This window comes from Stegodyphus dumicola, chromosome X1, assembly GCF_044657685.1.
Source record: "Stegodyphus dumicola isolate Sdum_Otavi_A_Nest chromosome X1, ASM4465768v1".
Taxonomy (NCBI): domain Eukaryota; kingdom Metazoa; phylum Arthropoda; class Arachnida; order Araneae; family Eresidae; genus Stegodyphus; species Stegodyphus dumicola.
In genome coordinates, this window is record NC_140780.1 from 170,440,213 (window position 1) to 170,584,391 (window position 144,179).

General features: G+C 33.0%; 1 protein-coding gene and 1 long non-coding RNA gene across 3 annotated transcripts in view; both read left to right on the top strand.

Annotated features, from left to right (window-relative positions):
- Window positions 1–1,119, top strand: part of LOC146993356 (uncharacterized) — a 7,290-nt gene extending 6,171 nt beyond the window's left edge. The window contains exon 3 of one of the 2 annotated variants that reach the window (XR_015038392.1): window positions 623–1,119. This is a non-coding gene — a long non-coding RNA (uncharacterized LOC146993356). The remainder of the gene's footprint in view (window positions 1–622) is intronic. The other variant, XR_015038393.1, reaches the window with a different exon arrangement.
- Window positions 1,120–19,544: 18,425 nt separating this feature from the next.
- sotv (exostosin glycosyltransferase sotv) lies at window positions 19,545–107,832 on the top strand. Its single transcript, XM_085808054.1, has 11 exons — window positions 19,545–20,054; window positions 26,760–26,957; window positions 44,454–44,660; window positions 50,622–50,817; window positions 55,861–56,000; window positions 56,146–56,371; window positions 65,946–66,129; window positions 73,290–73,359; window positions 84,285–84,381; window positions 86,991–87,134; window positions 104,895–107,832. Exons 1-11 carry the CDS (start codon window positions 19,765–19,767, stop codon window positions 105,243–105,245), a joined length of 2,103 nt encoding a protein of 700 aa, XP_085664180.1. The 5' UTR covers window positions 19,545–19,764; the 3' UTR covers window positions 105,246–107,832.
- Window positions 107,833–144,179: the final 36,347 nt, after the last annotated feature.

Here is a 144,179-nt window from a genome sequence, read left to right on the forward strand (position 1 = left end):
CATGTGGGCAAGAGTATCAAATTTTAATTCATACATGGTGTGAGGTTTTAGCTAAAATATTTGCTACTAGCACTAAATGGAAAATAATTTGTCCTTCACATATTTTGCAAACTGATAATATGAGCTGTGGTGTCTTAGTATGCTACTATGCTTATCAGAGGATTAAAAATCAAAGTTTAAATACGCCAGTTAATATAACTGAATTCCGGAAATTGATATACAAGCATATAATTTTAAGTGATTGATATATTTAAAGAAATTTAAATTAAGAAATGTTTTTCAGGACAGCATTCCATTCCTTTGGTGATGCTTGAAAAATATAAAGTATAATGGACAAATATTTTGCAATTCATCTGTTGCCATACAGTTTCTATAAAAACACTTTTTTTTTTTTTTTTAGTTTGCATTATTTTGTAATGATGTTATATGGCCAATAAACAAATAAAAATGCTTATGTTTGTATGTAACTTGGTAGTATAAGAGAAAATTGTTAAAGTAGGCAACAATGAACCCTTTTGGCCAGGGTGATACCCCCAATTGTGGATAATAGAGAATAGTTCATTTTATGTTAACAATGCATTCTCGGGGACCTACATGCCAAAATTTTCTCTTATTTTTAAAGAGGAATCAGAGAATTTGTACTTAACACTTCATCCCATTGACTCTGAAGGATTTCCTCAGGAATGATTAGTGGTTCTGCACCAATTTTCATGGCCAATGGGATAGTATGCAAGTACTGCAAATTTTTCTGTTCATAAATAATCTCATATCTGATCTCAATCTGATCATTTTTAATATTTCAGGCTTATGTTTGCAAAATGAATAGTGCATTGTTTTCAGTGATCTTGGCTGTTTCACAATTGAATTTAGTCTTCTTTATTTTTCAGTAAACGAGTGGCAGGAATCTGGTATGTATTTAAAAGTCAAGAGCAAGCTCTGCCAGGAGAATTTTCTGAAACTGAAACTCATAAATTTTTGAGTAATATGGTTGAATAATAATATTTATACTCTATTCAAGGAATTTTATCTGATATGTCTTTATTTTCAGAAATAAAAGATGAATAAAAACTTTGTAAAATAATTATTATGTATTCTGAATAAAGTCTGGGAAAAAAATTATCCATTGTTGAATTATTTTTTACTGAAAATTACTCCACATATTAGGAATTAGTCATATCTATGAAGCATAATATAAGTAGTGTTTCTTACAAGACATTGACTAATACATTATCCCAATTTCTTCTTAAATAAAATATATTTTCATTCTTTATTTCATCATCCATGATATCAATTGATTTTCATTAAGATTAAAAAACACTATAGTCACCACAAAAATGTGGACACTTTTTTTTTTTTTTTTTTTTTTTTTTTTTTTTTTTTTTTTTTTTTAATCCCTGGTTAATAAGAGTACTTGCATATTTGTTAAGTTTCAGTACGTAAAGCTGTATACAAATTAAACTTTCACCTATTCCAATATCAAAAGAGCTACCAATAATTAGATATTTTAATTTTTCAACATTCAAAAACAAAGAAATAGGAGTGAACTTGCTGCTAATCAAAAAAATGAATATACTGGTCTTATAATAATTATGAAAAATGAGTGCTAAAGTTACAGCCCATTTTTTAATTTTTAACTATTTATTGCAAAATAAGGAGGCTTAAAAGTTTGTGTGTCAGGCAAAGGGCTTGTGGTCTTTCACACAGAAGAGTGTAGCCAGACTTATATTAAAGCATTCAGGAAATTAAATAATTTTAATTCTAGAATAAGTCTTATTGTTACTTAATAGTTATATAATGCCTATTATTATTTCCTGTCATTACAGAAGTACTTGCTGAAATTTCTTTGTTTTCCATTTGCATGGATGGTTTCAAAGAGTTGAATTTTCTGCAGAACTCTTAATATCCATAAATTGTTTGACACATTAAAAATAAGTGAATATTTGCTCTAAGCATATACATGTATTTCATTTAAATTTAATAATAATAGCATATACATAAAATCCAGATTTGATTTAAACATTCATAACTAAAGAACAAACACTGCTTTTACAAAGACCATGTTTTCTCCCATTTTGCATCAGTTACAGTTATTTTCATGCACATGAGTATATTTTGAAGTGTTAAATTAATTATCATTTCTATTCTTGGATGCTCTATGACTGAGAAAATAAAACTTAATGCTAATCTGATATCTAATTATTAATCTACTAAACCAAAATAATGAGGTTCTATAGTGCATGAATTGGGCAAAAGTGTGCAGTTAAATTCAAACTTGTAATATTCTGTTGCAACCATTTGAAGTCACATTTCCTAATGTTTTCATTAAATGGAAAACTTTACAATTCTAACACATTCATAAATCTCTTAAATTTGTATCATAATATAGTAGGAATGGTTCTTGGAATTAAGTGTTAATTATTTCATCAATGTTGAACTGTGCTGTTTTTCTCTCACAGCATGAATAAATGTGACTGATTATAACAGCAACTAATATTGTGATATGCAGAATAGGGGTGTAAAAAGCCTACAACAAGCAATTTTAAATATTGGGTCTAGTTGAGCACTATTACGGATTGAAAACGTCAAAGTGTCAAAAGTATATGGAATAAAACCTGCATTTTTAGAAAATGAGAGGTTTCATAAATGAATACTGTAATGATATACGTAAGGAACCAAAAAATATTTTTTAGATACGAGATACTGTTCTGTATTGGTGTGTATGATTTATACTGAGAAACATGACACAAAAATTTAGATCATTTCAGATAGGATTTCACCAGAATATTTTGTGTTATGGTATATCATTTGTGTATGTGGAAGTGATCTGTTCAAGATATAACTATTTTCATGCCAAAGATTACACCTGCAAAACATGAAACATATCCTATGAACTTTGCAAGGTATGAGCGAAACAAAAATAAGAATTGGTTTTGTTGGTGCAAATTAAATGCATTATACAGTATCAAGTACATACCAAACATTTTCCAGATTTTCTAAACTGGTAAGTAAAGACAAGAAATGTCCAAGTACAGTTTTAAAATACTACTACATATAAATAAAATTGTTGTGAACTGTTGAAAAAACTACAAAAAAAATTTAGATTTTACTATGTTAAACCACGTTGTTGTGTTTATGGAGTATAAAAATTAACCGTGGCTTCATCACAAACTTAATATATCTATAAAAAAGATTTTGTACTTTTTAAAAACGTTACCATAGGTTCAATGCCATATAAGGTATTTAAAGTAGTGTTGTATTATACATAACAGCCAAACAGATGTGATTAGGGAACCTAGAAATATTTGTATAGATATAATTATTATATTCTTATCTGTATTCATAAAAATGCTACAGTTAAGAACATGACTGTTATCTTTAATAAAATTCTGAAATAATTTAAAAGTTTCATATGTGCAGAGAGATATTTCTAGATCCTCTATTCAGGCATAATAATAGTTGTGTTACGTTTTGGACGTGAGATCCGAAGGCAGGAGTGCAGAATGGATGCATTTTGTACCAAGAATGGTAGTTACTAAGCACTGGACGATCAGATTTCTAAAAAATTTTGAAATCAAAGAGAACTTTTTGTACCTTAGGTGCAGTGACTGCTAGAAGCAAACCACATAGTCTGTGAATAGATGTTCCAAATCTTCAGTTAATGTGAGGCTGTTTCCATGAGAAAGGTAGCCCCTACATAATTTATAACATTCGATCCAAAAAAAGTTAAAGCTTGGTTGTCACTTGTTAACAAACAGATTCACTAGTACAGAGTAGTGCACTAAATTTAAATAGCATTTTTAATTAAAATTATATTGAAGAACATGGATGCCTGCCAATGTTGTTCATCGCCAGAGACCTACAAGTTAAAGATCCCTGATATGTGATATCGCAGTAAATTTAGATACTTTTTAAAATTAAATCCAAGAATACTTGTACCCATGAAGATCACTACTGGCCTATGAATTGGCAGCCAGTGGAGATGAACGCCTACCTAGTTTACCGGTGTAAGACAGTGAAAAAAGGACTGAACAGATTTTAAAACTAAACTAAAGAACAGCAGTGCCCATTAAAAATATTGATGGTTATTGGCAGTCAGCCAAAAGGTTTCAGATACTGCAGATAATTTAATAACCTACATAACATAACACTCCAAAAATTTTGGAAAGAGTTAATGACTTAAAACAACAAAGTACCAGTTTTTATGAGAAACAACCAGTTCTTCGAGAAATTTTTGTTTAAAATTTGGAAGGTCTCTGCAAACAACAATGAAGAGATTTTAGAGAACTCTAATTCATACACTTTTTTCTTTGTCACAAAAATATTGACATCAAGTGATTCCTCTTAAAAAAAGCAGAAAATATAGCTCTGAACAGAAGTACATTTTCAGTATTGATCTCCTTTTCTAGAAAACCATTGTGATTAGGAAAGGTATTATCATTTTCTTCTAAATAATGATCAAGGCTGCAGTATGCTATCCTCCCCCAGAAGTTTGCGTAGGTGATTCGTTAGTGCAAAATTCTGGCGATTTCGTTCGTTTTGTTTGATTGCAGCTAAACATTCAAGGGCTATCTGACTAAAGGGATGGATGCCTTCTTGGAGGACTCTTTAAAGGAAACTGCCACGTATATACGTTACACATGGGGAAAATCAAGAAAACACCCATGCAGCCAGCCCATTCTCCGAGATTCGAACCACGGGCCGAACTATCAGTGTTCAGTGATTTTACCGCTCGGCTGCTGATGGGCAAATATAGTAAAAAGCATTTTTAAATATATAACGGAACATTATTGAAATTCTGACTTTTCCAAGTTTTGTTTTTTGGATTTCTCAATGCCAAACATTAAATGCCCTGCTACAACCTCTATTACAAAGAGTAAGAAGGGAAACTAATAAAAGACTTAGTCAACGAATGCTTCAGCATGGAATTGCTAATATTCTGAGACTAGGGTTTCCCTTATATGTCTTAACTAAAGTTTTCTTCATAGGGTTCTGTTATGATTTTAGATATGTATCTAGGAAGTCTGTCTGATGACGTAGGAATACAGATTTGCGGTTTCTGAACGCCTGGACAACAGATCAGTAACGGCATCACAGTATCATCTATTTTTACACACCTTACTTTTTCATTCGTAAGAAAAGCTAGAGAGGGAAACAAGTTTAAGTCTCTCACTTTTAAAGAAACCTTGGAACTCTAAATATGTCCAACATTCATATTCCTTTAAAAGACGCAAATATTGGGAATGGATCACTCTAGATTCTAAATGTATAAAATGATAGATGTAATGGCGTATATATAACCAGATCAGTTCTGTGAAGTAGCCTTTTAAGTTTGTAGATATGGGTTTGCTATCTATCATTATGGAGGCATACGCAGTGACATACTTAGTAGCTCTGTTTATATATTTAAGTTCTTATCCTTACTTCCTCAAAGAGTCATTAAAATCATCGGTTAGAACGAATGATGCAGATAAGTGCTATCTTAAGCGTTTTCGGTTGATATTATCTATGAGTCCATTAGAAGGCAGGTAAAATCGATACCAGATATATAATATCAGTCTGTACAGGTTGAAGACAGTAGTGAGCCAAACACATAGATGTTCCAGAAGGAAAGCATTTTTCGTCGGACATCGAAATGCACAATGTACTGTCAGTCAGCCTGTCCAGTTCTGCAAGAATTGATAGGTAGTGTATCTGTGGAGCCTGCCTTAGCAACCATACAGAATATAGTAAATTAAATAATTCGGGAATTTACAATGAATAAAATTCATTTATTTTTCAAATAATTCTTATACGTGAGTAGTACCGTCTTCGCGAGATGTCAGAAGACAGAGAGGGACGGTGAGGATGTCAAAAGGATTTGGAGTAGACATCTCATCTCGGAAACTGCACCACTATGAAAAGGAAAGCAAAGGCGATGAACATAGGTCAATGAGAAAAAGGGAGCAGGCAAAGAGGTAATTAGGATACGTGTAAAACGGTACGAAATTCCTAGACTGATCCGTTCTACCTTTTGAAAAGCGACTTGCTGTGTCACACAATCACATGTGATGTTTATGCAGTTCAACTACCTGAGCAGTTTAAGATAGATAAATACAGATTTCGGAAGCTTTTTGTAGGTCTTATAAGATAGTCCATGAGAATCGCATGCAAAACCACATTAAAACCTATATCTTGGATGATTGGCCAGAAATGACTTCTAGCTTCTAAAACTTAAATTATGGCTGATTCTAAATTGTTAAGGACTAATTTGTCTCTTTATGAAAACAAGAGGCATAAAGAAATAATATCAGACGAAACATGTTACTAAGAATTTCACTAAAACAGAGGGCTGAAATTCGGATGAGGCGACAAAGGTGCTCAGTTCTTTCCACTTATACTTTGGAGGTTTTATGAGACTTTCACAGGCTGAATGATTAAGACTACTGAATACTAATAGTATCACCCAAGTTCGAACCCATGCGAACGCTGGTTGCATGATAGGTTTTCACAGTATTTACATCTGAAACATGAATTTGATCCAGTTTTCTTTAGAAAGTCCTCATTTCCCCTCAGCAGATAAGACTAGTATGCTTTCCCGTATTCAAATAAGCTATCCTGTTCCTCAGGAGGTCTGTCATCTCTTTTACATTATATAGATGGATCAGTGAATGCTCATGAATATTTCTGAATACACACAAGTATTTTTCTGTAAGTACATGACCGGACAGACATGTTTATAAGATTACATTTCTGTGGTAGGTAAATAAATATTAATTGTTGCAAATTTCTATAAATATTTAAATTCATTTTATTCTTATATAGATATATTTCTTACATGCACTTGTAGATATTTCAATCCTGAGTTCAAAAATATTTAAACTGTAAAAATAGCTTAAATAATACGTTAAGTATGAGCAAGTACGCTTCTAACGCGTCTTGCTGCTGACTTGCTTTTGAAGCCCTAAGACCAATTTTGTTACAGAACTCGTGCTGCACCATATACACTGGTTATCAAAATTAAAGGATAATGAGGAAAAAATATGCTTACTAAGTTAATGTTGCAACCAATGCCCGATGCTATAATTATTTACGTTAATTAACAGTGGCGTAGCTAGGGTGGGGCAAGGGGGACATCCGTCCCCGGGCTCAGCATCCAGGGGGCGGCAAATTGATGATATACATTTCAGAATGAAATTGAAATGTTTTCCATTCTTGGAATACAGAAAGGGGCGCAAAATCTTTAGGTGTCCCCGGGCGCTGAAAACCTTAGCTACGCCTCTATTAATTATATACAATTGAACACAAAATTGCATTTCCGCGCATACGTTAACGCCAGAAATATGCAAATTCGGTGACTGACAATGTGGTGCGCAATGGATGCATGTTGGAATTCCGGTCTGTTGTACTGTTTAAATGGAATATGGTTTCTGAGAGTGATCAGTATTCTATAGTTATGGCTCAAAGCATCATTTAAGTGAAGGTCAAAAGTGGCGAAAAATTGGTATAATCGAGAGAAGTCAAATACAAATGGAAGTCGCAAAAGATTTGAATCTGGAGCTGCTTTTTTAAGCAATGAATCGGTTGACAGACAGCCTTGGTCAACGGCGACCAAGAGCAACAAGTGCATCAGAAGAGTGTTTTATATCCTTGTTCACGCGAAGAAACTGCAAGGGATTTGGTTTTAGAGCTTCATGATGCGATAGGAACTCGAATTAGCCGTTCTGCTGCTGCACGAAGGCTTAACGAGGTTGGACTGTATGCAAGAAAACCAATGGTTTGTGTCCCATTCACTCCATCTTCCAGAGGGGCCCGTTTAAAGTGGTACCGTCGTCATGTTCAGTGGAGCCAAAACGACTGATCCCGAGTATTGTTTACTGAGAAGTCCACACGTAGTATAAACAGTGATTCTAGACGTGTGTTGATCTGGAAAGAGAAAGGAACACACAACTTCCCTTCTCTTGTCCGTGAAATATACCGTTTCCGCGATTTAATGCTTTGGGGAGGAATTACGACCAGTGGCCGCATTGGAATCTTTCAAGCATATCTTTCAAGGAGGTTCTGTAACCGCTCGGAGATATGTTGACGAGCTATTGGAACCCCAAGTTAGACTGTTTAGGAGTGCTATTGGCCCAGAAGTTTTGCTAATGGATGAAAATTTGTGGCCTGGTCGAGTATATGTGGTGTAAGAATACTTGTAAACAGAAGACATCACTCAAATGTATTGACCACTTTACTCACCCGACTTGAGCATGTGTGGGATGCCTTAGCACGCCGAATTCGTCCACGGACCTTCCAAGAGCTGACAAATCCACTTTTAGATCATTGGCGTACAATTCTACAAGACTTCATCAACACTTTGGTAAAGTCTATGAAATCAAGATGTCAGATGTGCAAACTTGCCCTAGGTGACCATACACCATATTAATGAAAAAATTTTTCTGCAAGAGGGGCTTAATTTTCCCATCAATTTGCTTTTAATTTAAATATTTTGCGAATAATCAACTGCCAAATATTGTAATTTATGTTAACTAATGCTTTTGTACAAATTTCTATTAATAATTTTTAAGTATCAGCTACTTTTATTTCTGTCATTATCCTAAAATTTTGATGACAGTGTAAATACGGCTCTGAACGACGAGACGAATTAGTTGTTAATCAGCTGTAAGACTTTGAGGTTTAAAATAATGTTAGCGTTTTATAGTTGATTCATGAGTGATTTGGGAATATGTAATATTTCTTATGCACTAAGGGGGATAGCTTAATGTCCACATTCTCTTTCAGCTATTTAATTTCTTGCTGCTCATCTGAAGTTACTGTTTAAAGAGACAACCATATGTATTCATATGTATATGACAAATGAGATTCTCGTATGTATTATGGCATATGAGACAGATGAGTATTGCCATATGTATATGACAAAAATCAGTTTCTTACAGTTGTTTATAGACCAGAAGACTGGCCTGACAAGTAGTTAAAGCCACAAACACTTGTAATTTTTCCTGAGGTTTATTCTGGTAGCTGGAAGAAACTGCTTGCATGCATTTCTGTAGATTTTATCTTGTGTAATGATGTATCAGCTAGTTTTTCTTAGAAAAATCTTCACAAAGCCATTCTGCTTGATAAACAAATAACAATATATTTTGTCATACTAAAAAAAAAAAAAAAAAAAAAAAATTTAGCCTAATCAGTTCTTTCCTTTCGGACCCAGAAGTAAAAGCTGGGATCATAGTGTTTCCTACATACAACATGAATATGAGACAGTTTCTTTTAGAAATTCCTCCACAAAGGCATCCCTTCATTTAAGCAGATAGCTGTAATGTAATTTGCTATATTTGAACAAATAAAACAAACAATTTAATGACTTCTGTTTCTACAGCATCTAGTCCCTCTCAATAGTTAGAATTTGCTGAATATTTTTTTCATGATGCATTCAACAGTGTCTCTAGTTTCCTTACAAAGGTCATTTCAAAAATAGACATTGCGCATAGTACCTTTCAGCAATTCGCAGAAAACCATTTAGTTTTTTTTTTTTTTTTTTTTTCATATTAATGATGAATTCTGAGATTTTTAGCACATTTTTGCATTAGTCTGAATGAAGCAGGTGGATAGATAATTTATTGTGACAAATTATATAAAAGATATACCTTTATGAGAAATTTTTTAAAGACAGTTAGCCTAAATTTCTCTAGGAATAAATGCAGCTTTTTTGAAGTTAAGTAATTTGTATTTTTATGGGAAAGCCTTGAAAACCATGTGTTTCCAATCTATTTATCTACTGGTTATTGAATCTGGAACAAACTAATAGCATTCCATGGCTTCAGACAACATTCTACCCATGATGAGCCTTTTTTTCTAATACAGTAAAACATGGGTAATTTTTTATTACTGGGTAATGATAAATGATGACCTTTCAGTAAATTTATGAAAATTAATACACGTATGTGTACAGTTGGTTGAATACAAAATGAAGAGCAAAATATTAATGTAATTTACTGTATACCATACACAAAATGTTATAGCTATTTCACAATAAAAAGGGATGGAAAAATTTATTTGAATAAACATTTTAATTTTAAAAATGCATAAGCCAGGCTATTTTCCATATAAACATTCATAGTATTGAGCAACTAATTGAAGTGGGAGACAAGAGTTCATATCTACTTTGTAACATACTTCTGTCACCAGTCTATTGATTGAACAATAAGCAAGTGACAATCAAAATCATCCATTATCAGTCAATGATGTGTGCTAATTTAAGTTCTTATTTATATGAAGTGACATCTGCTTGATTTTTACTCGCTAGAAATACTCTTTCATGTGAAATTAAATATCAAATTACGGAATTTATGAAGTTGACCTGTTAAAAATTCAAAATTGAGTCAGTGACATGGAAAGTTCTTGGGTGAAAGAGATGACATGCATTTCTAAGGGAAACTCGCTCGTATACACATTACACATGGGGAAAACCACAAAAACACCCAAGCAGCCAGCCTGTTTGCCTTTAATATAAGGTTAGGTACTTTTAATATAAAAAGATTTTACTAAACTAACAGTCTCTATCTTTTTCTTTTAAATATTTTATTCCTAAATGGATACTGCTTTTTGGATTTTTTCATGTATTCATGAATAAATATTTTTATGCTTCAGTTTTGCATGCTTGGATACTGAGCTGCCATTTTTCGAAGTTAATTAACTATAATTTTTTATCTTTAGGTATCTGACACATAAAATTCTAGTAAATTAAAAAAAAAAAAAAAAAACTCAACTTTTATAATTACAAGAAACGCATAGTGAACTTTACGAGAATCTGTGGTTATATCTAATCTAATATTATTATAGATTTGTTTAATGGCTAAAGTCATGAACAGGTTTAAGAAATAATTATGTCTATACTTCTCATAGTATATAAAAAAAATAAAAATCTATTAATCAGACCTTAATATAGAAAATGCATAATTTTTGTAAACATACCAAAGGTTCTTCACTAGTTGTTAAACAAATAAAATCTGTTCAGAATTTTAATTCAAAATTCAGAAAGAAAATTAAATTTTGTGTGGTTTCTGCATATATGTGATTCATGCATATTAATGATTCTAACTAAAACTTAAGAAAAGCCTCCATTAAGAATAATAATGATGAACTTTATCTCTTACAAGAATCTCAAAGATAAATTTTACTATTTTATTACAAAAGTGTTACTTTATAACAGCTGCACATTTAAATAACCCCTATGTTCTCAACAATTTTAGTACAGAAATTATCTTTAAAGTAAGAACCCCGAAATTAATCTCTAAGAATTGGTAATTCAATCCAGGTTAGACTGTAAGGATCTTAAGTTTTACTAACGTTTATTTTATTTTAAATCTTTACTATCACTTCTTATTTTCTACTTCCGGCCAGAATTATAAGCGTGAAGGAGTTTATGCAAAGTTGTCTGGCGAACGCCAAGTATTTAAGTGTGGCCTTTTTGCCAAGCAGAAGAGAGGAAGCCGTGAGTTCGAAGCAGGCCGCTTACCTTAGAAGTTACGCAGTTGCTACTTTGCCTTCCAGGCCAGAGGTTTTAATCCTCTTGATAAATTAAACGTATTGTAGTGTTCACAGTCTCTGTGCTACATACGCTTTCTGTTATTATAAGGCCAATCTTATTCTAAAGTTAAATTAGAGTTTAGTTTTATTTTGATATCTTTTAAGTTAGACCCCGAGTGGAGGGTCATTGTATTCCGAAGTACGGAAGTCATTGTATATAAAGAAAAAAAATAAAGGGTTTTGTATACCCTTCGTCTGTATCCTGTCTACTTACTACAATTAGTGAACATAGCTTTAGTAAGCTCTCTGTTCTAGTCAGGTCATTGTATGTTTCCGAAGAAGGTTAGAAGAAACATTGAACCTGATAAGACTATTGGCGCACAATTTGTCTTCGTAATTTTTCCCATGTGCACAGTGAATATGAATGTTACATAATCTTTCACGAAGGAAAGATTCCTCTTAAGCAGATAGCCTTTGTGTGCTTTGCCATAAATTGACTAAAAAATACAGCTTCATAAAATAAGTAATTAGGGAAATATGAATAAAATAGCCATCAGTAAATTTTTTAATGAAGTTTTTCTTAAAAAATAATTATATTTTCAATTTTAGGACAAGTACATTTCTGAAAATATTGAATGAACTGAATATTGTAATGAAGGTTCATTGTGTTCTCGATGAAATTAAATAATGCAGAATTTTTAATGTAATACTACTATATTGAATGCTTTAAACTCTTTAATTAAGTTAGCATAAAAATATTCAAATTAATTGCATTTTTATTTGAAATTCCAACAAGCAAACTTAAAACTGTAGTTACTTAAACTGTTTTTAAGTATTTTAAAAATTTAAATGCATTTATTTGCAACAAATATTTTAATTGTAGTAATTAGCTTTATAAAATTGAATTTTGATTCTTGTTTTTAATGGAAAATCAAAATCCTTAAATAAGTATAGAAACAGACAGCTATGTATAAATATTTACAGCACTAGAGAAAAGTACTCAAAGAAACTCTGTTTCACATTAAATTTACTGGGAGTTAATAAACAATAACTAAACTTTGACAAAACAAATAAATTTCCATTAATTGATGTAATAAATAAACAGAATATCAGAATGAAATGAGTAACAATGCAAAATTTACGAAAATATGCATATCAATACATGCAAATTATAAAAATAATGGGTAAAAGTTTACAATTGGGTGCCCTTTGTTTTTTGGGGATTCTTTTTTGACGCCAAGATCGGTGCCAGGAAGGCACAATTTCAAGATGGCCGCTACACAAAACCAAAATAAGAAGTCAAAATATTGCACAAACTCTGTGTCCATGTACACATCAATCTGTTTTCACTTAAAAAAAACATCTTAGAATTGCACAAACTAGGCATTGCACACTGCCTTAAATTTGTCCATGTACACATCAATCTATTTTCATTTAAATAAATTCAGGAAGCTAAAACACAGTTAAAACTATCATGGTAACCAGAAGTGAGGTTTCATCGGCAAATTTTTTTAAAAAATTGTCGCTAATCCATAGCTAGGGTTTTCAGCACCCAGGGACAACTGAAGATTTCGCGCCCCCTACTGCTTGCCAAGGATGGAAAACATTTAATTCTAACATGTCGCAACATCAGTTTGGAGCCCCTTGGATTCTGCGCCCGGGGATAGATGCCCCCTCTAGCTACGCCCCTGCGCTAATCAAAGGGGCACCCAATTCTACACTAGAGCCAAATAATGAACAGTCAACGAGAAATATATACACTGCATGAATTAAAAAAGAGGGACAAGAAGAAGATGCATGAAATATGCTTTAGTTTCTTCCTTTATTTACCTTTAGTATTACAGCTTTTCAGTTATACAATGAATATTTAAACAATGTCTGGAAAGAATTAAAAAAGTCTAATTATCTGAGCCAAAACTGTTAGTATTGTGACAAGTAATATAAAATTATATAATCAAATTAATAAATCTGAATCAAGATAAGACAAATTATAATAAAAGAATATATAGAATTCCAGGAAAATTAGTTTATTTGAAATATGAAAACAGCCTACAGTATAGCATCTGATTAAAACATTAGAAGGGTACCTTGGATTGTAAGAAGTTATTAATATAAATTAGAATATAGAGGAAAGGATGAAATGACAAGACTGGAATTTTAGAAAATTTGTTATTCAGTGACAGATTACATTCTTTTGATAAGATGGACAGAAAGCTATTTTGAAGTAAGATCTTATTTGTTCAAAATGTTTTCTAAATCTGGAACACTGCACCACTAGGTAAAGTTTGAGACTGTATATCCCAGAATGAAAATATTAATTAAAATGTAACTGAAATAATAATACAGTAATTTTATTATAATTCAATAAATGCACAAAATTGTGAGATAATTACTTCAAAGTACATCAAATTTAGAACTACAGTATACAAAAGTTTGTAATACAAAAGATCCCAAGTGTGAATGAAAAGAGTACCAGCTACACAAAATTCTTTGCTGAACCTAGATGTATACAGACATTTTATGATGAAAAAATGATTTTTAAAACATTCTGATAGAAAAATATGAAACTCTTTGATGAGATCTAATGAAAATATCAACAGAATCAACTTGAAGATGTTTATAAGTTTTTACAAAACAGTACGTTTTTTATGAAAAAATAAATAATATTTCTTAATTTCTTGTAGAGTTTTAATCCATAAAAATAAAAGTCAAATATTATTGTCCTAGCAGTTCGTACATGTGGTATATAAATATTGTTAAGAATTAGTTCGATTTTCTATTCCTTTTCATTCATTACAAATAACTGTTTTGCTAATAACCGAAATATGAAATATACTGTGACCCAAAATGTTGTTCTATGCCGTTTAATTACTTTTTCTTACTGTTATTTATTTCACTTAGAGTGCAAGTAGATGCGTAGCAATACAATAACAACAGTATTCAAATTATAATAATTTAATTCAATATAAGACACAGAGTAATATCATATGTAAATTTTCTGTCAAACATTGTGAATTATATGTAATAGGGAATGTTTACAAACTAAGAACAATATCTGTGAATTTAAAAATGTTCTGCCTAAAAAACACTCAAGAGTTCAATTGTTAACTCAAGAGTTTAATAGTTTTCCTATATCGTTAAAGTTCAAGTGCATACCATATAACAGCGATAGCAAATTGTTACCGATAACTGCTGTGCTTGTTTACGATATTATTTACCTATTCTAATTGCCAAGCAGTGATAAATCAAAGAGTAGGCCAACCACCGTTAGAACTATATTAACCCTGCTCGTATGCCATTGGTCAGCAAAGATAATGTAACGATGACGTAGGTACACTTCCGGTGATGACGTACAACACACTTCCGGGTTCCGATTTGCGGAATTGTAGCTCGTTCTTTAACACGGGGTGTATGGGGCGATAATCCCACTATATCTTCTAGTACACTATAGTTGTACCATTACTGGCGACCTTATCGCCTGCGCCGGCAAAACGGAAAAGTACCCAAATTTTTTATTCTTTGTTCTTAGGGAAAACATTGTATTTGTAAAGAAATCCAATGCTTTCTTTCTTATAAGTACATAGACTCTAGAATTCTATTGTAATTCATTATGATAAAAAAAGTATTTCTCAGTGAAATGACGTTTAACTATAAAATATGTAAATCCATTTGTATATGCTGCCTTTGGTCGCATTTGTTCCCAAAATGCATAAAAAAAAAAAAAAAAAAACCTGCCACTTTTATAAAATGCTGAAACTAGGGGTTGGATAATCAGAGAATACTTAAATATTTAGTATTTGAATGAGGTTGATTATGTATGCTTCATATAGCTTTGCCCAAAAACAATGTACCATTCGTATGTAACACAAAATAAAGTATATTAAATTACTGTTGACAATTTCAGTTTCTTGGTGCATATTTCATAGCTGAGTATACACATGTAATATGAATATGTGCCAGTTTTCAATGGAATGTACTACGCAAGGACATCATCTATACCCTTAGGTAGATAGCTTGAGCGGGCTTTGCCGTAATCAAATAAACCAGAACCATTCTACCTTACACTATTCATTTAACAAATGTGGCAAAATTTGGTACACTTCTGTTATCAGGACCGAATTCAGAAATGTGTGTATGGATGAATGCGTTCACATATGTACGTATGGCATGTATGTTTGTGTATAAACACACATATAAAAGTGCATACACGCATTTCCGAATCCAGTCCCGATAATAGAAGAGTACATAAATTTTTCTATATAAATAACATTTATGTGTGTATTTTTTTATAAGGAACAATATTGACTTGAATCAGTTGCCATCAACTAATGTCAAGTGCAAGTGAAAAACAAAAGAATAATTATATAGAATTAAGATGTAATGTATATTTAAAAATTTTTCTTTACTGTAACTGTTATTTTATTCATAGAACATTATACTTGTATTTTCTTTTATTAAATTAGTAACAGTTAAGAATTGTTCACGTGTTTCGTGTGGTTCTATTTTTAGTACAGTCAAAAGTCGTTAATTCGGACACCCATAATCCGGACCTCAAAGCTACAAACTTTCTGCTGTGGAATGAAGAATATTTGATTAGAAATTTACCTTTTATATATATTTGATAACAAAATGTTATGAAAAGAGGTTATGCAACTTAACAAGTTATATGAAATGCCCGTTAAGTTACTGCAATATCATGACACCGTAAATAAGCATATCATAAGACATATTACCAAGATTAAATATAATTTGTTCCTTCTTTTACATCAATAATAAGTTTTTCTTTAAAAATTTTAGCACAAAATGCCAAAACAAATTTATTATCGGTGCCTTTGATGCAAGGTCACACGAAGATAAACTTGATTTAGCAAATTTCTGAAAACATTAAAATCAAAAGTGTTAAATTACAGCAACATATATTAAACTATTTTTTTAAGCAACTGCCTGGTAAATTTTAACTTTTATATAAAAACTTAATTAAATTACGAATAAGTGACTAAGCTTGTACAGTATTCATGTTCATACATTGGAAATAAATTGCACTTAAATGAAAGAGCTGGAAATATAGTCTGCATGATGCATAAAATATGATCAAATAAATCTATTTGTTAAATATTTGAATGAATGCTTACTTTCAGGGATGTAGCTAGAGAGGGACAGTTTTATATATCACTATCGGGCAAGCCCGCTACATGAGGGAAGGGATGCTTTCGTGGAACGCCCGCTTTATTCACGTTAGGTCACTTGATTTACATATGCAATCACAAGATATACGCTAGCTCGCATGATTGCTAGCGGAGAAGCCCGCCATTTGAGCGGGAAGAAGCCTGCTTTCATTGGCCTTTATTCGAAAGTTGGACCAAACTACCAGTGAAGCCCGCTTTCCTTCGACGGGATTTGAAATTTGGAGCAAACTACCAGTGTTCAGCGATTTTTTTCCCGGGCTTCACCCGCTGTATTCACATATGCATCCACAATTTCTGAACAGTACACCGGGAATCGAAAGTTGGACCGAACTACCAGTATTCAGCGATTTTACCCGGGCTGGTATTTATTGACGTTATTCACAAGATACTGCCAACATGTTACACATGCGGAAAATCACGAAAACACCTATGCAGTCAGCCTGCTTGCCGGGATTCGAAAATGGACCGAACTACCAGATTTAGCGCTTTATTCACATATGCATACAGAAGATAGTGCATAAACGATACACATGTGTAAAATCAAGAAAACACACATGGAGTCAGCCCGTTTGCCGGGATCGAAAGTTGGACCGAACTACCAGTGTTCATCGGTTTTACACGAATATGCATCCAGAAGACACTGCATACACTATACACATGCGGATTTTTATATATCATTCTAAAACATAACTTAAGATTGATTTACAACACTTGATATAAATGATTTAATGTATTTTTACTCCTCCGAACTATTTTAATGACAAATTTATTCATTCATTTACAATGTTTATCAGATAATATCAAATCAATATTTATATCTGGTGTATCCTTAGCATTTTTTATATGTACTATAATTTTCTTAGTAAAAGTGCTGTACGCAAACAATGACATACTGGCAATGAAAATTTTGAGATTGTGCCAGTAAAAAAAAAAAAAAAAAATCGCTAAATCTTCTTAGCACTGATGAGGCTTATAGTTACAGGTATCAACACTGCATAGAATCGACACCAATTCTAGTTACGAACATATAAGCAACACCATAAAATCGAATTTTTATAACGACATAATAATAGGTAAAAGAATTAATGCATATTTGCCCCAGAAATACAACTAAGATAATGTTTGAGATAATAAATATGGTTGCATCTTTAAATAACTATGCAAAATCTTTTTTCTTGCAACTAAAAGGCTGTGTATTCATGTATTTTTCTTATTCTACTAAATGTTCTACACGTTCTTATTCTACTAAATTAAAGCTTGTTATAAATAAAACAGGAATACATAAACAATCTAATAAATTACTGAACTGATCCAAGTCCTTGCTTTTATTTGCTAACCTGTATATCTGTATACACATGTCTGTGCACGCTGTTTAATTTACTCCAAAGTTATTTAGTTACATGCAATCATATTTTGAATAATGGCTGAGAAATGAAATTACTTAAAAGTCTCTCCCCTATCAATATTTATCACTGAACAAATACTTGGGTGTTTTACATTAAAGAACAACAGATTTTCTCGAAAAAGATACATGTGCCCGTTTGATACTTCAAGTGAGGAAAAATACTTTCATCATTAGCTAATTTTCACCATGGAGAAAATTTTTTTAAGCTACTTTAAAAACTTTTTATTACTAATACTTACTTCAAAACGAACATTGCTATAAAAGATAAGAAAAAACATTTAACTGTGCTCAGCGAGTAACAATGGTACGTATATCATTTTATAAGAAATTGTTTGGTGCATGCTATTCTATAGTGGAAAAGATTTGATATCTGTAATACTTTTTATACTATTACTCATACTACATCATCATAACTATTTTCTGAACTGGAAATTTTTTATGCTAACTATCCTGAACCACTGTAAACAGTTCTAAATAGTTTAACAGGAAATGACTCACACACAGAAATTTCAGCATTACTAGAATATGAAATTCAAAGTTCATCATTAACGTTAAAATAATTAACTTTTACTTTTATGTGTGTCATTCTATAAATTTTCATTTAAATCATTGCTAACATAAACTGAAACACAATTTAAATTTCTGCAGGTAAAATATGCATAAAAGCATAATTGTATATGTATGTGTATTAATAATATTTAAGAGATTAATGAGCTATAATGATTTATACTTCAATACACAAATATGCATGTTTACTTTCGAAGAACATACATACACATTTATATGTATGATACACGAGAAAGAAAACTTTTCTTACGAGAAAAAATGTAATCAGTTTTTTTTTTTTTTAAATGCTTAGAACGCACGTTCATATAATGTCCAACTTTCTTTCCAATTCGAAATACGCGAATCCACCCTCTTCGTTTTGCTATCTCGTTCGATATTTTTCGAACCAAGAATGCAATAGAAGCATAACTCAGGTTCCTTGCAAGCTCGTGATTTAGACTAGTGTACACAACAAAACGTGTGGTCTGTACTTCTTTTTAAGTTATACATATGCCCACAACAATAAAAAATAAAACGTTTAATTACTTTTCGATCACAACACGCTTCACAAACTAGGTAGCATTGTCAAACGTAAATACCGAGCTTTAATGTTTCCACCTTTTAGCCACTAGATGGCGTATCAGAGCGCTGGAATCGCGGATATTCATTCTGAAAAGATAACAGTGAGATCCAAGGGGGTACTGGATCACCAGTTAAGATGTCTTTGAAGCTGGAACCTGAATTCAGCGAGCTTCTACTTCTTTCTTAAACATTTTATGTCTTTTTTTCCAAGCTTTTTTTTTTTTTTTTATTTAAATTGCATTACTTCCCCCAAACTGTGCATCGCTTTGGCTTTAGAGCCCGGTGTTTGCTTCTGCACCAATTGGTTAAAAGTGTTACACTAACTTGCAAAATACAGCCGTCTGTCTCTTTTTTTTGTGTGTTCAAGGGAATTGAATTTGTTTATTCGCTTGTGTGGATTGTTCCGTTTCGAGAAATGTAATGTTCGTAAACTACTAATACCCAAATCATGGATCACACAATTTTGGAACCGATTTTACGAATCCAGATCGTATGTAAACATATCTACTTGATATCTGACAGATCAAATTAAATTCTAAAATGGGTTTCTCCAGGTCCTCAAGATTCAAATATGCTGTCGTATACGTGTGTGCTGTTTTATTCGCATTTGTGATTATTGGCACAGCTTTATTAAAGTCATGGAAGTTAAATGATAAGGAAGAAAACTTCGTATTTCGGGCAGTTGAAAACTCTCCAGAGATAAGAATCCTTGCAGGAGCACATTCTGCTGAACCTCGAAATAGAAATTGCAATTATTTTACTTGTTTTGATGTCTATAAATGCGGACATTCGGAAAATAAACTTAGTGTATATATTTATCCTATTTTCAGGTAAATTATACTTGTATCTTATGCATAATTTCAAAAGTTTAAAGATTGTTGTAATAAAGGATGCCAATTACAAAAAAGGGGATGCCTCCCCCTTTTTCGTAATTTAAATAGTATTACAAAGGAGAAATTAGACAGTTTGCGTTTAAAGCGTAGAATAATTTAAGAAGTACTTATTATCTGATAATATGTATGTGAACTTGAAAACTGTTATGAAATATTTCTAGCAGTTCAGAAGTCAAACAACAAAAATCAGCGTTAATTTGCAAAATTTTCACAGGACTAGTTTTGATGGTTTATTCGGCGTGTTATTGTGTCTTAATTTCTAGCAGTGTCTAAAAGATGAGTAAATTCTATGTACTTTATAATCTGCGAATGAAATCATACTTCTAGTAGATATATTTGTAGAGCACTTTGTAAGCCGCTGCCCTTCTCTGTTTTTTTTTTTTTTTTTTTTTTTTTTTTTTTTAAGTATTTCTAAGTAAGCCAATGTGCTAATGCTAGGGGAAAGTGCAGAATCACCCACTGCTTGGCATGTTTTTAAGAATTGCACTAACTCGGTATCCATGTACACATCAACCTATTTTCACTTAAAAAAACATCCCAGACTTTCATAAAAATGGTATTGCGCACTCCCTTGACACCGACCTATTTTCACTTAAAAAGTCAAAGAAAACTTATAAAAATCCAATTCGGTTGATCTTTACATTATGGTAACTTGGCGTTTTTTTGGCGAAAATTTGGCAACCAACTCTCCTACAGCAACCCTCTATTTTTTTTCCCCGCCGCCATTTTGTCTTCACGAAGTAAAGACATGTTTCTTTTCTTTTTATCTATTGAACACTTCTTCCAACAATCTAGTAGCCGAATTACACTTATGCTAGAAATTTTATCAAACAAAACTGCTTAATCATGACAAATATTCACTGCAAAATTGGGAAAAAGTGCACAATACCATACTCCTTACGCGTTTTTCAAAATAACACATACACATAAACCATGTACACGCCGACTTATTTTTGCTTAAAAAAACATCCCAGAATTACACAAAAATGGCATTGCGCACACTCTTCACTATATCCATGTACACTACTTTTTTCTCATAAATTGCAAAAATTTCACGAAAATACATGATAATTTTCTGAATCTTTAAACCCGGTAAAAAGAACATATATGAAATTACCTGATCGCGAAAAAGTTTATACCCTTTCCAAATATGAACATTTCCACATATAAAATAAATCAAATATCCAAAAACTTTTACCTCTAAATCATCTATTATATTATACACGTCACCAACGAATTCATACCGCAAGCATTACAAATACTTAGTGTCAAATATTTAAATTATTTCCATGCAGGTTTACTTCAACTTAAACGTATACCAAATTCCTACAAACATAATTCACAAAATAACTATCATTTAATTAAAATATCACTAAACCATGTACACGTCGACTTATTTTTACTTAAAAAAACATCCCAGAATTACACAAAAATGGCATTGCGCACACTCTTCACTATATCCATGTACACTGCTTTTTTCTCATAAATTAGAAAAATTTCACGAAAATACATGACAATTTTCACAATCTTTAAACCCGGTAAAAAGAACATATATGAAATTACCTGATCACGAAAAAGTATTTACCCTTTCCAAATATGAACATTTCCACATATAAAATAAATAAAATATCCAAAAACTTTTACCTCTAAATCATCTATTACATTATACACGTCACCAACGAATTCATACCGCAAGTATTACAAATACTTAGTATCAAATATTTAAATTATTTCCATGCACGTTTACTTCAACTTAAACGTATACCAAATTCCTACAAACATAAAATTCACAAAATAACTATCATTTAATTAAAATATCACTAAACCATGTACACGTCGACTTATTTTTACTTAAAAAAACATCCCAGAATTGCACAAAAATGGCATTGCGCACACTCTTCACTATATCCATGTACACTGCTTTTTTCTCATAAATTAGAAAAATTTCACGAAAATACATGACAATTTTCACAATCTTTAAACCCGGTAAAAAGAACATATATGAAATTACCTCATCGCGAAAAAGTATTTACCCTTTCCAAATATGAACATTTCCACATATAAAATAAATAAAATATCCAAAAACTTTTACCTCTAAATCATCTATTATATTATAAACGTCACCAACGAATTCATACCGCAACCATTACAAATACTTAGTGTCAGATATTTAAATTATTTCCATGCACGTTTACTTCAACTGAAACGTATACCAAATTCCTACAAACATAAAATTCACAAAATAACTATCATTTAATTAAAATATAATTAAATTCAAAAACACTACTTAAAATATAAATGAGCACATACATTAAATTAATAAAAATTACCTTACAATCCTAATTACTTTAAACTAAATCATTGCTAATAACAATTTTCCCAATAATACCAAATTCCTTTACTTCCACCTTACATTTAGAACAATGCATAAAAATAATATCCTCAAATAATTAAAAATACTAACTTACCTTATCTTCTTCAGAATCTTGATTACGTGTCCGATAAACTTTTCTTTAGTTACGGCCATGGGATCCAAAAATTCACGAACACTGTTTCACACAACACAGAATAAAGCCAAATACAAAATTTCCAGATTTTTTCCCGATTTCCCCCCTTTTCCGATTAAAGAACCGTAATTGGTCCATTAATATCACATGACATATCCCATGATCTCTCATTTCCCTCACACAAAATAATGCGTAATCGGAACTGAGTACTGCTCACATTATTACCAAAGTCCCAGGTAGTAACCTTTATCGCCTCCAAAATGTCGCCAAACTACCAGTTACCATATTGTAAAGATCAACCAAATAATATCCTCAAATAATTAAAAATGCTAACTTACCTAATCTTCTTCAGAATCTTGCTTACATGGTTGATACACTTTTATTATGTATTCAATAAAATTATTGAACGATTTTTTCTGCGAATTTTTCCCCCACAATTCCTCCGCTAAATAAAAAGCAAAATTCTCTTTATCACAATGCCTCGGAATGGCGCTTTTTATAGCACTCCACGTGCCCTGTATTGTATTGATATGTGCACCTGTTTCCGGATCTTTAAAATAATATTTGTGGATGTTTAAAACCTTCATCTTCCAAACATTCATACGATTGTTCACTTTAGACAGCGCCATACAATCCCAAAATTATTCAACCCTATTTCACACAACACACAATGAAGCTTAATACAAAATAATATACAGCCACAGATATTTTTCCAAATTCCCCCCTTTTCCGATTAAAGAACCGTAATTCGTCCATTAATATCACATGACATATCTCATGATCTCTCATTTCCCTCACACAAAATAATGCGTAATTGGAACTGAGTACTGCTCACATTATTACCAAAGTCCCAGGTAGTAACCTTTATCGCCTCCAAAATGTCGCCAAACTATCAGTTACCATATTCTAAAGATCAGCCTAAAGTAAAATTAAATAAAAATGATAGTACATGAAGCTTTGAAACAAATAAAGCAAAATTAAACAAGATCTGATATATTTTTAAAAAATTTTACGAGAATTTTCAAGTAGTGGTTTTTAAAATTATTATAACATTACAAGACGGTCATTTATTTGATCATATGATCATTAACTATTAACATCATAAGATGATTATTTATTTTAATAATTCATAAAATTCGGAGCATAAACTTTTCTCAGTATAATGAAAATAAATAAATAAAGTCTGGAAGCACTCAGATTTTATGTTATATTCAAAGGGACATTTTTTAATGCTTTGTGTGTTACCTCTATTTATTGAATATCATGTTCTTCGCACGTAAACCACACAAAATTCAATTCAACAGCAGTATCACAAAATATTTGAAAACAGCATATCTTTAGAATTTCCACGCTGGAGATAAAAATGTTATTTTCCGTACAGTGTTGCCATTGCTCACTTTGAACTCGTTGAGTTTCTTAATAAAAAATTCGTTAAAATTTTACAAAATATGAAATGGATTAAAACAAATTCGAAATTTGGCTGTTCGGGTAGAGGATTACGTTATTCAAAATTTGATGGCTCTAGATACCTTAATTTTTTCACAGTACGAGAAACATACATGTAGTCATGCAGATCATTCATTATTAAATTTCTTTAAATATAATAATACAAAGCGCTAATATTTGGTGGCAGCAGTTTGCAAAGTGAAACGGATATTTATAATGAAACAGCGCAAAATGCCGTTTCGAAACTAATAGCCTTTCTGGGCTACCTCCCCTTTGGGCTAATAAATTAAATTCACAGTAAATAATAAAAAAAAATTATGCAGAACTAAAATTAAATTAAAAAACATAATCACTATAAAATGTTAGCACTATCAGTTATTACAATTTACAATTTTGACATTAGAATTAAATGTATAAAAATTATTAAGGTGTTAAAAGTGTTTATCACTATGATGTATTGTGAAATATAATTGAAATAAACCTCCTTTATAAAAAATATGCTATAATATTTACTTATAATCTTAAAAAAGCAGCACAATGTAGAATTTTAAGCAAAAACTTTCAAAAATTAATTTTTAGGTATTGTAGTATTTTTTACTTATTTACACTAATAAAAATTATAAGAGAAAATTCTTCGTTTGAAATTTTCTATTAGTTCAGATTTAAAATATTATTTTCTAAAAGAAGTAGTTAAAAATTTCCTTACAGCATAGGAAAAGCTAAAAAAGTAGCGAGGCCTGAAAGCATACAACAGCTTTATAATTATTTAGAACATTAATTATGCTTGATAAATATGCTAAACTTTTAAAAATCAATCTCAGTTTCAAAAATGAAAATATCTAAAAATTCTAATTTGTAAAATGAAGTGCTACAATCAATTTTTTTTTGACAATTATACACACTGCAGTAGCCAACCATTGTAAGTTTCTGCAAATTGTCCCCTCTCCTCCGGATGTGGTCAAGGTGACAGCCAGGAATGCGTCAGAAGAGGGAGAAAACCCATTTGGGTTGGTCTATTTCTTATAAGGTCCATGGACATATACAATGAGTAGTTAAACATGTCATTTTTGGGTTGGCAATAATTTTCAAAATCATGTCAAGGCTGCACCTCATACAGTCAAAAGTCTTTAATCCGGACTCGTAGGGACTTCGGCGATTCCGGATTATCGATTTTTCCCGATTATAGAGCATCAGTTTAAATCTGGTAAGATGGCATGCAAAAATTATAAAACTAAAAATATGAAACCGTGATTTATGAAATAAAGAGCAATTATGATCTAAAGGGTATCAAAATTTACAAAAAAATAAGCCTAATAGTTATTTGTTTACTTTATTAAACATTTCTTTTAACACGCACATGCGTAAAGCATACATTACGCATAGACGAAATTAGAAAATTGCAACCAGAAAGCTATTTGATGTGTATTTGTGATATTTATAATGATGAGGAATTTGATTTAAGTCATATCAAAGATAGAGTACATCGAGATGAAATACTACATTTAGTAAGGAATTATAAGCCGAATAAAATAAAAACATCTGCCCTGAAGATAACGATAGTGCTGACAGATAAACTTCCAGTTCACTGCGTGCCGCGATGTCCCCCCCCCTGCAGAGCAGCGTGAAATTGATAAACAGATTTCGGAATGGTTAGAGAAACAAAGGATATGCCTTTATCCATTTTTCACAGCAATTCCACTTTTTGTTTGATGGACATCGAAACATGCTTTCGCTTTGTAGATACTTTGGCAGCTTCAGAATCGGAAATCCTTTTTGACATAATCAAAAGTTCGAGCTCACTTTTATAAAATGCTCTAACAGTCTGCAAAAAATAATAAGCTGCATCCAATTAGAAGATTAAGGAACAACACAATCTGCAACATTACCTGAAATGGATAATTAAATAATTTTAGCTTAGCTTATATCGTCCGTTATACATTAAACACACATGCGTAAACGTATTATGTGCATGCATAAATGCATTATGAGTTTACGCATGCGCAGAAAGTTTGTAGCTTTGAGGTCCGGATTATAGATCATTCCGGATTAAAGACTTTTGACTGTACTAGGATTTTACCATCAATTTAATTTGGAAAAATGTAATTTTGTAAATAAAGGGCTCAGTAGTGTATTTTCTTTTAAAAAGTCCAGTTTATAAAAATCCAGTTAATTAATGAATGGTAATGTCAGTATCTGAATTGCTTTATTTTCATAATGGGTTAAATGATGAATAATGTACAACATAAGAAAGCACACATTCCTCTAAATTTGTAAAATATTTACTGTTTCTTACATAATTGAGATTATTGGCATTTGCTTACAATGCTTATTCATTTAATGACTGTGACTACAGTTTTCTGTCTGAAATGTGTTAGTATATATAGACCAGTTAAGTTAGGCTTTATTACCATTTTAAAGTTAATTGGTAGGAGGATAATTATTTATATCAGTTGTAGGAAGACGATATTATAAGTTTAATTAGTAATAATACTTAAAAAATATGAAAAGTTATAAAAATGTTTGAACTAATCATTTAGGTTATATTGTTGAAACATTTTTATAATTTGTTAAGGTTATATGCAGAAATAAGTTTCTGAGAAGGAAGCAAAGTTTTGATAACATACATATGTATTTCTTAAAGGCATAGTTTAATTTTGTGTTTCTTAGTGATAATGATTATTTTTTTCAGGTATGAAGATGATAAAGGTGTTCTTGTTTCAACACCATTTTCGCGTGAATTTACTGAAATTCTGAGAGGTATTTATGAAAGCCCATATTATATTTCTGATCCCAAGAAAGCTTGTATTTTTATCCCTTCACTTGATCTTCTGAATCAAAATACAGTGAGATTGAAAGAAACTTCACAGGTTTTGTCCACTCTTCCTTTGTAAGTGCAGTTATATTACAGTAGAGTTAGTGTATGTTGAATTATTAAGAATTATTCAGCTTTTTTGTTTTAAGTTGGTTAACTTTTAAATTTTAAAGATGCTAGTAATTATTGTAGCTACTAATGTTTAGGAAACTTTTTGTTTGCTGGGAGCATTATCATGCCAAATTGATTTAAGTTACAGAAAAATTCAAGCAAATTACCTAACATTATGTTTGTCAACTGTATATTAATATACAGCTGCTATTGTGCTGCTTGTCCAGTATTTTGAAATTTCAGCAATGAAGAATTTTAGGTTTCTTTTTAAAAGAAAATTATTTTTTGTAATATTTTTTACTGGCAGTTTGTTATTATTGAAAGCATTTCTTAATCTCTATGCTTTTAAATTAATATTTTATGCAGAGCTAATATTTATGAGTGCTTTCATGTTATAATGGTAAAGTATATTTACAGGTACCCCTTGGCAAAACTTGGCGATTTTTGGCGGCACATGGATACCAAGTTTGTGCAATTCTTCGACTTGTTATTTTGGCTTGCCAAAAATCGCCGCTCCAGATAAATAACAAGATAAAGAATTGCACAAACTCGGTATCCATGTACACATCGACCTATTTTCACTTAAAAAAAATCAGAGAATTGCACAAACTAGGCATTGCACACTCCTTGGCTTTGTCCATGTACACATCAATCTATATTCACTTTAAAAGTCAAAGGAGCAGCCAACAAATATATAATCTAAATAAACTACATTTTAAATCAGACAGTGAAATAACATAAAAAAGGAAATTCATTTTTGCACTACACAAAGGAAATATCTACTTACCTTATTTACGAATTCACACATCTTCAGTCAAACAAAATTCCTTAACAGCATTCAAAAGCTTCCTAAAATTCTCTGAACTAGAATCTGTATACTGGCATCGCTACATAAATTCACAAAATAAGAGTAAAAAATATCCTCTGTAATGAGTTCGACCATACACATTTACTTCCTACAAACAAGACACCTAATAATGGCTACTAAATAAACCTTCATTTACACACCAGTCAAATAATGCTCTTTTCCCTTTCTTTCCAAATCATAGAGAAACTTCAAATTAATCTTACCTCATTCGGCCATTTTACTGTCTAAACCACAAAACAAGCGATATACTTCGTAACCAACACACACACACACTACAAGCCCTTACGAATTTACCATAATCATGCAACCAATTATGTCACAATAGGGCTTCCATACCATTCAACTACTCGGGCATAAATGAAACAACAACTTGGCGATAAATTAAACAATAACTTCGCGATAATACAAGGGGTACCCTTCTCTGTACTCTAACCATTATAATCATTATTTTATTTTCATCTATGAGTTTATTAGTTCAAAGGGGCAATTTGCCCAGAAGAACTATTAACTTCGTTTTGGCATTTTGCGTTGATTCACTTTTCAAATTGTGGCTAATCTTTGGAATATGGTAACAGGTAGTTTGGCGACATTTTGGTAGGCGATAAAGGTTACTACCTAGGACTTTGGGAATAATGTGAGAAGTACTCAGTTCTGATTACGCATTATTTTGTGTGAGGGAAATGAGAGATCATGAGATATGTCATGTGACATTTATGGACGAATTACAGATCTTTAATCGGAAAAGGGGGGAATTTGGAAAAATATCTGCAGTAGTTTATAGTATTTTGTATTTAGCTTCATTGTGTGTTGTGTGAAAGAGTGTTGATTAATTTTTGGATCCCATGGCGCTATCTAAAGTGAATTCTAAATTTTTATTCCGTTTATCTGATAATCCAAAAGAATTGCTTGAATGGTGTATGAATGTAGGATTAATTGCGGATAAGTATGAATGTCCAACACGTGGGAATGAAATGAGATTGTGTGAAAGGAAGGATATACAGATAAGTTTGAATGGCAGTGCAAGAAATCTGGTGAAAATGGACATTTTGTGAAACAGAGTGTAAGGAAGGGTACGTGGTTTGCTGAAAGTTGTTTGAGTATGGGTGAAATTTTATTAATTTCTTATTAGTGGGTGAGTAGACTGCCAGTTGACTACTGGATTATTGATACTATAAGAAAAGTTTAACCGCCATGCAATAAAGATTGTGAAGAAGATTAGGTTAGTATTTTAATCATTTGAGTATATTATTTTTATGCATGTAAGGAATAAATAAATTAATATGGTATTATTGGAAAATTGTTATTAGCAATGAATTAGTTTAAATTAATTAGGATTGTAAGCTAATTTTTATTAATTTAATGTATGTGCTTATTTATATTTTAAGTAGTATTTTTTAATTTAATTATATTTTAATTTAATGATCGTGATTTTGTGAGTTATATGTTTGTAGTATTTTGGAATACATTTGAGTAGAAGTAAATATGCATGGAAAGAATTTAAATATTTGACACTAAGTATTTGGAACCATTTTTAATGTTTGTGTTATAAATTTGCAGGTGACGTTTATAATAGATAATTTACAGGGAAAAGTTTTTGGATATTTTATTTATTTTATGCGTGCAAATGTTCATCCTTGGAAAGGGTATATACTTTTTCACAATCAGGTAATTTCATATAGGTGCTTTTTACCGAGTTTAAAGATTCACAAAATTTTCCTGCATTTTCATGCAAATTTTTCTAATTTATATGAAAAAAGCAGTATACATGGATAAAGTCAAGATTGTGCACAATGCCATTTTTGTGCAATTCTGGGATAAAATTAATTAAGTAAAAATAAGTCGACGTGTACATGATTACTGTGTATGTGCAATTCTGAAAAACGTGCAAGGAGTTTGCGATTCTGCACTTTTTCCCCAATTTTGCAGTTAATATTTGTAATGATTAAGCAGTTTTGTTCCATAAAATTTCTAGCATAAGTGTAATTCGGCTAGCAGATTGTTGGAAAAAGTGTTCAGTAAATAAAAAGAAAAGAAACATGTCTCTACTTCGTGAAGACAAAATGGCGCCGAAAAAAAAAAGTAGAAGGTTGCTGTAGCAAAGTTGGTCGCCAAAAAATTGCCAAGTTACCATAATCCAAAGATCAACCCAAATTGTTGCCACCAAATATTATAGCCCTGTATTATATTTAAAGAAATTAAATAATGAAGAATCTGTATAAATGTATGTATTTTTCTCTCATTGTGATAAAACAATGGTACCTAGAGCTATCAAATTTTGAATAACGTACATTTCCACGAGAATATGGGCATCTGGAAGCCCAAATTTGGAATTTGTTTTATTTTCTATTTCATATTTTATAAAACTTTAGCGAATTTTTTATTAGCAAACTCAACAGTTTCAAAATGAGCAACGGCAACACTGTGCGGGGGGGGGGATTTTTATCTTAATTGCGCAAGACTGTGTATCGGAAATTCTAAAGATATGCTCATTTTAAAATTATTTTGCGATTTTGCTGTTGAACTGAATTTTATGGTTATGGAAGTTATGTATGGAAGTGCAAAGAACATGATATTTAATAAATAAGGAATAAAGGTAACACACAAAATGTTAAAAAAAAAAAAAAAAAAAAAATGTAATTAATGTAAAATCTGAAACCTCTCAGATTTTATTCATTTTTTTTCTTTGGTCAGTATTCATATCTGGTATTCTTATATGCTTTTGGCAATTATCAGTCAAAATGCAAAGCAGCTTAGTTCTAGAGTTTTTCAGATTTCTTACGGAAATGTTAATTTGTACCTGTGTAGCAGAGCCCTAGCTGAGTGATCTTTATTCTGTTTTCAGTAAATAGTTGATTAATTTAATATTCAGTTAAATAATGTGTTATGTAAAGCTCATAGATTGTTGCTCATAAAATACATCTTTTTTGATGAAGAAAAAAATTTTACTTTGCGAATACCTGTAAATTAAGAGTGTTGTATGAAGCTTCAACAAAAAAATTTGAAGCAAGTTTTTGATCAAATGTCTAGTTTAAAGTAAAATTTAAATCTTTAGTAACAGAAGATGTATTATAATCTGGAACTTTATTGCCTACTTTAATGTTAAAATATAGGATAACTATAAATTTTATAAAATATAAAAAAGCTTACTCATTTTGAAATTATTTAAAAAAAAAAATCTGAAAGCTTTCAGATTTTATATTACACCCAAAGGTACCTTTTTTCATTTACATACACATACGTGTTTCGAGAGCATTTGAGCTATGTCCCATTAGGCTAAAAATATTTAAAAAGTGCATATCTTTAGAATTTCTGATAGACAGTCTTGTGTGCTGGAGATAAAAATATTTTTGGCTAAGATATCATGTATGGCCCGAGATACATGTAGTCGGTCGCCATATAAGACGATATTTTGTGTTGGATGGTTTATTTGAGATTTTGTTTGCATGGCAATGCTTTTTTACGTGGAAACATTTGTGGGGAATGTGGTTTTATTTCATCATGGTGGTTTTTTAGTTATTTGTTGAATAATGGCATATAGTTCCATGGAGGAAGTTGGGGAGAGATATCAGCCGCACGTTTTAGAGTGTATTCAAGTTAGATTTATTTCCAGAAGATACGAGGCGTATTCGGAAACTAAGTACCGTTTTGAAAAAAAAAAATAGTAAAACAATTTTTTCGAATCCAATTTTATTTTTACATGAAAATACATGTCTTACACTATTTTTCAACATAGTTTCTGCCAATGATCAAACACTTGTCATGTCAGGTGACCAGTTTTTGTATACCATCGTCAAAGAAACTTCCCGCCAGTTTCGATAACCACGACTCCACAGCATTTTTCGTGTCATCGTCACATCCAAAGCGCTTGCCACCAAGCTCGCGCTTCATGTGCAGGAACAAGTGATAGTCGGACGGCGCCAAGTCCGGGCTGTACGGCGGGTGATCGAACTGCTCCCAATGAAACTGTCGAATTAACGATTGAGTGACACCAGCAGTATGGGGCTGAGCATTGTCATGGTGCAACACAATTCCTTTACTGAGCATTCCTCTTCGTTTGTTTTGAATGGCATGCCTTAGTTTTGTTAAAGTCTCACAATATCGTGCCACATTAATGGTTTCACCTCTGGGAAGAAATTCAGTAAGCAAAACGCCTTTCCTATCCCAGAAGACAGTGCACATGATTTTTTGTGATGGCATTGTCACTTTGAACTTTTGTTTTTTTGGAGAATGAGTGTGTCTCCACTCCATCGATTGTTGTTTCGATTCTGGTGTGAAATGACACACCCAAGTTTCATCACCCAATTTGGTTTAAAAAGTTTTCTCCCTTATCACTGTACCGCGTGAGAAATGTCAGGGCACTACCAAGTCGCTTTGTTTTGCAAACATCAGTGAGCATTTTTGGAACCCATCGGGAACACAGTTTGCGATAATTCAGGTGGTCAGACACAATTTCACACAAAACAGTACGTGAAATTTGTGGAAATGCCTCTGAAAGAGTTGTCATTGTGAAGCATCTGTTCTCATGAATTGCTTCATCAACTTTCCTTACCAAATCATCGGTGACAACAGAAGTCTGAGCCTCGGCGAGGACATTTGTTCGACCTGTATTAAACATTCTTACCCACTTTCTCACCATTCCATCACTTATCACGTATTCACCGTAAACTTCTGTCACTTGACGATAAATTTTGGCCGGTTTAACATTCCTCGTGTTCAAAAATTTAATCACGGCACGAATCTCACAGTCAGCGGGAGAACTAATTGTCTTAAACATTTTGAACGTGCACAGCAAACTGAAAACACAACATAGAGCAACCAAAATGGCGACAACTGAAAGTCAGTAAACAAGAAAGACTAGTGCGCATGCGTGGGACGCCTACCACAGCGCTGCGACGGCGCTAGAATGAAACAGTACTTAGTTTCCAAATACGTTACGTATGTTGTTGGAATTATTAATGAAGCATTTGTTCATGTTTGTCTTCATGCTGACAAAAGTGTATTTTTGGAGTTTTTATGGGATACAGGATTTTTGAAGCTGAACTTGACATGTGAGAATTGTGGCTCTGATACAACGATTTGGAAGAAAAATTGAGTTTCTGATGGATTTACAGAAAAATTGTTGAGGTGTGTTTACAAAAGAATGTAGTTCTGAATGAAGTTTGAGGATTCGATCCTAGTTTTTCTTATAGTAAGTTGACTTTAGAGGAAATTTTTATTGTAACATTTGAAATTTTGAATTGTAGAAAGATGTCTGATATAGCTAAATCATGGCATTTTGGTTCACATGCTTTGTGTGATTGGCGTAGTTTTGTTACTGAAAGTATATTGTATTATATATGTCATATGTCTGTCCTTACAAGTTTTTGTTTGAAATTAGTATTTTACTTTTTGGGGGAACTACTTTGAGTGAATTTGCTTTTTTATTGTTTTAATTTTATAGAGAGTTAGTTATTTTAATTGTTGCATTGCTTTAAATTTGTGTTGTTATTTTTTTTTTTTTTTTTAATTTTGAATTTATTTGTGTTGAAATTGTTTGGAATTTATTGTTGTTATTTTAGTTTAAATGGCTGTAGTGTAGAATTGGGTACCTCTTCGATTGGCGACAAATTTTGTTCAATTTTGATGAAACCCCATTTCTGTTTACCATAATAGTTTTAACTCAGTTTTAGCATCCTGATTTTTTTTAAGTGAAAATAGATCGATGCATACGTGGACAAAGGCAGTGCAAAATGCCAAGTTTTTGCAATTTTCTGATGTTGTTTTAAGTGAAAATAGATCGATGTGTACATGGGCATTGAGTCTGTGCAATTCTTTGACTTCTTTTTTTGGTTTTGTGTAGCGGTCATCTTGAAATTGTACCTTCTTTGAACCAATCTTGGCATCAGAAAAGAATTGCCAAAAAAACAAGGGGCACCCAATTGTAAACTTTTACCATTTAAATTCGTCAACAAACATTTTTGGTGAGAAACTTCACGTTTTTACTCATCTAATTTTTTTGTTTTTATTTCAAACTTTTAGCATAAATCGTTTGCACATGTAAAAACCGCGTTTTTTCAGGCATTGGCTTGAAATGCAAGTTTGAAATGTAAACAAAAAATTTAGATAAGTAAAATCGGGAAGTTTCTTGCCAAAAATGTTTGATGAGAAATTTTTCGCCAACCCAGTCCGTATATAACAGGTATTCCATGTTTTTTTTTTCTATACAGTATTGCAATTGTTTGCTTTGAAATCATCGAGTTTCTTAATACAAAATCCATTAAAGTGTTACAAAATATAAAGTAGGACAATAAAATAAATTCAAAGTTCCAAATTGAGGCTTTCAGGCACCCATATTCGGGTAGAGGACAAAGTTATTCAAAATTTGATGGCTCTAGTACTGTTGTTTTTTTACAGTGCAAAAAATATACATGCATTTATGTAAATTCTTCATTATTTAATTCTTTAAATATAATACAGGACTATAATATTTGATGGCAACAATTTGAAAAGATAAATGGACATATATAGTTAACCAAGAAAAATTGCTGTTTCAAGAATAATAGTCCTTATGGAGTAAAAATATTTCATGATTATTTAAAAAAAAATTATATTAAACTGAGTTGCATTTCTTCTGACCTCAGTCTTGCATATCATTGCTAATTTGCTTTCTTTTTATCAAGCATTCTAATCTAAAATGTTGCTTATGAAAATTTCTGTATTAATTTGTAGATTTACTTTTCATTATTAGCCTGGGAACTATTCTTATATGCGCCCTCAAGTCGCCAAGTTTCTCTCCAAACATTTTTGGCGAGAAACTCTACGGTAAAATTAGATATTACTATCTAAATGTTTTTGTCTACAATTCGAACTTTAAGCCTTAAATGTCTCCCAAAACGCATTTTTCGCACATGCAAAAACCACCTTTTGAACACACAATTTAAGCTAAAAATCCGAAGCAAAAGCAAAAAATTTAGATAACAAAAACGTAAAGTTTCTAACCAAAAATATTTGACAAGAATCTATGTACACAGTGATATCTTTTAACTTAAAAAAACATCTACGAATTGCACAATCTAGGCAGCGAAACAATGTACGAACTACGCGCACCTCGCTTTAATAAATTAACATAACAACAATAAATTTCAAAGAATACCATGTACACATCATTATGTTTTAACTTTAAAAAACATCTACAAATTGCACAATCTAGGCAGCGAAAGAATCTATGAACTACGCACACCTCATTTTAATAAATTAACATAACAACAATAAATTTCAAAGAATACCATCAAACAGCGTTCTGGTTCAACTTTAAAAAACACCTACAAATTGCACAATCTAGTCATTACGCACTAATCAACAAAATAACTAAAATAACTAAAATAAATTTCAAACAATTCAAAAAACAATAATAATGACAGAAATTCATACTAAAAAAACAACGAACATAACATTCTACAAAATAAGAACAAGAATAAAATAAAATGCACTTACCATGAATTAATTCTTTTTCGAACAGCAGAAATACCAATTTCATGCCGACATGTAATCACTATGTATTGTATTTCTATGACAGCCAGACACACTATCCATAAAATTCATACTATGGTTCACAAATAAATGTTCAAAAACCTTCTTTTCCTAAATCCTTGTAAGATTTCCAGCCATCTGAAAAAATAGTTGTACAAGGCTCAATCCTTTCTTAAATATACTGCATCAGCATTTCCTTATTTCTATCATGTACAGCCACTAAAAATGATCTCCCAGACCCTCTTGCAACCACGTCTCTCATTGCAACATAGACCATTTCAAAACACGCACAGCATGAACCAACGAGCAATTAAAACATTCCAGCAAAAGAGTATTTAACGTCAAAAGGGTTGCCATACAACACGCAATCGTGCCAAAAACCATCGCAGAACACATATAGCCACATTGGGTGATCTTAGGGCGCATATAAGAATAGAGCCTTAGCCTGTCTCCTGTTTGCCATTCATTAGGGTTGTCATACTTTTATGTTAAACATGAACTGTAAATTTATTTTTCAGTATCTGTGACCATTAGTCTGTTAAAAACATATTTAAAATTTCAATTTAAAACTAATAGGTGAAAAAATATAATTGAAGCAAAATGTGTTTTAAAAAATAAGTTAAGATAATACTGTTTTAGATGATGTTTATGGGAGATGATAGTAACAATATTGATTTTAGTGTGTAGAAGATTATTTTAAAAACTTGCTTTTTAAATCTGTCTCTTCTAATAATGTGGTATAATGTCTTAAAACTAATAAACACTGTAAATAAATAAGACAAAACCTGATATTTAATGCACCACATGACATCTAAGAGTTGCATAAAAACTCATTCTCATTCCAAAGACAAAATCACTAGTCAGGTCAAAATTCTAAAATCTACAAAGGATTTAGCAAACAATCTGAACATCAGTCGTGTACTTCTAGAATTCTGAAGCAGACAAAAAAGAAAATTTATTAATAAGGCATTATGCAACTTGATAGTTATACTAAAAATTTAAAATAAACTATTTTTCATTTTTGTAGTAATCAGAATTTTCATCAGAATATGATCAGATGCTGAAGCAAGTGCATTAGAGACTTTTGAATCTTGTAACTTAATTTTTTTTATTCTTGCCCATGACTTAATCAAATTAAAAGAACATAGTATTGAAAGATAAAGCTGTTTAAAAACATTTTAAAAATGCACTTAGCAATAATATAAGTTCTGATTATTTGGATATTAAGATTAAGATTTTGAGAAATTAAAGCATGCAGTTAAAAAAAAAAAAAAAAAAAAAAAAAAAACAGTTCTAAATTTTTCATTTCGAAATGAAATAAATAATAAATTATTAAATAAAATTTCTTGAAGCTAATTTCATTTTAATTTTGAAATTCTGTTTTATGGGAGAACTGAAATATAACTGTGAATAAAGGACCTTTTATATTTTTTATTAAAGTTGAGAAAGCTTAAAAGTGTTAGATTCAGCTTTTTTTTGGTACTTGTGTATTATGCCGGTGACCATTAGCAGAAATTTTGCAATGGTCACCAATCATCAGTCGTTATTGCTGAAATATAAAGGAAGTGAATCATCCATAATTGTCACTAAATCGTAGTACTTGGCTGGTTGATGGGATGATATGCAAGTACACTGCTCAAAAAAAAAAAAAAAAAAAAAGGGGGGGGGGTGTTGGGGACAGTGCTATATCTCCTGTTCTACTGGGCCGATTGACAAAATTCAAACTGTGTTTTTCATGTCTCGAAAGCGCGACTTAGGATATACTATATTAGATTTATATATAGCACTATTCTAACATAGGTATATTGACACAAAATCGGACTTTTTCTGAAATAACGTACCAATTTTTTTCCAGATTTCAGTTCTACGACTGAAATTATGCCAGAATGCCAAGTTTTGTAAAACTCGTATGAGTAGTTTTTAAAATATTAGCTCTCAAAATTTTAGCTCCTCAATGTTAATTGAATTTGGCAAATATTTATTAATATCTCCTTTTATATTAAACTTTTTTGATTTTTCCTTTTACATTTCGAAATTTAGGTTCATTCCAAATAAAATTTACCCATTTTTTGTGTTTTATTTTTTAAATTTCTGTTTTTAAATAATTTTTATAAATTTTTCGAAAAAAATTTGAATTATAATCTATAAGCTTTTACCATCATCTTAAAGGTGTATTTGTAAGCATACCTGCAAAAAATTAGACTTTTTTATTTAAAATTTACAAAGATATACACGAATTTACATATTTTCGCGTTTTGAAATTTGGTATCCTTTTTTGAGCGATAATAACGCCAAATGTGGTTTATGGATTTTTTTACAGTGAGTTGCCACAGCTATTTTTAAAATTAAATTTCAAGTAAAATTTTACGGAAAATTAATTATATGAAATTTTTTCCCTCAATGATGCGTAATAAATATTTATTAATACTATATGAAAAGCTATTTTTTAAATTATAGATGATATTATTCAAATTTTTAACTATTTTTTTAAATTTCTCTCTTTCTTTATTTAAAAAAAAATATTTGTAAGAGTAAATTTTTATCTTCGTCGTTTTATCGTCTGCTTTACTTTAACTTTGTTTAAATCGAATTGTCTAAAACTGAGAACTTTTGTTTGATGCTTTTTTGAATTTTATGAAAATATTTTATGACACTAACTGCATAATTTATTTCTAAACAAGCTGCTGCGTATGTCGTGGCTGAAAGAGCGGCTGATACTATCATCCATATCTTTAAAGCACAGTATATTTTTATAGAAACATAAGATTTAGAATAATCATTTTTATTAAAGTCAAATTATGATATAAACATACAACCCTCTAGAGACCGAATTAAGGGAAGTTCAATGGTTATGTAGAAATGATCTGCAGCTACTTAATGGCTGGATAAGTCAGCAGGTTCTGTGGACAAGTAAGAATAATTATATAAACGACACCCAACATTCTGGATTCAATTACCAACGAGTGTACGATATTTATTAAATGAATTTAAGAAGTTTTTAAACATAAAAAATCGACTAATTTTTTTATCCTAAAATTTATTTTTCTGCGTTGCGTATTTTCATTATGTCCTTAGAATTCTAATTTAGAATGTAATTGTCAAGAACTGAATTCTAATCATCAGCAATATAATAAGTAATTATTATGGTTATTAATAAATCCTTCCTATAAAGTAATTGTAAATATTTCAAAAACTTTCTGTCTGAATGCAAATATTTCTAATTTTATATTAATCAAGGTTGCACAAGATATTATTTATTCGCACTTCAGTTCTTACCGTCAGCTCTAGTAGAAGTTACAAATCAATTATACTTAATTAAGGAATGACCATCTAAGTTTAGAAACAGTGTACGGTAACAGCAATTCAATTATTGATGCCATATCTTTCATGTTACTTCCGATTGGCAAGCTACATGATTTTTAATGAGTATTCAGGTTTTGCTAGTAACTTCACTTGGAAATCACGCTTAAACTAGGTTAGTTGGTTATTTGAACATAGAAAGAACAGGGGAGCTATTTGGTTAAGATGCTTTCATAGAAGACCTTTGTAAAGAGAACCTAGAAAACTACGAAAACCAACCATGCAGCCTGGGTTAGACCAAATGTTAGGCAACTAGTAAGGCTCCAATTAAATCTCCAATTTAATATTTTATTTGTAAATATTTAAAATATTGTTGTATTCTTAGACACAAAAAACAGAATTTAAGTTTTGTTAACTTGTTAGTAAATTACCAAGCCGTAGTGCAAATGAATATTCAATTTCTTTTTCAATAATTGTATTCACTTAATATTCTTGAAATATGAGCTAAAGAAGGAATGTTCTCGGAAGATTAAAGAAGTGTTTAAATCCAGTGATATTAGGTTTGTCTTACAAGCTCAGGTATCAGAACGATTCTGCAATTGCCCGAGTAGTTGACTTGTAAATGGCTGTGAATTAAGCCGATGACTTTTAATCTTACGTTATTCAGTCAGAAAACGTATTCTAAATGTTTTGTATTGCATGACAATGCATCTTTTCATTATTCAATAACCAATCGGAGAACCGCTTGTGTTTCGAAAATAAGTATGTGTACTCAATCATCCTGCATGTTCTTTAAATTTGTCTTCTTGTGATTTTTTTCCTTTCCCAAAAACTAAAGTTGCCTCTCAAAGGAAAGTTTTTTGACATTGAAGAGACAAAAGGAGTATGACATCTACTTTTAGAGGCATGTCAAAAACAGATCTCTAAAAGCCTTCTCTTCCATTACATGTTGTGCATTCAGACAAAAAGTTGTATCAGCTTAAATTCTATAATCTATACTTATTACACTCTAATTACTTTATTAACATACAGTGAATATAAACTAAACCTTTTACTTCAGCTTCAGTAATTCAGAATTTTTGTTGGGACTAGGACTTAGAAGATAAGTCAAATTGAATGTTTCGATAATCCAATAAATTCAAGATCGAAGTTTCAATATTTTATTTTCGGAGGGAGGGGGAAATTTTTTTAGTTTTGATCCATTATCCTAAGTATATTTGCTTCGATTCTTTTTTTTTTTTTCCCCATAAAAGCAAAAATCTTACGCATGGTATACATATAACGCATAGCTTCAAATTAAAATTTAATAATATACAGGATGGTTGTAATTAAAGTTCCACTTTGAAAAGGTCATAAAAGGAAAACTACTGTATCAAATGTTATCAAACTTGGTAACCGTGTAAAGGAGGTCATGGGAATTAATTTTTCGTGAAAAAAAAGAAAGTTTGAGACCTCACCACCAGGGCATAAATGGCTCTGTATGAAATATGGGTCGGAATCTAACTTAACCTTTTGTTACACGAGTTTAATATACCTTAAGAAACTTTGAAGTAAGTCAATTACCATTTAAAGATGTTAAATTCGATAAAAGTCGAGTGTGCCATTCGTGTAAGGGAGAAATTCGTCCGTGAAAACCACAAATTAGCGATTAGGAAATGTGAGATCGCAAATCACTCGCACAAGTGCGTACAATCTGGAAATCGTTTTCTTACAGATCGCTAATTTGTAATTTTTGAAGCCTAAAACATGAAGATACTGATTCAAAACGCTTTTAACCGATTTGGGCGAAAGAAATCTCTCATGTTATTTACCTAGTTACATTGCATTCTCCTACTGCATTTGATTGCATACCAGTCATTCCACACCGTTTGGTGTGGAATGACAGCTAGTTTCAAAAACTGAACCATTTTTATCTGAATAGCAGTCGACAGCTGGACCACTGTGATTGCAGCTCACTTAGAGTCAATGTTAAAAGGTTTCGTGATACATGAACTGCAGTATTGTGGCATTTTAGATGCTACGATTTCTATGCAGGGCTGGGCCCCACCTCACATGTGTCCCACAATTACTTAGGCAACATTTCACGAATGAACGTCTTATAGGTTGACACTTCCCTTCTTCCCAACAGACCTCAACCTCTGTGACTTTTAGCTATGGGATTATCTCAGAAGCACTGTTTATGGTGATAATCTAAACAATTAGCAAAAATGAAAAATGTGATACACCGACATGTCTGTAACATTCCTCCTGATATGCTAAGAGCTGCTGTTGAGAATGCAGTAACAGGATTTAACTTGCTTTCAGAAAATACTGGACACTACATTGAACATGCTTTGTAACACGTTTTGGAAATGATTAGACACATTTTAAACTGATGTTTTCATGTCTTATTTCATTTAGCAATATTGCATACAGTGACATTTTTCCCCTGGTGGTGAGGTTTTGAATTTTTTCCCCCCTACTATTTCCAAGTTTTATAACATTTGGTCCAGTATTTTTCCTTTTATGACCATTTCAAAGTGGAACTTTAATTATAACCACCATGTAAATTAAACTTTTAAAAGTTTGACAGTTTGGTTCAAATCCTGGCTTTAAAATATATATAAATAAAAATTTTTATATTAATCCTCTTAGAAAGAATGTTTTAAGAAGCTAATTTTTCTCTCGCGTTATAGATTGTATAAAAAACATGATCTTTAATATGATTTAGATTGTTTCAGCCGATATAAGAATCGGGTGACTCGGTGGTACAGAATAAACACTGCTGGACTGTTTTATTTCTTTGTCATTTAGCAAAAAATCTTTTAATTAAAATATTCATCTTTTGGACTTTGCTCTATACTTTGTTTGTAGTTAAAATGGCTAGAAAATGAAAAGCTGTCTTCAACTGAAATGCAGTTATGCAATTGATATTTTAAAACAATCGACAAGAATGCAAAATTTATGAAAGTCTAGCAATCGAAAAACCTTGATTTTCTTGTGTGAGCGCTGAAAATAACTGTAGAAGAAAAGAAGAAAATTAGGGAGTAGTAAAATTAGGGAAAAGTAAGCAAAAATTTGAAGGGAAATATGGCTGTCAGACATACCAAGATGTTTCAAAAAGTTGGATGCTTTTGAATATACTTTCAGGATACTTTAAAGAATTTAGGTGTTCAAAGAGAAAACACTTGGACGTGTACACCAGCAAGTACCATCAATTCAGCTTGTGTTAACCGAAAAGACAAAAATGATATCATTAGAGATTAAGGTGAAGAGCGACTGGTTTTAGACTACAGTACAAAGTCTTTAATCCGGACTCATCGGGACTTCGGCGATTCCAGATTAGGGGTTTTTCCGGATTATAGATCATCAATTTAAATCTGGTAAGATGGCATGCAGAAATTATAAAATTAAAAATAGGAAACCGTAATTTATGAAATAAAGAGCAATTATGATTAAAGGGTATCAAAATTTGCAAAAAAAAAAAAAAAAAAAAAAAGCTTATTATTTATTTGTTTACTTTATTAAACATTTCTTTCAATGTAAGTTGTTTAAGTTGCTTCGTTTTATGTGCTAATACTTTCCCTTTAATTCTATAAACAGACATAATTTCTTGTTCAGTTACAAGTTCCGCTGTTCAAGTCCTGTAATTGCTGTGCCTAGAATACCGACTAACTTGTCAATCGAAATTTTTTCGTTTTCAGTAACCTCTCTGTCACTTTCTTCATGCCTTTATCCGTTTTTTGCAGCAGTTACACTTTTTGTTTGATGGACATTGAAACGTGCTTTCGCTTTGTAGATCCTTTGGCAGCTCCAGAATCGGAAACTCTTTTTGACATAATCGAAAGTTCAAGCTTATTTTTTATAAAATTGCTCTAACAGTCATCAAAAAATAATAAGCCGGATCCAATTAGAAGATTAAGGAACAATGCAGTGTGCAACATTAACTGAAATAGATAATTAGATAATTTTAGCATTTTAGCCTAGTTTATACCGTCCGTTATACATTAAACATGCATGCGTAAAGGTATTATGCGCATGCGTAAACGCTATGCATGCGCAGAAAGTTTGTAGCTTTGAGGTCCAGATTAAAGACTTTGTACTGTATATGGTTCGGTGTTAGACTGGTAGTTCGGTCTGAGGTTCAAATCCCGCGAACGGGCTGGCTGCATGGGCGTTTTGGTGGTTTTCCCCATGTGTAATGTGTATACAAACCAGTTTCCCTTAGAAAGTCCTCCACGAAGGCATCCCTCCCCTTAGGCAGATAGTCCTAGTGTGCTTTGCCATAATTAAATAAACCAAAACCTCTTGATGAAACCAGCCTTTCCTTTCATCTCATACCTTCAAAATGCTAACCTCTACAGATTGATAAAGGCTCTGACTTAAATACTGATGAAATGGATTGAATTGGATTATTATGTTACGGCAAAGCAGGGCTATCTGCCTAAAAGAAAGGATGCTTTCGTGAAGAACTTTCTAAGGGAAACCAGCTGGCATACACATTACACATGAGAAAATCCACGAAAACGCCCATGCAACCAGCCCCTTTATCGGGATTCGACCCCTGGAGTGAACTACCAGTGTTTAGCGACTTTACCGCTCGGCGTTTGTGGGCCTTTTATGAAATGGAAGGAGATAACTTTATTTAAAATGGTTGTCAGAAATACCAAGATATTTCGAAAAGTTGGATGCTTTTTAATATACTTGCAGAATGCCTGAAGAAAAACTGTTTAAAGCAGTGTATGCAAGTCATCCTAAGTTAAAATGTTGGTTATACATCTCTCTTATTTATATATCTTTTCTGAACGGAACATTGAAAGGCGTGTTAAGTGTGCTTTACTGTTTCTTTTAATATATGCAGTTTTCAAATGCATTGTAGTCTGGGTTACAAAGTATTCCAAAAGAAACGCAATTCAAATAAATAAAATCAAATTCTGGAAAATTTATATTAATAAATATATTTAAAATGCTCAGTTCGAATGAATAAATAGAAAATTTTAAAATAATTATCTGAAGAGACAATGCAACACTAACAATTAAAATAAAAGTCTAAAAATTAAAAAATTACCTAGGATAGTAACTATGACTAAAAATATAGTATAAAGAAAACTATTTGAAAATAAATAAATAAATAAATAAAAGATGGACCTTTGATTTAAGCTATGCAGTTCGAATGAGTAAATAGAAAATTTTAAAGCAGTTATTCAAAAGAAACTATGCAACGTAAACAATTAAAATGAAATTCGAAAAAGAAAAAAATTGCTTAAAATTAATAACAATTATAATTAAAAATATAATATAAAGAACATTATTTGAAAGAAGGAACGATTGAGTTTTTTTTTTCCGTCTCACGCACTATGTAAAAATGGAAATGAAAATAGGTTGCCACATATTAAGAAGTTCGCCAAGTGAACTAATTTTGGCACAAACTGAATAAAAATCGTGAACATAAATTGTTGAATTTTTCCATAAATTTCACACCAAATTTTACAAAATTTAACATTTAGGCATTATTTGAGTCGTAGGATCGAAATATGTAAAAAAATTGGTATGTTATTTCAGAAAAAGGTTCAATTTTGTGTCAAAGTACCTATGTTAGAATAGTGCTATATATAAATCTAATATATATCCTAAGTCGCGCTTTCAAGACATGAAGAACGCAATTTGAATTTCGTGAATCGGCCCAGTAAAACGGGAGATATCGAACTGTCCCTTTTTTTTTTTTTGAGCAGTGTACCTTTGTTTCAGAAAGCAAATTTATCATGCATAATATTATTATTAATGAAATACTTATTTCTTTTTAGTTGGAATTCTGGCATCAATCACCTGTTATTTAACATGTTGCCTGGGCAAGTTCCTGATTATCATCCTGTTTTAGAAGTAGATTGTGGGCAAGCCATGATTGTTGGTGCTGGGTTTTCAACATGGACATATCGAAGAACCTTTGATATAAGTATTCCAGCATTTAGTCTTATAAAGCAACCATTTGATACAGAAATTTGTCATAGAAGGTAAGTGTTTCAGCACTGTTTTAACATACAATTGTTTATAATATTCGTGTTTTTTTTTTTTTTTTTTTAAACTTAATATGTGCTGAATGGGTTAGTGAGCACTAGTATGTAGGGGTGGTTAGACATTTTTATTCATTATATTTTTGATTCAGTCATTTTCTGAATACAAATTTGATTAGCGGCAGATCTTCATTTTACTTACTAAAAACGTATAGTATGAACCAAAATCATAGCAATCTGACATAGTTTGTTTCTTCTTAAAAGTATCACATAGGATAGTACTATTCCGTTTTGAGGACCGTAAAAAATTGCAGCAAAAATGTATGCGTAAAAGCGCCAAATCTAGTAAACGTGGCCATTTAACAGTGCGCCAAATCTAGCGTATGCGCTGATTTCAAATTTCGTAAGTTTAGATAGTTCTATATTTCTTAAGATGCCATTGAAATACTAGCTTAATTTTTAAATCCTTTTTTGATATCCTCTGGATTTAACAATTTGGAAATTGCCCATGAGGAAAAGTCTGCAATCCATGTACACATCGACCTATTTTCACTTTAAAAAAAATTCCCAGAATTGCACAAAAATGGCTCTGCGCACACCCTTGACTTTATCTATGCACACATCGGTCTATTTTCGCTTACAAAGTGAAAGAAAATTAACAAAAGTTGAATTGTTTTTACCCTTGTAAAAAGCACCAAACAAATAAGTGGGCGATTCTGCACTTTACTGAGCATTTTTTCAAATAAAAGGCATCATTCATTATAGAAAATTATGTTTGAACAACCAACGAGATGAAATTATGCTTAAGCTATAACTCGGCAGTAAAATAGCAATGCAGGAATCCATTCAGTTATGTTTAGTCTTTTTTTATATAAATTATAATAATGATCTGAAATAGTTATTTATTCTTATGCTTCCATTCAGTTATGTTTAGCCTTTTTTATATAAATTATAATAACAAAAAAGTATTATATGAAACTAACCTTTCATATAAATTAAAACAGTAATCTTTAGATAGTTATTTACTATTATACTTCCTTTCTTGCGTTAGGGTTGCCGCAATTATTTTTGGCAGCACCGGCATCAACAAAAGTTTGGCGATTTTTTACAGTCCTCTAAACGGAATAGTACCCATAGGATTTTTTGAAGCAGGAGCAAAATTGTATTGAAGCTCTTAGGAAAAATGGGATGGGAAAACTGGACATACATACCGTATTTATGCGAATCTAATGCGCCATCGAATCTAATGCGCATCCCCATTTTAAAACTTTAAATAATAAAACAAATTTTTGTCGGCAAATGTAATGCGCATCAATAGTATGAGGAATTTATTGAATCTTATTTTATACAACAATGGATTTGTATATAAACTATCAATCAATGGTATGATAATTTTATTTAAATTTAGATACCATATTTTATACAACAATGGATTTATACATAAAGTAGCAGAACATAGAATTAACCTATTAGTGGGCTATTGTTATGTGAAACAATCATTGTTAATTACCACTACCGTATATACGGTACATATCGTAAAGTATGAACATGAAATAAATCGTAACATTTCTATCTAGCTAACAGTTTCTACAATCAGTGATTAATAGTAAACGTCTTTATTCACTATTTTGATGATAACTTCCTTAGTCCCCTTCTACGTAATGGTGTAGTTAGGAGGCATATCAAACCAAATTGGTGTCTCGTCAGCATTGCCAATTTGCCCCATTGAAAAATTCTTTTCCTTCCGAAGTGTGATGACATACCGCTAAAATGTTAGTAGTTTTCCCTCAAAATCTGCAGGAAGCTTTTGGCATATTGTTGTACGGCGTCTTAGAGATAAGCCCATCCGCTTCATCAACGGATCCACCCATCCACGGCTAGCTTTAAACTCTGGTTTCGGTATTCCAAGAACTTCAGCCTCCTCTTTTGCTTTATTTCTTATAGTGTTACTAGTCACAGGTTGTCCATTCTTCCTCCTTTCACGTACAAATTCCAAAACTTTTTCTTCAATTTTAGGGTGTCTTCCTTTGCGAGGGCCAGTGAATTTCTTTCTACTAGTTTTAGTTGCAAACAGTGCCAATTTCTGTTGCCGCCACAAGCGAACATTGCTCTCAGCTACGTTTAACTCTCTCCCAGCCTTTCTATTGCCATTTCTTTCAGGATAAAGAATTACTTTACGTTTGAAAGTAGCGTCATATGACATTCTTCTCTGCTTGCCCTCCATTTCGTGACTACGTACTCTGCAGTTTGTATCCTCTATGCAACAATGTGTCAACCATAAATGTAGTCGAGAAATACAGTAATCCATTGTTATGATTTAAATTTGGTTGACGTCATCGGTGAACTGCTGACGTCATCGGCGAACTTTGCACTCGAATCTAATGCGCCATCGAATCTAATGCGCACCCCAATTTTGAGTACTACATTTGGCCAAAAACGATGCGCATTAGATTCGCGTAAATACGGTATATCAAAATTACTTTTGAACCATAAGTTAATGCAAATAAGTTATAGTTATACAATCGGACTTCAGTAGAAGGACCGAAGTTATTGATTATCTGGAATGATCTGTTAGTTGGATAGGTCTCCTTCAGCATAAATGAGAAAACTATTTAAATAAAAAATTATAAATAATAATTCTGAATAAGCATTAGAACTATATTATAAAGCATTTATTTGAAAGAACAAAACAAGCTATAACATATCATATTACTATGGAAAAATATTTTGCAATTAATATTTGAATATTTTTTGAGTAACTATTGATCTTTTAATGATGTTTTCTAAACAGATAATATATACTTTTTAATGATATCTACTCCCTTTAAACTATCTTTTTTGGTTGGACGTTTTGATAAATTTTCTCACAGTTACTTTTGTTGTTTGATCATCACTGTCACCTTTAATAGATTTGGCATCTGCTATGATTATGGCAGTTTTAGCCTCAGAAGAAGTAGACACAATATTATCACTGCTGAACTAAAAATTCTCATCAGTGATAATTCTTACTTCGACAGTGATAGTTGCTGCATGGCACTTCCTTCAAAAGCTGTGCAAGTGAAACACTATTATCTGCATTGGCATCATCATGAGCTTTCAAGATATAGTGCTCTTACAAAAAGGCTGCTGTATTTGAAAATATTTTCAATAGTTTTTGCTCTAACTTTTGAAAGTGTTATTTTGTATTTTTAAGAGTTATTTCTAAGCATTATTTTGTATTTTCAAGAGTTTGAACATCACTGTTCCATCTCTTGAAAATATATTGAATGGCATCAAGAGCTAAAGGGGAAAATCATAGTTATCATTTACGGCTTTTATATTCACTGACCAAGAATTTTCCGTCCTGCAATTAGGGGAAATTTTTTTTTTCTAATTTTGCCTATATTTTTAGTAGCGTTTGTAATCTGCAAGTAATTATACATGTAATTTTAAAAATTTTTATAAAACATATATGTTACTTGGAATTTAACAAATATTCTAGAAAATGCTAATCCATTAAAAGAAAAATCTTTCTCATGCCTAAATAAATTTTTAAAAATGTCAGAAAAAATAGCAGTTAAAATTAATAACAAAGTAACAAGAATAAATCATCAATCATATTAATATCAATATTTTTAATGTACAGCATTTAGAAAGAACTTAGTAAAATACATATGAAAATTAAATGATGTGCAGGTTTTAGATGTGCAATATCAGAAACTAAAACTCGTAAATTTGAGAACAAATATCCTCAAAATGTTTGACAACCAAAGTCCTCTGGGCAATGCAGTATGAATATCCTCAGGATGTGAAATTGGTGACATCCTCAAGATGTCTGAGAATCAACATCTTCATGACATCCTCTCATAGCCTGGGACTTAGCAACTTAAATAAGACATCCTTAGGATGTTAAATTATGATGTCCTCAGGACATCTGAGAATGAACATACTTAGGACATCCTAAGTATGTCCTGAGATATTGTGACTTAAATAGGACATCCTGAGGATGTTCTGTGTTATGGGAGCGAATTATATTTATCATCCTAACTTTTAATAGTGATATGTCATTTCATCAATAATTAATATCTTAGAGAAAATTTCAGTGGAACTATTTGGGTCATTTTATCTTTTGATAAATATAGCATATTTATATTTTGAGGAAAATTTTCATAAATTTTTTAGCAATTTTATTCTTGCAAATTTTTTTTTTTCAAAAATACCAGTTTTCAGAGAATGAGCTTTTAACTTTTTATAGCAAATAAATTAAAAAAAAAGTTGGGAAATATATGTAGTGTTGCTTCAACCGATAAAAAAATTATTTTTATCGGAGTCATAGAAGTATTATTTGCATATATCTCCTTACGAGACACTTCAATGGGTAAAGGATTAAATGATTCAATATTTAAAACCATTTTTTAACCCAGTACATAAAATCTTTTATTAAAATGTTTATTACATAAATTCTAAATAATGCAAACGTTACTAAAATGCCCATCTTCGATGCAAGTCTCTTCTGTAAGATTAAATGTTGCTGATAAAATGCTTACTGTAAATCACATAATTTTTTCCCCGGCATAAAACAATAGATTTTTATGGACACACAATCATATATGAACTGTATCATGCAGGACAAAATTATTCTCACGTTTAAATATAAAATAATCACATTTCGAATCCCCTTACAAATAGCAAAGTGAAAAATAATCAAGTACTAACCTTTGTTCTTCTAGAGGAAACCTGTAGAAATGTACTCCATCAAATTTTGATGAAATCTTATTCTTGCAATTCTTAAACCGGCAGTATCAATACGCCATTAGGAAAAGAAAATTAAATAAAATTGGTTCTGAAAAGATCCTTTTGTAATTAAAACGTATAAAATTAATAAGTTCTAAATAATATAAACAATGCATGTTAGCAGCTAACAAGACTTGGGTTGAATCAAACAAAGCTGTAGAATATATGGAATCTATTATAAAACAACCAATGACTGAAAAGAAAGGGATCATGCACAGTTTTACTGATTGTATTTCCACTGCATAACTACTATGAGCACTGTGGTCGCTTCGAAGCGCATGCTTCTGCCATTGAAGTGATGATGCTTTTCAATACATACAGCTTTGTCCTTCCTGTGGTAAATAATGCTTGGTCACTGTAATAAACTGAAGTCAAGACTTTCCAAAATAAAAAAGGACGTAGATGAAATGTAAGCGATAAAAGCAATGCAAAGCATGAAAGAACCCCACATAGTAGCCCTAAAAAACCCTACATAGTAGTGAAAAAGAATTCAAAGGGATATCAGAAACATAAATGTTTATATCATGTGGTGAGTTAAAGAGACAACCTGTGTTTATTTACGTTAGTTTCCTCTCTTCACCCACAACAGCTGACACCAAAGTTAGGTAGAAAGGATCAAACTGAACGTCAGGATCTTAAAGTTATGTTCAATTCAAAAGTAATGGTCACAGCACTCCTATGGTTCAGTGTAAAATGCATATATGCATCACCTGTCCCATGAGTGCAGCCTTCAGTGGTGTGTGGATGGGATGCCTGGCTGTGCGTGACATTCGTAGGGAATGCGTATATGGAACACCAGTCCAGAAAGGATTAACCGAGTGACATGGCTGCCTTTGTCCAGTTATGAGGCTTGTTTTCACTTGTTATTAAACTTATTGCGCTACCAGTTTTATTATTTCACTTGTTCACTTATTGTTAATTTTTTAAAAACATTTTAATGATCTAAATATAATCATAACAAATAAAAGTTTATTAAAATAAAGAATAAAATTAGGTATTATTTAAATTTTAAATATACCTCCTTATGAGCCAAACCGAAAAGTCATGCTACTGACAGTGTTAAAAATCTATGGGAATCCTTTGGAGAGGGATTAAAAAAAATAAAAAACGTAATTTTAATTAACTTAGTTATGTAAATTATTTTTTAATATTGCTTTCAAATTATGATATGTAGTTATTTTTTTCCAGCTCAAGACATTGGTTAGTTACCTCATCTCAGATTAATATTCACTTTGAATATCGCCATGAACTTGAAGATATTGGCGAAGAGCATCCAGAATTACTTGTCTTAGGACAGTGTTCTGAAGAAACAAATTCTGCTTCTCAAAATGGAACTTTCAGATGCAGGGGTGGAAGTACTTACATGTATCCTGAAATCTTAGAAGTAATTCTATCTTTGAATCAGTCTATCTATATTTATATGTTCATACTTTATTTATTATTTCAAGTATAAAAATATTTACGTATAATATTTATTCATGTTTTTAATAATTTGTGTTCCTATATATTAGTGTGTTGAGAAAGTTCTATTAATGCTATGAAATGTATTTTTATGTGATATGGTACATATGTAAAATCCTGTCAACCATTTTCGTGAAATCAAGAAAATGGTGCCAAACAACGCATTTTCCACTAACAATGGAAAACTGTATACCAAATACATGGTTGCTACTTTGATAAACCATTTTTGTTTCTTCAAACAAACTTAAGTTCTAATGGCTGTTTCTCTGCTATTCACCACAAAATGATAAAAATTTGAGATCTACCTACTACAGAACAGAATGCAATTGAGTATTTTCAAAATTATAGGATTCTCGCATTGAAAAAAATGTGTCAACGAGCACAATATGAAACTTTAGTTGAAGTCAGACAAACAATGTCATTGTAACATTAAAAATTGCTACAAGCGGGTATCTATGTGGAAAGAACTTAGTTTGGAGAGTTTCAGTATTGCTTTTTTGACTGTACTCAGATTTATTTACTGTTGGTATAAAGAATTAACAACTATTGAATGATGAAAAGAACTATTAGATTTAAGTGACAAGACTGATAGATTGGAACAGTTGTCTAAGAGAAGTTCACACACACAGCCTTTTGTCAAGACCGAAGAAAAAATAGGTGAACCGAACAACATCGTAGAAATTGATGAAAATCTTTTCACAAAATGTAAAAAACAAGTAGGCGGAATACTCCCTGAAAAATGGATGTTTGGAGGACTTTATCAAGGGCATAATATGTGTTTGATGGAACAGAAGCCACCATCTTACAAGCAATTAAAAGAAAATATTGAAGAAGGATCTATTATTACTTTTGACTCATGGAAGGCATACACAACTGACGAATTAAGAGCTGCAAATTTCAAACATTTCTAGGTCAATCACAGTTATAACTTCGTTAATGTGGATACTGGTGCACATATTCAGAACATCGAAAGATTATGGGGCTCAGCAAAATGGCAAAACAAAAAGCATCACGGAAGTGCACAACAGCACTTCAACTCGCATTTAAGACTTACTTGTAGTGATTTTGAATGCCATTAGGGAGTTTTGGCCACTAGTATAATGTTATTCTTTTTAGGTTTTCAAACAGTTTTATTGTTGTTGTTGTTGAAATAATGAATTTAAAGTACCTTTAGTTATTTTTGCAAATAAAATGTGCCACAAAGTTTTTTGAATCATATGTTGTAAAACATTAATTTCTACACTTTAAAAAAATTAACTTTTTGTTTTAATTTCCATTAAATATGCATTGGGGAACAATATGAAGCAATCTGGTGTCAGTTTGGTGGAATTTGTGCCAACTTTCCTGGTCAATGGAATTTTACACATGTACCTGTAACACTTACTATTTTCATATGGTCACTCGCAGAGTACCGTAATTTTGGATAGATAAGTCGCAGCTTATACGTGTTTGAGAGTTGAAAATTTAGGTCTGCGGCGTATCTGCCAGAGCAGCATATCTGAGGGAATATTATTTTTCCTGTGTCCTTAGAACTTCGCTAGTTCAGATCGTAAGTAATGCAGAAGCAAAATGGTAAGAACACACTGCAATATTCTAACCTCAGATTGCGCTAAGGCAGTGCAATAAGTCCAAACTTCCCTAACTAAGGTAGATGGCACTCTCTGTTAAAGACACTGTAATGCATGTACTTTCTCCTAAACTCCATGGTTTTTCTCGCATTTTCCAATGAATTTTTGTTGTAATGGAAACAGCTATGTTTGCTTGCCAAGTGCTGTGTTCATTCTTATCCGTTTTTACTGTTTTTTAGCTTGCTTTTTGTTTGCCTTATCATTCGAGCTTTAAAATTATTATTATGGCTCCTACTCAAAGAAAAAGTTATACAGCTGCTTTTTAGCTTTCAGCAATGAAGAAAGCTATCGAAATTGGAAGTCGCGCTGTGGTTAAAGAATTTGTTGACGAGTGATGCATTCGGTGGTCGAAGTCCGAACAAGAAGAATTAGAGAAAATGCCTAAGAATAAAAGATCTTGTCAAACTGGTGTCATAGCCTGGCCTGCTTTGGAAGACAGTTTAGAGAAATGGACATTAGAGCAGAGAGAAAGTAGATTATCAGTATCAACGGTTAGAATTCACCTTAAAGCAAAAGAAATTGCAAATGGGCATTAAAAATTTTGTTGGAGGACCTAATTGGTGTTTAAGGTTCATGAAGCAAAAGAAATTATCTGTCAGGACCAAAACAGCAGTTGGACAAAAGCTTCCCGTGGACTGGCTTGAAAAAAGGTAGCTTTTTTAGAGTGCACATCTAAGAAAATTAAAGAACAATATTTAAAAAGAGGACAAATAATTAACATTAATAAAGTGCCTGTTACTTTTGACTGTTCTCCGAGCAGAACTGTTCATTTAATAGGTGAAAAAAACTATTTCAGTGTTTACAACTGGGAATGAAAAGACTTCTTTTACTCATGTTTTGAGTTGTGCCGCCAATGGAGAGAAGTTAACCTCTTTGATAATTTTCAAAAGAAAAACAATTCTGAATGGAAACTTCCGTAAAGGAGTTACCATTTGTGCCAATGAAAAATGATGGATGTGTGAAGAAGTGATGTTGTTTTGGCTGAGAGAAATTTATCAAAAAAAGGAAAGGTGCTTTTTTCCAACCCTGAGGACTCATTGTTCTGGATTCAGTGCGATGCCATTTAGTAGACACGGTAAGATCTGAAGCAAAAAAACTTAGCACCGATGTCTCAGTGATACCAGGTGGGTTTACAAAAATTCAACAGCCGCTGGATCTCACTCTCAGTAGAATTTTCAAGCATAAACTACAAAAGCAGTGGGAGGATTGGATGCAAAGCGGAGTCCATTCATTCACAAATTCTGGACGAATGAGAAAAGCTTTGTATGAGGAGGCTGCCATATGGGCCGATAAAGCATGGCAATCAGTCCGAGTTGATATGATCGCATCAGGTTTCATTAAATCGGAAATCATTGAAAAAGAAAATGAAAGTGAAGATAGTGATGCTGAAAGAAGTGATTTAGAACAGAATGATTAAATTGACCTTGATGGTCATTTGATAAATTTATTAAAATCTGACATCGATTTTGAAGGTTTTGTATAGATAAATGTAGTTTAGTTTAGTTAGAAAGTTCTTTTTGTTTATCTCATTTACGTATTCTTTTTCATGATATGGTAATTTATGTTGATAAATGAAGTTTACTGAAATTGTAAAAAAAAAAAAAAAAAAATCTATTAGAAATTAGTAGAGTTCATTTTTGGCAAGTTCAAGGTGAGATGTTTCCTTATTTCTTCCTTATTTATTTATACATTACTGATTATATTTATGCTTTAAATGTTATAAAATGTTATCAATGATCATTACATCAATGTGGCAGGGAATTACTGAATAAATGAATATTAAAGTGCCATGTTTCGGAATGCTTTGAATCACAGTGCGGCTGATCCGATGACCTTTCATTTTTTTTTCAGTCAATTATCATGTGTGCGGCGTATATGCCAGGGCAGCTTACTACTTGAAATTACGGTAGTATGTTTGCAAAGCTATATGCTTTTCACAGCTATGTAAGGTTATAGAAAGAGCCCTTTTTTGAAGCACTGTTCATAGTCCTCATCATGTTCTACAGAGTTTTATCAATAACTTCTAAAACATATCCTTTAAGACCTATTTAATTTGAGGAAGAAAAAATCATCATGAGCACTAAGATCAGAGAATGCAGAAAATACTCTAAAATATTAATTAATTGGCCATCTGAATATTTTATGATAGTAGTGACTTTATGGCCTGAAGCATTGCCATGAAAGAATTTAAAAAATTATGTCCATAAATTTGTTGTTTCCAGCGGGATGTTGTGTGCTACCAGTTCCATTATTTCCAAGAAAAGTTTTAATAGTTGTTCCTCCAGGCATGCATTTTGTATGAACAGTTCTTTCCAATTCAGAAAATGTAATTAGCTTGTATGATTAGTTGCTTTCTTCTTTGCAGTGAACAGAAGTGTTCATGCTTTGGCACTTTGCATATTTGTTTCAGTTTTGTATTTTAGGCAATAGCTCTCATCTCCTGTTATTGTAAAGTGTAGATAGGTATTGCCATTGTTTGTCTTTTCTAATAAATCATGTAAGATGCTAAAATGTTTGGAATTTTGTCCATTAAACAAAGCATAGGAAGGAATATTAAACACAGTTTTCTCACTTAAATTCCCAGCTAGTATCTTGTGAACTGTGAATGTAGAAATATATAGTATTCAGGTAAAAGTCTTTTTGTTAACCACTGATTGCTTTTTACTAAGTATAAAATTTTCTCAGTATTACAGTTATCCCATTAAAGTGTATTTCATTGTCATGTTTTATTGTACTTTACTTGTTCTTTCTTTTGCTGCTTGAAAATTTTTGTTATATTTATTGATTGTTCGCCATAAACCGTAACAGTTTCTAGAGCAGTTTTTGTTAACTTTAATCAAAATGTTATGCTAATTCATTATTTTTCCATAATTTAACAAGTCAAACTATATTTTGGTTCTGTAAATAAAAGAATATCCATTCCGTCAAAAAGGTGAAATATTAATTTCAGGTTAGCTTATAAATTACAGATGATTCTGTAACTGTATCATCAATCTGGTGAATGTGTAATTATTTACATTTTCATTTCATTAATGCATTCCTGGAAATTCTCTGAAATACCTTGTATATCTGAATAAAATGTGACTAATTATTATCCCAAACTAAATAAGAAGGAGGGGGGAAAAGAGTCAAATTTGCCAAATGGTAGTTAGTTAAAATATTTAATTTAATTTTTTTAAAATATTTAATTCAGAGAAGGAGGAAGGATTGAAGGAAAAAAATGTGTTAACTGATAAAAAGATTATTTCCATTCAGTAAGCACCCATATCCAAAATTAGTGATGTTCTGATACAGGAGGGAGTCTCTCAGATGTTAATTTTTTTTGTTAATAATTTTAGGACTCAATATTTTGCATTATCATAAGAGGAGCTAGACTTGGACAGCCTGCCTTGTCTGATGCTATGCAAGCAGGTTGTATACCTGTCATAGTTGCTGATGGCTATATCTTGCCTTTCTCTGAAGTTATTGATTGGAAAAGGTATTAATTAATTATCAGTATTGTTGTAATTTTAACTGTCTTTCTCACTCTGTGTATGTATAGAGATGGAAAATTAGCTTGGTAAACTTTTAAGTATGTATTGTTTGGACACTGTCTTGTAAGTGATATCTCTTTTATTTTATAGAGCCAGCATTACTATTTTTGAAGAAAATTTGTCTGATCTCATTCATATATTGAAATCGGTATCTGACGAAAAAATTTCTGAAATGAGACAGCAAGTTTGCTTTCTCTGGGAACGATATTTCAGTTCAATGAAAAATATTGTTTCTACTGTATTGGAAATTTTAAATGGTAGGATCTTTCCCCATAATGCTTTGTCATATGAAGATTGGAATAATCCACCCCCAAAGGTATACAGTTGTTTCAAATATTAATTATTTGGTATTAATTATTTGGTATATTTGGTAAGTATATTATCCTGATTAACCAAGATTTTGTATTATTAAGATGAAAACGTCTAGTTGATGCATTGATCTTTTAATTCATAAAAATGTTGCAATTAATACTATAAAAAGTGTTAAAATACTGTACTTTTAACTGTAACTTTTAAGTTCAGTTGGTGACAGCAAAAATGTAATTTACTCGCTGTAGGAATGTGGCCTTTATAATTTTCTAAGGTTCATTAAGTCTTATCTCAAATATAATAATGAACTAGAAGAGAAAGTATGTTAAAAGGGTTAGTGAACTGGCTGGCTATAGGGAAGTGGAACGTGTGTTGAACAGGTTAGTAATATGTAGGATTTGGAGACAAATAGAGCAGAAATTGGACCTGTTTTTCATTCTTTAATGCCACTGATTTCTTAAATCCAATATAATGTCATTTTGTATTTAGCTGCAGAAGGGCACTAAACCAGCTGATAAATGGCATATTTGCTATTTTGCATTTGTATAAAAAAAATTTTGGCACCATCTTCTGCATAACTTAACTTAAAGGGGAAAAGTAATTTATGCAAAATTTAATTGTTATATTATATTTAATTCAATATCTGCACCCTTGGTTTCAACATTCGGTAGAATTTCCATATTTATGGCATGCTTCAAGGACCCACAATGACATACCATACAGATGCTTCTGTATGATCAAATTTTTTGGAACTGGAGTGTTATAAATTGAAAGTAAAGGGAACAGAGATCAAAAACTGGTTTGAAGGCAGCCCACATTTGTCTTATAAATGGCTTTTTTTTAAATTATATTTGTAACTTGGATACAAACCAGTTTTTCTTAGAAAGTCCTTCATGAAGGTATCCCCTTCTTTTGGCAGATAGCTGTCATGTTCTTCATCATATTCAGATAAACTAACCTAACCTTTTATTATTACTTATATATAAAATAGTATCTTGGAGCTGTAAAGGTAATCAAACAAAAATTTTTTGTCTATTGTTGGCAGATTTTGCGACTTATCTTGGGGGTGCAAGCAATCAAACATAGGCCTTTTTTAAAGGAGGAAATTATTGAATAATTTTTAATAAGCAACTAAATAATATGTAGCAATTGTTTTATAAAGTATGTTATGTAATAGACTTAAATGAAAAACTAATACTATACTTTTGTTTACAAAATTTTACTAATTCTTTTCAGCTAATGAAAACAATATCATAAATATAAGGAAATTATACTAATTATTATGCTTGATTCACTGGGAAGTTTTTTCAGTTTTGCTCAAAATAATTTTGAAGATTATATAATAAACATTTACTTTACTTGTATGTTCAGGATCTATTGTAGTTTCATCTTCAGTGAACTTTCAAATTCCCTTTCAGTTTTCTTGTTTTTTGAAAAACTGAATTAATTTACCGTTTATTCGCTAACTTGAAAGCTTTGCCATAAGTAGTAGTTAAAATAAGTTTATAAAATTTTTAATTTTTGTCACATTTTCTTTATGTCTGACAGCTTTTAAAGACTAGCATTTTGATTTTGTATAAATTTTGGTGGAGCATGAGTTAAGTTTTAACTGTTGACTTTCTGGCATAATTTAAATAATAACAAAAAAAAAAAAAAAAAAAAAAAAAAAAACCTGATATTCTAAGCAGTTTGTAATAATTTTGATGTTATTTATCTCATGAACATTATTTACCAGCAATGGACATATGTTTAGAAGTCTAGATTATTTTTGATAATGTCCGGAAAACGTTTAGTCGAATGAAGTTGAAATGCAAATAAGATATTTCTTTTGCTGGACTGTTCCTTTACACTGTATTCTAAGATCTTTTCTCACTTTTCAGATAATGACATGATGTTGCACCCATAAAATTTTTTGTCGTACCAGCAAAAAGCTGAATCAAGTTATTTTTGATACTTTCATTTGAATCAAAATTTTGCCAATTAAAAAATTTGCAGAGCTAAAAAAAATTTAAATTGGAAGATGTTAGATTTAGTGAATATGATGAATGAAATAACACATTCCATTCAAGCTATATTAGTGTTTGGTGAGTCGCCAAACTTGTATGAGATCTAGCATTGTAATGGTGAAATGCAGCACATTTTTGCTTTATCTGCTTTGAGGGAGTTAGTTGGTAGAAGTATATATTCAAACCAACCTTTCGGTTATTTGACAATAGTTCAAAGAAGGAAATCTTTTCTTTCTATTCACATTACGTAAAAAAACATTACTATCTTTCAAGATCAGTTTTCTGTGTGCTTTAAACTGGTTCATCATAGCTGTTGTGTAATCGTCTTTTTTTTTTCATGTTATTGTACCCTTTCCATTTGTTGTACCTTTTTGTTGAACCCTTTCCATCATAAAGTAGGATTTGTTTCTGAAATAAGTTGGTTTCTTCCTACCTGTAGGGCTGCCATCAATCTAGCACTAAAATCACTGAATAGTGCCAGCTTGACCCAGGTTCAAATCCCGTTAACCTTTTCCCGTGGGCTCAAAAAACAGTTGTATACCTTCACTGAGGGCTCTTGGCTCAGCAGTTATGGAAAGGGAGAAAAATTATTAAATCGAGTCTTGACGACTAGGTGATTAGTGCTCTTTTGTTGGGCAGGCAGGGAAACGGTCAGGATTTCCTTTCAATCCAATGTTCTAGGCGTTAGAATGTGGGATACACTCTAATCGCTTTCATACTGCAGGTAGATGAATGCAGTTTTTTCAAGGGGGGAAAATATTATTTTATCTTCAGATGAAATGTATGCTACACCTAGAAAATTCTGCTCTAAAAAGTGTTCCATTTTATGATTAAAATAGTTTTTTAAACTTGCACGTAGATTATGTATTAAAAAATAAGCAAAGCAATCAGAGTTAAATATATTCACTTGTCATCATATCGAAAATTCAGTGAGTTAAAATATTCAAACATTTCCTGCAAACAATATATACATTTTCATTTTTAATAGTATTATTATTCTGATGTTGAAGAGCAAATTAAATAGAGTTTATTTACTACAAAGAAACTAAAAACTTTACTAAAAAGTGTTTCCAGATTCCAAAATGAGTGTTATTACTTTTACACCTCTGGTAATACTCATTTCTGGAAAAGTAGAAATTGGTCACTGCATTTGTACTGCACTAAATAAAAATTTATAATGCATGAACCAAGAAATTTTTTATTTATTTTTCTGCCATGTAACATTGCAAATAGCGGTCCCAGATTTGATCTGCCTTTACATCAGGCATATAAGATTTTTAAATTTTTAACCGATTCATAGTTTTTGGTTCAAGAAAGAAATGCAGATGCAGACCCTGTAGCTTTAGAAAATAAAATCTTTGTTGAGTTTTAATATATTCAGTAACAAAAGTTTAGTTTTATCACTTAGCGATATAAGATATTGCTTTGCTGATAGATATTACTTTGTATGATAGTTGTTCAATGATTTATATTGCTACACCATTTTTTCTTTGAATGCAAAATTTCATGTACAGGAACACATTGATATTTCAGAAAGTAAACATTTTGTCGAATAGCGAAATATTTCTTCAGTTTTTTTATGATCTACATTTTCAGAATGCTAAAATCACCTTTGAGATATCAAACTGTTATGCGAAATTCTCAGATCTCAAGCTATTTACAGTTGCTTTCTTTGGGAGTAATGAAGCTAGAAATGAAGATTTGTGCTGAGTTGATGAATATTAATGAAGATTCGCACTGAGGATTAAATTCAGGAAACTAAAAAGTGGTACACATCTGAAGTCTCGTATACATGCTTAGTATTCCAATATCTTATTTGATTCCCTCCAAAATACAATTCTCATGTAAAATTAATTACTTTCTGAACACTACTAGCAACTGAGTGGTTAATACTGCTGAATGCTGTTAGTTCAACGTCAGGCGATCGAGCTGGCCCCATTGTCAGTTTTTGCTGTTCCCACATGTGAAACGTGAATACAAGCCAATTTCCTCTAAAAGATCTCCACGAAGGCATCTTTTTCTTTAGGTAGGCAGCCTTTGTGTGCTTTCCCATATTCAATTAACTTAAATGGTGTCTAATTTCTGAACGATTTGATATAGATATGACATTATAGACGTAAACATATAACAATGGATAAATTAATAAGTTTTAAAACTTTTTAAAATTTTGAATTAGAAAATGTTCCATAATAATTGCTTTAGTAAAAATTTGTATTTCATTTGTTGCACAATTAAAATTCATTTTGTCATCAAAATTATTCATAAAAGGAAGGTTTCTAAACATAGTTATGATATGTTCATAAGTTTAGCTTTCTTATTTCAAATATAATTTTATTTTTATTTGTCGGATTAAAGAAAATGTTATCTACGTAAGTGAAAGGGGCTGTCTTGGAATTCCTTCAAAAGAAATTGGCTGATATACCCTTTATATATGTGTTAGAACAAGAAAAGTTCATGCAGTCAATCCATTCATCAAAATTTGAATCCAAGTTAAATCATCAGAGATAAGAAATATTATCCGCTCGGCCGCTAGTTATCATTTAGAACGTAACAAACCAAAATTTCACTCAATTAAGCAGTAGTCGTGGAATGTGTGTCATTTAGAAATTACATTAAAATGAATTTTCATCTCCTGAAATATTTATATTTATTACACTGCCTTAACATGCACATTAAAAATTGGAATAAATTGATAAAAACACTTATGAAAAGAATGAAACAAAGACAATTTCATATTTGAATTGAAGCCAAATTAAAAAGAATTTAATCAGAAATAACTGAAAAAATTATGCATTTTAAAATACATTCAAGCTTTTAAAATAATTTCAGAAGAATTTTAGCAGCCGAACTTCCGAAAATAAAATTTCTTTCATATTTGACCTCCAAGCTGTATTTGCACAGAAAAAACCTGAAAACGCAAACGCGTGTGAATCGAAGTAACAAATTTTTCTTTTTATTTTCTCCTCTCAACAAAATATTTCCTAGAAGATACCAAATTTGCCAACAAGACATGTGAATTCAAAACACGAACAATTTTCCCCAATCCATTAGCGGAATCCCACAAAAGAACGCACTTAACGGGGTGTCATAAAATAGTCATCAAGCCTCAAGCACTAGAATTCCTATCCCTGCCACCAATGACAAACAGTCCTGAGCCCCCAGTTGCTGTATACTTAGTTCGGGACACATATGTCCCAGCCCCTGGGAAAAGGTTAAACAGGCTGGCTGCATGGAGTTTTTGTGTTTTTCCCAATGTGTAACATGAATATGAATTTTTTTTTTAAAAAAAGCTTTCCACAAAGGCATCTACCTTCTGCAAAGAGTCCTTTGTCATAATCTAAACAATCTGGTTATGATGCAGTCTTTACATTTCAACAGCAAATTGCAGATGGGTATGTGATACATCAGATCTTTCTGAAAATGTGTGGCATCCAAATACCAGGCTTAGAAATTGCACCAAGTCATCTCAAATGCGCATAAATTGCAAAGTCAGTTACAAATCAATCTCTCAGCAATTTCTCAATTGTTTTTACACAAAAATGTTCTTCCACCATTACTTTTGTTTTGCATCAACCTTAACTGGCCTTCCAGAACATCATGCATCTTTGAGATTGAACTTTTATAAACAAGTTCTCATATTGGTGATGAGCCAGCACATCTTATCTGTACATGACATGCTTTTGTTAATTGCACTACATTTTTATGTTTATAGCAACAAAAAAGCAAAATAGGTTGGAAATGCTCATATTGATTTTTCCATTTTTGATGCAAGGCTAAATAAAACTACCTAACAAGATATATGATATTTAAATTTCAGTGAAGCTTGGAATATTAGTTGCCAAAATCTGTAAAACTTTTATAGCTTGTAGATTATAAACTTGGCTGTAAACGTTTTAGAATAAGGCTGCTTAAAAATATGAGTAATGACATTTGTGTAGAAAAATTAAAATTACATTCCTAGCAACTCAGTGCTTTTATCATTTAATTTAGACTAAATATGAAGCAAATTGTTCATATTAAAATGAATGTGCAATGACACACACCTTTATTCTTAACTCTCTGATTAACTTGATCACTTTTATTTGGTCATGAAATTTGTTAGCTGTTTTTCTGTATTAACTTGTTGCTTCAAGTACCTTTTTTTTTTTTGTAATAATCTACGTATCATCCTAACGGAGCCAAAAGTTATGGAAATAAAATAAATAATTGTGCAGATCAAGGTAGTAATCTGGCTGTAAATAGAGCTAGCCAGATTTGTGTGATTATTGTATTTTCAAATCTACGTATGGAATATACATTGTTTATTATGAGCTGATTCAAACTTCTGTCTACTCAAAACAAAGTAGGGCATTATTGTTGTATAATAAATGACATTCCACCATAGTAAGTTATAAGGCATATTTTTTTTCTTTCCTTTTTTATGTAGCACTAAATTGACAACTATAAAAAAATTGTTTTAAAATATTACTTTTTTTAAATTGATAAGATCTGTTATAAACTAATTTCTGAACTGAGCAGCAGTTGTGTCAATTAACTTTTTATCTGTTATAACTAAACTTTTTTTTATCTAACTAGTAACTGATATAATATTGGTTGATAATATTTGGATAAGCATCTGTCTGCTGTATCAACTCAAAATATGGGATAAAATTAATGTTTTAATAGGTGAATAATTGTATTGGAATATGTGCATGTAGTTGCTTAATTATTTAGCTCATGGTTAGTGAGTTGAATGCTTTTTCAATGCTTTTTGAGTTAGTTTCAATGTTTTTGAAATGTATCTGCTGCAATTTTGGAAATCCTCATTTCTGACTATGGGATTGTATCTCTTTGACCCATGGGATTATAAAATAATCTTAGAAGATGTGCGTTTACAGTATTTTTGTTTTTTAAAATCTGCTAGTTAAAGAAATTTTTAGGATTCATTTTACTTTGCATTTTATTTGTTAAATTATTTTTATTAATTTCTGCTATGATGTGTGATTAGTGCTGTGATCTTTATTCACATTATTATACACCATGCCCACTAAAGTCTTTATCTGGCCTTTATTTTCATAGACATACACTTTCAGTTACAAAGAGGTTTTAAATGACAGATTCATATTTTGGCATTTTAAAATTTTAAGAAATCAGTTTTGTAAAAATTACAAAAACCTAACATTTTATGCATTTTTTTCAGTCTCTATGCTTGTATTTAGGAAAATATGACAAAAATTGCACAACATACATATTTAATTTTATAATCTGCATTTTTTGACATGATATTCAATTTGCACTTAGGGGTCAGTTAGTAAATAGATCAGAATAATTCAAGGTTGATGTTTTCTCCTTAAATGCCATTCAGTGATGCTTTTTATGGGATTTATTAATGTCTTTAATGTATAATTTAGTTACATTTGATATACTGACAGAATTCTTATGCAAGTAATTCATAAGTTTTCTAAGTAATTCATAAGTCTAAAAATACGTCACTATACTTCTTATAAATTTTTATTACTGTTGAATCATACTCTGATAATCATGCACAAAATTTCTTAAATTACAAATATTTTTTTATTAATGCTGATAATATTACAATTTGGTTGTAATATATAGGAATAAATATAGGAACTTGATGAACATATAAAAAGTTAAATTTTAAATAAAATGAAAAATTTTAAAATACCAAAGCAGGAATCTTTGCATCATTTAAAACATGTTTGTAATTGCAAATATAGTATATGATCAAAAGCATCCAAACACCTGTTTGTTTTGTTATGCCACAGATAAGAAAAAAATTACTCTGAGGCTGGACCACCTTTAGCTACAATAACAGTTACTAGTCTCTGGGAAATGCTGTCTACTAGATTTTAAAATGTTCCTGCAGGATTTGCACATCATCTTTGCAGAACATTGGCCAATTTTGTCACCAACTTGGGGCTGTGTAGCCCAGATTGCAGTTGACATTCTAATACATCCCATGTGTGTTCTACGGAATTCAAGTTTGAACTTTGAGCAGGCCAGTCCAATTCCTGTACCCCGATATCTGCAAACCACTTCTGCACAAGCTGTATAGTGTCAATAGGAGCATGATTGTGTTGAAACAGGAATGGACCCTCTTGGAACTGTAGCTAGGCAGTGTGGAATTGTCCAAATGTACAGGTAAACTTCTGTCTTTAATATTCCTTGTTCGGGAACCCAAACCATTTTTCTTCTTTCTCCAAATTTTACTCGTGGTGCAATACACTCAGATTAAAACATTCACAGAGTAATCTCCATCTCCAAACTCTATCATCAACTTGCCAGATAGTGTATACCTTAATTTACCATTTTATAACATATGGCATCATTGCTCAAGGCTCCATCTAGTGTTGTTGATGGTCTCACCACTTGCATTACCTGCTTTGCATTAGTAACTGTAATGTGTTCGTAAGCAGCAGCATGGCTGTGAAAAATGAGAGTTTGAAGTTTGCAATGAGCTGTCATTGCACTGATGTTGCATTCAGAGGTCTTTTGGAATTTCTGATAAATTTTTTTCTGCCTATTCCATTTGATTGACTTTACAACTCCTTACAGGGCTCTATAGTTATTCTCTGCAAGACAATGCAGTCTACTAGATTGTTTTACTGCACAGTTGTAGCCCTGCACTATTCCACTTCACAGTAACATTAGGTACAGTGGAACAGAGATCTTCTAATGATGTTAGGAGTTTCAAATTTTACTGAACAGCCCTCCATTCATAGAAACTTTTCACACCAGTGACAACCAGTCACTTTCTCTATGTTCATTATCATTTACCACTAATTTCCTCCCAATGTACGTTTCTATCTGCAAACTGGTGTGGCTTCATTTATACTCGTCTGGGAGCTAGAAGCTTGTGGTTACTGGTAAAATCCACTGTTATTATAACAGTGTCCAGATACTTTTGAACTACAGTATGTCCAGATACTTTTGATCATATAGTGTATATGTCTACAACAAGCAGTTGCTAAAATAATGGCTGAGTACACATAAAAACAAATATACAAATAAAAGGTATACATAAATAAAGGCTGGCACGTGGCATAAAATGATCAAACTCCAAATTCTTCGTCTATCAGTTTTATTTCTGCATCTGTGCAGAAATAAAAATCTTAACTAGGGAAAGTGACTATACAACCTGAAGATATTTTTTCTTTTGGCCAGTTGTTTTTAAATATTAGACTGTTCTAAGAAAACTCCTAGGAAAATATTTCAGATTATTAGTGCATAAACTTTTCTGTAAAAATGATATTAAAAAAATCATTTGTCATTCTTACTGCATGAAAAATTTGTTGTACACGTCTCCATGTTGTATGTATGATATATTTATTTACAGCACCAATGCACAGAATGAAATCTTACTATCTAGTGTGTACTACTAATTTTGTTCTCTATTTTGAAGCTTTTTCTGTTTGCTAATACCCTTTTGTTGCATATTTTTAATGTAATTGGTGTTTAAATATTGCCTCTATATAAAGTATATATTTTTTCCTTTGAACATCATCTTATGCATTCTTAAACACTTTCTTGTTTCAATTTCATTGACTAAAATATCTTTTTACATACATTCAACAGACTGGTGCCTCTGCTCCTCTTTTCCTTCCTACAATTGCTCCAAAATCGCAAGGTTTCACAGCTGTTATACTTACATATGATCGCCTGGAAAGTTTGTTTCAAGTTATTCAAAAAGTTGTGCAAGCTCCTAGTTTAGCGAAAGTTCTTGTTGTGTGGAACAATCAAATAAAACCACCACCTCCAGGTTGTATATATCTTCAGATCTCTTTATTCAGTAGTGCAATAAAATTTTAGTTAAAGGCTTTGAATAATGACTTTTTTCTTCTTTTTTTTAACTAAATGGGCCAATTTCCTTTTCTAAGACTTGTTTGAAGCCTGATTCAAGTGCAGATTTTCTGCTTTTCTGTCTGTTTTCAAACCTTTAGCTAGAAATAGAAATAATACCATTTGTTACTGTTTGAAGTCAATTTAGCTTAAGCAGGACTTTTCTCACTAGTATTCAGAGCTTAAATTGCGGCGAAGCTCACCGGAGCCCTATTTTTTAAAAAAAAAAGATGGCTCCAGCACATCTATTATATAACTGGAACAACAATTTCAGTAGAAATTAGGTCTCGAAAATTTGATTTTTGCAATAAAATTATATTAAAATTTGTTTATTAAATTTTAGTTTAACTCTACATTTTATTAAATTTTGAGGAACTACTCTCATATGTGCCCTGAAGTCGCCAAATTTCTTGCCAAACATTTTTGGTGAGAAACTCCACGCTGTCGTATTGCTATCTAAATTTTTTGTCTACATTTCGAACTTTAAGCCTAAAATATCTCCAAAAACACGGTTTTCGTGAATGCAAAAACCACGTTTTGCACACACAATTTAAGCTAAAAATCTGAAACAAAAACAAAAACTTTAGATAGCAAAACCATAAAGTTTCTAACCAAAACTATTTGACAAGAGTCCATGTACACAGCGATATGTTTTAACTTAAAAAAACATCTACGAAGGGCCCAATCTAGGCAATGAACGAATCTACGAACTACGCACACCTCGCTTTAATAAATTAACATAACAACAATAAATTTCAAAGAATACCATGTATACAGCGTTCAGGTTTCAACTTTAAAAAACATCTATGAATTACACAATTTAGACGGTACGCACTAATCAACAAAATAACTAAAATAAATTTCAAACAATTCAAAAAAACAACAATAACAACAGAAATTCATACTAAAAAAATGAACATAACATTCTACAAAATAAGAACAAGAATAAAATAAAATGCACTGCATGCATAAAATAAAATGCACTGCATGCAATAAAATGCATGAATCAATACTTTTTCGAACAGCAGAAATACCAATTTCATACCGCCTTTAACATGCCGCCACATAATCACTATCGTATTTATATGACAGCCAGACACACTACCCAGAAAATTCATACTATGGTTCACAAATAAATAAAATAACAAATAATCACAAATCCCTACTTCTATCATGCACAGCCACTAAAAATAATCTCCCAGACCCACTTTCCACACTTCCAAATACCCATTGCCCCTCAACAGGATTGCCACGATGATATTTCCTTTTGCCGAACTTCAATTCAACAACTTTCACCATTTTATCTTTCCCCCCTAGCTTCTCAGACACAGAGCATGACGCGAACCAACGAACTCCACCGAAAGATTTTTCAACATCAACAGGGTTGCCATACAACACGCAATCGCGCCCAAAACCAGTGCAGATCACATATCGCCACATTTGGTGAAATTAGGGCGTATATCAGAGTTGTACCAATTTTAATTATTTAAATAAATAATTAATCAGTTTTATTTAATTAATTAATAATTATTAATTAAATAATAATTGATAAATATTAATTATTAATATTGAATAAATAATTACTTTGATGATAATTAACTATTTAATTTAATTATTAATGATTTTAATAGTCATTTTATTTATTTATTTATGTTTGGTCCTCTTTGCTGACGGTCTTCCATACGGCTCCGGTACTTCTAATTTTAGAATTTAAGCCCTGCTAGTATTTATGGTAGCTCAAACATTAAAGTTTTCCTGCCTTATTAAAATAGCCTCTACCAAGCTACATTTTTACACCCACATTTCTCCAACACCACCCTCTCAGAATCTCCAAATTACAGGAAACCCTGATAGTGTCAAACTACTCTGCCAATTTGCTGTCCATTTAAATTTCGCAAACATGCAAGTTAACCCCTTAACTGCCGCGGGCGTATATATACGCCTTGCTCAGCCGATGCGTTAACTGCCCCAGATGCGCAGCCGATGCGTTAACTTTGCGAATAATTTTAGGTGTAGCAGCGCAAAGCAAATGATAGCAGTTTGGAAGGACGTATATATACGCCTGGGGCAGTTAACGCATCGGCTGAGCAAGGCATATATATACGCCCGCGGCAGTTAAGGGGTTAAATTTAATTCATTTCTACCCATCATCATGTATTATTTTTGTTAATATAAGACTCTTTCATTGTTGTAAACATGTTACATTTTTATTTTAGTAAAATAGAAAATGTAGTTTTTTTATTATTTATTTTTGTATCCTTTTTTATATTTCTTTTGTTTTTGAGTTCTTTAATTCTTTTTGCAACTTTTGTTTGAAATTATTTTAATTATTCGAAAGAGCAAATTTGTGGGGGCATGGTCTTAGAATATTTAAGTTTTATTTTTGATTTAAACTGTAATATATTTTTTCGACATTCTTGGTTTCTGTATTTTTCTAGTTGATTTTTTTTTTTTTTTATGATTAGTTCTTTCATAATAAGATGAAAAAAACACATTCGCTTCCATTAATTATTGTGATTTAATCGGAAATTGATTTGCTCCCCTTGAAAAGTCGATATGCAGTTAATGGAAATACAATCAAACAATTTTGTATTTTTGTAATGTGTAATCTGTATTTTTGTAAAAGTGGCTTACATTTTTATTTTGCCCTAATGTTACTTTTAATGAATTATTTCCTTTTAACAGACAATTCTTGAATTTAATAAGTATTTTCATAAAAATGGACATTTATTAATATTACTTGACTATGTTATTAATATTCACTATTTTTATTAATTTTCACAATTTCTTTTCATGGGAGATAATCCCCAAACTACTTAATAACTACATTCATATTTACTTATTTAACAACTTTAGCTCAAGTTTTAGGCTTTTTAAACCCAAAGTACCAAGTTTTATAATGTAAATATGTGTGTGTGTGTATACGTACATACTGGCCATAAGTATATATATATGCACGCAGACCAGTCACATTAATGTGACCACTTGTCAAAATCAAGAAGACTGCTGCAAGACTTGCAGGAAGAGAGTGAATTAGGTTCTTGATGGTGTTCACTGGGATGTTGAGCCATGCCACCATCAAAATGAACCAGAGCAGTGGCCAGCTGCACTAGGTTATGTGGCTGAGGACCATGGTGCAAGCAACCCAACAAGGTGGTCCCACAGATTCTTGATTGGGTTTAAGTCCCGGGAGTACAGTAAACTCATCCTGGTGCTCTTCAAATCACACATGTACGGTGCAAGCTGTATGACACTTCGCGTTGTCCTGCTGGTACAAATCTCATCTAGGGGGTGCCATGGTCCACAAGGACAGATGCATATTTCTGTTTATTCATTGTGCCTTCCACAATGATGGGTACACCCAGAAAATGCCACAAAAATATTCCACAGACCATAATGCTCCGTCCCCCAGCTTGGACCCTACTGGCAATTGTTGCAGGGTGTTAGCTTTCCAAAATTCCAAGCCATATATGCCAACGTCCGCCTGTCTGATGGAGCATAAAATGTGATTCATCAGAAAAAGCCACCTATCGCCACTCAGTGGACATCCAGTTGTGGTACTGGCATGGAAATTCCAGGCTTTATTGCCGATGAACTGCAGTCAGCCTAGATGCTTTAACCAGGCATCTGATGCGGAGGCCCATACACAACAATGTTCGCTGAACCGTTGTTGAGGAGACACTGTTGGTAGCTCCTTGGTTCATCTGTAGAGTCAGTTGCTCAATGGTTACACATCTATTCACCCAAATGCATCTTTGCAGCCGTCATTCACCTTTGTAATATATGGCCCATGGTGCACCACATTGCCGCATCGCTGATTTTTGATAATGTCATTTTGCCATGCACAGTATACTTTTATCACAGCGATATGCAAACAATTTTCAAAATCAGCCATTTCAGAAATGCTTCCACCCTTGGCCCGAAAGCCAATGATCATGCCCTTTTGGACATCAGATAATTTGCTGTGTTCTGCATTATGCCAACAGTTGCAGTGTTTTCTAATTCTCTTGGACACCCTTTCTATACACTCCACTACAATGTGCTGCCACCTACCTTCTGTGATTGGTTATTTCACTTTAATGTTGAAATTAGGTGGTGGTCATATTAATGTGACTGGACTGTGTATATATAGTTTGGTCTAACGAAAATGTGTTAAAAATGCTACAATTTCAGATTTAAAGATAATAGCATTATTTTTAAATATAGTCTTGGTCAAACTGGATTTCTAGATGTTATTGAAAAAAAAAAGTTTCTTGATACTATTCAGTGAGAAGCTACTTTGTGCACAATTCATAGCACTGGTTCACCTCTAACTGGATGGCGTGTTTGATGGTGTGCTGCGTGGAAAAGTTATTTAAACTCCAAAATTTTCATTGTGTGAGTCATATATGAATAACTTTTGGCCATATGTCTTTTATCAGGTGAAGTTAAAAAGCAGATCAACATTTAACGAAGAATGCTGGCCACTCATGGGAAAAATTGCATTTTACAAAATACTGCTTATAAACAGAACACATCTTCTCTTTAAGGCTGTGAAGTTACCTCTGAACTCATTGAATGACTAGAGGAGTGGATTGTACAGTGAATTCTGCAGTTGAAACACCATTTTTTGATAAAATGCTCATCAAACACACCTGTCATCTATATGTACACAAATTATAGCTACACATCGCACATCCTCATTATCTGATGTATGATCCTGTTTCTCCCCTGTGTATCTGGTAAGGTCAAGAATGCATCTGTAAATGAATGGATATTCATTAGCTTCATTGAGGAAACTTAGAATTGCTGCCACTTTTGATTTGGCCAAACCAAATATGTGCATTCATTTATGTCCAAAATTATCTTTACAAAAATAAAATCTAATTTCTCAAAAGCTATTGAATAAAATGGAATGATTAAAAATTTGGTGGAAAAGTAACCTTAGTTGGCATAGATTTGAATACTCTTTCTTCAAGAGCAAAATAATTTTTGCTCTTGAATTTGCATTGATAGAGTTTGAATTCAATAGAATTTTATTCAAAATCTCTGTCAGACAAAGGTTGCTTTTTTGCCTTATTTAGTTTTACATTAGCATATTCTCCTCCAGTTTGTAAATTGAATAAATTTATTTGGGAAAGACATACAGCATCATAACACTTAGCTACAAACTGAAAAATGTGGAATATGAATAAATAAGATGCAGAATTGTTATGGAACAAATAAAATAATATGCAACAATTCATACCATTTGATAAAAGTAAAAAATAGTTTGGGAACGAAGGCAGATTTATAACATTGCTAGAGAATAGGACCTGTTCTAACTCGCACAGATGTTAGGATGTAATTGATATGGTGGTTAATTAAAGTGCGAGGGCGGAGTAAGTTTCACTCCTCCACCATTTACTGTCTTCACAGTATTGAGGTTTTTAGATGGAAAATATTGCCATACAGCCGCTCTTGCAAGCTGATTCCATTACTTCTGTTTGGTAAGTCAGATTTTTGATGTTCCTTTATTCACTCTATGACTTCAGTTTCAAAAAATGCATCAATCACATTTGATCAATTTGGATTTGATTATTCGATTAAAGCAAAGCACACTAGGGCTATTTTCTAAGAGTAGGGAAGCCTTTATAGTGGGCCTTTTAAAAGAATGTGGTTCATGTTCACATGACACATGAGAGAAACAATGAAATCTGCCATATAGCTATGGCCATTCCTAGCGGGGGGTGCAGCACATAAAAGTACATGGGCGGCGAAAGTCAGGGGTGGCCTGATTCTCGCTGTTCCATGACCAAATATTTTAAATTCATTGTAAATACTTATCACATGCAACTACTTTTTATAAAGTTTTTGATATGTAAGTATGTAGTGAATATGAAATAAAAAAAATTTTTAATCATTGAGCATTTTTTTAAAATTTGGGAGCTGCAATCCTAGGAAAGTACATGGGCAGTTAATGGCCTAGGAACAGCCCTGCATGTAGCCATCCTATTTACTAGGATCTGAGCTTAGGTTGAAATACCAGTGTTCATTGATCTTACTGCTGAGCCATTGATGGGCTCTTTCTCAATATAGGTGGGTGGTGTCATTTGTAAAAAGAATATCAGATCAACATATACATCTAAAATGCCTTATGGCAGGGTTATGTAATTTGATCTCTTTCCCTCTGGGCAGACACAAATATTCTGCTGAAAACATGCGACAGCATTGGGTCTGCTGATTGTTCTTAAAAAATTTAAAGTTATTGAATGTTGAAAAATTTCAAGTGGACTTTATATAGATAGGCAAGCAGGCGGTTATATAAATGGTATTTAAAATTAAGTATTTCATGAACTTTGAGTGTGTTTGTACTACTCTTAAAAAATTAACTGATAATGGACTCCAGATATTGGAACAGTTGGTCACAATGTTTCAGCAGATTTAATGAATGAACTCTAAAAACCTTGGAATGGAACATTAAAATGTTATTTGGATTTATGTATAATTTATTATATGGAGTTTTTAGTACAGTTTATCTGCATTTTTAAGTGTGTATTAAAGAGTAAAAAGGGGAAAAAATGAGGCATAATGAAATCTCAATATCTGGGAAAATTTTCTCTTTGAAAGTTTATTGATGCACATTGCCCAAATTGTATTCTGTATCTTAGCCCCCCCCCCAAAAAAGATTGTTTTTGAAGAAGGGGCCCCTGTGCCTGGTTGCCTTCCAAATTGATAAGAGTTTTATTCAAAATCTATATTAAACTAAGATTGCTTTTTCAGATAATTTTTAATATAGCATTGCCTCATTTCTTTTCCATTTGACTTTTTAAATGCATTAACAGCAGGTTGATATTTTACTTTCCAGAGAAAGGTAACGTGATCCATGTATCAGGAGCTTTAATGTGTTATGTTACATCGATGTTTTTAGGAACCTCCAGATTATGTAACTTTGTTCTTGAAAAGTTTATGGTTGTTTAAAGATATTCGTATTTATGAATTTTTTGTGGCCTTTACAAGTTCATAAAGCCCACTTTATGAATATTTATAAGTTTTTTTGTTTTGTTTTGATATGTAATTTAGAAAAGTAATATAGAACTGATTTTTTTTTTTTTTCTTTAGCATCTATTTGGCCCAAAATCAATAAACCTCTAAAAGTTGTTCAAACAAAAGAAAATAGGCTGAGTAATAGGTAAGTGAGACACATTTTTTGCCAGACTTCTAGTGAACATTTCTAGTGAGCTTCTAGCGAGAATTCTAATATAATTTGCACAATTTATAATTAATTATAATGGCTTATGATAATTAGAAGTCATATCATGATCATATTTAAAACTAATTCTGTGAGTCTTGAATGATCATTCGCAGATGAAACTTGAATGATCTCTTGAAAAGAGTAATGATATTCAGTATTTACATACATTGACCAGCTAAAACATTATGATTGCATTTCCACTGTGAGAATGCCCATGCTGGAATAAAGTAGATGGCACATGACAGGGTGGAGATATTACTTGATGGCTGCAGAGAATGTGAGGCATCATTTTATCGACTATGTAATGAGAAAGGGTTCGGATTTAAACAACTTTACTTAAAGTAAAATTGTGATGACGGTAAGGTTAAGAATGTATATCTTCAAAGTGATATTGTGTGTATAGTGTTCATGAGAAAAATTATTAATATTAGTGCCTATAAAAAATGGAAGGAGGACAGTGAAACCAGTAGCAAATGGTGAGACATCATTCTGAGATGCCTGATTAATAAATTCAAACATTCTGCATTGTAAGAGCAAATAGACTTGCCAGTGGCTCAGTTGTTAGTTGAATACAGTGTAGGTCCGAGTGGAAATGTATTTGAACATGTACTTCATTGGACTCCGTTGGGCATTAGACTCACAAATGATGCCTTTCTTATATGCCTCTGTTATCGTCCCAGTATCAGTGAACTTAGGTAGCTTAATTTGAATCAACTAAAGGTGTTACCTAAAATCATCGGATGAGTTTCCATTAGATCTAAATTCTAAAACAGACACACACAAAAATAAAATAACATTAAATTTATTTTTCTTTACCACTTGTTAAATTGGAATATTCAGAGTATATTTACACACTTTTAGAATGATTCCAGGGCCATTTAATTGATGTTTAAAATGTAAAGAATATTTTTTAAATGCGCAGTCTAACAGCCTTTTTTCTGGATTATGAGACTGCATTGTGATTTCCATGAAAGAAGGGTTTTTGTAAAATTTCCAGGAGTACTCATTTCCCTTCCTGTTCCACTACTTTCCAGAGCCCATCAATCATGGTGAGTTTGTGCTTAGAAAGTGGTTTTTTCAAGAAACATACAGGAATACATTCAAAAGGTACATGTGCACTACATGTGTCATTCTTCATTTTTTTGAGGAATGTAGTGGTATGTTTTGAAGTATGGTGTGTTGCTTTGTCTTAATGACGTTTCACACTTCGAAAATCATTGGGATGGAATTTCTTCTGTAATATTGGTAGTAAAACTTTCTCTTGATAGTATGTTAAGTTGATTTTAACATTCCCCCCCCCCACTCTTCTTATTTTTAAAATTTCCCACTATAAGAGTGTGACAATCATAAACCCCTTATGGAAATTTCATTGATGGAACAAGGTTTGTACATTTTTTCTCTTCATTTATGATAATAAATATATCTTTTTTGTTGCAGTCTTTTAGCTAAACCCATGCTTCATCAAGGATATCAATGTGTTTCCATTTATGTCCTGCTAAATAGTTTTCATGCAGAGTTTTGCAAATTGTTCTCCGTTGAGCCACACGCCTCAACAAAAGCCTTGAACATTATGTTTTTTAGCTTTTATAAGTTGTAAATCTTATTTATTGTTGCTACAGATGTATTTAAAGACTTTACAATTGATTTACGTGTTGGTGGATTTTTGCTTGTAACCAGTTATTTAGTATTAGAATCATTAGAAACAGTTCTTTCCTTTTTCAGATATTCATTTGGAATCTTCTTTCCATGTAGAAGCAATGATTGATGATTTTCCTCTTTCTGGTTAAAAATGTTGCTTATTTTGCACTTCGCAATTTTAATACCATGCATTTCACAATATTTTTGCGTAATGGAACAGGAATATATTTTTGTTTGAAAAGCACAAAAATATAATCTTCAATTCACAGTTTGCTTACATGCGGCATTTTGAAAGAACAATAAATTTTAAAATAGCCAATGCTATTTCTCATTTCAAATAATAAGATGTTGTCAGAAACTTTTATTCCAAAACATTTGCTTTATATAATTCTGTATCAAAATTGTTTTGAAAATGTGTAAACACTCTTTGTACAGTACAAAACTACCAGTCACTTGGACCTGGCTTAAACACAAGCTTCTTTCAGCTGCTATATAATTAAAACAATTTAACTACAAGCTTCGCCTAAAACCGTGCCTGAGATTCAAGCGTTCAGCTTATTAAAATCAAATCTGTCCTTGCTGGATAATATTTAGTTCAAAACAGCATTAGAAATCCGATAGGTAGAGTAAAGCTTTCATTTACATGACAAAGTATTATCGGTGGGTTGGTTAAAACTTTCACTTACAGTTGTGTGCAAATTCTTCTAACTGTATAGTATAACTGTTTGCCATTCTAATCTGCATAAATTCTGGAATAAGAAAAAAAAACCTCATAGTGAAATGGAGCAGATATAAATCAGATAAAAATTTGTTAGTGTAACTTAAGTATAACGGGTGACCCAAAAGTTTGTTAACATTTGAAAATTCAATAATTCACAGAAAAATGTAGGTAGAGAGGTAAAAATTGACGCATGTTTGAAATGACATGGGTTTTTATTGAAAGGGGGAAAAAATGCCCAATAACATATGGCACTGGGCAGCAAAATGTCAGTGACTTCATATGAGAATCATATACGAAATGAGTTCTTTGTCACTTTTCTTTCCTCACCTCTGGGTGTTGGTCATGGTGTGATGTGGATTTATCAGGTCAGTTGTGATAGGACCCTTTTTCTTTGAGGAAATGCATTGTTCTGCTATTCAGACTCTCAGTATGATGGGTTTGAGATACACTGATATGTTACGGAATCACATTATCTCAAGTCTGGCTGATACCTGTTGGAAGATATGACTTTTATGCAGGATGGCACTCCACCCCATATTGCTACACGTGTGAAAGATCTCTTGCACACATCATTTGGTGAGGATCATGTGCTGAGCCTCCACTTCCATCATGCTTGGTCTCTCAGGTCCCCAGATCTCAATCCACGTGATTATTGGTTGTGGAGTTGCCTAAAATTACAAGTCTACCGTGATGGTCCGAGCTCATGAGGGATGCTAGAAGATAACATCTTCTGGCAATATCTGACCATACTTACAGATATGCTAGACAGTGTTGTTCACTACATTGCTCCTCGACTACAAGTATTGTTGATGAATGATGGATGACATTCTGAACATTTGTTATAAAGAAGGTAGTCTTTGCTAAAAACCAATTGTTATGCTAATTATTGCTTTTGTTATATGAAGCACCGTTTGTTGGGCATTTTAAGCACTTTTTTTACTTTCTATAAAACCCCATGACATTTCAAGCATGTATGTTTTTACCTCTCTACCTACATTATTCAGTGAATTATTTAATTTTCGGTTAAAGCTGAAAACATTACTTTATGAAAACGTTGTGGAGAAAGCAACGTAAGGCAAAAACGTCGTGGTACAACACATCGTGGGAGAAAATAAAGCAAAGAGGAAACATCGCAGTTCTACAACATTGTGGTACAAAATATCATGGTCGAAAATAAAGTAGTTAAAAAAATTCACAGTTTAAAAACATTGTTGTAGAAAATATCGTGGTAAAAAATAAAGTACCTAGAAATCATCGCATGACAATAACATTGCACACGTGCATTTTTTCAAGTTTTAAAAGCTGTAAATGCATATTCGCTTAATGATTTGAGAGCACAAGATGGAAAGAGGGATATTTTTACTTCTATATTTCTTATTTTTGAATGAACTAATAAATTTTTGTTGAAAAAGTAAGAAGGAAGCTTAGTATTTAAAAATTGAAAATGAGCAGAAAATTAATTCAACTTTTAGCACTTAATAGAATTTTAAATTTACATTGTTAACTAACATAGGTCATTAATAAATTAATCTTTTTTACTTCCTTGTACGAAGCAAAGGAAGTATTGTAATCACAAAAAATTTCAAGTATCACATTTCATCGAAAATATCCATTTTGATAGCTGTTGAATGCAATTTAACGATGTTTTTGCGTGATATCTGTATGATTCTTTTTTCCAAAACAGATTATAAAAGAGGTCCAGAAGATATTTTTTTTCTTGACCCCTCTACACATATATATATGTATCATGCATAACTCAAAAAGAATGTTGAAATTTTGCATGTAGGACTGCTAGAACATTTAGCTTTGTACCTCCCTTTTTGGTTGCAGTCAGCCACACCAAACATATATATATATATATTTGAATTTAACAAATATTCTCTATTTGTATAAAGCTATTATAAATTAAAAAATTTAATTAAGAAATTTGAATTGCAAAAATTAAATTTATTATCATGTATATATATATATGTGTGTGTGTACCCACTTTCTTACCTGGCTTGGTAATCTCTGGTTTGTATTCTTATATGTTGGTAAATTTTGCGTTTTTTGCTTTAAAAGTGATTGAATTATGTTGTTCTTTAAGGTTTTATGCCTTTATTTAATATGCATACTAGTAGAATTATCAACAGTTTAAAAGTTGTTCAAATGCGACTAAGCCTCATAGAGCAGCCATTTTTTTCCCCCATTTTAAACTTAGCAGAATATTGATTAAAGTCAGTTTCTGCACCTTCAGTGTCTTTTTGCTGTGTGGGACCAAAAGTAAGCTTTCAGTTTTAAGCACCAAAAAATATGCCTTCTTGCTCGCTGGCCGAATTGCTTGTTTTTGAGCAGAATCTGTAGCTGAAACTGTAAAAGTAATTTTTTAAGCTATTTTAATTATATTTGGAGTTTTATATGTTTCAGGTTTTAATGAAGATGTTTTGATGTATTTTTAAATTACTAAAATGTTTAGAAAAAAGAAGATAAATAACCATACGAGGTTAACTCTATAAAAATTGCTTGATTATCAAATTTTTTTTTTAACATTTGTTAATATGGTGTTTTTAAGTGAAAATTGTATCTTGTTTTGTTTCTGTTTATTCTTAATAAGTCAAACATTTTCATATGTGCCGTGTAATCAAATAACTAGGATGTTGATTTGTTACTTATGATGAAAGTCAGTTACATAATATGCCAGTATGGAATTTGGACTTGGAAATTGAGCTAGTGCTTGATTGACACCCCGAATATGATCAATATTCCATGAAATAACTGGTTATCATAAATTAAGAAAAAATCACAACAATAGCGATAACTCCCTGAAAAATAAGCCAAACCGTGTAAAATTTGAATATGTAGCCAAGTAAGAGTAGCTGAGTAAAACTCCAATATGCAAATTAGTGGCACTGCACTTGGAATACGTAATCTGCGAGGAGCATAAAAGTCCATGTTTGAGAGCAAGCCCACATATTTCACTGACATCAGAAATCTGAGATAGCCAATTCGTAACAATGATCTCCAGGCATCATTTGCCTGCAGAACTACGACAGAAAGCCATTGGGAGACTAGAGGCAGGACAAAGTCAAACAGAAGTGGCCAGATGGCTAAATGTGAGTTTTGTGTTTCATAGACTTTGGAGGCAATTTCAAATCACAGATTCAGCACCTAGGAGGTTCAGCCAAGGACAGCCAACTGCTACGATGAGCGCCGATGACCAATATTTGACATTATGTGCACTCAGGAATAGAACCGCTACTCCGACTCTTCTTAGATCCTCCCTTGCTGCAGCCATCGGAAGGTTGGTGTCAACATCAACTGTGCATAGAAGCCTTCATGAAGGTGGTCTGTATGTGAAGCGAACAACTATTTGTATGCTGCTCGAGTCACGCCATAGGAGGGACTGTTTGCAGTGGGCACGACAACATGTCCACTGGATGCCTGAGCAATGGAGGGCTATTCTCTTTATGGATGAGTCCAATTTAGTCTAGAACGCGATAGTAGACATTATTTGATAATGAGAGAACCTGGAACCCGTTATCATCCGTCAAACATCCATGAAAGAGATGCATACGGAAGAGGTAGTGTCTGTGTTTGGGGTGGTATCTCCTTGGGTGGTCGGACAGACCTACATGTTTTTCCAAGGGGAACCGTGAATGCTCATGTTTATAGAGATGACATCCTTGATGCTTATGTGCACCCATATGCGGAAGCAACAGGTGATGCTTTCTTGTTACAGGACAACAATGCAAGACCACACAGGGCTTGCATCATATATGATTATCTTCAACAGGAAAAAATTATGGGCATGGAGTGGCCAGCTCGATCCCCGAACTTGAATCCTATCAAGCACGCTTGGGATGCTTTAGGGAGACGTTTAGCTGCTCTCAATCTGCCCCCTTAGACCCTTGCCGCACTTGCAACTGCTTTGCAAGAGCAATGGCTCTCGCTTCCTATGGAACTGATAGACCGCATAATTGAAAGCATCACACATCGCTGAATATGCTGTATTGCTTCTAGAGGTGATTGATTATATTCCATATTGAAGGTACTTTTACTATAGCAAACTGACATCTTCGGTTTGTTCATTTTATACATGTGCTTATTTCTACACTACCATAATTGTGAGATAATTTCTTTTTATGTTATTTGATACCTTACTATGTGTTGTATATTGTAGGTAAGTTTCATAAAATTCTACATGTAACTTTTTCAGTAATCATGATTTTTGTGATTTTTTCTTAATTTATGATAACCAGTGTGATATCTAATTAACCGCTTGCATGATTATCCCGAGTTATCTCGAGCACATATATATATTGCAGTTAATTATTAACCCGTGAAAACTCGGGTGAAGCAAAAATTGGTACGATTTGTTTTATCATGATTTTACTTGGCCTGGAGGAAATGAAAGGAAATATTTGGCTTTGATTGGCTGTTTGCCAAATTTTGTTGGTTGCACGATTCTTTTGGAGGGACTGGTCACGTGTTTTCCTATTGTATAGTATACGTCAGCTTGTGGATTAATAATGTATAAAGAAGGATACATGCATTGGGGGAAAAAAATAATGGTAATGATGCAAGATAGCGAAAGCGATGGTTTTTCAGATACTAATTATGAAGAGGTGCAAAAAAATAAAAAAAAAAAAAAATCAAATCCAAGGAGACAGTGTACTGTACTCTGTGCTTCCATGAAAGATATTCCAGCAGTAAGCCAGTAAGAAAAGAGACCAGATACCAGTGTAGAATATCAGGTATCACTTTGTGTTGTCCCTTGTTTCAAAACCTATCATACAAAGACTAATATTTAACTTTTTTTTTGTTTACCAGAGATAACTCGGGATAGTAAACTAATATTAAAACTAAATGCTTTTACAACTTAAAAAAATTAATAATTCAACTTAAAACTTACATATTTTAATTTGTTTTGTTCCATTGTATTTAATAATAAAATAAAAAATGTGATGATTTTTTGCAATTTTTTCAAAAAAATTTGTAAGGGAAGCAGTTAAAAATAAGGAGGTCATAGAGATGGTCTCATTGGTCTCAAGGAAGATAACATCAAGATCATGAGGACATCCATCAAAATATAACACCTTCACTACCAGCCTATTTAATTCCACAGCATACGTGTTGATAAACTGCCTGCCTAGAAGGGAGTGTAACCTGACACTTTCATTGATCTGACGCAAAACAAATAGTGATTCATCTGATATTACAACTCGTTCTCAATAATGTATGTTCTGATCACAATATTCATGGTCATAATGTGGAATTTACAAGGCGACCCAAAAGTCCGTTACCATTTGAAAGTTCAATGCCCGCCAAAAACGGAGCAGAGAAAACAAGGCAAGGCGAAAAAGTCGTGGTACAAAACATTGTGGGAGAAAATAAAGCAAAGAGAAAACATTGCAGTACTAAATCATTGTGTTACAAAATATCGTGGTAAAAAATAAAGCGGTTAAAAAACTTCGCAGTTTAAAAACATCATCGTCAAAAATATCGTGGTAAGAAATAAAGTACCTACAAATCATCGCACGAAGATAACATCGCACACTTCAGGTTTTTAAAAGCAGGAAATTTCACATTTGCATAATGATTTGGAGCTCAAGAAGGAAAGAGGGATATTTTTACTTCTATACTTCATATTTTTGAATGAACTACTGAACTACTAAATTTTTGTTGAAAACAGAAGAAAAAAACATAAGTATTTAAAAATTGGAAATGAGTAGAAAATTAATGCAACTTATAGCACTTAATATAATTTTAAATTTACATAGTTAACTAACAAAGGTGATTAATAAGTTAATCTTTTTTTATTGAGATTTACTGATAATTTTTCATGAAAAATACAGTCTAAATATGTTTAGAAAAAGGAAGACAAATAACTGCATGGGGAGGATACCTCCATAAAAATTGCTTAGCTAATTATCAAATATATTTCTTTTGCATTTGTTAACATACAAGATTGAGAACGAATTGTAATATCAGACGAATCACTATTTGTTTTGCATCAGATCAATGAAAGTGTCAGGTTACACTCCCTTCTAGGCAGGCAGTTTATCAACACGTATGCTGTGAAATTAAATAGGCTGGTAGTGAAGGTGTTATATTTTGATGGATGTCCTCATGATCTTGATGTTCTCTTCCTTGAGACCAAGGAGACCATCTCTATCACCTCCTATTTAATTAGATATTATTTCAAGGAATATTGATCATATTTGGGGTGTCAGTGGAGATCTAGCTCAAAATCCACTAATCATCTTTCTGTAATTTATGAGAATTGTGTGACCTCTGCATATATATCTGCTACAGTGTTCCTCTGAACGCTTATCAAAGACCTGTAGAATTTATTGTCACAGTGGACAGCTATTTTGTATGCCAAAAGTCCAGCAACAGGGTACTAAGAGGGTTGTCATATTGTTTTGGGTGATCATTATATTTGCATATGTATACAGAGGCAGTTCACATGCTTTTTAGAATTTTTTATGTATTATAGTGAATGCTTTACACAAAAGTACTTATTTCTTAAATGTTCCATCTGATAATTTTTGGTTCGCTATAAACGCTACATCTTGAGTTTGAAGAAGTATTTCTTATGGTTAATAGTTGTATTTTGCTTCTTCTCATTTTCACTGCTTTCTAGAATCCATCAGTACCTTAGGTCTGAATTTATTAAGTATTCATTTTTTGCAGTCCCGAGGCACAGTTGTCTGTTGTTGAAACATCGGGGAAAAAAAGACTAATAATATCAAATTGACTAATGAAGGTTGAAGCTACATCCTTGTATGTTAGTTTATGTAGTTCGCTCAAAATTACTGTGGGTGGCCTGCCGGCCTTACCCCTTTAGTTATCAGTAAAGTGCTATCTTAAATAATGACCCTGTAGTTTGAACTTCACAATATATTTTAGGCATTCTTTATTCAGAAAACAACATCCTGACTAGCTATACGAGGACCACTGGCTGGAATTTAACCCTATAGTATTCTTTGATGTCTTACCAAGTTTTCCAGTGCTAAAAAGTGTCTGATATTTTCACTAAGTATGAAACTCAAAATAGTTTTCGTATTAAACTGTGTAACTTTGTGATGTGAACCAGTGTGTCCATTACCCTGTTTGCTAGAACATGCCTAGCATGTGCCATGATGGTGAAGAAGGCCCTATACCTCTCCGAAGTTTTTATTTCAGTTAAATGCCACTCTTAAGGTCTGGCTTCAACACTCGTAGTGTTTTTTCTTGCTCAAAATTATGAATTGCTATTTTTCATTTTTAACTTATGAAAAATAAATATTTTGATATACACTGCTGGCCATCCATAATGCAACACCACAAAGAAAGCATCCAATAGGCTTAAAATTTGCACAATGTGTTTAGACCTCAATAGGATATGCAAGTTATTAGCATTGTAGTGCATGTGTAAACCCTAGGCAGCACTGTAATTATATGTTTTCACATTATTTCTTTGTGTGGAAAGCTTCAGTATCCCTTGCCGATGAAGGGTAATAGTTAAGTTTCTGAGTTTGGCAGCAAAAGAGGTGGGGCTTATAGAAACTTCGAAGAAGAATTATCCTTCCAAATGTTGATGCTTATTGTACAAAATCAAGCTACAGTGGTGCAAATCTGAAATCAGTGATTACAGGAGGGTAGTATTTATTATACCTGTCTCATCACACCACTGAACAAGAAGACAGGCATGTTATGCACATGGCAAGGACAAACTATACAGCAGCGTCAAGGACCCCGTAAGAATTAGGGTTTGCTGCAAGGTAACCTGTGTCACATATTGTCTGAGGAGGGTGAATCTTTGCATAGCATCCAATGATGTAACTGTTGACCATGTTGACTTTTACCCTAGTAGTAAGCAGCTGTAATGGTGCGTTAAATAGTGCACATGGATTAACAAATAACATTGCATTATATTCTCGGATGAATTTTGATTCTCCCAACAACACCGTGATGGTCCTCTGAGTTTGGTGGTACCGCAGCCACACTATGCATCAACATACCAGCTCATCACCCAGAATTAAGGTTTAGAATGCTATTAAGTTTTACTCATGCCCTTTTCTAATATATGTCGTTATCAAATTCAAAAGCCACAGCTTCATCTCTAAAGTTTTGGAGTTTTCTGCCCTCTCTTAACTTCTAGGACTATCTGTGACTGAGTTTCAATAATATGATATACAACTAAACATGACTGTTCTCCCTTACCTTCTAGGCCTGTCTGTAACTAAGTTTCAATAACATGATATATAACTGAACATGATATGCTGTGTCCAGTAATTCTTCATTGGCTTTCAGGTAATGCTGCTGTTTTGGCTCAATCCTGCTTTCGATATGTCATTAATTGAACACATCTGGTCAATGACTGGCAAACTAGTGGCCTAACATACACCACTCACAGCTGAAGATTAATATTTGCATTAAGTTTATACATTTTAAGACAAAATAGTTTTAAAAATTTCACCATGTTCAACATATTTACAGCTGAAATTTATGTAATGTTTTATTATTTGTTCCAATTTAGATTTTATCCATATGATGAAATTGAAACAGAAGCTGTTCTTGCTATTGATGATGATATTGTGATGCTGACTGCTGATGAACTAGAATTTGGTTATGAGGTATATTGATGTGCTTATTTTGTTAAATTTTAGATACACATTTTTGAAATTCCTCATATTTATTGCAAAGGTTTTTGGCAGTTCATATTTTTTTTCAAAATTAAAAATCTGAGTTCATGACCTCTTGCCAGCTCTATGTTTTAAATAACATGAGCTTTAAGTAAAGTATCACAATACTTTCCATGAAGCTCGTTGCCATTTAAAATATGGAATTCATTGATTATTCATAAATAAAATGTAGCATGTTTATAAACTTTATGTCTAGATTATAAACACTATTCGTTTTTTATTATCCTATTCTGTGCAATGGAAAATGATAACTATGCATTAATAGGTACACATCTGTTCTTATACTTATATTTGAAACATATTACATCGATTCCTGTGTATCAATAATTTAACAATCACAGAATTTTTCAAAGCAGCATATTTTTAAAATTCCCAATAGTGTTAAGTGTCATCGTGCATTTCTCCCACTGTTTCTTAATTCATGATATAAATGTTTATTTTTCAACTTTTGATGACATTTTTTTTATTTGTCCTTTTAGCTTTGTTTATTATACATCTTTCTTTGCAATTATGCCATAGAAAATTAAGCATCAAAGTCACAAAATTTTTAAAAGCTACACATCTTTAGAATTCTTAGTAAAGTGTTAAGAGTTGTCATATATTTGTTTTATACATTGCTCGACATTGAAAATGCAACACCAAGAAGGAGTGGTCAGAAATTTATCCAAATTTTAGAGTAGACGCATGTTTCACTGAGTTATGCGAATGATGTGAAATGAGCAGCTCTCCGAGGCACATGAAGTAAGATATAAAGGGAAGGAACGTGCAGAATGGGCAATATTCATGTCATTATTTCTGCCAGACGAATTATTGAAGAAAGTTGGTTTTTGTCCCGGAGGATACGTGTAATAGGAGAGAATGGCAAGCCGCCGTCAACGAAGGCACTTCCAGCAGATAGACGATTTTACGAGGGATATGGTGATTGGACTGAGAAGGGCGGGTTGGTCCTTACATCAAATCACAGCTGATACCTACATGGATGTGAGCACGGTGCATCAGCTATGGCGAATATGGTTGGAACAAGGAAATGTGGGAAGAAGGAGAGGTGCAGGTGCAGCCAGAGTGACGTCAGCACGCGTAGACCAACAAACTGTGGCGGTCCCACAAATCACTTTTACTGCGATTCTGCAGCATGTGCAAGATACCCTGGATGTTCTCGTGTCAACCAGAACCATTTCCCGTCGATTGGTTGAACGTGGCCTGCACTCACGACGTCCGTTAAGAAGACTGCCGGTGACCCCACAGCATAGACGCCAACGTTTAGAATGGTGCTGGATTGGAGCGATGTGGATGACAGAACATCATGTTCTCTGATGAGTCACGCTTCTGTTTATCCAGTGACAGTTGCCGCATATGTGTGTGACGTCGATGTGGAGACATATCTAATCTGGCAGTTACTGTGGAATGCCCTACCGTGTGACAATGTGGCATAATGGTTTGGAGTGCTATTGCCTATGATTCCAGGTCACCTCTAGTTCGGATTCAGGGCACTATGATGTCCCAATGATACTTGGATAATGTACTGCGGCTGGTGGCAATCCCCTACCTTCAGGGGCTGCCTAATGCAATTTTTCTGCAGGATAACGCCCGACCACACAGTGCTCGCATCTACCAACATGCTCTGCAAGGTATACAGATGCTTCCCTGGCCACCGTACTCTCCTGACCTGTCACCAATCGAACATGTGTGGGATGTGATTAGATGCCGTTTGCAGACTCTGTCCCTGCCTCGTTCAGAAGACGAACTGTGGCAAATGGATAAAAGGGAATGGAGAGCTATCTCTCAGGACACCATCCGCACTCTTATTGACTCTATTTCTTCGTGCATCACTGTCCGCGGTGGTCCTACATACTACTGAGCCGACGTCGTTCTCGCTCTGTATTCTGACTATCATTTTGAAATAAAGATCACTTATTGCTGCTTGCAGTCTCTGTCTTTTTTCCAAATTTCATAATTTTCTGACCACTCCTTCTTGGTGTTGCATTTTCAATGTCGAGCAGTGTATTTACTACATTATTTCTCTAAAAATAATACATAGCAATAATATTTCGTGGCAGAATCATTTTTATATGAAAATTGATTTCACACAAAATTGAAACAGACATAAAATTGAGGGTTGAGGATTATTTTAATATAGTTTTTCAATGAAAAATGTTATGAGCCTCAGGTAATGTACTACTTCCAGTTGTCCATTAAAACCTGTTATGGCCTTCATGCAAAGTACCACTTCAGGTCATCCAGTTTTACCCCAAATCCAACACATTTTTTATATGAATGCAGAAAATTTTAATTTGGAAAATGGAAAGTTTTCGAAGTTTGATAAGTTATCATGAATGAAAGAATCGACGCACATGCGCAGATAGACAGACATCATTCTTAAAACTGTAAAACATTTCTGTAGGGACCCTAGTTCATACTTATTTACTAAAAACTCGCTGTGGAATTTTTGACCAAAAATGTTACCTCCCTGTATGTAGGTTGGCAGGACATAAAAGATTGGTGAATATAAGATTTGGTACATTTTGTCATGAATTTTACAGGTGTGGCGAGAATTTCCAGACAGGATAGTTGGATTCCCTTCAAGAGTTCATCTGTGGGATAATACCACAAAGAAATGGAAATATGAATCAGAATGGACTAATGAAATATCAATGGTTTTAACTGGAGCTGCTTTTTATCATAAGGTAAATAAGAAAGTTTCAAAGTGTTCAAAACTAATATTTTATTTCTAGAATTTAAAAATTTTAATAATATCCTAAAATTCCTAAATTGTGATGCATACTTTAAATATTTAAAATCTAGAATTTCCCCCCTCCTTTATTAAACATATCTTTAAGTTTGCCATATATTTCTAATTTGTTTCTTAATATTCGAGTTATTATTTCGTAGGCTTTGAGAATAAAATTGTGCATTAGTTTAGTATGTATAAATACCCCCTTCATTTATTCATTATAATATTTAGAGTATTTATCTTAAATTTAAAAGCTCATATGAGCAGAAATTAAAAAAATGTTTTTCCTTATTTGAATTTAGTAGTTTATGAAAAGTATTTGTTATGAAAGGCATTCAATAGGGAACATTAATGAAACTGTATTTTGCTACATAATTTTTAATAAGGTCAAAAAATTCCTAAATTGTGATGCATATTTAAAAATTTGAAAGTTTTTTTTTCGTCTCCTTCACTGAGCATATCTTTGCCATATATTTCTAATTTGTTTTCTTAATATTCCAGTTATTATTTTGAATTGTGCATTAATTTATTATATACAAGTAAAAATACCCCCTTCATTTATTCATAATAATATTCAGTGCATTTATCTAAAATTTAAAAGCTCATATGAACAGAATTAACAGAAAATTCCCATATTTGAATTTAGTATTGTATGAAAAGTATTTGTTGTGACAAGTATTCATCAGGGAACACGAATGAAGCTGTATATTGCTACAGCAGCTTTTAGATAAAGTTTTTTTTGTATTTATCATCCATAAACATTCCTAATAAATAACATTTGTATTTTTTTGTAAAATAATGTTTGCAGTAATTTTGAGACCTTTTTTAAATGGTCAAATTATGTATTATTTAGAAAATATTTGAGTAATGAAGGAAGATTAAAAATATTTTAATATTTAAACTATCAGATTTTACATCATCATCAGTGATTTTCAAACAAAGAATATGTATCTGTCCATTTACTTTTGGGATTATTGTATGCATTTGTATAGGCATTATAGAAAAAGTGGTTTTGAATTACGAATGAATACATGAGCTACAACTGGAGAATAAAGCTGAATGCCATTAAAGTCATATTTTTTTTACAAAACAACAAAATTACTTACAGTGACAGAAAAAAGGGGTTACAGCTGAAAAAATCACGGAAAACATAGTGGTACAAAATATCATGGTCGAAAATAAAGCAGTTAGAAACCTTCGCAGTTTCAAAACATCGTCGTCAAAAATATTGCGGTAAAAAATAAAGTACTTACAAATCATCGCATGACAATAACATCGCATACATGTGTTTCTCAAATCGCATAGTGACATATTATGTAACTGACTTTCGTCATAACTAACAAATCGACTTGCAAAAAATTGATTGCACGCCATACATGACAATATTAACAACAATTTAAGAATAAACGGAAACAAAACAATATGTAATTTTCATTAAAAGAATATCAGACTAGCAAATGTGAAAGAAAATAATTTGATAATTAGCTAAGCAATTTTTATGGATGTAACCTCATGCAGTTATTTATCTTCTTTTTTCTAAACATATTTAGACTGTATTTTTCATGAAAAATTATCAGTAAATCTCAATAAAAAAGGCTCAATTTATTAATGACCTTTGTTAGTTAATTATGTAAGTTTTAAATTCTACTAAGCTTTTTAAGCTGCATTAATTTTCTACTCATTTTAAATTTTTAAATGCTTAAGTTTCCTTCTTATTTTTTCAGCAAAAATTTATTAGTTCATTCAAATATATGAAATATAGAAGGGTGATCTTTATATGAACATGAATTTTCAACTATCAAAACCTGAAAACACATGTGCGATGTTATCGTCATGCAATGATTTGAAGGTACTTTATTTTTTACCATGATAATTTCAACGACGATGTTTTTAAACTGCGAAGTTTTTGAACCGCTTTAATTTCAACCACGACATTTTGTACCATGATGTTTTAGAACTGCAATTTCTCTGCGATGTTTTATCCCATGATGTTTTGTACCATGAAGTTTTCATCTGCGATGTTTTTGCTGTTGACGTTTTGGCGGACACCAGAAAAGGAACACCAATACTTTCTCATCATCTCTGATGGTTAGACATATATAGTCTCACACTCCCATTCTAGTTTGACGCAGAATGCATTACATATTGTATAAAAGAGAATTTATATAACTGCCACAGATTTGGTTACTGTTCTGCGTAATTGGCCAGGACTTCCTTCGTCTTTGTAATGAGTGCCTTTTCTTTGATGATATGTGTTCGGTACGGATTGTGTCATCACAGTTGTCTGGAAGTCTGAGATGATGGTTAGGTATCAGTGGACAGCTCAACAAATAATAATCGAGATTTTCTGTTTTCTTTTCCTAGTGCATATGTCTTTGTCCATATCACATATGTAACCTTTACAAAAATAGATTGGGAATGGGCCGAGATTTGTAATACAGCATGTTAGTTGTGCTGTGTATTTATACATCATTTGTTGCTGTTGCTTGGAAAGAAGGTTCTATGGCTTTGTGGTGCATGGTTGTCTTTATTTTACCATTTTGCTTTAACTAAGGTATTGACAACTCATTTAAGGTGGAAGTGCGACAGGAGTAGGTTTTGTGAATTTGCTTTAACACTTTCATCGCGAGGGATGAAATAACCAGGAATATTCTCTATGTGCCAGGGATGAGATAACTTGTCCTCTACTCAAGGTTTTTCTATATTATTGCAGTGTGTCCCATGATTTATTTTCATCGACATTTTAGCGTGTAACAGACCCTAATATTTTGTCTTTACAACATTTCTACAAGGTGGCGCCAGGAGCACAATTTGTAGTGCTTTCACTTTTATTACAATTCTCATAGGTTCTCTTTCACTTTTATTGAGTTTCTCATTTTCCTTTTCTTACGTTTCTCGTTCACATTTATTACGTTTCTTGTTTTTTTTCCCCACTTTTATTACGTTTCTCGTCTTTCTTTTAGTACATTTCCCATTCTCTTTCATAAATCCTCTGACATGTCATGCATGGAAGGACATTACTTGGATATAACAACATCAACTTAAGTAAGGTTACGCCAACACAGAAGTGTGTCGAATGTAATTCGCATAACGAGTCCTCTGTGCAAAACATGCACATCAAAACTAGTATTATGTATAGTATCTTGTTTTGAAATATATCGTAGTTCAGAGAGATTCTAATTTATGCAATATTTAGGATTTTTATTTTATTGTTATTTTTATGTCTGCAAACACAAATAAATCATTATAGTGAGAGTAGTTATTGATTGCAATAGATTATTATTTTTGAAAGTAAAATAAACATGTTTTAAAGGAATTTGTATTTTGTTTCAGTTTTAGCATTGCGGAGAGCAGCACAGACTTTTAGCGCATAGGGATGGGACAAAGGCGCGCGCCACTGCCGCGATGGAAATGTTAATGCTGTAAGCTGCCTTTTTTGCTAGTGCATCTGCTTCTTGATATCCGGCATGTGCCTTTCTGCAGTAGAGATAAAAACTTTTTACTTGGAGCATCATATGATCCTTTAAATATTATTGATGATTGGAGAACTGTGAACTGGATTTAGGATGGCATGTAACACTGAGAGATAGTCATTGTAGATACTGGCATTGTAGTGTCTATTGGTTGCTGCATCAGTTATTGCTATTGTTAATGAGTGCACCTGTGTCTGGAAGGTACTATTGTTTAATGATAGTTGTGCTTTCTATGTGTAACATTCTTGTTCATTGTGTACTGAATAAATGCACAGTCAATTCCATTGTCTAGTTGTGTGGTACTGATAATTTATATTGAGTGTGCTTGGCTGTTATTGTAAATACATGTCTGCTGCAGACTGATGGCTCTGTGAATACATAGCTGGTTGTTTCATGTTTCATGTGTATGTTGGTGAAAAAAAAATGTGGAATTGTGTTTGTTTTCATAACTGGAGAATAAATTGTGGTGCAGAGGTTCATTTTATCTGTACATGCAGCAGTATGAGACCTGCTGGAATATCTGCTGCAGCTGTAAAACTTGTATGGGTAGACATGCGTAAAATTGATAGTAAATAGGCTTTGGTTGCTTGGTGATGCTTTAGTGTGCTACCTTGCATTGGTGTTTCCCAGACTGCATTTTTTAAAGTCTCCTCCCCCAGCAACTGTTGTATAGAGGATTTTCTATAGCTCTGTATTCATGCATTTTTTGGCACCTTGTATTTGCTGAATTTTGTGTGTTAATTCTTAGTGCGCAGTTTTTGAGGTCTGTTTTGTGTGGTATCTAGGTAAGACCCGTGTCTCATGTCAGCTCGAGATATTTGAATATCTTGGTTTTAATTTTATGACTCTTAATTTCTAATCTGGGCTTATTTATGAATTTGGTGTCTTTTTAGGAAGTGTGAGTGCAGTGGATTTTGTTTCAAAAGTGTGAAGCTCTGTTTATGTGCAGTGATCATAGTTTTCATCATCATCCTCACTTGTTTGATTTCTATGATGTTTCAGTTCATTGCTTGTCCTTCCTCCAATTATGAATACTGTATCATCGGCATAGGCAATAATTGAGGTGTGACTACTCATTCTGCTTTGATAATGTTGTTGCAAGTTAGTTTCCTTAAGATATTTCCAACATATGAACCTCATGGACAATCTGTATCCTGCATTTTGCTGATTGGGCCAGTGGTAAATATTAGGTGTAATATACTGGTCAAGTAATTTTCAAGATGAAATAGATGTTGTTGGGGCATTAAATTACATATGCAATAAAACCTGTCATGACAGCCTGAGTTAACAGTCTCACCTCCGAGTTAACCTTCTCTGGTATAGTACAAAGTTCGAAATCCGGACTCGTCGGGACTTCAGTGATTCCGGGTTTGGGATTTTTCCGGATATTGGATCATCAGTTTAAATCTAGTAAGATGGCATATAGAAATTATAAAATTAATAATATGAAACATGATTTACGGAATAATGACGTATTTATGATCTAAGGGTATCAAAATTTACGAAAAAAAGCTTAATATTTATTTGTTTACCTTATTAAACACTTCTTTCAATGTAAGTTGTTTAAGTTGCTTTGTTTTTTATGCTAATACTTTCTCTTTCATTCTGTAGACAGACATAATCTCTTGTTTAGTTACATTGTTGAAGTCCTGTAACTGCTGTGTCGAGAATTCTGACTAACTTGTCAATCGAAATTTTTTCATTTTCAGTAACTTCTCTGTCACTTTCTTGACTATCCATATTTTCTGGATCATACTATAAATTTCACCATTCATGAATTGATTGATGATTAAGAAGGCGTTATCATCACAATGAAAAACTTCTTTTATATCATCTTCATTTACTACCGCTTCTCCACATTTCTTTACAAAATCCGTTGATTGGAAAATTTCACCTTTGTTTTGCAATATCCAAAAACCTTTAAAATGAGGGCTATCATCATCAAATTTAGCTATCGTTCACTATACATATTTGGCTATGCAACATGAGCTTGGCGACTAATGACAAGTTCCGTTAAATTTTATCTTGCTTCTATCCTACACTGAGACAATTAAGCCTGAATTGTATTAGTTTAGTTATTTATTATACTTATGTCCATTTCTTGCATATGCTTAAGGCTTATCAGAGTTCTGAATAAATAAATTCCCACCATATACTTAAGCCTTTTTGAGGGCCCACGCTATATCTCACCACCTGATGCAGTCTCTGTGGGTGTTGCATCAGGTTCTTCTATTTACAATAAAATTAATGTAAAATGCCTTACATGCTGCATCTTCAGTGTTCTTGACGCCAGGCTTCTAATAATCACGTTTCCAGTAAGACTTTCTATTAGAATTAACAGGTCATCTTTGTCTTTTACTTATTTATTGAAATAAGACACTAATATACACTATTTACAAGGTAGAATTATTCTAAGACAGTACATTTTAATTCTGAATGAAGTTTCATCTTTACGCTCCTCAGAGCGGTTCCAATCTCGTCTCGTCCTCGGAACTCAGTTACAGCAAAAGTAAAGGAAGAGATGCCCGCCATCTAGTGGCAAGAATGTGACATCCTCCCACCCTTTGATTTTACCTCGATAAGATGGGAAAATCAAAACAAAATTTATCAATAATCAAACAAAAATTTAAGTAGAACTTTCACAAATATGAAAAGTAACTAATGCTCTAAAATTAATACTTACAAAGAAGGATTACACATCTAAACATTTTCTGCATTACATTCATACCATATCCAGATAACATGTTCCAATTGACTACTGTTAGGACAATTAAATTTCTAAAATACTGAAAAGAAACAAAAATTAGTATAGCAATTTAAAAATATGTAACAGGTTTTACCGTTTTACGTCCATATCTAGTTTGATAGTTCATATCACTGTCACGCTTATCGGCAGAGTTCTTTCTGTTCATGGTAAAGTCACTAAACAAGTTAGGTCTATCACGTTCGAGAGGTTAAATACGTTTCACAGGTCTTAGGAGTTCACCCATTGCAGTTTTCACTTTGACAACACGCACTTCATTGTCTTTCCCAGGATATAGTTCTACAACACGACCTATTGGCCAATCTATTCTCTTCTTGTTGTCGCTGCCAACAAACACCAAGTCATTTTTGTTGATAGTCCGAGTAGATCGTTTAGATGGTTTTTGCACTAGGATAGCTAAATATTCATCACGAAATCTTTTGCGAAAATGTTCTCTTAAGTTCTGCAAGAACTTGTATCTTTTTGGCAGATTGATGGTATCCAGGTAGTCTAAGTCAGGCACTCCGACGTTGTGCACATCTTGTAGAAACATTGAAGGAGTTAGTGCCGTAAGATCATTTGGATCTTCTGAAAGGTACGTAAGGGGTCTTGAGTTAATCACTGATTCGATATCACAAAGTGTAGTCAACATTTCCTCGTAAGAGACACAAGACTTTCCGAGAACATTTCTCAACATCTTCTTGACTGTTTTTACCATTCTCTCCCACCAACCGCCCCACCATGAAGCAGTTGGGGGATTAAACTTCCACTGTATTCTCATACTAGTTGAATGACATTCTATTTCTTTCCAATCTATCGATCTTAACAGATTTTCAGTTCCAACGAAATTAGTGCCATTATAGCTGTAAATAATACTTGGACGACCTCTTCTGGCAATAAATCTCCTTAATCCCAAGATGAACGCATTTGTTGATAAACTTTCTATCAGCTCAAGATGTATCGCGCGATAGACTGCGCAAGTAAAGAGCAAGATCCATGCCTTTTTTTCTTTTCTTAAATAAAGAGGACCGGCTACATCGACTCCGGTCACTTCAAACACCAGAGCATCTCGAACTCGATCTTCAGGAAGAGGTGCTGGAACAGTCTCTATATCCTTTGTGCTATATCTTCTACAGCGAACACACTTCATAAGAACTTTACGTACTGTTTTTCTTCCTCTCAGGACCCAGAATTTCTGTTGAATATTGGCTAGTAAGAATTGCACACCAGCGTGGGATAGTCACAAATGGTAATCTAAAATTAACCTATGAACTAAGTCATGATTTGAGGGCAATACAATTCGACAGAGAAAATTTTCTTCTTCTTCTCTTCTAGTAAACTTGGTCTTTAACCGAATAAGGCCATCTGAGTCAAAAAAGGTACATAGGTTTCTAACTTTAAGTTCTTTGCCAAATGCTTCTATATGTATTATCTTGCATATTTTCTTATCTACGGTTTCTATCTCAGGGACAGTGAGTTCTCCTGATTGTTTAGAATCTGGTCTTCTGCAGTTGTTGATAAATCTGCATATCCAAGCAGTTATTCTTAACATTTTATGGTAAGATGAATATTTCTCAAAAAAATGTTCTACCCTTTGTGTATTTAGTGCAGAAATGACTGATTTCCTTTTTTCTGAATTCACTATTTCCATGTCCGGTATTTCCCTTTGTCTAGGCCATTCTTCCTGATTTTTCTTCAGCCAGTCGGGGTCCTCCCACCATCTAACTACTAAAAGTTGTTTAGCGGTGCAACCTCTTGATGGGAGGTCAGCTGGATTTTTTGTTCCAGCAATATGTTTCCACGTTTTTGGATCTGTGAGTTTCCTGATCTCCCTGACTCTGTTTTCCACAAAGACAGCCCAGACAATCTCGTCCCTTTGAATCCACGTCAAAACTGTTGTAGAATCCGTCCAAAAATGCATTTCCAAAAATGCATCACAGAATGTGTGAATGCTGCAGAACTTCCTATTGTCTTTGCTGGAATGTATCCAATGTAGGAGGAATATTTCTTTTAAGAGAAAAAGGCTTTTATACCAGTTCACAAAATTTTGTTTTGTACTCTCGTCGACTTTAGTATCCCAAGAAATTCCTGTTTTCCATAGGTTCTGCAACAATATTTTAGGATACAAGAGAATAGGACTCACAATTCCCATAGGATAAAATATTTTGTGTGTTACAGCTAGAATTGTTCTCTTTGTTATTATACCCATTTCAAAATCTTCTAGCCAATTCAGATTCAAAGTTAAATTATCTTTCTGAGTGTTCCATAACAGACCCAATACGGGTGAAATAGTTTCCTGTTACAAGTTATCTCCGTTATGTAACCAACCTCGAAGATTAAACTTTCCTTCATACATTATTTCTCGAGATTTTTCGATAAACTGGATCATCTCGAATTCTTTGTCAAAACTGGCAACAACGTTATCTACGTAGAAGCTACGCAGGAGTTTAGCTATCATCTCCGTATCATATGAGGAATTTTTCATGTACTTTTGTAGATGGAATTCTATAACAGCTGTCGAAAGGAAAGGACTACTCTTAACCCCAAATACTACTCTAGTATGACGAAATATTTTCGTTTTCTTTTCTTCCACATCATTCCACCAGAAAAACCGAAGCCAGTCTCTATCTTGAGGCTTTATGCTAATCTGTAAGAAAGCCTTCTCAATGTCTGCTATAGCAGCAAACTTGCCTTCCCTAAATCTCAACAAAAGAGAAGGAATTAGTTCTATCGAATTTGGTCCACCTTCCAAACACTGATTTAGAGAAGGAGACGATTGTTTCCTCGCAGACGCATCAAACACCGGTCGAATTGGTGTTAAGCTATTTTCTTTGATCACCGGCCTATGTGGCAAATAATGTCCATAGTCAACCGCTATATTTTCTTTAACTTCTTCGATCACTCCTAAGTTACACCAGTCATTAAAAACTGCATTGTATGAAGAAAATAAATTTTGAGATAGAAGTTTTTGGGTGGTAGATTGTAGACGTTTCAAAGCTAAATCCTTGTGGGTAAAGAGTGTGGTACATGATTCTCCGCCCACGGAAGTGCGACTTCATAACACCCCTCTTCGTTTAGAGATACAGAATTTTCGAACTGCAATTTTGCTTGCAAATCCCTTTCCTCCCTAGCCTTCTTTGTAACTGGATCTGTTATTCCGATAACATCAAGCCTCCACAGTTCTGACAGCGTGGCATCAGACATATGTAAAGATAACAAAAGCGTGGAAAAGGAATTTTCTATTCCATAATTGTCAATGTTCGCTTTCCCCATGACTGTCCACCCAAGTCTTGTACTTACAGCAACTAATCTTCCCCAAGGAAGAACTTCGATTTTACCTGTAAATAAATTTGCAGCAACATCTGCCCCTAACAACAAATGAATCTCTTGGGGGTTCTCCTGGAATAATCTGCAGTTTCTATTTTCAAAAACATCACTGACGTAAATTCCTCTTCTTCTAAGTTCCCTAATCCAGTGTATATTTTTGATTTTAGTGACCGAAGAACATATTTTTCTTTCATCTAATACATTGATTTCGCAATTATACCATTTATCTACGCTACCCAATTTTATTGTATAACGTTTATGTTTTTCCGAAACTTCTATGCCACCGAAAAGTCCGTGGGTTACACTTTGTTCACCTAAGCTTCTTAATTGTAACCTTTCTGCTGCATACCTGCTTATGTATGAGTTTTGACTTCCGCTGTCAATTATCGCTCGAACAAATTGGTTATTCCCTCTTCCATATATGCGAACAACTAAAGTTTGCAACTATACTTCTGAACATCCTGCTTGATTTGAAAGTACTTTATTTTCTATCTGTTCGTCTTTTTTAATTTCTGAAACCTCGACAGAAGGATTTTGTTTATTACACATAATAGTTGCATGTTGTTTTTACAAATAGAACAAGTTATTTTTGTTCTGCAGTTTCGCGCCAAATGGTGGGGTTTAAGGCATTTATAGCAAGCACATTTCCTTTTTTAAATGTCCCTTTTTTCATGTAATGATAAGCCGGAAACGAAACTACAGTCATAAATCTTGCGGAATTGATTACAGAAGACGCAGTTCATATTTTCCTCCCTGCATTCCGATTTTGTAAACAAATATGTAGCAGTCGTAATCTTTGGTTTATTATGTCTATTTGAGAGACCATATGCGCTTTTCATTGCAGGGGAGGGGGGAAGAAGACTGTCGCCGATCGGATACTTTTTGCTGTTGCGAAAGCTTTGACCTTGTGCATTCGCGGGATGAAAGTTCTGCGTGTAAAAATAACATTAAATCTTTTATGTTATAATCGGTGCCAACATTTTGTGTTCTATGAAATTCAAGCGTTAATTCTGAAGGCAATAACTTCAAAATCATCGGACACAGCAAAGCGCTGTAAGATTCCGATACAACATCTAACGCTTCGAGACATCTAATCTGTGTTTGTACTTATCATACAAGTTACGAAATGTTTTTATGTCATTCGCATTTTTTAATGATTCAATATTCAGCAAATTATTCATGTGCGCATTAATAAGAATGTCTCTCCTTCCAAAACGGTCGTGTAAGATTTGAATTGCTGAATCATAATGTTTCGACGATAACGGAAGTCCTTGAACGCAACTAGCAGCTGTTCTTCCTAAATATGCTTTCAGGTAATTTAATTTGTCTACTTTGTTCAATGATTCGTTATTATGTATTGAGCACTCAAAACTATTCCAAAAAGTAAGCCATTGACTACCGTTCCCATAAAATACGGGAACCGAAAGTTTTGGTAATTTAACATTAGGTGTATCTTTTATATTTTGCTGAGTGTTCGGTACATTTAAGTCATGATCAAGTTCCTTAATCCATTTCTTAAGCCTGAATTTCCATAACGTTATCTTCTCGCGATATTGTTCTGTAATTTCGAATTCATCTACACTCAGAATTGGTTCAACTTCTACATCGTCATTAGATAGTGTTTCGGCTTTAGCATTAAGCTGTTCTAACAATTCTTCGAGCTCATTAATACTACCTTCAGATTTATTTAATTCACTTTCGATTTTCTTAAATAGTTTTGTAATGGCAGTTCTTAAGATACTTCTTTTCTTTTTTAATTTATCTACTTCTGCCATTATCTTTCTTAGATTCAAACACTTACACAAAAAATATACGTCTCACGAAAAAGAAATATTTAACTCTCACTTAGGAAACAAAATTATTCTTCTGCTGAATACTTCAAGAACAAGTATTAAAATCTTCAATTTTAATATTCAGCTTTTGAATTCACTTTATTATAACTTTTCAAAAAAACCTGGCGTCCCTGTTCGGGCACCATAAAAATGTTGCATCAGGTTCTTCTATTTACAATAAAATTAATGTAAAATGCCTTACCTGCTACATCTTCAGTGTTCTTGACGCCAGGCTTCTAATAATCATGTTTCCAGTAAGAGTTTCTATTAGAATAAACAGGTCATCTTTGTCTTTTACTTATTTATTGAAATAAGACACTAATATACACTATTTACAAGGTAGAATTATTCTAAGACAGTACATTTTAATTCTGAGTGAAGTTTCATCTTTTACCCTCCTCAGAGCAGTTCCAATCTCGTCTCTTCCTCGAAACTCAGCTATAGCAAAAGTAAAGGAAGAGATGCCCGCCATCTAGTGGCAAGAATGTGACAGTGGGTCCTAAATTCTGCAACCCGGTGCCGCCTTACGAGCCCTGGCGCGGGTTCTAGTTTATGTGAATAACAAATCAGTTATTCTTAATTCAAATAGCTATAAATGTAATCTTTGGGTCTATGAGTATCATCAACAAAATCTATTTTTAGCATATGGAAAGAAATTTTTGTTAAATTTTTCCTCGTCTACATGTTTTAGCACATTTAACTTAAATCTGCAATCATCGCCAAGTGTAATGTCAACATAAAAGGTTACCATACTCCTTTGTTATTCAATTACTAACATAAAAAAAAAATTAGGCATCACTACATCATCATTACTCAAGTTGTCATGTGTTGATAAGCATGCAGTGATGGAATGGAATATAATGATTCCCCAGGTTGCCATCAGATCAACGATTTATCTGTGTGGAATGTTTCAATTTGAGATGTGTGCCAAGCAGATACGCAGCAACGGAGCCAAATTACTGACTGTACAAATTTATGCTAAAATAATTATTTCTTCTATAACAAGGTATTTTATTTAGCGGCGAAGTCAAATTAAGAATCGGGACTCTCCAGATGTTTTAGTATGCGCGAAGGGGGGGGATCAAATGCGCATGCATAAAGCCTACCAGAAAAATGTTATTAGTGGTTTTGAGGTCCGAATTTTAGATCATTTCGGATAATGGACGTCCGGTTTTCGGTCTTTGTACTGTATTATTATCACAAGCAAGATTAAACAACAGTTTTAAAGATGACTGCTAGTTTCTCAGATGCATTCAACTCCACAGAAGGCCAAAATTATTTGAATCTGTGGATATTTAGAAAAATATAAATATTTAAAGAAATATCTTAGAATAATATGGATATTTCAGAGAAGTTTATTTATTAATTTCAAATAGTAGAACTGAAAAGAAAAAAGAGTAATTGCTATGATAAAAGAACATTCTGCATAATAGTAGATAAGAGAATATTATTCATTTTCATAAATATAATTTTAATATAAAATGTTTTTTAATTATTTAGTTTTAAATATCTATAATATATACATATGTATATATATATATACCTCAGATTTATGCTAATTTGCTGAGTATAGTCATAACAGTTGCTGAAACTGAGCATGAATTTATTTCTTATGAAAGCTAAAATATAGTTATTGCTTTTTACATTCATGATGGTGACATATATTACTTATAATTTTCAAAAGATTTATTTTAAAAAGCATAATTTTGTGAAACTTTTAACTAAGTTTTTCATTGGTGTTTGATTAAAAAAATATTGGATTTTTGTTCAAATCTGGCATCGACTTGTTATTAACAAATGTTTGTTAAGTTTAACATAAAATTTTTGTTTTGTCATTTCTGCTGTTTTATTTTCAAAATCATTATATCAATAATTGTTGTTGTGGTGCTTTTAAAGCACTTATGTGCAAATAAATTCATAATCCTGTTAAGATTATTGTATTGTATATTGAGACTTTCAGAGGCCATGCTTTTTAGGATCCAAAATACTAGAAAAATGGATTGAAAGACCAAAGGGGTATAGTGCTTCCATTTGTAACAGGTTCTAAAATACAGCATAAAAATATGTGCTGTGACCTTCAAAACTGAAATTTATGTGTGAATTATTTTTGGGTAGAGTGAAATTTGAAAAACTGAAAACATTTCAAAGTACCTTTTTTAAGAGGAACATTTTTTTTAAGATGCTATTATAATTTTTGGTGAAACAAAATAGCATTGCAATTTAAGTGGAGTATTGTTTGTCATATTATGAAATCAGTTTCTTTTTAATATTAGGTATAAGAAAATTAAGCTTAAAATAAGTCATGTTCTTAATGCTTGATTGTCCAGCTTCAAAGAAATTTCTGAAATTTTTTGAGTATTGTGAATCAAAGCTCTTACTGCTTGGTCCCTGGTGGGCCTACATCTGTTCAATACAGCAGAACTCTCTTCTTCATCATTTCATCTACCCAAATTAAAGCCATTTAATTAGTTTAAAAACTGGGCAACTGCAGTGCTGTTTGTTCAGCTTTCTTGCTGTCAGTAAACATATTTGTGACATTTCATTTGTTGGTTCCTTAGTGGTATTAACAATGAATCTCCCCATTGCATCCATTGATATAAATTCAATTAACATTCACTCCAATTTATACCCTAATTTGATTTAAAAAATTTTCAATTTTCCAGAGACGAATACCAGCTTTATGAAATGCTCTTCAAATTCCTTTCAGGTGATAACTCAGTACAGTCACATAGGAGAGACGTTTGAATTCTTTTTCCAGTTCTTGATTTTGTAGATTTTACCTATTTTGCAGATTACTTTTTGCTGTGATATGTATAAAAGATTGATAGCTGGCATATGTTGATACTCTGTAGTGAATGTCATCTTTCAAATAGTTGCTTGGTGTATGTCCAAAATATTTGCTAAATATCATTATTTCTCACTTGTATCAGCAAATGTTGACATTCAGCATGCACTGAGGATGAATGCTGAATAAAAATATTTTTAGTAAACTAAGGAAAAAATGCTTGATTACTTTTTAAATCGTACTTAACCATCATTAAACCATATTATGATATATATCAAAATAGGAGAAAGCTTAAATAACAACACATGTAAATAAATTGTTGAACCTAAAACAAACAGTAAATTCTAAATCAGAAAATAATACAAACACTGCATAAATTACATGATTAATGTTATACAATGGATTGTAGGACCTTATTTATTCCAACTTAAATGTTATGACACGTTAAATTGCATCGCAGTCCTTTGATTTTTACAACTTTATTTAATCATGAAACACTTCTTTTTGCAATTGCAACATGGATGTACTTGCCCTCCACTTTTCAATTGGAGCTACACTTCTTGAGAAGACTTGAGACACTTCTTCTCATCTATGGAAAGTAACTTTTCTTTATGAATTACATACAGATTACGGGTATAAAGCTGCTTGAGAGTATCATTTTTGTTTGTTTGTGTATAAAAGTCGGAGTCTTCTATTCCAGCTACAACGGTCAACATATTGCAAGCATCTGTATGACCACAGACAACATCAGAAACATACATTCATACTGTATCACCAATTTGAGCAGGAGGAAATTTTCTTTTTTAGGTTCACATTTTGATTGCTTGCAGTAGAGAATTCTCTCTTGTGGCTGTTCTTTTTATAGAAATAAACTTGTTCAGTCAGGGTTTGATATGAAGATGTGGTAGGCTGCTATAACAAACAAAAATATTCAATATTTTTGTTTGAAATATGGTTTTTGGTATGGTCCCTGCTAAAATTTCTTCAAAGGTATTAACAATTTCTTCAATTTCAATATTTGCAATTTGCTTTCCTTGCAAAAGTGTTGGTGCTATACCTCTTCTCGGTTTAACACCAAACGTGACTTCAAAAGGACTTTGGCATATTCCTTCATTATAGGTTGTGCTCTGTTCTTGTCAAACTGAACAAAAGGCAAACCATCTGACTATTTATTTGTACAATTATTAGTCCCGTGCAGTTAATATGTTACATATGTTTTACCCTTTCAACTGATTTGCCAACTTTTGCCTGATTTGCCCTTTCAACTGAGTCTTGTGTTTAATTATGATGAGACTTTCTGTGAATTATCATAAAATCTTTCAATATAGCAGATAGTTCTGATTACTGAGTTCATCACAATTATCCAAATGCGGTATAGCTGAGACACAAAATTTTCAAAATATTTTAAGAAGGAGGCATGCTACTTCAGCTCTCCTAGATTTAAAATCTCATAACTGGATCACTTTGTTTAGGAACTTATAATCACCATTCCAGTGTAACTTTGGGTCTATCAGATCCACTTGACATCTTGAGTTTAACTTTGAGCTGAGCATTGCCTTCATAACAGTACCTTTCTTATGTGTGTTGTGTTTCATATGACATTGTTTACATAAATTTAAATGCAACATTACAGCTTTGTATGTAATATTTTTGTATTTAACTTGCAGTTATTTAAGCATTTGTATCCTTTGTCCATGGCCTATTCTAACGTGAGTTTTGCGTACTGTGCTAAACAATTCATCATTGGTAACAAAATACTCTACATTCGTTTCTCCTGGTTTTAATAGCACAATGAATTTTTTTTCATCAGTAATTTTTTTAATATGAAAATGTTTTAATCACCTGTAATACAAAGGTGTCCCGCATTTAGTTATAGCAGAAATCTCTTCAGGAAGTATTTTAGAGTGCTTAAAATAATAATTAAAAAAAAGTCTTCTTGTTTCCTTGTAGTCAGTGCATGTAACTTTTTTTAAAAAAAAAGGTTGTTGTTCACTGCAGTAACAATTTCATAAAAATTAGGGTATTGTATTAAAAAAATTAAGCAAACACACACCAGCAAACTTTGCATAAGACTAACAAACAGCAGAGTGTTTGAGAGTTTTAAATGCCATGGACCTCAATTGTGGCAGAACAAGAGATTTGGCATTTTTTTCCACTTCTCTGGTTGTATGTTGTAGCCTTGCTTGGTACTATAGTTAGACATATTCTCGAAGAATTCAAAGAATCTCGACATTAGATGAATGTCTTTCTTCGGCAATACAAACAGTCTGTAAGAAGATTAATAACACTGCTCAAATTCAAAAGTAACTGAAGTTATTGAATGTGTGTTCAAACCTTTTGTTTATAGTATTGACTTTTCTAAATACCAGTACTTTAACACGATTACTATGAATGAAGCCACAGTGATTATAAGTCAATAATCTCAAATGATAATTGATCAGAGGAGTGTTTCGTCAGTCTACATTTCTTCCACTGATTACAAACGTGCGCATGTTATGTATATTTTGGTAATTCATTTGGATAGACAGAAAGCCTCATCCTCAGGCTTTGCATAGAGGTCCAAGAATAAACTTTTGGAACAAAAATTAATATAAGATCCTATCTTATTTCAGGGGAATGCAATAGTTATTCTCTGATTCTTAATTCATGGAAGCTAGCACATACATACTTCCGCCACGAATGAAGAGCTCACAGTATATAGTAGAATCAGTATCATCTGTTGACTGGCACAGATTGATAATAGCACAGATTGTTAGATAGTCATGTTTCTATCAAAGAATGCAAAATAATTAAAGTAATTGAATTTAACTAAGAAGTAAATAAAAACGCACAATAAAGTTAAGTGTACATGGCAGGAGAATTCTCAAAAATGGAATTTACTCCCAAATTTCATGAAATGGCAAAATAGGGCACTTTGTGTGGACATCCAGAATCTAGTGATTATTAATAATTATAAATTAATACACATAATTATGTTGTAGAGACATTAGATATTTTTTCGAAGCAGGCAAGATGAAAAATTAGTAAACGCTTTCACCAGGAATCGAACCACAGACCTCTGGATACTGGCCCAGCATGCAGAACCATTACACCACAAAGGCATGCTAGGAAATGGGGAGAAATACCTTATAATGGAACAAAACAAAGATCAAAGCAGTGGGTATGGGAGCTCAGCTATCTTGAAAGAAACAAATATTAGAGATTTGAAGCAGTTTGTAGTTATTTAGGTTTCTAAAAATGTTAGCTGTATTATATTCCTTAAATCTAATAAGAATATCTTATTGATTCAGAAAAATTATATTACTTAATAATTATGAATAAGCTGATGTCTGATAGAGATGTATATTACCTATTTTGTTAGAGAATTTGTCATTTTTATTCTTAGTATTTATTATCAGATATTTTTTTCAGTTTTTTTTAAAAACTTAGACCATGGCAATAAAAAATAATTGTTAAAAATATCATGTTTAAGTGTTGTATAATAAATAAGTTTAGAATTACTTTGTGAAGTAACTTTTTCCTTTAACATAATTTTTGACATTTTTTTTAACAGTACTACAGCTATCTTTATACTAATTCAATGCCAGGAGATATTAAAGAGTGGGTTGATGATCATATGAACTGTGAGGACATTGCTATGAATTTTTTGGTTGCAAATGTTACGAGCAAAGCTCCAATAAAAGTGACGCCAAGGAAGAAATTCAAGTGCCCAGAATGCACAAATGTAGAAATGTTATCTGCAGATGTTATACACATGGCAGAGCGCTCTGAATGCATTAACAGATTCGCCCAAAGCTATGGAGTAATGACTTTAAAAACAGTTGAATTTCGAGCAGATCCAGTTTTATACAAAGATAACTTCCCTGAAAAGTTGAAGAGATTCAATAGCGTAGGAAGTTTATGAAATTATTAATAGGTAAAAAATATTCTGTATTATGCAGTTAATGTAGACATGCAGGGAATTCTTTTGCAGCATTCAAATATTTTTTTCAAAAGCAAATACAGCATTGCAGTGTTTTTTCATTGAATGTTGCAGAGATGGGATGTTTTTAATGCATTTATAGTTCTTCAAAACTAACTGTATGTACAAAATGTATGAGTCAACATATGTTATATTAAAATTGTAAATATTTAAAAATGTAAGTTGCTGCTATGTGATAAAATTAGTAAATAAAGTGTCTGTTTTTATTTAACATATACAGTGATTTTCTGTTTTCTTACTGTAAATCACTGTATGTGTAAATATAATACTGTTTGTAGAGATTTTAATAAAAAAGTACTCACAATTTGTACTTTTTTATATTTTTAAATGTTTAATTTTTATTCCCCATTTCATATTAAAATTTGTTTTTAAATATGCATAATTTTCCATTGAAGTATTGATATGAAAATGCAGTCACTTGCTTGTTTTTTAATCATATTTTTATAGTTTTATTTATTATATGTTTAAATTATAAAAAAGTGTTTTTAACTCTTGGTTCTTGTAATGAGACAAGGTATGTTTTATGTGGATAAATAATGTTTTAATTGCTTTTCATGTTACTTGGTTTCCGGATTGATGAAATATGAGTATGAAAAATACAGAAAAATAGTTGAATATACAAAATTATCTCTTTCTGGAAAATAAATCTTCTTGATCACCACATGTATACATGCTAATGCAAATTACGAATTATGTATATGTTAAAATTAAGTAGCCTGAAAAGGCACTGTATACTGTAAGAAAATTGACTTTTCAGATATTTTACAGAGACATATGTTATTTAAAATGTAATTAAAGTAATACGTATAATAAATAATTAGGTTAAACAGATTTTTCAGTTTTTCTTCCTTTCCTGTTCTTTTTAGCCCAGATGGGCTATTAATTTCATTTTGGCATTTTGCGTTGGTTCACTTTAAATGATGATTCACTTTTCAAATTGTTGCCAACAAATATTAGAACCCTGTGTTACATTTAAAGAAATTAAATAATGAAGAATCTGCTTGCATTGTGATAAAACAAAGGTACCTAGAGCCATTAAATTTTGAATAAGGTATGTTTCCACTCGAATATGGGCACCTACAAGCCGAAATTTGGAATTTGTTTTATTATATATGTCATATTTTGTAAAGGATAAGGATAAGAAACTGGGGACGTGGGCACTATGCCTCTATCATACGGTTTATTAGTATAGCACCACGTCCACCATGATCTAAAGCATTTATGAGTTTTTGATCAAGAAACAACGATTTCAAAGCGAGCAATTGCAACACTGTACAGAAAACATTTTTATCTCCAGCCTGCAAGACTGCATATCGGAAATTCTAAAGATAAGCTCTTTTCAAATAATTTTGTGGTATTGCTGTTGAAATGAATTTTATGGGTTGAGTGCAAAGAACATGATATTTAATAAATAAAGGTAACACACAAAATAATAAAAAAAAGGCCCCTTTGGGTTTACTATAAAGTGTGGAAACTTTCAGGTTTTTTTTTTTGTGGTTTGTTTGTTTGTTCATGTTGACATTTCAGCATACCACGATTCAGTCTTGTTCTTTCACCACAATTTTTATGTTTTTTCTTACTATTTTTCTAATTACTCTTCAGTCACTGCATCTGGAATATCTTGGTCTTATAAAATCACATAGCTTTCATCATTCTTGGGTTTCTGCAACCTTTTTTCCATGTTTTCTTGTGCTGCCTCCCTCACCTAATACTCTGAAAATTATGTTCATGATTTGGATGCAAGTTGTGTAGAATCCTATATGATGGGTGACAGGTCACTGCTAATGAATAGGGAAGTAATACTTTATTAATTATGCCACATAGTTACGTCATAAAATTTTTATTACTATAGTCTGCCTTTTAATTCCCAACTAAGGACTTTTAGACAGGGAGCAGGATAAGTGAAAGCTAGATCTTTTTTCAGCAATTATTTATTATTATTATAGTTATTAAAATACATACATGCTATATTTCGGCATAATTAAATATTTGAAATTTAGTGAATTGTATATTCATTTTATGAAATGATTGAAAGTTTTTTTTTTTTTTTTTTTTTTTTTTTTTTTTTAACAAGCATGTCCAATGCTATATATTTTGTAATTGAATGATCCCGCCATATCTTTTTATTATTTTTGAAATATTTTGAAAGTCCTTGTGGAATAGTGTTTTTCATTTTGTGAATGTAAATTTGTGAACTCTTGGAACATTTTATGTAATCCAAATTAATTTTACTCATGTATATCCAGTGCAGTTAATATATGAATTTAAGTTATATGTAAATGTGAAGGTGTTTAAATTATCATATTAGTACTACAAATTATTTTCCCAAATTTAAGCAGTTGTTTCTGTTGTGCACTTACTAGGAATTTTCGACATGCGGAAGTAATCATATTTAGTTATTAAGTTAATTTATTTTTTATGTAAATGAAATTAAATATTGTAAACATAATGCACTTAAAAATACATTTTCTCTCTCTTGCATGTAGAATAAAATTTTGTATCAGATTTAGACAGTGCTCATTTGATGTGATTCCATGCACCTAGAAAAGCTGTTCGATTATGAAAAAAACTTGACATGGGAAGTAAACTGACAAAGATATGTTTAAAACTGGATGACATTCAATCAGTTTATTGAGCAAACATGCATCAAAAACTGTTACGTAATAGTATGATGTATAGCTAACTTTCTATGTTGGCAGCACATGAGGATATTCTGTCTGGCATGGACTGAAGACTGTCATGAGCGTTTTGCTGACAGATATTTTATAATTGCTCAATGTGTTCATGCATAATGCTAAATGGCTGTAACTAGTGTCCTTATGTGTCCCATCTGTATTCAGTTAATAAAAGGTTCTGTAGATTTAGAAGGCTAAAGAATTGTTGGGACACTTTGCAGGTAGTTTCTGAAGACATTCATCTGATGCAAGAGGGCATTCTCTTCCTCAAAGATAGTCTCTAACTGATGCAGCAGCATTGGCAATACAACACATAGCTTGAAATCATAGACGGAATGTAGGACCATTGAGTGCTGTGAAGGATCACTAAAGATAACTGAATATCAATCAGTGGTCTCCAAAAGCCAATAGTAGGTGTGATGGATAATCTGCATTGACATTGTGTGAACTGTATTTATTCTATAGGCCTTTTTCACAAATGAATTCTTTGGTCATCTGAGTGAAGTGAAAATCATGATTTGTCACTGAATGCGATATGGCTGTATTTTGATTGATACATTGCCACCAATGACAGCAGAACGCATGTTGCTGTTGGTGGCTATGAGTGAGTGTAAATGTTGTAATGGTGCTGTCAATGGAGTCCATTCTGTTGCAGCTGTGAGAGCAGAGTAAGTTTTGCTGTTGATGGGTAGGAGTTACTGGTAGATGCTGTTGGAGAAGTTGAAGGTGGTTTGGTTTATTTGATCTTGGGAACACAGTCAAAGGCTATCTGCCTAAGAGGAGGTAAGCCTTCATGGAGGACTTTCTAAGGGAAACTGTCTTGTATGTATGTTACATATGGAGAAAACCACGGAAGTGCCTGTGCACCCAGCCTTTTTGCTAGGATTCAAATCCTGGGCCAAACAACTAGTGTTCAGGAACTTTACTGCTTGGCTGTTAGTGGGCTATAATGTGAAAAGTGAAATCCAGTCTGTATCAACCTTCTTGCAATATTGCTACATTGTATTAAAGTCCAGAAGATGACAAATGACTCGAATGGTACATAGCTTCACGGACACAGAATCCAATCTCCATCAAAAACGATTATTCGGATGATAATTGTGCTGATCCAAATAAACACAGTTTGAGGTACATAAATACAAGGGTAAGGAGGAACATTTCAGGCAAAAGTAATGTACTTAATAATATGCAATATCCATAATTAATAATGTAAGCATAATAAAAGAGTGTTTTTTTCTAGTAGAGAATGAAAATACAAATATAATGCTGGAATAAACAAAATGCAGAAAGAATATAAATTAAGTAATGGAATCTACGCAACACACTTTTACGATGATTATTGAGATTGGCCATAGAATGCCTAACTTTGTAAGAGCACTTATAGCCATAGATGTAAATTCGGATTATGCTATTTAAACTCTGTGTGAGCTTTATATGAAATTGGGAAGCCAGCTTAACATACTTGGCAAGTTGTGTAGATAAAAAGTAACTAACATTATTTAAAAGTAAAAAAAAATTTTTGAAAAACTGCACTAAAATCGTATTTAATGTCAAAATATAGAATCTGTAACAAAATTAAATAATTTTAAAATAACATCAATGAGGGAAAAAGGGAAGGGTCAGTAACAACTTAATAACACATCTGTTTCCACTATAGAAATGTTTAACAAGCTGCATTTGTGAAATTAAATTAGAACTATTTACATAAAATGGTAAATTTGAAATAAGGTTATTATACTAAAAAGATTGCAAATATTTATGTAAAAAGAAACAAAATATAAACTACCCTACAAACTGGTATAAATATCACCTGTTAAATCCAATAACTAATGGCTTAATATATTATATGGTATTATCTTGCAAGGAATTTTGTATATATGTTGAAAAAATGAAAAGGCAGCTAGAGACATGTTTGCCATTTTCTGTCAAAAACTGATGTATATATTATATCAGAAGCTACAAAGCAAAAGTTTGAAAATATGTTTTTGAGTCCATGGATACCATTAACAATTTTTGATATATAATTCTTTTAAAAATATGTGTAAGACAGTTAATTATAATTCATTTTTAATTTAGCGCATATCAACATTTCATTTAATACAGATATTTAATGCAAAATTTCACAATATCTGAAAGATGAAAACAGTGATTTGTAATTTCAACTATATGTGCTGCTTAGAAGGATAAAAGACTCGCAATTTTTCCATAGGAATTCAAGCTCTTAGGGTAGGGCTGAAAAGCCAGTTGAGCCCCCCTTAAGAACGTATTTACGTATCTGTATGCCTGAAACGTAGTTAGTGCTAAAATGTACTGAAATAATTAAGTACACATAACTCTTTAATATTATTGGAGGAGCTAAGGCAACAGGAATCAGCGTAATTTTGTTACTAGTTTCGAAGGTTCAAATATAGAATCTACTTCTTCAGCTGCAGAAGTGTAAATGACGAAAAGAGAAGCCTGTTGTCAGTCGATAATAATGACGGGAAACGAGTCTTACTTAATATTATTAACATTTTAATAGAAATTGTGATCTATTACTTTTATTTCTAAATATTGCCATATTATCAAGACTAAAACACATTAAAGTTAAAATTGTATAAAGAAATTAAATGTTCTATACGAAAGAAAAGTAAAACATCAAACTGATAACATGTTTTATGGAATATTTTAAAATATTTGATTATTAGGTTAGATAACTAATAAATTGAAGGTTTAATCAATTTTTCCCTTAAATTCTTCAATTGAAATTATCAATAATTTAAAAAATATCGATGTTATTTATCACATCTCGTTCCATATGTAATACTTTATCTGCCAATAAATTTTTGGATGCCTGAAAAGAGAAACAAAATGTATTTGTATTCAATAATTGGTAAAGCCTCCACGAGTGGCAATTACACCCTCAACACACTGGGGTAAGCTTTCTACAAGTCCTTGTATGACAACTATTGGTATTTTCTTCCACTTGGCATGGAGAAACCATGCAAGTTCCTTCACCGATAGTAGTTGCACCCTTTAACCCTTTGTGGAACACACCTAAAAACTTCATTTTGTACGCACAGAAAAACTGAATGAAAAAGGATTTATAGGTTACTCTGAACCTTCTTTATAGTAGATGGCAGCCAAACACAGACCAGTCCATGTTCAGTTTTTAAAGACCCTCATTTTTCAAAGAAATCTTCCAGATTTTTTTTGGGATATGAAAGGAATTGTTTGAAAAGAAATTTCTATGTTATTTTCTTGGCTGTATGCTAACCTCCTTATTCTATGTTAGTTTAAAATTTCTACCTTGAAATCTTGCCTAAAATCGAACAACGAACATCAGGTGTGCCCAAAGTAAGCTTACTGAGAGACTAGGACAAGACCATCAACTGTATCTTTGTTTCTCTGCAGCTCATCGGTCAGCTCATTCACAATAGAAAGGTGGGTCCACATCTGTGTTTCATTTCCTGTTTTTCTCTTTCTTTTTTTTGGGGGGGGGGAGGGCTGGTTATCAACTAAGAAATTGTTGAGGTGATTTTTCTGAAGGTCGAGTAATTTTATCAGTTAGCTGTTTGGTTTTTCACTAGAGCAGTTCTCTTTCTCTCGTTCGCTTTCGTTTAAAGAAGTTTTGTTTGCGCTACGTTTAATAGTTTTGAATTGTAGACGTTTATTTACTTTTATTTTATAATTTCAAATTGTGGATATACTATTAGTTTATTTGTTTCAGGTTTTTAATTATTTTCCAAATGGATCGGAGATGGCTGATCATTTTTGAAGCACTGGAAGTGCTACACGAATTGCTTTCAGGTAGTGAATCTGATACGGATCCCGGTACATGTGCAAAACATTCAACATTGGGTTGTGCTTTTTCAAAGGTGGTGTCACTTTCTTCGAAAAGTATCAACATGAAAAAATAGACGAAAGTATAAAATATGAAGTGTAAATATCATATACCCAAGTTAATTTATTTTCCATTCATACGCATGTGATCATCATATAACCAAGAAGAGCTTTTTTGGGGGGTGTAGAGTAGCAGGCCTCCCCATGGCACACCTTGGGTAATGCTAAATCTGCTACGGTATTCAGAATCTAGTGTTTTTTAATCGTAGGCAAAATCTCTTCTTTTACGCGCTTCCTAGCAATACTCGTTTCAGCACTCTTTTCGAAGCTCTATTCATTCAATGTGCCCGCTTCGGGCACACCCACAGAATTAAAACGATAAGTCCTATCTTCACAGAATTTTAAAATTTTACTTGTGTATTCCTCTAAGCCTGATTAGACTGCTTACCTTTTTTTATGTGTGTGTCCAAATTCCAATTTTAAAAAGGTAGCGTGCCGGAAAGGGTTAATTCGACGATCCAACTCGTCCCAGAAGTTCTTGCTAAAGTCCTGGGGTAGGACAGTCCATTCGGTTAACCCCATTGTCACCATACCAATCCATGGTAGATCTCGCAACGTGACAGCTGGTGTTGTCGTCCTGAAACTAACACGAGTCCAACCCATGAATCTGTCACAAGGTAGGCCGCAACTGTCATGCAAAATAGTGCAGTAAGCGTCGGCTTTGATCTTACCAAGAATTTTTGACTAAGGGTTCTAGTCAATATCAGTAGAAACGCATTCAGACCATAATTCTATCTCCACTGAACTTAATTGTGGGCACAATGAATTCTGGCAGGAGGTGTTCTCCAGGCTGACCCAGACCCTGCTGTTCGAACGGTAGAGAGTCAACCTTGACTGATGCTCCAGAGAACCCGTTTCCACTGGTCTGCTGTCCACTGTCGACCTGCTTTGCACCACATTAACTGAGAAGCGCGATTGGACTTTGTTGATCAAAGGATTATCGACGGCAGCATGGAGGTAAGAAAGGAAGGAGGAGCCAACTCCGCATTACAAATGAAGCACTGCTCCGAGACCGGTTTCCAGATGGGGTGTTTTTGTTTATATTCAGAAGCTCCCTTGACAGCGCTTTGATAGTATTTAGACACACGGCAGTTCCATACAAATCAAAAAACGGGACACTTCCGTATGAAAGAAACATTTATTGTTTACTATTGTTACACAAAGCTATTTAAGGAAGAATAGTTCGTACTGGAAAGCAATATGTTAAAAGGTATTGTAAAGCAAATTCTATGAGATGCGTACTTAAGGAAGTAATTAAGAAGAATTTTAGAGTATGTATTGTTGAAATTAAGGGCAAAAAAACTCTGATAAGCATAATTAAAAGAATTATTCCCTTACATTTTATAATAACTTACTTATAAGTTCTAAATAATATTTACAAAAATGTCCTTTTCTTTTCTTCCCTTTAAAAAATATTCAGAGAAAGTTAAGTACATAGAAATGAGCACCAATATTTAACGTATTTCACAATTAAAATAAAAGGTGCTCTAATTTGAAATGGACCGAATAGAACATTAATTATAAATTGACTTCGGTTTTTCGATTTAAAAGATGCCTCAGAAGCTAAAAAATCATGTCATATTTGAGAAAGTATTTTAGAAAGAAGCTCTATAAATAGAAAAGCAAATGTATAATTTTAATATTTAATAATTCAATAAACTTTGATCTTAATTTTTGTAATCCTTAACCGAATAAAATCGAATTACCTTAAACTTTTTTTTTTTTTTTCTAATGTAATTAACGAAAACTTGTGAAAATATTTCGTTCAAATTAAACCCTTCTAAGCAAACTGTTCGGTGAAAAGTACAGCATTTAATTCCGTTCAGAATGAAATGTTGTTTAAAAATGTATTCTTTTCACATACTTAAGACTCTGAAATATTATAGAAAAAGAAAATATATACATTTATATGTATATTTACGTAATTACAGAATATTTACATCCGATCGTGTCAAAACCCGTTGATCCTTAATGGTAAGACACTGAATGTTTTGGTCACCACGAAGGGATTGCCAGTGCTTCAAAGCAGTGTGTGAGGGAAAACCGGTTAGGGCTTCTCCTTCTTACTTCCTACCTCCATGGGCTGCAGCATGACCATGAAAAAAAGCAAGCAGATCCTTACGGATAGTATTCATCGAAACAACACTCTCGGTTGCCTGTTGAAACTCCTAGAGTATGGGGGTAGATACGGTTCTTCGGAATTTCTCTAGATAGCATCCGTCGGTCACTTATCTCCCAGTTTCTTGGGTCTGCCGATCTGGAGCACATTCAGACAATTACCGCTCACCTTCCACTGCTAGATCACATAGGCCGCTGTCAATTTTGGGTAATTCAGCTCTGTAGATATGCCCCATAAGTATCGGCCATTTTGTGATACGCGATGATTATACCTTCTCGAAATCAGATAACTCTGATGCACTTCGTGGCATCTTGCATGCGACTCACTAATGCCAATGTTGTTTCTTGAACGATATTTGAAGACGGAGGGCTTGACGTATATCATGGCCGCATATATCGGCATTTGCAATTGGGTGTCCAAATATACTTACTGGTAGATAGTGTAGAGCTGTACAGTTTAACCTTTCTTCTGACATCTTACCTCTTTTTTTTACCCTTCTTATGTCAGAGAAAGATCTTTCTCCGGATGCATTGAAAATTGGAAAAAATTAAATTGCTAAAACATTTTATGGAATTTCTTTTCAAATTAAAAATATTTGATTGTTAAATAGAAGGTTTAATAAATTTTTTCTTGACTTCTCTCTAGCAAATTCATGAATTATTTTCGAAATGTCAATATTATTTAATACCTTTTGTCCCTTATATAATTGAGCCATGCTGTATAATCTTACCTCTGACATTGCACTTCTTAAATAATTTTTTACCCTTTTTAAGCAGAGGAGGAGGTTTCTTCGGATGTACTAGATATTAAAATAATCACTAAACAATTTTTAAATAACTTACATTATGAAAAGATAGTGGTATTTCTCTGATATACGTGTGGGAAAACTAAATTTGTCTTAATCTTCTTTTAAAATTACAAAAATTTTTCCTGTTCATCATTAAAATGCATACCTTGTATATGATTTTTATAGATATTTTTTTTTTTTTTTTTTTTTTTTGTCTCCATTTCGACATGTCCTAGCTAGTTGCACTATCCTTTGGGATTAGGATCGTTCGAGTTTTTAACTTTTCTACGTAGACTTTTTTCTAAATTCCACAAATTTAAATTAAAGAATATTTAAAATTTTTCTACACTGTTTTATATATTTCGTTTCTACAATCATTTTCTGCTATTGTATTGTTACAATAATATTAAAAGAATTAAACATAATTTAAATGCATTCGGAACGATTGTTTAGATCCTTCATTGGTTTCATCGGGGGGGGGGACTTTCTTTGTGGTCTGCAGTTCTGTTCTTCAAATGTCAAAGATGTCATAAGAATTGCTTCTTTTTCTAAGTTAAAAATTTCGTGATGGAATCAAGTAGTAAAATTATCCAGAGAGTTTAATAAATCATTTCCTTTAATAGGCTGCAATCAGTTGATTGCAGGGAATTGCTGAAAGCATTAATTTCCCGGAAAACGGTATTCCAAATTATTGCACGAATATTGTTTCATATCTACAAAATTTTTTAAGTAAAGATGTAGCCTCCACTACATATATTTTCTTTTCCGAATCTGAAGCACAGATATCAGAGAAAGCTTCTTTAATATGGTTTAAACCAATTTTTAATGCCAGTGCTGCATTAGCTCTTGCCGTCCATCTAATGTTCAATAATTTTTTTACAGTTAATTTATTTTCACGCTTTTAGCTTGCTGATGGCAATTTACAAACAATGAGAGAATGCAGGGAAAAATGGTTAGCGTGGTGGATGTAGATCGCACTGGGACTGTAATATTTATTACAGTCTCAGTGCAGTCCAATATTTATTACAGTCCCATTAATATTCTGTTTCGGCCTGACTGTTTAAGATACCGTTACGCTACACCTGGAATCCTAAGTATTTTCCTGAGAGTTTAGCTGCATTCTCATATGTTTGCCCTCCATAAATTTTAATACCTAATTTTGCTAAAGTGGATTATACTTGTTACTCCAAATATGATGTTCTATGTTCTTCAACTGCTTTTATAAACTTTAGAAAACTTTCTTTTACATCACGGCAATACATATCTTATAACCAATGTCAGTTGATCAATATGCAAAACATCAAGTTAAATATAAGGCTCAAGTAAGTTGCAGATTTAAGTTCTCTTATATATGCCATTAAATATTTGTTAATGATGCTAATAGATTTCTCACGTATATTAAGGGTCAAATAAGTTACATTTCCTCGTCTTCGATTACCTATTTTTTCTAAATGAAGTTTAAACAAAATGTTATTTTCATTGAAATATTTCAAGCATGGGAAGTAGTTTGTTTTCTTGCTTTCATCATAACTTTTAAATGCAAACAACGTAATAATTTTATAGCTCTTATAATTACTTTTAATACTTCATTACAATAATTTTCCTCGTGTTCCACCTATTTCAACAAATCAGAATCTATAAGGAAATTTATAAAAACGGGATTGTTTTCTGTTTGTCCTGGGGGAAAAAAAAAACCTATTGCCGTAACTGCAGTACATGAGGTCGCGTTTCAGGTGGTAGAGAACACAGCTTCAAACTTTCTGGTTAGCAATAGTGTCCAGCATGTAGCAGAGGCGTTGGATAGATCAAGTTTAACAATCTATAAGATCTTGCAGAATATCCTCCGATATTATGCTTACAAATTTTCACTGGCTCAGAGCTTGCTTCCACCTGATTCTGACGCGCGACTAAGGTTCTCACTTTCGTCGCTTTGAGGTCTATTCAGAAATGCCTTGCAATATCCTCTTCACAGATGAAGCGCATTTTCATTTTGGACGTTGCACTGAATACTCACAACTGTTGAATTTGGAAACCAGAAAATCTCTGCCTTATCTTAGAAATTATTGCATTCAGTCGCATTCATCAAAAGTGACGGTATGGTGTGGATTTTCTGCAGCATTTATTCTCAGCTCATACTTTTCCGAGGAGTTAAATTTTACAGGTCCAGTGAGACACGCTCAACCACCGGGCAACGCTATGCATTGCTGTTAAGAGAACGAAACTGTTCCGGATCTGCAAGCATCTCAATGTTTTGCACGCGCAGACTTTAGGCAAGATGGAGCTTCTGCACACTTTGCACGTATGTTACAAATGTTCTTAAACGTTATTTTACAGAAGAAAGTGTCGTTATCAGCCGGCTCTTTCTTAATATGTGGCCTCCCCAATTCCCAGACCTCAATCCATGCACCAGATGTTTCAAATGCTTCAAGCATTTGAAACATGGCAAGACGTGACAATCCAAGAACTTTATCTAATCTTAAAGCTAGCATTTCATGCTCAGCACAACTGTGGAACATGGCATCTTTCGCTTTCAAATGGTAGCTGAAAATGATAGCCATCATGTGAAACTGTATGCTCTCTTATAATAAAACTTGTAAAATTGTAAAACTTTTGTAAAAGTGTGGCTAAATGTGTAATTTATTAATATACTGCCCTCTAGTGGTGATGTTTCTATGTAATTTTTTTTATCGTTGAAAAACATTCCCATACCTTCATTAAGTTTGCCACAAAATTTCACAATTTTATGCTGAATGCTTTTGCCTGTAGACAGCTTTAAAATAGGTTTCTTTAATTCTGGACTTAAAATTCAGGTACTGTTAAATTAGAGAATTGGAAAACATTTATTTTCTTGCAAAATATGGTAACTTTCAAATTGAAATTAATCTCCGTAAAACAGTAATTTTTTAAATTGTGACTAAACTGAAATGCTATTTCATTCGCACTAGATTTTCTTATATACGTACGGGTTCGAAATGCACACGAAACCGATGTAGCTTGAAAAATTTATTTTCCCAGAGGAATCACTTTACAGTTCTGGAACTTTCCACAAAAGTGTTCCTACAACTCTTATCAGTATGACAGAGTACAATTAGTAATTACTACTTCAAACTGCTAAAAATGTTAAACACAACGGAACGCAAAGTGCATCCAAACATCGAAGTCGCATGGAAATATCTCAATACTCCGAAGTCAGCTCTGAAACAAAAACTGAGAACTGGTGCTCTCTCCGCGATTATATAGTTTTTCCCCGGCAGCTGAGAATTTCTAGAACCTTCCATTTCTTGAAATTACTAGAAAGCATATCAGATTAAAATTACATACAAGGGCCGGTTACCGTTACAGTTAGATATAGGGATCAATTACAGTTATACAGGGACCGGACCAAATGGTCGCCAAGTCTGGTGAATTCTGGTCAGATTTGGTGACAAAAATTATTCACCAAAAACCATTGCCAACTTGGCGATATCTCGCCAATTTAGAGAGATAGCCATTTATCTCAATGTTAAACAGACTTGTCCTTATAATCTTATTTTTCCGGTGGAGCTTCGTTTTTCTTGAAGCCGCTCATATTACATTATACAAACCCTTCCCAAGTACTGCATGTCCCAGACAATACAGTTAGGAACAGGAAGCCATACTTGCAGCTAAGGAAAATCATTGCAATACTAAAACAATAATTTCAAAAGACAACATAAAACAGATCAATAAATAAATGCGTAAAGTTACAGATTTATGTAAAAATAGGACCATGGTCTTAGTATACTATTTACATTACATACATAATGCAGAACACGTAATAGGGTCATTGTAAGGGATCGTAATGAACGACTTTAATCGTAGAATTTGCTGACTTACTGATTCGAACTATGACATCGTTCAGCTTGTTTAGGATTATGTGAAAGTCACCTGAATGGTGCTCAAGGCTGTTGCCAACGGCAGGCGTAATCTAGCGCTCCTTGCCGCGAAGAATTTCGTGGGCTTGGGCTGACTACGCCAGAAAGGGAGCATTAGCAACAACAACAACAGGATTGTATGAAAGCCGTTCTAGGGTGACTGTAGTTTAAGAGAAAGTCCTTTCCGTCGAATAGGATTTCATCATCACACCTTGTCACCTTCGTTGAATCGATACCCTGTAGCTCTTGTGCCGTATCGGATCTTTATCTTCTTCAACACCAAGTTGACTCGTTCTCGTGGAAAACTGTTCATCACTTTAAACCGTGCCTGGATATCTTGAATGTACTTTTCACGCGAAGAAAATGCGCGCGGAGGGCGAACAAACAACATATCACAAGGCAGACGTAGGTCACGAAAGAATGGTGTGATTAAACGTCTGTACCATATCGTCTGACTGCGGATTAAATGTGTCGTTTGGGATTTTGTCTATGCTGAATAGTTACACAGGTCTTTAATTACAGCCGAGATAAAATTCCTTCCTTGTTCGGAATGTAACAAAAGAAGCAAATCAAAAATGGAAATCCAGTGCTGCATCATTATTTCTGTTACATAGAGACAACCTCTTGATCAGAAATAGAATACGCTTCAGGCCACGATTATGCTTCAAATAATCAATGATAACGAGGATGTATTTTTTGCCATCAGCAGTTCGTAGCAGAGGCCACAGGATGTCGAAGGTGATGCGTTCAAAAGGCGCTCCTGCATTGTAACGCTGCAATTTCCCTCTCGTGTGTTCCTTCGGTTTTTTCTGACCCGTGCAGGTATCGCACAATTGGAACCACTTTCGCCCGTCACCCTTGAATTACTCCAGCAGAAGCGCTCTCGAACTAAAATCTTTATTAATCCGATATGGCCTCCTATTGGTCTGCTGTATAGTTCTTTAAGGACATTCGTGATCCGGGTATTTGGTCGTATAACTGGCTATTTGGTCGTAGGACTATAGATCAAAGTATCCTGCCAGGTAGATTTCTTATTTGAAGATTCTATTCAGTTACGGGTTTAATGTCACCGTCTTTCAACCGGTCTTTACCAACTTCTTCAACATTGCATGGATTTGCGTCAGACGATTGACGTGCAACCCGATTAAACAAGTCGTACTTTGCTTCAACCCTGGAACAGGATTGACATCTTTATGGGCAGGGTCTTCTAGACAGGACGTCGGCGTTTCCGTGTGATGATCATTTCCGATGACGGATAGTGATCTGATATTCCTGGAGCCTGTGTATCCATCTGGCTATTTGGTCTTCAGGATTCTTCAAATTACCAGATCAACAATGCATGATCCGTGAATAGTAGGAATTTTCTGCCGTAGAGGTAATGGTGGAAATGTTCTACGGCTTTAACTATGGCGAGTAACTCTTTTCTGGTGACATAGTAATTCCTCTCCAGTTTGGATAGACACTTGCTCCAGTATTCTACTACTAGTTCTTGACCATTTATTTCTTAGGACAACCAACACTCTCATTGCTCGCATCTGTGTCAAGAATAAATGGGTTGTCCAGTTGAGGATACGTCAGAATTGTCGCAGATGTTAAAGCCTCCTTCGGTTTGTTAAATGCGTCTTCACATTCTTTTCTACACAAGAACTTTTGCTTGCTTTCTGTCAGCTTGTGAAGGAGTTTTCTTTAAATCAAGCGTCAAATACTCTTTTCTTCCAGAAAGAATGTCAAGAATACTGTCAATTCTAGGAAGAGAGTAGCGATATTTCTTCATGATGTCATTAGCCGGCGATAATCGTCTCAAAATCTAGTTGAACCATTCTGCTTTTTGATCAGGATGATGAAAGAGGCCCAAGAACTTGCGAAAGGCTTGATAACGTAGGTTTCTTGCATGTCCTTTAGAAGTTTTCCCACCTTTCACTGTTTGATAATCGGTAGACATCTGTGTTGCTTGGTTGCTGAATAACCCCCGGAATCAATTCTATGCTGTGTCAAACTGGTTGAACCTATGTCAGAAGCTATACTAAATAAAACACTTTGGAAATCTTGAATGACACGTTCGCTAGCATTCCTCTATTCATCACTTAATTGTGCATTCGGCAATATCTCCTATGTTAGGCTGTCCGAAGACACAGACTGAAGCACGAATGATTCGTTAAAGCAGGTCACTGGAGTACATACTGTAACCACTTCACCTTTCCTAATGACTTTCGCCTAATGACTCTCACCAGGATAACGTCCTCGATAGGTCGACCAGTACTGAGGCCACTAGTACTCCTTTTGGGCTATGACAATTCTTAGGATATTCCATTATGTTGCACCGGGAATTTTTGTTCTCAACTAGGGATCCAGAAAGCAATAACTCTGTTGTTGCTGGTACTGTGATATTGTCTTGAGCTATTATTCGGTGGACGGATTTCACTCCTTTATCTTTAATTCCAAACAGGTTTATATCTTCAGAGGTAGAATGCTATTCGTTATTTTTAAAGTCCGATAAAAAATTGTATTTCATTAGAAAGTCTAATCCGAGTATGCAAGGGTCTGACATATCTGCCACATATGTCGTGTGGTGATAGTTGACACATCCAAATGTGTTGCTAACTTTTAACTTTCCATGGGTGTCGATATCATCATCGGACACAGTCTGGATGTTTGGATGTTACGCAGGGCGGTCCAGATGAGTTTTCTTTCTAGTCGTTGAGCCAGATCGTTTCGGATGATGGTAATACTGACTTCTGTATCGATGGTCATATTGCAAGGAACTCCAGTTTTATATCTCGCGAAGAGTCCATTGCTGCCATTACTCATTGAAGAAAGCTGAAGCGCTTTAAAATGGGCTTTTCAATATCTGGAAATTCTGCATTTCCTTCGTACATGACCATCACCTTCCAGTACTTCAATGTCGGCTTAGTACCACTCCTGTTCCGGCTAAACGCATTCATTTCCCTGGTTAAATCGTCCAGACGAACTGTTAGTTGTTCCACTAGTTCCTGTACATTAGCAGCTCTGCCTGGGTGGCGGTCTCTAGGAGTTGCTTGGTGGGCTGCCTCAAATTTAATGGTGTACACTAAAGCGCTTTTAAAATCCCTGACATCCGCCATTCGAGGGGCGTTCGTTATCACAGGATCCAGGATGCTATCGATGAAGTATTGGAGGGACGGGATTTCCCATGTTTCTGTTGAGCAGTCCGAAAAAGAGAAACGGGAAAGCCTTTAAACATCACTGACGAGCTGCTGGAGTGTTTCCGCGAATGATTGTAACTGAAATCTTCTATAGTCTTTTAAACACTTCTCGCCGAAGCGCAGCTCAAACACCCGAATAGAGCTTCAAAGAATAGAGCCTCTGGTTTTCGGGCAGAGTTTGAAGAATATACGTTGTGTTTGCTCTCAAAGAAGTGGCGAGATGGCAGGCCTTAGCTTGGGAATCCTATTCATTTGCGTTCGCCGCAATAGAGATTTGAGTCTTGTACGCTTGCCAGGGGAACTTTCTATCATAGGTGGATAGCTTTAGAGAGGGACGAGAAGACATGGTTAGGAATTTAAAGGCGTTAGATTTATGTTCAGCTGTCGCTTAATAGAGTAATTGTATTATCTTACCTATGTGTATTTTTGTGTACATGGTACTTATGTATTAGTGTCAATGTATACTAGTGTGTCGCATTTATGCGCACTGGTGTATTGTGTCTATCTTTTAGTGTATAGTATATTAGTGAATTATTGTATAGTATACTGGTGTATAGTATATTAGTGTATAGAATACTGGTGTATAGCGTATTAGTGTGTCACAATTATGTGTATTGGTGTATTGTGTCTATCTGTGAGTTTACAGTATCTTAGTGTGTTGCATTATGTACATTGACTTGTGCGATTACAGGATCAGGTCTATTTGTAAACTACTATGTTTATGTCTATTTAAAGTTTCAGCTACAGATAGTTGCAGGGTCCGGACAGCACCCGAGTAGTCATTGTAAGCCGTCCGAGTGTCCGGCCCTGCTGTCACCTGTCGCTTTGTATTTCTCTAAACTGTCAACTTCCTTGACGACAACAACAGAAATCCTGTCATCAATTTATTGTTTGACAGCATATTGTTTGACAGTGTATCTAAATCAGGAATACCGACCAGTAATCCCAGCGAGTCTACGTTTAAGTATCTTAGATGAGTTGCACGATCTACCATCTGCTGGACATTTTGGAATACGAAAAACACTAAAGAGGGTACACGAAGCGGTTTATTTTCCGCAGTTACAGAAAGTTGTTACGGCGAATGTTAAGTTATGCGATATGTGCAAATTAATAAACGATGTTAATTACAGCCCGGCCGGGTATTTAAAAAACATAAAGACCACTTTTCCAAATGAAATAGTTGGCATAGATTTGCTCGGACCCTACCCTAGGACAAAAATAAATAAAAACAGATACCTTTTAACAATCGTTGACCATTTTTCAAAATGGGTAGAAATAGTCCCTCTTAAACGAGCTTCAGCTAAAATAGTCGCAGATTCGTTCTTAAATAAATATATATTAAAATACGGGGCCCCACTAAAAGTAATATCAGATAACGGAAAACAGTTTGTTAGCAGTATATTTAAAAATTTGTGCACAGGACTTGGCATACGCCATCTAAAAATGGTACTATATAGACCGCAGTCGAATATAGCGGAAGGCGTAAATAAGAATATTGCAAAAATTATCAGGGGATATGTGAAAAATTTTCATGACCGCTGGGACAGCTGTGTCAATGAGTTAGGTTTTGCCTTGAGAACCGCAAAGCACGATACTACGCAGAATCCCCCCGGAGTTATTTTTAGGAAGAAAAGTCATAACGCCTTTGGATAAGCTGTTCTTTGTACAACAGAGACAAGAAGAATTCAAGTTAAAAGACATTCAGAAAATTATCGACGAAGCAATTCAAAGCTCTGATATAGCAAGACAAAAACAAAAAAATCTATTACGATAGAAATAGAAGGGAATTTGAATATAAAGGGGGAGAGAAAGTTCGTAAGTTGAAATATTCGTTATCATCGGCACCAGAAAACAGAGTTGCGAAGTTTGAGTCCAGGTTTGAAGCGCCGTACATGGTGGAAAGAATAAGAGAAGCCACGTTTTATTTAAAGACCGAAAATAGCCAACAACTGGTTGCATATATCGATCAGTTAAAACCTTATTACAGCCACACTGACTTTAAAATATTGCAGGATTTATTACAGGATCCTGGAAGTAAGGAGAGAAGCCCGCCAGCTCAAGAGCACAGCTGGGGTCCCCCAACGCAAAAAATAAAGCAGAGCCAGCAAACTTCGACCAGAGAAATTCATTCCAGTAATGCTACAAGCGCACAAAAAAGGAGGAAGTTTGGCACCGACAGATCAACGAGTCAGAACCGAGGATTCTGCAAAAACTCAAGTACCATCGACCAGAACAGGGAGGCCTGCTGACAAGGTTCCAGAAAAGGAGAAAATTCAACGACGAATGGAAACTAGACGTAAAGCACAGTTTCCAGCATCAACAACTACAAGGGAGGCCCAAGGAGGACCAGCATGGAGACCGAAAAGCCAGAAAAGACCTGTTGACACAACCGTGCCGGACCAACAAGTTAGAAGGGCCAAGAGAAGATTCAAAGACCCTGAAGAATGGATATCACCACCGGATCAAAAAATGAAATTGGCATTCCAGAATCCGCAACCCGCCCGCAAGAGTCCCAGATTCCTAGAAAAGGGAAAAAAAAGGAAAAGAGTGGAATTAAACGGAGCGGAACATCAAAGCTCGAGAAGAAGATTGGAGGTCATCAGGTTCCCTACATTTGAACATTTCTGTAACGTCAGAATGCAGTAATACAGAAAAAGTTACCTGAAAATTTCTTTGCTTATTTTTCTTTGAAGTTCAAATTATATCATCTTGTTCTAAGTAGCTAAAGATGTTTAGAAAAGTTAAATCGCAGATAGCGAAAGATTGGTTGTAAATGTTCGTAATCATAGATTTTTATGCAAGCAATTTGGCAAGAAGTTACTAGCGTTAAATACCTTTTGTTAAGAACTCGTAAGTTGCGAGAAGTAAATTGTGAATAAGTTTAGTCGGAAGACTATTAGAATACTAAAATCTTTTAACGTAAAGTTAAGATTTCGTGTAAATATTGGTAAATTGTAATTAAACAACTATGACTGTTGATGTAAAATGAATTCAAAACTGATGTGTAAATATTTAAATGTTCATGTTCATGTAGAAATGTTTAATCTTTGTGTTGAAATATCGTAAAGTTAAAATGACACAGAAAATAAATTTTGATCTCTGTGTATTGGAATTGTGGAAGAATTGAATGTTAATATTTATATATATATGTGTGTTTAATGTTAGGCTCTCCAGTTAACACGTTTAAAAGTAAAATATAAGCTTTCGCTTACTTACATTAGGAAAGAGTTTTCGTGTAGGGAGTCTAGTAAGGTCTGGTGTGTCAAATTTAACAAAGTTAGGTGTTGTGTAGCGGTAGTTTTGTTCGCGGTAACACAACATAAAAGACCCTAAGTACATTTCAGTACATTTGCTGGAGAGCATGGGTGAAATAAAACTGTAGTATGAATGAAAGTGCATGAGGGCCAAATGATGAAATAAAAGCGTAAAGTTAGGATTTAAAGAAAAGCTTTGTAAAATGCCTTACTAATGAATTTTCCTTCCAGATATAGAAGGATCAAGACCTGACATAGTTATAGCAGAATAAAGAGCCCATTCATGAAAATGTATGTCAAGATATAATGTCCAGAAAGGATGAATTGTAAATTTTATTTTTCCTAGCTTTAGTCTAGCTTTTAGAATTGTTATAAAGTTGGCCCTAGAAACGAAACTTTAACGTCATTTAATTAATTTAAAAGTTTTAAGAGTGTAGTTAACGTAAGTTTTTCAGACTTTAAAGTCTTAAACAAGGTCGCTTTGAGACCTTATTTTTCGAGTATTTAGTCTGCTCGGAAGCTATGTAAGAATTATGTTAATTTTATTAACAGTTAAATTTTAAGTTAAAGTTCCTTTCCTGTCAAATTCTTAACTTCAACTTACTACTTCCGGCCAGAACGTAGTTTTGGAATCTTGCTGAATATTCAATGAGGAGGAGAGGTATTTAAACCACGAAGTTACTTACTGAATCACAGAGAATCAGAGTTTCTGATTTACGCACGTCTGCCTTTTTGGGCACTCTCTCTCTCACTGTTATTACGCTCGGCTGTACTCAGGCCCTTGCTAAGCTTCGTAGTCAAATAAGTTAAGGGGCCGACTCGGTTAGAATCTTGATAGCTCCGGCTTTACCTTTTTTTTTTTTTTTTTTTTTTTTTTTTTTTTTTTTTTTTTTTTTTTTAGTTTAGATTAGTTTTAGTTTACTTCTTAGTCTTTTAAGTTCAAGTCCAAGTGCGGGCTTCGCTTGTACACTCCCAGGCGGAGTTTTGTTAAATCTTATTGGAATAATAAAGGGTTAGTTACCCTTCTATCTTGTTGTTTCTTGCCACCGAACTCAAGCGATTATTCGCTTATCAGTTCTTAGATTCTTCACTTCCAACATTAACTTAGAATTCCAAAGTGAGGAACTCTACAGGACAAACATTTGATTTTATTGATATAAATTTCGTAAAACCAGTTTTTACTCATGGCCAATTACACTTAACAAAATATAATCTAAAATTTTGAAATTTTATTTATAGACTTTCCTTTTTTTTGAACAACCAATTAGATTTTATTTACAAACCATCAGTCGGAGGTATGATGTAAATCGCCGACAGAAGGCATATGAGGCTATTATTAACATGTTAAAATTTGAGGGTGTTGGAGAGTCAAAGTAAAAGATTAATAATTTTCGCTCAACCCCATACACAGAAAATGGTCTCAAACACTTCTGGAATAAATATGCTGACTGTGCATGTTGGCACTCGAAATAAATATTGCAGTGAACTGTAGGAGTCACCGTCCCCATAAACTAAAGCGGTATCTGCGTTTTAATTTTGCTGGCAGAGCACCTCGAAAAAACGCTTTTTTCCCCTGATTAAGTAGAGTGATAATTTTCAATAAAGTTTCAAATTATCCTTCACCCATTTTGATGAAATGTTTGTAGCTTTAGATATCCTCGCCCCGAATTCATTTAAAAGTTGATTTAATGATCCCAATTCATCAAGGCGAGCCACCCAATCACGTTTTTATTTCTTTTCTTCTTCTTCTTTTCCCCCCTAGAACGTTGGAATTAATTCGTTGGAAACTGCTTCGCAAACTTCAAGCGCAGCAACTGCCAGGTCGGTATCCATTTTGCAAACAAACGGAGGCGAGGTGTCAGTCCGACTCTGATTGGTGTAAACAATATATCAGATTGCAGGTCCGTTCACTCGGTTCGAGACGCTCGGACGAGGGGCTCACCGAAAGTCACTCGGAGAAGTGTAAACTAGCCTTTACCGGTCAACAACCGGTCGAGGCGCATCCGACCCCACCGCAGACATTGTAGCACCTTCAAACCAGACCTTAAATTTCGCCGGAGCGCACTCGAGCCTGGTTTCGGTACTTCTCAATTTTTGATATAAATCGTAATTCTAGGCGGAGAGCACCGTAACCCTAAATAAAAGGTCTTGAGTACTTCTTTTATGTAAGTGAAACACAGTTTCAGCAGACAAATTTTATTTAAAAAATAAATGTATCTCGAGCCTGCCTTTCTCTGTGGGGTAAACATTTTGATAAAGGTTAAGACTTTTTAGGAAAGAAAAACCCCCATCCACATATCAAAGGCTTATTCTCCAGGTACTGCAATAAATTTATGAAATCGGGTAAAATGTTTTGTTTCCGAAAGTATTAACAGTGATTGCCTTGGTCTTCTACGTTCAGTGCTAGTGACCTCTCACTGCAGAGTTCCTGCAGACTTGAACTATGTAACCAAATACGGGGGGGGGGACAAAAATTGTCACTTGTGCAGACCTTAACATTTGTTTGCGTGTTTTCATCGGATCGAATTCGGGAGAATTTTTTTGCTGCCCAGTGGCATTCCGCTTGACAGCTAGAATTATATTGGCAGAATATCGCGGTCAGAAAGCATCGGACTCTCCTCTGTTTGAAGATACAATTCTCCCTTAAAATTTCTTTCAACGCTCTCATATAGTTTCTAGCATTCTCTCCATTTTCATTAGTGATGCTTTAATCGTTTTACACTTTTCCACTGGTGGGCTGAAAAAAAAAGTTCCCCCTCTCCATTGAAATCGAATTTGTACTGTATATTTAGGGTCTAAATTCAGCCGGACGCCAGCTGAGATATTTCTTAATTTTTGTTTGAAATTTAAGTCCAGTCGAAGCCTCAAATAAGAGAAAAGGTCCGGTATTTTATTTCTTTTATAACTATTTATAATTAATTTACTATTTTTAAAAATTTTATTTATATCTTTATATTTATTGAATTTTAATTTAAATTTAATTATTTTATTTATTAGTTATTTTATTTATTTTTTCCCCCTATTTTTTTCTGACGACCTTCCAGAGGGTTCAGGCACTTCTGATTTTAGAAATTAAGCCTTGCCTTCAACGACGTGTTACAGATGCTGGTGTAAACGTGTCACCCGCTGTGTTACAACATGTGCAATGTGAAGTTATAACAAGGTTCCAGATGCACATTTCAGCTGACGGAGGCAAGTTTGAACATCTAAAATACAGGTATCTTGTGATAACGAGTTGATTTTTTCTTTCTAAGATCGTTTCGTCATGTCACAGTGTGGGAAATAATGAACAAATAAATACGTGTTTAAAAAGTTCTATTCTTAACACTCATGTCCACGAGGTGTCTTTTCGTACTGAATCGATCCTGTTCTGCAACTTCGTGATTTCCCTTTTTCCTCATACCTCGTATCGTTTTTGAGATAGCGCTAACTCCGCCGCTTTCCACCAGGTGACGCTGTAAGCGATCTCATCTAGTACCTAGACACCCTTTTTATGATGACCTGCAGCGATTCAGCAGTTAATGGAGTGGCACCAGATTTAAGTGGGAACCCTGTGTGTATATCGTAATATTTGTTAATATTTTGACCCTTTTGGATTTATTTTGTTTTCTTGTATTGTTTTATTTATTTTATTTTTTTAGTGTGGTAATTTTATGGGTTATTTTGTGTTTAATCTAATTTGGGGCCACATGTCTTGTATTTATGTTTTTTGCAGACAATTTTCGATCTTTTACTTTTGAGTGCAACGTCTTTGGAATTATAAAAATTACTCTATTAGAAATAGAGATATAGGAAATTTCGTACCTAAGAGGCCTTGGCTACAATTTTTATCACCAAGTTGGCAAAATGTTTCGCCAACTGGGCGATTTTTTGAAAGATTCGCGAAAATACATTTTCGAAGCCCCACGACTGATTCTTCCAGAAGTTTTCGTGGTGTAGGGTATAAATACGGATCGGAGAACTAGGACCAAGAACGGGTATGTTAAGAAAGAAAGCTTCTCCAAAGCAGGACTGTCTCCGTCAGACCGCAGAGGGGAAAATACACTCCAAGTTTACTTTACAGAGGCTGTCCATCCAGTCTAAATACCTTTTTGCGCATTGGGCGTTGCCTGTTAAGACCATAAGACCAACTTGCTTCGTTAGTTCAGTCGGGCTGCGCCCACTTCTGCTACCTTTTTGTGCATGCTTGAAATAGCTGTCGAGCGGGTGTCGAAGGTAATATTTGTCAAGAGTTCAAACTTCTGTGACACATTTTTTTCCCTGCCGTATTGGCGTAAATCAAGTCAATGATTAGTAGAGGTAGATTAATTAATGGGAGGAAAAAAATCTGCGAAAATCCGAGTTTAAATCATCGTGTAAAGTTTTGTGAAAGAACAAGTCCTGTAAATTCTTTGGTTTTGTACCGTATTCTTCAGTTTCCTGTACACCTGGAGATTTGGCGAAGAGAATTTATATTGCGTCTTCAGAAGTTTACATTCACGTTCTTTGGCTAGAGAGTTCAGTAGCGAATCAGCTGTGAGACTTAGCGGCTACGAGTTGCGGTGTACCCTAGGAGTGATTTGAGGAACTTTATGATTTATTTGGTGTGCTAAAGAGGAATTGCTAAATATTCGCATTCTCCTTGAGTTGTTTTCAGCCATTATTGTACTGCGTGTGCTATTCACTGAGATTATTTTCGTAAAAAATTATTCATTTCTTCTTGCTTAACAAACATCAATGATTTCCTACCTCGCAACAATATATATAATTAATCTATCAGTTCAATATATATCAAAACTGATATTAGATTCTGTAGATAGGTTTTTGAATTCCTGGGAAGCATTAACAAGTTCTTGTTAATTATTCTTTTGAGCCTTCTGAAAGTATAGTATTAGTTTAATAGAATTCATTTTTATTTTTAGCGCATACCAGGTTTTTCGTTTTATATTTTTTTGGGGGCATGCACAATTTGCGCAATACTAAAAAACGAAAACATATATTTGTTGTCTAAATTAAGTGCCCCATTTATAAGGGTAAATGACTTTTTGGAGCAACCATCGTGCATGTCTTCTTGGGGGTGCAATTCAAGCTCCTAGAAAATAGGTAAAGGTACAGGCGATGTTGTGCAGTTCCCGCAGTGAAACTCCTTGACAAAACTTTACCTAGTAGAAACTTCCATAACTCAACTTTGACGAAATGTTTTATTAGTGAAGCTGAGTGTTGAAATGTAAAATTCAAAATTAGCCATAATTTTTCACATAAAGTTGAATTGTCTCCGCTCAATTTCATCGTATGAATTTTTGTCTAAAATTAATAGTATTCATTTATCAATTTACAATCTCTCTCTCTCTATATATAATATAGATATCTTGTTCTAGTATTTAGCCTGACACCTTTCAGCTCCACTCTATTTATATACTTTTTTAACCTATTTAATGTACCTCCAGAGGCCTTTCAATTGTGCTCTTTATAATTATTATTGTCTGCAGAGATCATGTGTGTTTAATAGCATCTGGAATCTGAGGTGTACTTTAATAGTTTCATCTCTACGAAGCCTACAATAATTATGTAGCTTATGCCAATAAATACGGCTAATGCCATTATGATTTCTCACAATCTCGCTCATATCCTTTATTCTGCGAGAGTTATTTTCAGGAATTTCCCCAGAGCTGAGTTATGTATCTGTTTATTAAATGTTCATAAAGCAAGAGAGTGCATTAATGAGATGAATGAATTTATTCATTAGTCATTTCTATGACTTCTTTACCGTGATCCCTTATTTTTTATTATTATTCCACAGAAACATAAAATATAAATAAGTAATTAAATAAAGTTAAATTAAAATCTCAGACATTTTCTTCCAATAACATTATAAATTGTCTTAAATTTAATAATATAATATTCAGTAATTTTAAAGTAGTTGATTTTCTGCTATTGCATTTCTGTCGAATAACGTAAAAAAAGTGATCAATTTCTCTTGGTTTTTAAATAGCGAAAGTTATAGTGTACTTTAAAATGCGGTTAATTGTGAAATTTGATTGGGTCTGAAAAGAAATAATTTAAAAAATGCTTATCGCTACATTTTCCATCTAATGATTTTTCTCAATAAGCATATCTTTTAATGTATGACGCTTAGAAATCATGGAACTAGAATCTTTGGAGAAATAATATATACTTCATATAAATATATCGAGGTTTCCTAAATTAGGCTGAATTTGTAAAGTTAATATATGTCTTGAACAGTTTAACTGTGAAATGTGTATTGAACCTTTTTATCCTTTACTGAAATTTTTCGCCATTCATAAGAACTACATTCCAAATCTAAATCTTCATCTCTAATTCAGTATTTTTCCAACACTATTCTATTAAGAAACGTAAAGAAATTATAAAATGCATAAAATGTGTTTTGCAATAATTGGTCAACTAGCCGTTTTATTCCATGACGGAATTTAAAACACGCTATGAGGAAGACGATTGTGTTTACCCAGAAGAGGAAGTTAGTAGACGACATGACGTACAACAGTACGTCTTCACGTAGAAGGAAAGGAATATGCTAATGTAATTAAGCAAGAGAAATTATTGCCTGGAATTGTGTGGTGTGTTTAAACACATCACTAACATTTGAGTTTGAATTGTTGAGAAGGAAGTAGTTATTAAAATCTTATTTATTTTCATACAAAGAAGAAATTCTATGCTAAATAATGAATAAACTGCTTTTAATTAAAGTTTTAGTACAAAAGTGAAGTTTAAGGAAAATTATAAAAACGCTTCAAAAAGCATACAAACGATACCATACGCAAATTTTGACGCATCAGACGCTCCTTGCACGGAAGTCAGATGCTAGCAAACACATACTACGTTACCTGAAAACTGTATACTGTGTCTTAGCATAGTGCATACATCTTAAAGCCAAGAGGCATCTAACTTGAAAGAAAGGTGATTAAAGAAGCATATTTTTTTCCGCATTTCAAATATTTCTGAATGCAGAAACAAATTTAGAGTCATATGATGTAATTGAAAAAATGTAAATACTCTATGGGATAGGAATCTAAGAATTTTGAGACCGGTCTTTTCAGAATATGCTAAGTATAAAATTTGTATTTTATTGATTTATTCAAATAAAGGATAGATCATGTATTCTTAGTTCATTTTTAATGTCTACAGCCTTTCTTTCGTATTCGAGAAATGAATGCAGTGGAAGTTCGAACATAAACCGACAGTTTCATATAGCTTTCTTGAGATTAAGCAGACCGTTAGTAATATTTAATTCATTGAATCACTGATAGGTATTTTTTTGAGAACTGAACTCGCTTACCTCGTATTTGCTTCGAATACATTCTTTTCTATATTGTCACACCCGCATATATGTTTCCCACTCAGGCAGTAGTTTTCGAACGCTGTTTCCCTGTCATTGTTCTTTGTGTCATAAATAGTGTGAGGGAATGGTCACTGAGATAAATTCTTATAATTTTGTTTTGTCTAACTGTTTAATGCTTATATCATTATTTTTGTGTTTTTAACTATTATAGAATTCTTGAATGTCTTTGCCAAGTATCATTCTATTTTTTGTTCTAGGACAAATAAATTCGAAATTAGCATTTTTAATGTTTTTAAAATTAAATCAGAGTAAATATTTGATTGCATAAAATAATTCGTGAAACCACTTTTCTACACTGACTGAACTGAAAGAATTTTTAATAGGATAATTTAGATATAATATACTTTTGGAGGGATTTTTTGGAGGGATGTTCATTCATAAATAATGGAACAAAATTGCACAGTATATTATTAAAAAGAGGATAGGTTATTTTAATTGAATACTGCAAAGTTCACAATATCTCTCTGCCTAAGAGAATAGATGCCTTCATGGAACACTTCCTAAGGAAAACTGGTTCGTAATCAGGTTACACATGGGGAAAACCACTAAACCAACCATGCAGCCAGCCCGTTTGCCTGAGATCGAACCCGCGTAAAGCTCCCAGAATTCAGTGATCTTAACCACTCGACTACATTTAGAGCCAAATGCTTAAAAAAAAAGAAAAAGAATAAAGTGGGTAATATGGAAAAGGTTATTATAACTATAATTATAATTTTTAAAAAGAGTAAATTCAGTAGTTTAACTGCACAGCGAAAGAAGTTACAAACACTTTTTTTAGTTTAATTTTTGAAAGGGCTAACTCTTAACCAGGGCGACCTTATTCGGCCTGGAGGTTAGCGGAGCCAGCTGCTTTGTTATTGGGCCTATGTTTGAACCCCCAAAAAGGTACAGAAGTTTGTGAAAGTATATTGTCTTTGCGGCATTGGAACACTTAAACTTGTAGAGCCGAAAGTCCCCTCGAGAGATTGATAATAAAGAAAAAGAACTCTAAGACCCATAGCTACAGTCTCTTATGGGTGTTTGCGATCGAAATTAGAAGGGAAATGGGAAAGTCGTATATCTACAAGACGCTCAAGGCCTTGGCCAAAGATGGGCCTCTCTTTTTCTTTTGGCCTTGCTAAATCCGGGGACCTGATTAGGTCAGGAGGATATGCAGCAAAGTTAACAACAACTCATGCAAAATGATTGCATACCCATGGGTTCTAATAGTTTTGCGAAGTGCAACACTAAAAACCATTCTAATAGTTTCCATTTTGAGAAAAATGGAGTAACTTCTACATATTTAACTAAAAGAAAATCTTGACTTTCGTGTGCTACATTATAGTAATCAAATTCAAAAGAAATAACGCGAATTTGCATTTTTGTTGTAACAGAACGAATTAACTAAGTCAGAATGAAAAGTGCACTATTAGTTAAAAGAAAACCGGTGTAGGGCAGAATGAAAGAGTAAATCAGGCTATTATGTGTTCTTAAAGGTGATCTTCAGTTTGCAAGAAATAAAAAGCAACCTAAAAGTATGAGACCTAAGAAACTTAATATGGTTCTAAAAATAGTTAGTATGAACATAATACAGAATGATTAAAATGTATTAAAGCAAAATATAATTATAAAGACCGTAAGCATAAGCACTAATTCAAGATAGACGTACAAATTATCGAATTCCACGAATGTTTGGAAAGATTCAGTATTCGAAATTAGAATCTTCGCAATTTTTTCGACATTGTAATCCTAACTTAACGTCAAACATTTTAACTGAACACTTTGGAAATTTGAGTTTTATTGACGTCCAAGTAAAGAGTTTTTTTAAAAAAGAGAAAGCGATTATTGCAATGACAGTGAACTTTAATCACCAATATCACCTCATGATGGCACGGAGTGCCATGTTCTTATTTTCCTGGAGATAATTTAGAGTTATATTTTTAATATTTACACTTAATTTAAACACTGCACTTTCAGTTAGTTACCAAGTTTCATTTGTATATTATTAACACATACAGGACGAAATTTAAAAACTATATGATTAAATTTAGTTTCTGCTAAAGAAGATTTAAAATTTTGTTTCCGCTTAAACTTTTGCTATTATATAATAGTATATATTATTTTTTATGGGAAGCATTCAAGAATTAATTTAGGATTCATTCCGCTTTATAAGGAATTTTCTTCATCTTATCGGGTACGCCTTCGTGGCGTATTTCGAAGCACATGCGGGTAGCAGTCGGGATGTTCGGAGTTCGATTCCTGCTTCGATAAATCTAATGATTCTATAGTGGTGCCCGATGAATTCATCACCACCAGGATTCGGCTTTTAGGTCTCCCCCATCTCCAGTCCCTTCTCCGGTCAAGTGAGGAAGAATGCAAAAAATTTTCTCCTTTCTTACCGCGTGATTTCTTAGTCTAATTGGAAGCACGATCGGCCAGCAATAGGGAAGTTCTGAGTTCAAATTCCGGTAAGGGTATTGCCCATTTTTCATGTTTTCTGCTTCAAGAAACCTAACGACTCTATAGCTTTAGTTACGTAAATCAAAACCACTTCTATATTTTAACCATGAAAAAAAGGACATCACAAATAAGGACATGAAGAAGGAAATCATTCGCGTTCAATTCTCTTCCATGTAGGGCAATGATGCTGATAATGGAAAACATTCGAAAAATGGCATAGGTAGTGAAAAATTTAAAATTTCTCTTCTGAAAAATTTGCTGTTCCAAAACGTTTTTTTCTGCGTCTTTTATTTTCTTAAATTCGTTTTTTAATTCTTCTAATGCGTTTGTTCCCTACGATATTTTGAATTGATTTTCGTTTCACGGCTGTCAGTTTCTCGGCATCTGGAAACAAAACAAGAAGTGATATATTTATCTCTTTAATTTCTTTGGTAATTATTCGCTATTGCTCATATTAACAGGCAAAGAGATTCGTGGGCAGGCCTTCAAAACTACGTATAATTTCCTATCGTTGAGTAACTGATCGACCAATTCAAACAAACAAGTTAACAGAATAACAGTGAAGTTTTATTCATACATTTCCATTAAATCCTCGAAGATGATCCAGTTTAGTTTCAATGACCTTACAGTCCATACGATTTGCAAACAATAATGCCCATTATTATATCTCTAAACTCGTTTTTTTTTTCAATTTGGAAAAATAACAAAACATTTGCCTTTTATTGAGAATTAGAAATAAATATATATAGACACTAAAATGAAGAAAAAAATTAAGCTATAATTTGAAGATTTAGAAAAAAGAGAAAAAACTGTAAAAATGAAATTTATCTTCTGGAAAAAACGGTATGAAAACTTGAAAAGAGAAAGGTGGAAAACCAAATTTACTTTTTAAAGAAAAGCATTAGAGAGTCACTTTTTCATTGATAATATAAGCCTTAAATCTGCAAGGTCTTCATGCTAATATAATTTGGGCGAGACATTACTGCAAGTTGATTCAAAATTCTCAAGAACGAGAACTTTTTAACTTTAGTCGAAGTGGTTTGTTGGTGGATATGATTTGCGTGCTCGCTCACGAGCTTGAAGGTCACGAGTTCGACGTATCTCCATTCTCTGATGTTAAAGCTCTTGCTATTAAGCTTACAACATACAACATACTAACACAACACTAAATAACTGAAAACTACTTTCTATCACCATAACCTAAAACACTGAGTATAATAAAGAAAACAGTAAATTCACAGTGTGGAATGGAGAAGGACCAGAACGATGAGAGGGTGGGAGAAAGGAAGAACTGTTGTCAAATAAAATGTCCAGGATTCTAGAGACATTACTCTGGCTTCTTTCATGTGCTATGAAATACTAAGCTTCATATTCTTACATTTTATTCGAGAACATTTATTTAGGGAATGAATCAGACTTTCGATGTCCATAAAGATTTGCATATCTTATTTAATTTAGCGATTTTAATTTCATTTCTTCTTTTCCCGAAGTCCTCAAACAGTTTCATTCTCATTGATTCTGCTTCCTTTTTCCACCGGCAGATGACGTTAGAGGTTTGCTTACTTCTATTATATACGATATTGTGATAGCAGCCTGTGGAGCTTTCTTTTTCTGTAGTTGTGGAGTTCATTTGTTGCAGCTCAAGAACAATGTATAAAACTTTTAAGCCTCTGTCATAAGCAGATATTTTTCACTAGACCCATTTTATCAAAATTTGATTTATAATTTTATAAAGATGGCTGCTTTGATGTATTATGCTTTATGAGAAAGCGGTATCTGAGATATGGGGTTTAATCCTAAAATTCATCATAAGAGGGAGCTTTAGGATACAACAAATATAGATGTATTGATTTTTCTGATAGAATGTATAAGAAGGAGACAAACGACAGAAGTATGCACATTGCATGTTTATTTTTCAGTTACACTTTCTTTACTGATTGTAAAGTGCAATGTGCTGCCTTTCCCAGCACACTAAGAGCTCGAATTTTAGCGCATTTGATTGAGAGGCAAATTACCGATGGTCAGACTGATGTGCTCTATTCTGGCCTTCAGCGTTGCCAGTTAACAGTATAATCCCGACAGTAAAGAGACACAGGAGGTCAAATTAGGTAAACAAGATTGAGGAATACAAAGGCATGAAATACTTACTGTCGTCCTGAATGACTGGCCAGAATTTGGGGGAACTCGCATCTGACGTGAAAATGACTGAATCCAAGTATAAACGCTAGATTTCGACCACTAACCGTTGAGGCTGCGGGACGTGAGTTACTAGTGTTTGTGTATGCTATGTTCGACTAACGCTCTGTTCAATGAACGTGGACGAGTTTCCCTCGCTTCTGACGAAAGCTAGCTCAAACGGCGTGCAAGCTCGACCATTCGGTAAACTTATTGAATTCGATTTGAGTCCTATCCAACAATCTTTCGGTGATGTATACAAAGATCTCTTTTCTAAGGATTCTTATGCTCCGTCAAATTTAGTATTTTTACTTGGATTACGTGACAAACTCCTCCAGGAATAATTCGATGAATTTCAACTATCAGTCAAGTCCCTGGATGCTGAGTCACTGGAGGGAAAATTTCCTGGACCACCACGTAGCGTAGATTGATTAACCATGTGCAAGGTAAATGTGAGCTTCTTGGTGCCAGTGTTGATCCTTCTTGTGTTGTCAGCTTAAATTCTAGTTTTATTTCTACCAACTCTGATACTGTGAATGCGTCTGCTGTTTGCAATGTGGATAACTGTGCTAGTAGTAGTAATTATGTCCCTGGACCGAGTGTTTTTAAAACTCGAAAAAATTCCACAAAATCTAAAAAAATATCTATTGAAATCTAAAAAATTATCTATTGAATCTATTGCATGCCCAAGTAGCACATGACGTAGCAAAGACGTTGCAAGCTGGTCCGAGAGGTTTCAAAGTGGTCGTAGTAACGTCTTTGCTACGGCATGTGCTACTTGGGTGAATTATGCAATAGATTCTGATGGATATGTCACGCCTCAAGTCACTGCTAAACATAGTTATAAAATCACGTGAGGACATTTCACTTCATAACAAATTTTCTGAGTTATCTAAGACTAATGATGAGTTTATTAATGTGGAAAATGCTGTTGAGGATTGTTCAATGGACACACACGAGGTAACCAAGGGAAATGTTGAAGCCCGTCAGGGCCCAAGGCTCAAATCAATTATGGAATTATGGTTCAACCCTGCGGGAAATTCTCAAATTTCTTAAAAATTCGGAAAAATGATACGCAAACAAATTTTTCGGAGATGTTGAATGGAATTAATGGAATGGGTTAATCGTGTTAATGGAGAGATTTTGAAAGTAATGCACAACTCCACGGCTTTTCATCACATAATTATAACTAAGTATTTAATTGACAGGCAAGTTGATCATTAATCAGACGAAATACAGAACGAACAATAAAGGTGCTAATTAAAGGCTTACCAATTGATTTATTAAAAGAAGAAAGTGAGGAATAGTTAGGATTCACAGTAAATAAGATGGCGCAGGTGTTTAGGCTAAAAAAATTACTGGGCACGGGAACTTCCCGCCGTACCTGAAAAGATATAATTTGAAACATAATATTCTTTGTTGTTTCTGTAGTGCTGAAGAATGCACAACATTTTGTCGAAGACTGTGTATTACTGCGACATGTTAAGGAAAAACATGGCAACACAAAGGAATTCTATTGCCCCAATAAAGAGTTTAGATTTGCAAAGAATTTGATGAACTTTGATATAAATAGCAATAGAACAATACTAGGAATTTTGTTTTGATCTTTTTAAATGTATTTTAATTTTAATCTGTGTTGGGTATTGGGTTATCACAGTAATCTGCGTTAACCATAAGGCCAATAATTATCTGCCAGGAGGATTGTAGCACACTCGTATATCACAATACATTATTACACTTAATGACCCGAGACAGAGGCTGGCACAGGATGTGGATTCTGCAAATTGGATAAAGACAGAATTATCTTCTCCTGGAAACGAAAACTGAAACTGACGAACTGAAAATGTGGCTCGCATTTGTTTTTCGAACACTTGTATTTTTGAAATTTATTTGCATTGATTTTGTACTAAACTCCACATTTTTTTCTAATATATTATATTTTTTCTCTATTTTAATTCCTGCTTACTACAAAGTAAATATCATCAAAATGTTCCATAAAATAAAATCATTTATTTAAAACGTATTAGACGGTAATTCGCATGATAATATTTTTGTTTCAAATGAAAATACATCACAAGAATTAATGTCTCTGCGTTTTGAAATTACTGTTTGTTCAGGAAAACATAGTAACAATTCTATTTCTGAAAAGAGCATGGCAAAATGTTATAAACTAGTAACAAGTTCTGTTAGAAATTTGACTATTCATCATTTTAATGATGGCAATATCAAAACAATCCTTGATTTAAAGCTTTCAACTCTCTTTGATGTTATAAAACGATGGAAATTGCGTGGTAGTGTTAAAATTGCACTGGATAAATTTCAAGCTAATAAGAAAGAATCTGAGATTTATCCTACGAAAAATCAAACAAAAACCTAAATGCTAATGCTGTCGAGTTAGAAGAACAACTTGCAACAAAAGTTAATTCTGAAACTAGTAGAAGAATAATCAGAGAACATGCAGGCAGTGGGCGATAAACAAGAAGAAAATTCTTCATCAACAAGAAAACAAGGAAAAAACGTCTGGCGTTTGCAAAATCTATGATAAGCAAATGTTTATCAAATTAAAACAATGCCACATTTGCAAAGGAATCACAGTTTAATACACTTAAGTCAAATGGACAAATTACTGCGTGGCAAAAGCCGAAAAAAATGATTGAATTCGAAAAGCTTATTGTCTACTATTAAATGTTTCGCTGCTCTGAGATGGGAAATGTAATTTTTATAGAAAATGATTGGATCAGCATAAATATAAAAATATTCTTAGTCAAAACTGGAAAGCATGGGAATAAAACTTCGAATGCAAAATACATTCAAGTTCTATCAGGATAATAGCCTGAAATACTAAATGTTTGCATGTTGTTAGCATACAACTGTCCTGAAGTTGTAAGAATCCTCTGTATTCTCCGGACTTCAAGCCTTTCTAACATATATGGAGTAAGTTGGAGAAAGAATAGAGAAACATTACATTTCTTCGAAAGCTCTAATAAAAGCAATTCTAGCGGAGGCATTGTATAAAATAGAACATTCGTACATCAAAAAAGTTAATTGAATCAATGTCAAAGTGCATGAAAAGTGTAAATTTAGCTAAAGGACGTCCAACAAAATATTGAATACCCCGTTATTTTCGTATTTTTAATCCCAAATACTTATCTGAGTTCATTTTCAAAGCGTTTTGAATTTAGACTAGAAGAGAAACACCCTAATGTGACAATCAAAACCGTAAAAACAACCTTGTATTTAGCGTAAGTATAATGAAACACTCAATCGATTTCGAGGGCAGCTAAAGGTCCCTCCTCATCAGGAGAAAGAAATACCTAGAAAGAAGAAAATAAAGGAGAAGGAGTCTCAGAAACACGTGGTCCTTATCAGCACTGCACGTGGTTATAACTGGATTTTTAATCAGAGTTGCACTGGCCGCCTACTTTTACTGAGCCAGGCTATCTGATCAAGCATAAAGGACAAGAAAAATTAGCGAAGTTAAAATAGGGAGCGAGGGGCAAATGCACCTTCACGCTCAAAATCTGAACTTCAAATAATGGAAAGCAACCACTGAACGGATTTTTATACCCTCTGGTAGTACCAAACGCGAGGAGGTAACGCCATCTATCGGCAAAAATAACTGAATTAAGATAGTATAATTTTAAAGGCATTAGGAAGGACTGGATTGGACTTCAAATCATTAACTAAACCTGCTAAATCTTTGTGAATGTGAAAAGCCTCAAGAAAATCCAATTCACCTATGGAAGAAGCCTTTTGGATAATTTTTGCAGACCCAAAGTCAAAATTATGGTTAAATGTCCAACTATGATACGCTATTGATGACTTGTTAATTTCGCCTTTTCTGACATAAGATTCATGTTCCTTGATACGAACCTTCAACGCTCTTTTTGTTTGGCCAATATATCTTAAACCACACTGACACGATATACTATAAATTCCCCAAGAATTCAAGACAGAAACGCAATCTTTTAGATTCGAAGGGTGAATTTTATTAATAGGGGAGAAACCGACTTGAAAATTGAATTTCTGGAGAATCCGTGCAATTTTATAGCTAACAGAAGGATAAAATGGAAGCACGACAAAGTCATTAATATTATTTCTAAGAGTGGAATGTCTTCTTTGATGGGATTCTGAATTTTTTTTTTCAACGGCTTTATCAATAATCACGGGAAAAAAATCCACGGTGAAAAAAAAAAAAAAAAAAAAAAAAAAAAAAAAAAAAAAAATCAGATTCCCATCAAAAAAGAAAACATTCCACTGTTAGAAATAATATTAATGATCTTGTCGTGCTTCCATTTTATCCTTCTGTTAGCTATAAAATTGCACGGATTCTCCAGAAATTCAATTTTCAAACCGGTTTCTCCCCTATTAATAAAATTCACCCTTCGATTCTAAAAGATTGCGTTTCTGTCTTGAATTCTTGGGGAATTTATAGTATATCGTGTCAGTGTGGTTTAAGATATATTGGCCAAACAAAAAGAGCGTTGAAGGTTCGTATCAAGGAACATGAATCTTATGTCAGAAAAGGCGAAATTAACAAGTCATCAATAGCGTATCATAGTTGGACATTTAACCATAATTTTGACTTTGGGTCTGCAAAAATTATCCAAAAGGCTTCTTCCATAGGTGAATTGGATTTTCTTGAGGCTTTTCACATTCACAAAGATTTAGCAGGTTTAGTTAATGATTTGAAGTCCAATCCAGTCCTTCCTAATGCCTTTAAAATTATACTATCTTAATTCAGTTATTTTTGCCGATAGATGGCGTTACCTCCTCGCGTTTGGTACTACCAGAGGGTATAAAAATCCGTTCAGTGGTTGCTTTCCATTATTTGAAGTTCAGATTTTGAGCGTGAAGGTGCATTTGCCCCTCGCTCCCTATTTTAACTTCGCTAATTTTTCTTGTCCTTTATGCTTGATCAGATAGCCTGGCTCAGTAAAAGTAGGCGGCCAGTGCAACTCTGATTAAAAATCCAGTTATAACCACGTGCAGTGCTGATAAGGACCACGTGTTTCTGAGACTCCTTCTCCTTTATTTTCTTCTTTCTAGGTATTTCTTTCTCCTGATGAGGAGGGACCTTTAGCTGCCCTCGAAATCGATTGAGTGTTTCATTATACTTACGCTAAATACAAGGTTGTTTTTACGATTTTGATCGTTTTGAATTTGTTTTTAAACCAAAAACACTTTGAATAACATTTTTTCAAAATGAGCATGTTTTAGAAAATGTGACCAATAGGCTTTATCAATAATATATTTATATATATTACAATTTTTTGCTCCTCCAGAGCAGCTTTAAATTCTACAAGGAACGCAGTTTGGTCGTCTGAAGAATTCAGTAAATTTTCGTTTAGAAGGTCTTCCTAAGATTTTATTAAGTTTACGTTTTTTTTCGATTTTTATTTATAATAGGTTTTCAATTTTTAGATGATTTAGGCTCAGGTTTGATTTTATTATTTAAAGAAATCTGTATGAAGGTTTTTCGTTTTCTTGGTATTAAAAGTTTCGTTTAACATAATCGGGGACCACTCAATTTTTTAGAGTTGTTTAAATGACAATTTGGCTTAAAGTACATTTCTTTTGCTCTTTATTTGTATTTGCTTTTGAATTTAGGATTTGCATATAATGGTTTTAGACCAATTCGGCTTTTTATGAATGGTCATTGAACATAATGCAAAGTTTTATGGGTTTTTTTAAGTAGTCAATTTGGCGCAATGTTATGTTTTATTCTTTTTTCCAAGTGTTTCGAAGGCGTGTAGGGAAAATTCTGGTACATTTGAGATTAGATTTTTCAGTTTTGTTGGAATTTTAATGTCTTATATGAAAATTTAATTGATTATATTTCGTTTTTTGATATCAAATGAACCAGGAGAACGAAATGTGTTTTCGAAACATATTAATCTCTTTTCTGAAACTCGTCTCTTGACAAAAATGGGCAGGTTCTATGAAATGAAATTGAATTTACCCTGATGAGTTCTAAATATGAGTTTCAGTAAAAGGAGATTAATTTTTATATTTTTATTATGTTGTGTATTTTCCCTTATGCATTTTTATTTTTCGAGTTTGTACTACTATGAAGTCTTATTTTAATTTTGATTTGTTTAGATATTGTGTTAAACCCTTTATACATGGTTGCAATTATTAATATTGTATAGGAATTGCCTTTCTTTTGACTCCAATTTACTTTTAACTTTAGATGCTTTAAGTTTATTTTACTTCAATCCTGCAGCTATAGCGCAGGACGGGTATAAAAATTTTGTTTTTAATTTTTAGCCTCTTATCATGGTTCTTTATGTATATATATATATGTATATATGCTTGAAAAATATTATTTCGCTAGTATTTAGTAACCTATATTTGCAAATAAAAATTGAAAACACAAGCATCTGAAAACAAATATGGGCCTCTGTACGTACAGTGTTTACTTGCGTAACTGTCGCCCTCGCGTAATAATCGCACCCCCGTTTTGAGGCAGAAAAAGATGTCAGAAGTGTACAATATTGTACAGTACTAGATTTCCTCGCATAATAATCGCACCTAGACTTTCACATTGAAAAATAAACAAATAAAGTGCGACTATTAAAACGGGATTAAACACGGTATTTCACATTCGTCTCAGATTATATTGTACTGATATGTATGTAGATTACCATACGGCACTTTTACCAGATTTTATGTTTACATCCTCTTCTGCGCTTTCTTCTTCTTCTTCTTATTTATATATGTATTAAAGGAGAATTAATGTAAAGCTCAGTTTATGATCTGTTACAGCTAATTTTGCTGGCATTATTGTTTAAAAAATTCGATTTCTAAAAATAGCAGATTAGATTGAAATTTTATGATCCATGATTTCAGGCAAAACTAAAATTTGTAGGGAATAATGTTTGTTTATACAATAACACGGAACTGAACTAGAAGATAAAATCTTTGTATCAAAATTTTTAGAATTAATATTTCTTAATGACATATTATTAAACAGATGGCATACTACTCTGATCCGTAGAGGGCTAAGATAAGGACTTTCTTTGCAGTTGTGAGAACATAAAGTGAAAATTCATTAGTTGCTCCTGCCCAATCAACCTCAGATCTCTTGTGA

Bases quoted from the DNA above. Each gene is read 5' to 3' on its own strand.
- sotv (XM_085808054.1), top strand. From the start codon at position 19,765: ATGGGTTTCTCCAGGTCCTCAAGATTCAAATATGCTGTCGTATACGTG. The intron at 20,055-26,759 runs GTAAATTATACT...TATTTTTTTCAG, and splicing joins TATATTTATCCTATTTTCAG to GTATGAAGATGATAAAGGTG. The intron at 87,135-104,894 runs GTAAATAAGAAA...TTTTTTTAACAG, and splicing joins GAGCTGCTTTTTATCATAAG to TACTACAGCTATCTTTATAC.